Source organism: Lynx canadensis, chromosome A3, assembly GCF_007474595.2.
Source record: "Lynx canadensis isolate LIC74 chromosome A3, mLynCan4.pri.v2, whole genome shotgun sequence".
Classification (NCBI taxonomy): Eukaryota; Metazoa; Chordata; class Mammalia; order Carnivora; family Felidae; genus Lynx; species Lynx canadensis.
Genome location: NC_044305.1, coordinates 1,010,657 through 1,146,957, shown reverse-complemented (window position 1 = coordinate 1,146,957; position 136,301 = coordinate 1,010,657). Strand labels below are relative to the sequence as shown.

Below are 136,301 nucleotides of genomic sequence, written 5' to 3'. Positions count from 1 at the left end.
TTCAGACACGGGCGGAGTCCGGGGCCAAAGTGGCAGCCGGGTCAGCTGACCTGGGGACAGGCAGGGCTCAGGCCCAGTGGCTCAGGACAGGTGGTTTCTGTCCTTGTTAATGCCCAGCACTGGCCACGGGAGGGATGAAGGGACTGAGTCCGGAGTGGTGGGTGACAGGGAGGGCGGGGGACGGCAGCGTCCAAGGCAGCTGTCTTTGTGTCCCAGGGTCACCCAGGGGTCCTCCCTGAAGGCGCCACTGACCTGCAGGTAGGCCCTTGCAGCCGTCCGTGAAGGTTGCCCGTCTTGGGGGGAGGGGGCACGAGCCCAGCCCACCGCCTCGGGGACCCCGTGGCTCGTTCCCTACCCCCCGGGTCCGCGTGGGTGGCACCAGCTCTGGGCACGGCCTCGCCACGCCAACTCTGCCCACTGGCTATGAGCCGCTCCCTCCCGCGCTCCTGCCCCCGGGTCCCCTCACCCCCACCCCCTGCTCAGAGGAGTGTGAATGTGAATCGAAGTGAAACAGAATCCAGTTGTAGCCTGGCACAGCCGGGCGCTGACCGTTCAGCCACACTCGGCGGGTGTCGGCTACAACGGGTGGCACAGAGGGTTTCCCCGGCAGAGAAGGCTCTGGACTAGCGTCTGGGACTCACTCTTATCTGTGAGCTTTGTCGCTCCCGTGAAAACGAAGACCGCGTCTGGGGCGGCCCCAGGTCCTTCTCCGCTGTGTGTGCAGAGGGGTCGGCGTCCGGTGCTCCCGAAGGATGTGACCTGCCCGCTGCCGGCGCCCTTGGCTCCACCCCTGTGTCCGGAGTGTTTGACCAGGGCATGTCCCTGAGGGAGGGTTTAGGGACCTTCCAGAACCTTCCAGAACCTTCCAGAATTGGGAGAATGGCTGGGCCCCTGGCGATGGGCCAGGCAGGGGCAGAGATGAGCTGCGGAATGATCTAGGAAACCCAGCGCCATCCCTTGGGGTTACGGTGCCCTGGGCGCGGAGTGCCCCATCCATGTCTGCAGGACACCTGTCCGTTCCTAGAGCACATTTGTGTGCTGACAGGAGCCCCGGCCCGAGGTTTGCTGCGGGAACACGGGATGAGGGCCCCTTTGTGAAGCCGCTGCGCTGAGTACGGAGAAAGGGGAGCTTGGCTCCCAGCGCGAGCCCGCGAGGGGCCAGGCAGCCGCCATCCTGCTCCGGGCAGTGCCTTTCTGCACCCCCCACCCCACCCCGGGCGGCCACGCTGAGCGAGGGCCTGTCCGGGCTCCCCGGGAGGCCCTGGTGTGGCCTGAGGTCCCTTCACTCGTCTGGAATGGCCCGTCTCGGGGCCCCCGGGTGTTGACCTGAGAGGCAGGTCCCGCTCTGACCACTCTGCTTTCCGACAGTGCCCGGCCATCTGCCCCCCAGGCCCTCCCGGGCCCCCAGGAATGCCAGGGTTCAAGGTGAGCGGCGGCCACAGGGTGACTCAGACCCGAGCCTCAAGATCCGGAGGGGACTCGGGGGGAGGTGGCTTCCACAAAGCCCGCCCTGGTTGCTCCAGGAGGAAGGGAGAGCTGGCCTCCGACCCAGCCTGGGGGCCTTGCTCTGTCCCCACCCCCCTGTTCAGCACTGTTAACGGGCTGGGCACCGGTGTGGCCACCGGGACCGGGCGGCATGGCGACAGCTGCAGCCAGGGAAGCTGGCGTCAGGCCACCATCTCCCTTCCCTGGCCCGGCCTTGTCCCCTCTTGACCGGACCTCAGTTTCCCCACCTGATCTGGCGGCCACGCAGGCCTCTGTTCAGGGCTGCTGGGGGTGGGCTGTGACTCCTCGCCCCCACTGGCTTTCAGGGGCCCACCGGCTACAAAGGGGAGCAAGGAGAGGTCGGCAAGGATGGCGAGAAGGTGAATGTGGGCCGCGGCAGGGCCGTCGGCCTGGGCGGGGGTGGGAGGGAGGGAGGGGCGCCTGGTGGGGTGGGGGCCAGGGCCCCGCTGGCGGTGGGTCAGGGAGGGGGTGCCGGCCGCCTCTGGGGCACGCTATGCACGCCTCCTCTGTGGGGCCTGGCCAGTCGGAGCCAAGTGATTTGGGGCAGGGTCCCTGGACGAACCCCCCACCTGCCTGGTCTCACGTGGAAGTTCCCTGAGCTCAGGCGGGCCCCGCTGGTGGCTGGAGAGGTCTCCTGGAGGACCCTGCCACCCTCCCCCCCCGTGGCCCCTGGCTGCGGAAGATTTTGGCTTGCCCTTACCCACAGGCACCAGGTGAGGCTGGGTACATGTCCGGCACGGTGAGGTCGCCGCTCGGGCAGTAGATGCGCCCACGCCAGCCAGGCAGAGGCGTCTGGGAAAGGCTGGGGGCCTTGCAGAAGCAGAAGCCACAGGGACCTTGCCCTCCAGAGGAAGGCCAGAACCCCCCTAACCGCAGAGGCTCAGCTGTGAACGGGGCCACGGCCCCCGCTGCACGGGCTCATCTGGGGGACCAGTGGGCTTGGACAGGTGCTGGGAGGGCTCAGGCCTGACCCAGCTCACGGCACCTCATCTCCATTGCAGGGTGATCCTGGCCCCCCCGGGCCCGCTGGCATCCCGGGCACCGTAGGGCTGCAGGTGAGCAGGGGAAGGGGCCAGAGCCCCTCGACTGCTTAGGGCTGCAGGGGACGGTCCGCCGACACCTGTAAGAGGGACCGGGCCAGGGTCCTGCCTCTGCCAGGCTGCAGATCCTAGGAATTGTGGCCCTGCCCCTCCAGGACCTGGCCCGAGGTCAGGTGCTTCTAGGGAAGACCCTAGGGCCCTCCGTGGCTCCCGGGGGGCGCGCGGTCCTGGGGGCGCTGCCGGCCCAGGCCCTGCCTTTCCAGCTTTCCTCTTACAGGGGCCTCGAGGACTTCGAGGTCTGCCGGGGCCGGCCGGGCCCCCCGGGGATCGGGTAAGTCAGCCCCGCCTCAGGTGGAGAGGGGCCCTAGGCAAGCGGAGTGGAGGCCTCGGAAAAGGGGGGTGGGGGGTGGTTTGGGACCCCTGGGTGGCTGACCGGGGAGGGGCCCGCTGGGGGTGTCTGTTGGGGGTGCTGGAGGCAGGGTCTCTCTGGCTGGAGCCACGTCCTCCAAGGGATGCTGGCCAGGCTCCAGATGAGAGGCCCCGGATGGCCCCCCGCCTCCTTTACAGGGTCCCATCGGATTCCGAGGGCCGCTGGGGATCCCAGGCGCCCCTGGGAAAGTGGTATGTGTGTGTCTGGGGGTGGAGGGTGGCCCCCCGCAGGCCTGGGCTCTCTGTACCCTTCCTCTTCCTCACTCAGACGCCTCCCTCAGTCCCCTGGGCTGTGCCGGGCTGGCCCTTCCGGGAGCGGAGTCCTCTTGTGGACACGCACCCCTGGGCACACCTGGGGGCAGGAGTGGGTACACCTGGGGGAGGTTGAGTTTACCGCGAGGGCCTGTTCTCGCTGGGACTTTGGTATTCTTCCCTCTGGACGTGTGTGAGGTGTGGTCAACGTCCCTCTGGCCCCTGTGACCCTCCATCCAGCCCTCCTACCTTCTGCAGTTAACTTTTTGTTTCCATACCTCCCCCCCCCCCGTCATTTTAGGGTGACAGAGGCGAGAGGGGCCCAGACGGATTCCGTGGCCCCAAGGGCGACCTTGTAAGTAAAGTGACCTTGATTCTCTGGGTCCTTCCTCCAGACACGCCAACCTCTGGGGAGGGAGGGTGGGGTGGCCCCTGGCCAGCAGCTGGGTCACCGGCAGTTCCGGTGGCTCTGATGAGCTCGTGCCGGGAGCAGCGGGGCGGAGGCTGTAGGACCAGACTCCTGGGGGCGCATTCCGGCCGCTACACTCATCCCGCCAGAGGCCCTGGGCCCTGCGCCAACGTTGCCCAACTGTGAAATGGAATAACAGAGAAAATGACTCTCAGGTTGAGCGAGTGACCGTGAGTAAAGCTGAGAGATGATCGAGCAATGAGGGGACAGCCCCAAGCTGGCGTCTGCCTGCGGACGCCTTCAACCTCGTCGTCCCCCAGGCTGAGTCCCGTGGCCAGAGGCCCAGGAGGCGGCCGCGTGATGCTGAGACAGGTCCCGAGTCCACAAGCCCTTCCCCCCGTGGTTGGGCATCCCCCAGCCCTGAGCACAGCCCCTGGTGCCCGGGAGTCATGGGCACGGGGCGCGTGCGGGGCTCCTGGCCTGAGCCTGCCTGGGGACCAGGGACACAGTCTGGGGGGGGGAGCATTCCTCTTCCTCAAGGTCCCAAATGCAGTGGCTTATGTGTCTTTTAGGGCAGACCTGGTCCCAAAGGAGCCCCTGGAGTGGCCGGGCCGGGCGGAGAGCCGGTGAGTGCCCGCGGCTGCCGCGGTGTCGGACAACGGCCGGTGTCCCTGATGTCCCTGCACAGAGCAGGCCCCTGCTGGCCCTGCTGGCCTCCCATCTTCTGCAAGTGTCTGCCCCCGGGAGAACCCTTCTCCTTCAGCCGCCCGGGGCCGTCCGCGGCCGGCGTGTGGCCCTCACTTGGCCGAACGCTGCTGTCGCCGTCCGGAGCCTCCTAGCAGTGGCTGAGCAGGGCACGGGGCCACGTGTTCCGGGCGGCCCCGACCGGGCGGAGGAGGCAGAGCGTCTGCCGCAGGGGACAGAAGGTTGGGCTGGGTAGACCGGTGGGCACAGGTGTGGGGCATTCTGAGGGTCCTGGGGCACCCGCACCGCCCGGTCCCCTGCTCAGCCCCTCCCAGCCCCAACCCACGGGGACGAGGACGGGCCCCTGGGGGCCTCCTCTGAAAGCTTGCCCTCCTGCTGGTTTCCCAACACCGGGCTGTGCTCTCTGTTCCCACATCGGTCCAGAGTGTGGGATCGGGAAGGCCCACATCCCAGCCCCCAAGCCTCTGTCTTCTCATCTGCAAAACAGGCCGCAAGGGAACTTGGCTGTGGGCGTGGTGAAAACCCCGGGCAGACGCGGAGGGCGGAGTTCTCCGCACACCCCCTGCGGGGACTGACACACTGGCCTGGGGAGGGAGGGTGGGGTGACGGGAGACACGCTGCGCCCCAGGCCTCACACCACCCCCCATCCCCAGGGTATGCCGGGCAAGGACGGGCGGGACGGCGTGCCCGGACTCGATGGCGAGAAGGTTGGTATCTGGCCTACGGGGGAGACGGGGTCTGCGGGGGTTGGGCCTCCCGGGCCTCAGCACCCTGTCCCCCGACCTCCCGCAGGGAGAGGCCGGTCGCAACGGTGCCCCAGGAGAGAAGGGTCCCAATGGGCTGCCGGTGAGCGTGTGGGCTTCCCTCGGTGGTGCCGGGGCTACGCTGGTGGGGCCTCGGGGACCGTGGTCTTCTGCGCGTCCCCGAGTGGGAGTTTGTGCAGGGGGAGCCCCGCTTTGGGGGTGCTCTGCCACGGGCTCACAGCCCGGACCTCTGACCTGCACAGGGCCTCCCCGGACGAGCAGGGTCCAAGGGTGAGAAGGGAGAACTGGTAGGTGGCTTCTCCGTCTTGCTGGGGGTGGGGGTGGGGTTGGTGCCCGGGCCCCGGAGGGAGGCACACTCGGGGCTCTCTCTCTCGTGCAGGGCCGAGCCGGGGAGCTGGGTGAGGCCGGACCCTCGGGAGAGCCTGGCATCCCGGTAAGTGTCCCCCGTACCCCCTCCCTGCCCGAAGTCCACGGACCCTGCTGACCCCTGTCCCCCTCCCCCCGACCTCGTGCAGGGAGACGTTGGCGTGCCTGGGGAGCGCGGTGAGGCTGGCCACAGGGGCTCGGCGGTGAGTGAGGCGGGTGGAGCCTGGCAAGGGGGGGGGAAGGGCAGGGAGGCACCGCCATGTCGCCGTGCGGGCTGGGGAGGCATCTGGGACACGTCAGTGAGCTGAGCCCACGAAAGCCAAAAGACACCGAGGGCCAGGCCCAGCCGTCCCATCCTTGCCGAGGGAGGAAGTCACAGCGCCCGCCGCAGGCTCCGTGAGGTGCAGTGGGGGCTTCCCACCCCTCACGTCCGAGTAGGTGGATAGATGGGATCGTGGGGACACTGGCCACAGGGCCCCGGGCAGCCCTGGGTGTGGGTGCCTGGCTCCCAAGGCTGACGGGCGCGTGGGGTCTGAGGGCATGCCTCACCCCCACAACCCCCGGCCGCCCCCCATCTCTGTCCCCGGCGAGCGGGCCAGCTCCCATGTCTGCCCGGCGTCCCTGGGGGCAGGCGAGCTGGACCCACACCTTCCTTTTGTCTTTCAGGGGGCTCTGGGCCCGCAAGGCCCTCCTGGAGCCCCTGGCGTCCGAGGCTTCCAGGTGGGTGAGATCTGGGGTGGGGTTTACGCCCAGGGGGGCCAGCTGAGCAGGGGAGGGGTCCCCGCTGGGCTCCTTTGTGGGTGCTGACGAGCTGCGTCCTTGTCTGCAGGGCCGGAAGGGCGACACAGGAGACCCCGGCCTGCCGGGCCCCCAGGGCCTCCGAGGTGTCACGGGTGACCGGGTAAGTGGCTGTCCCGGCAGGGGGTGCCCTACCCCGCCCCGCCCTTGCTCACAGTCCCCGGGACCCACAGGGGAGGACCACATGCTGCCGGTGGCCGGCAGGCCGGTGCTCCTGGCTCCGTGGGCGCCCGTCGGGTTTCAGCTGAGGGTCGGACTAAGGGTTACGTTGCTTTAAGACAAGTGTGAAAACCACAGCTGCCGTCAACCGTCACTGCTTCTAACTTTCCTAGCGGTCTTGTGACGGTGGGCTCAGCGTGGGTCCCTGTGGTCCCGGGACGGTCGGGCCAGAGCGCCCAGGCGCCCGGCGGAGCAGGACCGGGCCCCACTTGGACGCGCACCCCAGGCCCTGCCAAGGCCGCGCTTGCCTCTGCCATCACCCCTGCGGACAGGAAGGCCCAGGAGCTGCCGTCCAGACCTCGCTTCATTCCGGGGAGGCGGGCAGGGCAGGGCAGGGGCCACGGAAACCGCTGGCCGAGAAGGCGGCCCTTCGTTAGCCTCCAGGCGGGTGGGAAACCCCAGGGGCCAGGACCTCTGTGGGGGGGGGGGGGGCCGGGGGCTGTGCTCACAGAGGGTCCTCGCCTTCCCCCCCACCTTGCCCACCCGGCCTCCTCCATCCCCTCCCCAAGCAGCTCTGGCTCCTGCTGCTGTTTGAGCAGACGGACAATTGTTACTTTAACGTTCTCCGTTCTCGGGGCGACCCCAGCCTGCACCTCCCCAGACACGTCCGGTCCCACTCGGGACGCCACCCGAGGGTTACAGGTGCCAGCTGCCCGCATGGTCACTGGTGGCACAAGCAACACCCAACCCAAAGAGGTCCATTAAACACCCACGGCACCCCACGTGCTGTGATGCTCTGGCGTCCCTAAGACACTTGGGGGACGCGCCCGGGGGCCCTGGGCTTCCTCTGAGGCCGAGCCTTCTCTCTGCCAGGGCCCCGGAGGAGCCGCAGGCCCGAAGGGAGACCAGGTGAGTGGGCGCCCGCTGGTCCCGTCCATGCAGGCTGGAGCTCCTCTCTCCCTCCCGCTGTCTTCATGACTGGCTTCTCCTTGCTCCCTCTGAGTGGAGGTGACCGCTCTGGACACCCAGCCCAACTCCCCGGCTCGGCTCCTGGGGCCCCCGGGGGAGGGGGTGTTCCTGCGGACCTTCTGGGAATGTGAGCTCGTCAAGGGCGGCATCTGGGCTCCAGGCCTGTTTGTAGGTCAAAAGTTTGTCCTCTCTGGAAAGGCTAGGGTGCTGGGCCTGTGACCTCCAGGTGGCCCCAGGTCCTCTTTATATTGATTGAGGATTCTGCTTGGCAAGAAAGCCTCGTGTCAGGTCAATAAGGGACATCAGCCTGCGTCCCCCTCGTCCGGGGTCTCGCGAACCAGCTCCCGAGGCTTGAGAACGTGGTTTAACGTTGGGGCGTGTCGTTCCCAGGGCATTGCAGGTTCTGACGGCCTTCCTGGGGACAAAGGAGAGCTGGTGAGTGTGACCGAGTCTGCCTCACTTGTGTTAACAGCTGAGTGTGAACTAGCCACGTCCGGGGGAGGCCAGTCTCTGCTGGTCCTGGGAGTGGGGGAAGCCACGTGGAGGCCAGGGGCTGGGCCCATGTGTCCCTGTGGGTCCTGTGGGCTCCTATCCACGTGATACTGCCTGCAGTCACGTCACCGGTGACTTTCGGCGGGAACTGGGGCACGGTTCAGATAAAACTCAAGAAAACTCTGCCTCCACAGAGCTAAAAATCAAGTTATGTTTAGAGTAAAATCCTTGACTGAGCTCATGGACAGGTGGACCTTTTCCTGGAGGCTGGGGCACGACGGTCGTGGGGTTTCAGGGGAAGGGTCTTTGCCACGTGGCCAAGGTTTCAGTTCAGTGACTAAGGCTGTCGAGGTGTCTGGGGGAGATGGCGACGACCCGGCCCCGGGGACCCTCGTCTCTGGCACAGCCCACAGCCCTGTGACTGTAGCCAGGACGTGGTCAGGGCTGCGTGTGTGTGTGTGTGTGTGTGTGTGCGCGCGCGCGCGCGCTCGAGGTTTATTTTGGGGAATTCCCTTGACCCAGCAGGACCCTGGGAACCCGTCCCTGATAATCTGATGGGGGTGGCAGTTCCTGCCGGCTGCGGAGCCCAGAGGTGTCTGCTCTCGCCGATGGCGCCATGGCAGAATGGGTCCTGGGCCATCTGCTGTCTGGTTGGGACCACGTGCCTGTTCGCAGGCAGCCAGGAAGCTTCCTGAGGAGGACACAGCTGGGGAAAGGGAACCTTAGGGACAGACTGTCAGCTTAGCGTCATTTATTATAATGATAATGACGGCCAGGAGCAAAGTCAACACGTGTGAGAAAAAGTACGAAGCAGCTACTGAAAACACCCTTTAGGAAAACTAAGTCACAAAAACATCAGTGGTCATAACACAACCCCAGCGAGATAAAAACGTACTTACGAGAGATCCTGAAGCGGTCAAGTTGTAGTTTCCCGGCTGTTCGAGGCCATCCCTGACCAGTAACGTGCTGGCCTGGTTCTCTGGAAGCAAATGCCCGCCTGCCTAGCAGCACACGCAACGGCTCCTCTCTCGCAGGGTCCCGGTGGTCCCGTCGGTCCCAAAGGAGAGGTAAGTGGCTGGCAGCCGTCCCGACAGTAAAGCCCAAAGGAGACACAGGCCTGCAGGTCGCGAAGCTGGCTCTGCCCGGAAGCAGGGCAAGAGGGAGGAGTGTGCGTGGCGGGGCTGCTGGGCACTGGTCCCGTTCTCCCCTAGTCCGGCAGTCGAGGGGAGCTGGGCCCGAAGGGCATCCCGGGTCCCAATGGCACCAGCGGCGTGGATGGCGTCCCAGGCCCGCCCGGCCCCGTGGGTTTCCAGGGCGTCCAAGGCGTGCCTGGCATCACTGGGAAGCCCGGAGTCCCGGTACGTGCTTCTTTCCCTGTGTTGAGGTCGGCGTCCGGGGGCGGGGGTCACCTTCCCGAGAGTGATGGCGGGGTGCCTCTGGAGGTGTCGGCCTGCCCCCCGTCCGCTGACCAGCTTACGGGGTGCGTTTCAGGGGCGAGAGGCCAGCGAGCAGCACATCCGGGAGCTGTGTGGGGCGATGCTCAGCGGTGAGTGCCCTCCCACCCCCTTCCCTGCCCAGCTGCCTGGGGTCCTTGGGGGTCCGCTCTGTCCATCTGCACCAGGTGGGGGCTCCCTCCCCCGGGATTTAATACCGGGCCAGGCGCTCTAAACGTCTGCTCAAAGAATCAGTCATGAGGGACGGGGACTGTGCCCTTTCAGCCCTTCCGAACTAAGTGGCATCTTTTGGCCACTTTGATTCACAGGGCCTTTAAGGAGCTCGCGCAAAGGGAGCGCCTCCTTCTGGGCCTTGACTCACTGCTCGGTACTCTGGCAGCACTAGAGTTTCGTGCCCTCACACCAAGTTCGGGCCACTTTCAATCTGTGAAACTTCCTTCTGGAAGGCGGGCAGCCCTGACGTTTGAGCCGCGGCATAGAACACTTCCGCTAATCCGCTTTGAATAAACGCGTGCCCCTTTGTTTTTCAAAAGAACAAATTGCACAGTTAGCAGCTCACCTGAGGAAGCCTTTAGCGCCGGGATCCGCGGGCCGGCCTGGTCCAGCCGGACCCCCAGGTCCCCCGGGGCCCCCCGGCTCCATCGGCCACCCCGGTGCGCGAGGGCCCCCTGGATATCGTGGTCCCACCGGAGAGCTGGGAGACCCTGGGCCCAGAGGTGAGTGGCCCCCGCATTTCCTCTGTCTCCCACGAGCACTGCAACGTTTTTTTAATGTGATGTTTTTCTCAAATACCGTCAGAACATCTGGGGGGAAGGATAAACAAACGTGAGAAGCACACAGAAGCCCCTTTATACACCATAGGATGTGCCTTCGTAAAAACCGACACGTGAACGTTTCTGTGGCAAAAGGCAAAAACTGTACGGAACTCCCTTTTAAAGGTCGACGATGCACTAGATGTAATTTAGGAACCAGCTCAAGTCACAGACGCGCCCCCCCATGGGCCCCGGGGCCGGCCTGTGCTGGCGGCGGGGTGCTCGGTGCCCATGATCGGAGCCTCACGTGTGTGTGAGTGGGCGGGCACTAACCTTTTCCAAAACGGCCTCGAACACTCACCCCATTTCCAAACTCTAAGCTGCGCCACCATGGCCGGCTGGCCCCGCCAGCGAGCCTCACGGCCCAAACGAGGGAGATCACGCTCATGATTCCAGTCCATTCCAACTTACTGATCCAATAATTTTGTTTCTGAAAAGTAGCCTAAGAAAAATACTTCCAAGGGAAACTTAAATCTGTAAATCCCTTCCTTCATCTGTGAAGCGTAAAGTATTCCAAAATTAGCGGTGCCATTTCCCACATCCTCACGCCGAACCACCCGAGCCCCGGAGACGGACACGCACACCTCCTCCCCCTTCCCAGACGCCGTGCCGTCCATCCGCACCGATGGAACCCCCGAGGTTCCCTGCGGGCGGCCCGGAGTCCTGCCCCGCCCCGTGCCAGTGCCCGTGGTCCCCAAACCGAGATGCATTCAAGGGTCAACCACCTTGACTGGTTGTGATGCTTGGGCTGTTTTCCTGAGCGTGTCACTTTGGGCGTCAGAAGGTGGGTCATGCACCTGGGGCTCACATCCGCTGCTTTCCCACAGGGACCCAGGGAGACCGAGGAGACAAAGGCTCGGCGGGCGCGGGTCTGGACGGGCCTGACGGAGACCAGGGGCTCCAAGGTACGTGTGCCGGCCGCTGTCGGCTTTGCTTCCAACTCTGCGCGGGGCGTGCCTGGGCGACGAACGGCCTTCTAAAGGAACGAGTTCTCTCTTGGCAAACACTCTTAGAAGGTCAGGAACTGTCTGAATCACTTTGTAGAACAGTTTACTCGAGAACCCATTCAGGAGAATCTATTTAGTGCAGGCCACCCACCATCTATTTCAGCTAAATTCTAACAGAATCCCTTCACTGGCCCGTATGTATCCTGGACGTTTGAATTAACATCAACATACATGCTTTGTGGAGAGACAGGGGCCTCCCAGGAGGCTTTCCGGGCCTGGTCTCACCTGCACCCACGCCCTAGGGGCCGGGGGCCCGAGGCCTGCCGGCCCCCACACCTGGGGCTGCCCGCGAGGCAGCGGCCACTCTGCCTCCACCTGCTCGGGGGCCCGGTCACCTCCGTCCCTGCTCACCAGACAACTCCGCACACCCCCTTGGCTCACCACAGACCGAGCTCAGCTCCAGTCCGAGCCGCCACCCCTGGGACAGATCCCGGACCTCCACGCACCTCTCACTGCACCTCACCTCCTCCCCACACCCCCTCCCCTCCCCTGGGCCCTTCCAGAGTGGGGAATAAGCTCTAAGACCAAAGTGGGGGGGCAGGTGGAATGGCTGTCCATTCCCACCGTCCACACTCACCTTCCTGCTCCGACTCGTCTCCAGGACCGCAGGGCGTGCCCGGCGTGAGCAAGGACGGCCGAGACGGGGCCCAAGGCGAGCCCGGGCCTCCGGGAGATCCCGGCCTCCCTGGTGCTGTTGGTGCTCAGGGGACCCCCGGCATCTGTGACACCTCTGCCTGCCAAGGAGCCGTGATGGCAGGGGGCGGGGAAAAATCCGGTTCTAGAAGCTCCTAAAACGCAACTGAAGGAAGTGAGGGAGAAGATGAGGCTGCTGCAAGCAGGGAGCTCCGGAAGGTCCCAGAAGAGACCTCGGGCCGCGCTGTGACGTCCCCCGAGGCCCTCCCGGCCTGGCCCTCGTGTCCTCGACAGCAGCGACTGGACACTGGGTCCCTGAGAGCGTCCTCCAATGCCCTGTCCTCGTGTTCTGTCTCCCATGTATTTACAGCTGAAACGTCGTACCTCAGCCCAGGCCCTACGTGACGTGGCATCTGGGGGTACAGGCCGCACACGCAGTTCTGTACGATTCCACAGATAGAAAATATTCAGCTTGTTTACACAGCATTTGTGGAAGGACGAAGACATGGTCCTGGTGAGACGATCTATGAAATCTAATGACCACAGTGTAACAAATAAAGAAGTTCACGTACGGCATCCCCACTACACATGGTCTAGTCTGATTTTCCCGCTTTTCTTGTGTACAAACTTTTACCATCTCCAATTAACAGTATTTATTGAAGGTGACTTTGTACTGCATGAAAGTCTACTGCTATTACCTGTTGTGATAAATAAAGCCACTCATTTGAAAAACTCAGTTCCAAACACTAGAGTTTATTACACAGAAAGTAGGGACTCTCAATATGGAAATCAGGGTGTGAAGTAACCCACTGTGACGATATTTCATTTACGGACAAAAATGGCTTCAAAGGGAGTCTGGAAAATGTCCAGCGGGAAGGCTGGAAATGGACCACATCTCACAACATGGTCCTGTGTGAATGGAGTCGGTACAAGGGGAGGGAGAAACAAAAGAGTGAAATTTCCAAACTACTTCTAATTAAGAAAAATTTAACTTGTTCCAGTTGCTAAGCGGGCACATTTAAAATGCAGATAAAGTAAGTAAAAAGCAATATACCTTTTAAGACTAAGGAAATTACAAAAGATGTTAATTTTCAAAGTTATCATGTTAAGAAACATGATGGAATCAGGCAGGTAATTGAGAAGTTTCTTGTCAATTGGCAACGTCTTCATCCCCAAATGGTCTAAGAGGACACGAATGACTAGTAAGTATTTTGTTCTAGACAAACATCTTTACACAACGTGCTTTAACGTCCCCAACTGGAGGCCCATCAACTTGACCTGCGTCCCCCTAGAGTCAAACCGCCGGGGCTCCTGGGTTGCACAGATGCTTGGGGGCCCCAGGCGGCAGCCGCCACTGCCGGGAACTCGCGGTCGGTGTCGGTCACTTGACGTCCATGGCTGGGCTGCTCTGTAGGCTCTCTTGTGCGGGACGCGTCACCAAGGAGTCCGGTCTGGTCAACTTGAGCCTTCTGCCAGTCTTACCGCAAAACACACTCTCAAATTCCTGAAGTTGAGAAATGACCGTTAATGCACTGAATTTACAGACACGGAAACTATCTCCACAACACAAAAGGTTGTGTGTTAGGGGGAGCATTTGGCCGGCTCAGTCGGTGCAATGTGCACGGCTCTTGATCTCGGGGCCGTGAGTTCGAGCCCCGTGGTGGGGCGGAGAGAGTACTTACGATGAAAAAAACCTTTAAAAAATTAAACAAAGAAGGTTGAAATTATGAGCTAAATTACTTCAAGATATGTAGGCGTCATCTACAAATTCATGTCGCATCTCGTAAGGGGGTGTACAGGATAAAAAGGATTCATTTTTCTCCGTTACATTTACATGTATTTTTAACTTTCCAATAGAGTTTCATAATGCCTGAATATATTATAAAGCCTTCTTTATTTAAAAGCAGCAGCCATACTTACAGATTTCCTATCGTAGCATAATATAACACTTTACCCCTTTACGTGTCAGTGTTCAATCAGCCGCATTAAGGACATCAGTGTTTCAGAGCCATCACTACCATCCATCTCCAGAACTTTCCACCACCCCACACAGACACCGTACCCATGACCTACCCCACACACACCAGCAAGTGTTCCGGGGCAGGCCTGGGGTCAGGGGTTACCTCCGCACCCGTAAGACTAAAATCTGGCTCCCGTGGTACCGTCGGCACGGCCCTTGCTCACGCTGTCCTGCCTCCAGGAACTTTTCAAGGCCTCAGCTTTCGTGGCTGGGGCAGGCTGGCTGTCCCGAGCACAGGGTCAGCCCCAAGCTCACAAAAGAAGGCAAGTGCAGACAGCCAGATCTTTGTCAGCCTCTGGGAAACGGGATCGTGGGTCTGCACAACGCAGAAGGCAGACGTCCTATGGACAAAGTGTTCCGTCTCTTCAGGAAATAAAGAGCAAGGAGCAAATGTCCATCGAGGGATGAATGGCTAAAGATGTGGTATACATACAGTGGAGTATTACACGGCAATCACAAAGAAGGAAATCTTGCCATTTGTAACTATGTGGATGGAACTGGAGGGTATTATGCTAAGCGAAATTAGTCAGAGAAAGACAAAAATCATATGACTTCACTCATATGAGGACTTTAAGAGACAAAACAGACAAACATAAGGGAAGGGAAACAAAAATAATATAAAACCAGGGAGGGGGACAAAATGTTAAGAGACTCACAAATACAGAGAACAAACTGAGGGTTACTGGAGGGGGTGTGGGAGGGGGAATGGGCTAAATGGGGAAGGGGCACTAAGGAACCTACTCCTGAAATCCTTGTTGCGCTACACGCTAACTAACTTGAATGTAAATTAAAAAATTAAATTAAAATGTTAGGTCTGCAACTGCTTTAAAATAAGAGAGTCCCGCAAGGGAGGCAGGACAGGAGTACAGACAGGCGACCTTGGCCCTGAAGCAGAGTTACAGGAACACAGGAGCTCGGTATTCTGTTCTCTCCACGTTTGTGCACGGACACATTTCCACAAGTTTTTTATGCATAGCATTCTTATGCCACTGAGTCTAGGCTTAAAGGTTTTGTTACAGTAAAAAATATATAACGTGACATTTTGTTTTAACCGCTGTATGTGGTTTTATCCGGCGCACGAACTGCCTTCACAGTGTCGCGTGATCACCACCGCTTTTCATCTTTCCACACGGACACTCTGTCCCCCGTCAAACATGACTCTCGCCCTCCCGCAGCCCCTGCCCACCATCCCACTTTCTGTCCCTACGAATGGAACAGCTCCAGGGGCCACACGGAAGTGGACCCACGGGGTGTCTGTCCTCCTGTGACTGGTTCACGTCACTCAGAGCGGCGACGAGGCACGCCCGTGCTGCAGCAAGGTGTCGCGCCCTCTCTGCCTACGGCTGAGTAAGCGCCCTCCGCACGCACGCTGCCAGGCACGGGGCCCGCCTCCAACATTCTGGCCTCTGAGACCAGAGCTGCTGTGAACACTGACATACAGGCGTCCATCCGGGTCCCTGCTTTTAAGTCTCTCGGGTGCATAACCCCCAAGAGGGATTGCCGGATCGCGCGGTAATTCTAGGGCTAACTTCTTGAGACACCGTCAGACAACTTTCTACAGCAGCCGCACCATCTGACATCCCCACCAGCAGCCCCGAGTTCCAATTCTGCACCTCCTGTGAGCACCTATTTTGTCTGTAACAGCCACACGTCACGGTGAGAAGTGGTACTTGCACGTGGTTTTGATCTGCATTTCCCTGATGGTCAGAGATGGCGAGCATCTTCTCATGTACTTGCTGGCCATGTGTTCACCTTCTTTGGAAAAAGGTGCTCGAATCCTTTGTTTTTGTATTGTGTTGCTTTTGTTGCTGGGCTGTAGTGGGTTTATATTTAGTTCACGTCCTGAAAGGGAAGAAGTACTCTGCTGAACGAGTTTAACTTTGGAACCATCTGGAATGGCTGGGGCACGCCACCTGTCCACCTTCAAAGTGGCATCTGACCAAGGCCACCTGTCATTTCTAACGACTATCCCACTCAGCAGCTGCTACATCTGCACATATCTCTAATTTTCTTCCCGAACTTTAAAAGGTTTTAGGGTCTCAATACAATTTAAGATGAACCATATTTTGACAGTTTCCTATATCCTGACACCCAAAGCCCCAATAGAAAATATCTGCCTGTACTGAGAAGGCAGAATTTCCCTTTGGGAATAATTAAAGCCACAAAGAAGGAAACAATCACTTCCGATGTAAGAAAGCTCTCCAGAGATTTCCTGACCAGTGTCCATGCTGCGAGACTAGTGCTGGGCCTCCGCCTTTGTGCCGGGCATCTGTGCGGGCAGCGGGTAAGCTGGTGTGGCCTGGATGCCCACGGGGTCCCAGCTCTCAATCACGAGGCACTGGGGTGGCTGCGATCGCCAGGCCTCCTTGTAGGCCAGAAGTTAGTGGGCGACTGCCACTCTCCCCTCTCAGTCGGCATCTACTTCAACAAAACCTAAGTGAAACGGCAGAGTTTCAAGGGAGTCTTACAGCTCATCAAGACACCTTGATGACGTCTGGCCAGAGTGTGCAAATACAAGAGAAGCCAAACACAAGAAGTGCATTTCTCAGGGCGCCCGGCTGGCTCCGTAAGGAACAGCCAGTGACTCCTGACCTTGGGGCTGTGAGTTCGAGCCCCATGTTGGGTGTAGAGATTATAGAAACAAAAATAACCTTACAAAAACAAAGCGTATTTCTTAAGAGGAAGGAGGGCGATGGTTCCGAGCACCCATCAGGAAGCTGCACCAGGAAGTCGGGAAGGGAAAGTACCGGCCGCCTGTCTGGGGCAGGGACAGGCGTGCCACACAGCAGAGCAGGAGGGGAAAGTCTGAATCGCCACGAATAGTCTCAACCTAACAAACACAGAATTCACCGAATGGAGTATACACATTCTTTCCAAATAAATCCAAAACTTTTAAAAACTGACGAAGAGGTCACGATGGAAGTCTCAACAAACTTTCAAAAATGGTTTCTTTGTACAGACCATCTTCATTGATGACAACGTAATACGAAAACGTGAAAGACAGGGGCGCCTGGGTGGCTCAGTTGGTTGAGCATTTGACTCTTGGTTTCGGCTGAGGTCACGATCTCACGTTTTGTGGGTTCAAGCCCTGAGTCGGGCTCTGCGCTGGTAGCATGGAGTCTGCTTGGGATTCTCTGTCTCCTTCTCTCTCTGCACGCCCCCCACTCTGTCTCTCTCAAAATAAAGAAAACTTATAAAAAATTTAAAAAAATAAAATAAAATAAAACACAAAGTAGCCAGAGACCTCTGCTTTAAAAACAGAAAAAGTAAAAAGCCAAATGCTTTTACCTCAGTGTGACAGAAAAAAATAAAACCTTAAAAAAACGACAGAATAGGTAACGCTTTGAAATAACGGACATAAAAGCAAATTATGATAGAAGAAAACATGATCAGGTGCCTGGGTGGCTCAGTCGGTTGTGTCTGACTTTGGCTCAGGTCATGATCTTGCGGTTCGTGAGTTAGGGTCCCGAACTGGGTGAGCCCTGCTTCTCTCTTGCTCACTTGCGCCCCTTTCTCAAAAAAGAAAAAACGCGAAAATACCACCACTGACTCTGCCCGTCCCCCAAGGCTCGCGGAGACTCAGGCACAGGTACCCAGGTTCAGAGTGACAAAGGAGCAGAGGGGGGACAGAGCTGCAACGAGGCCAACAGGGCCCACCCACCAGGCCAGGTGACTGTCCTCGCCTTCAGAGCCAAAGAGGGGGGTATGTTCCTGTCTGGAAGGTTGAAGGAGGGGTCTGTGGGGGGGGGGGGGACACCAGTCAATAGGGGACTGGGGGATGCTGCGCACCAACTGGGGAGACCGTCAGCCTGTCAGCCGTCACCCCCAGGGCCACGGACTAACTCAGGGTGCCCATCACTGGTGAAACAGGAACCAACCGGTCAGAGGCTGGCAGACGTGGGGGCAGGAATTCCCGCAGCACCAAGTGCTGGTGCTGCCGGGAGAGTGGGCGGGGGGGGGGGGGGTGGGGGGGGGTGCAGAGGGAGGGGCCGCCTGCGGCTGGGCTGAGATTCCCGGTCCTCTCTCTCGACAGCTCCTCATAACCAGTGGGGAAGCTGCAGAAGACATTATCGGGAGAACGGGCAAATCCAGGCAAATCCAGAGGTTACCCCTGAGCCGGACAACAGTTTTGTTTTTTTTTTTTATTTTTTTTTTTTTCAACGTTTATTTATTTTTGGGACAGAGAGAGACAGAGCATGAACGGGGGAGGGGCAGAGAGAGAGGGAGACACAGAATCGGAAACAGGCTCCAGGCTCTGAGCAGTCAGCACAGAGCCCGACGCGGGGCTCGAACCCACGGACCGCGAGATCGTGACCTGGCTGAAGTCGGACGCTTAACCGACTGCGCCACCCAGGCGCCCCCGGACAACAGTTTTGTACGGAAGTGCCATTTCCTGAGTCTGAGCACCGTATCCCGGTTCCATAAGACGAGGCTTTTGTTCTTCAGAAATACACAAGTCCTGAGGTATCTACAAGTCGTTATTAAACGGTTCAGGAAAGTATATAATGAGAGATCAAGCATGACAGAGCGAATGGCCTATGACGTTAGCAACTGGTGACTCTGAGCGAGGCTGGTGGGCACCCGCCGAGTTCGGTACAAATCTTGCAAGTTTTCTCGAAGTTTGAAATTCTATCAAAATCCCCCATATAAAGTGAATCATCTAAATTCAGAGTTCTACAGACACCCGACCTCATCTCCCCCAAACCTCAACGTCATCATAAGCAAACGTGAGGTGGGGCAGAGTGGATGCAGCTTAAGGAGACTCAAAAGCGTAATTAAACGCAACACATAATCCATGGGTGGGTGCGGGTTTGGAGGAAAAAAGAAAAACCGCTACGAAAGTCATTTGAAACATTCCGGGGAAACGCCAAGATGGACCATTAGATGACAGCATGGCGATCAACCTCGTGAGGCACAGTAACGGCACGGGGGTTGCGCGGGAGAATTTTCCAGGAGACGCGTCCAGAAATATCTAGAGGTGAGGAGACACGACGCCCGGAAGCGTCTCTGAAACTGCGCGGCCGACACGCGAGTGTGTGACGTAAACACGGTAAACGCTGACCCTGGGTGACGGGCGCAGAGGTGTTCGTTGTACCGCGTGTATGTTCGTTAGAAAAACAACACAAACTGGCCTGGAACCAACACAACACTGTATGGTAACTACGCCGGAAGTGGAATAAATTTACGAAGAAACAAGAAAGGGGGCGAGGGAACCAGGTGTCTGCTGACGGAGCCCCAGACTCATCTCCCCGTCGCCCTCTGGACGCGGCTTGGTGCCTCCTGGGCGCTGAAAGCCTCGCACGTCTGCACCAGATGCCGGAGGCCGCCCCGGCCAGAGCACCCTCATCTGGCCACACAAACCAGAGCCCCTCCGCCCCCACCGGCCCATGGCGGGCCCCATGTGAAACGTCGATCAGATGGCGCCCGTGGGGACGGGCACAGGAGACCCCCCCCGAGACAGAGCCAGGCGCCTTGGCGGGGGCTCGGGCGCCACAGCCACCCGGCGAGACCAGCCTCGGCGAGGGAGGCCTCGGCGCCCCCGCCCCCCTGCCCCGGCCACTGCCTGCCGGAGCCAGAAACCGCCCCAAACCCTGACTCCCCCTCCTCTCCAGCACACTGCCGCCCCAAACGACCCGCCCCGATCTCCCCCTGAAACCTAAGCGAGCGGGCCTTCCCTGTGTTCCCCGCAGCTTGTGTGTCCTGCACGGCGGTTCCTCGTTCCCCAGAGACTCACTTTGCCAGTAAAACCACCGGCTGTTTTGTTTTAAGGCTGACATGCCACTGCTGCCTATGACCCTCCAGACCCCCCGCCGCCCCTGCTGCAGGCAGGGCCCACAGAGCAGCTCTCCTCGTGACAGGACCGACACTACCCTGCGTCGTCCGCTCGGCCAGCAGGCTCTTGGTCTCATTCGAAGGGTGACCCCCCGGCACCCTGAACAAGCCTGGGTGCAGGGACCTGCGGAACGAAACGTGTACTAAAACAACTCGGGAAAATCACTTAAGACTCTCGTGTATTTTACCTGTCAGAACAGAAATAGGTGAAGAAAGGGAGACCGGTCACCGAGGAAACAGCCATAGACCCTGCTTGGCGAGCTGTGTGCTAACCCAACAAAGTGCTCCCCGACGTCCCTGCAGCCCCTTTCCTGACCGGCCCTGGAATCTGACCCAGAAGCAAGCCACACATTCAACGTAACTAAGTTCAGAAACACCAGGAAGCATAACGTACATGAAATGTGAGATATAACACCTGTAAGTTTTAACCTATTTAATCTTTGGGTATATACAAAGACAGTTAACGAATTTTTATCGTTGTTGTAAGCACCTTCAATACGTTTGAATAAATTACGTGAATAATTCATTACTAACAGGTACCCACAGGCAAACATTAAAATCATTTTCAAAAATGTAAAAGCTTGGGGCGCATGGGTGGCGCAGCAGGCTAAATGTCTGACTCTTGATTTTGGCTCAGGCCACGACCTTGTGCTTCATGAGATCGAGCCCCACATCAGGCTCTGCACCCAGTGTGGAGCCTGCTTAGGATTCTCCCGTCCTCTCTCTCTCTCTCTCTGTCTCTCTCCCTCTCTCCCTCCCTCCCTAGCTTGTAAATGTGCGTGCGCTCTCTAAATAAACAAATATCAATTTTTAAACACACGTATATACACATATGTATATATGAACGTACGTAAGCTTTTTCCAAAAACGACACACAAGTGGCCAACAGACACGTGAGGCCCGACATCACTCCTCATCAGGGAAAATACAGATCAAAACGACACTGAGATACCACCACCTCACACCCGTCTGAGCGGCTAAGATTCACAACTCAGGAAACAACAGGTGCTGGTGAGGATGCAGAGAAAGAGGAACCCTTTTGCACTGCAAACCGGTGGAATGCAAACCGGTGGAGCCGCTCTGGAAAACAGTGTGGAGGTTCCTCAAGAAGTTAAAAATAGAAGTACCCTACGACCCAGCCATCACACTACCCTGTGTTTGCCCAAAGGCTACAAGACTGCTGATTCGAAGAGGCAAATTCACCCCAATGTTTATAGCGACACTATCGACAATAGCCAAACTATGGAAAGAGCCCAAACGTCCACTGACTGACGAATGGATAAAGATGTGGTGGATATATACACACACACACATACACACACAATGGAGTAGTACTCAGCCATCAAAGAGAGTAAGATCTTGCCACTGGCAACAACGTGGATAGAACTAAAGTATGATACTGAGTGAAACATGTCATTCAGAGAAAAACAAATACTGTATGATATCACTCCTCTGTGGAATTTAAGAAACAAAACAAATGGGCAAAGGAATAAAGAGACAAACCAAGAACCAGACTCTCAACTACAGAGATCACATCACACCGACGGTCGCCAGAGGGGAGGGGGGTCGGAAGACGGGGGAAATAAGTGACGGGGATGAAGGAGCGCACCTGTCGTGATGAGCACTGGGGGACGTGTGGGAGTGCCGAATCCCTACATCGTACACCTGAAACTGATATCACGCTGTGTGTTCGCTAACTGGAATTACATAATAAAAAAAAATACGTAAAAGCTTTATTTTATCAAAGTTAACAGTCTATCTCCAACACATAATGTCAAAGAGTAAGTGCATTATAAACAACCGTAAGTGACCCAGTTAGAAGAAACGGGACATAAACGCTGCTCTACAACGCAGCCAACGTACAACGGAAGGACGGAGCCTTGCCGTGCGGAGACACAAGGGAAACGGAAAACCGCCTGCGGTTCGCGGCCCTTCCAGGATCTAGACACGAGAGGCTCTTTCTAAAAGGCTTCCACGTTTCTGCGCCAACCTCAGCTCAGCGCCTAACGGATGCTGCGCCCACAGCAGCAACCACACAACGGCTTCGACAAGGAGCAGGGCCGGGGCGCTGGGCTTGCTTCGCCGAGGCCTCGCCACCACTCCCCCTGACCACCAGCATTCTGAGGCCAGTACCTGCAGCCGAGGTCCCCCCGAGGCAGAGCACTGAAGCCAAAGCCGCGAACGCCTCCGTTCTTCCATCTGAACCACCAGGGAAGGGGCGGCTGGACTCCCATTCACACCATGCGTTCGGTCCTACCTGGAGCCACGCTCGCTCGCTACAATTGCCCCTGGGACTGAACAGACAGGGTCAAGGCAGCGCTGGCTGCAACAAGGAGCCAGATGCTTGGGCTCCAAAGCCCCCCAAGTCGTCCCCAGTCACGCAGCCCACCGAAGAGTCTCGCTTCTCCGCCTTCTGAGCGCATGTGAATTCCAGACTATTTAACACGTATCTGTCTCTGTCTCTCCCTTAACTATTCTTGCTTCATCCCATCACAAAGTTTTCAGAGGGTAACAAAAGACCACATCTCCCAGGTCTCTGACACCCCTTCAAGCCCCATACAATCCACTGCACACAGCAGGCGCTCGAGCTATGATCTGACAACCGATACTCAGTCACTCACACCGTGCAAGTCAGTGAACGAACCCCGGCCGTGCTTCTTATTTCGATACACGAAGAGCTACATCATTAATGAGCGGAGTTCTGTTCTCAGTGAACTCAGTACCTGACCCTGGATTCCAGCAAGAACAACAGTCTGGCATATCTCAGGGAAAAAAGGATAAGTAAGCTCTCTGGTAAGTTTATAAAATTCTAAAAATCGACCTGCTCCCAATACTGACCTTCTTAAGAGAATCTCCGTGTCTCTCCTGAATGTACTTCAGGAACGCTGTGGTCCACTGGAGCGTGGTTGCCTTATCGGTCTCGGCATTGCAGAACGGGACTAGAAGATTCAACTCATCGCAACAAATGCGGATTCTGCGCCTACGGTCAAAATCCAAAGCGATCACCCAGAGAAGCAGAAGCAACACCAAGCAGTAAAGCAAATGTCTGAATGTGTCGCTTGTGGCCCGGCCACCAAGTGCGTGCTCAGGACCACGCTCCGCCACGACCATGTGGCCCTCCTCCACAAGGCCGACCTGCTGCAGGGGTTTCCACGGACTTCTCATGGGTCAGGAGCAAAGGCCAGTTTCCAGTCTCCAGACCAAGCATGGACCCAACCCCGGAAACGCGAAGCAAAATTTTGTAGGGGGTTTTCTGGGTGGACAGCTCTCCCTGGGCCAAGGAGCTCACCCACAGCTCAGGGTTGCAGCTATGATCGGCAAGGGACCCCGGGTCAAAAGGATCACACACGACCAGTCTGTTAATGCCCCGAATCCCAGTCATTTGAGAGATCATTCATTTTTTAGAGATCGTTTACATCCCAAGTGGTCTCATGATTTACACCATTTTTAGCTCTTCCCGATTACCAGCTTATACAACCCTCGTTGCCCATCTTCCCAAGCATACACTCAGAATCTGTCGTAGCGATCTCATGAGGTCAATGTGACAGCTGGCATTTACGAGATGCTAACTTCTACACAGAGGCAGACACGTGTGACGTACACACGTGTTTCATCCTGTCTCCAATCCGTGTGGTAGCCAGCTCTGCTTTGTAGATGAGAAACTCAGATGAGAGGTGATCCCTCTGCAGGCTGTTAAACTACGAAAAGGCAGAGTAAAAATCTAAGCTCTCGCTGTCAGCATACGGTAGAAGGGTTTTCACATAGTAGGTGTTAAATAAATGTTTACGTGATAAATATCAGAGTAGGAAAAATGTCCTTTCTGGTTCACAAGTCCTTGCTGACACAGCGCCTCAAGTAGAGTGTGTGAGTGTGTGTGTGCCGGTGGGTGTGAGCGCACCTGTGTAAGAAGGAGATCTAGCTGGCCAGCTAGCTCTAATATATCCTTTTAAAAGGAAAGAAGTCGCCTTGGGTCAACATTCGCCCTTCATAGTTGAACGTCTGCCTTGCCGCATGCTATAAAAAGGAAACTGGTACAAAGTTCTCAATGAATGACTATGTTAATTATGTTAGGGAAACATCAGGTAAAAATCCAACCGTAATAGAGAAAAACTAGCCACCTTTTGATTCTACATAAAATTGCAGATTCAGGGCGCCTGGGTGGCTCAGTCACTTAAGCATCTGACTTCAGCTCAGGTCATGATCTCATGGTTCGTGGGTTTGAGCCCCGCATCGGGCTCTGTGCTGACAGCTCGGAGCCTGGAATCTGCTTCGGATTCTGTGTCTCCCTCTTTCTGCCCCTCCCCTGCTCATGCTCTGTCAATCTCTCTCTCTCTCTCTCAAAAATAAATATTCAAAAAAATATTGCAGATTCTAAATAAAACCTGCAGATAAAACGACAGTTCTAACCCCTTTCTTTCCCAACATTCTTAAAAGAACCAGGCAAAGCTAAGTGCCCCATTGTGCACCCTGGCCATCTCCCAGCAGCCTACTCACAAGGCGGGCCCCCGATGGCATCTGGACACTCAGATTCCAGGGGTTCCCAGCACCATTAGTTAGGAGGGGCTCCCTGCACCCACAACATGTGCGTAAACATGGTTTATGCTGTGCACCGGCTCTTCTCCTGGGGTCCTGGGATTGGCTGCTTGCCAGGTAGGAATGCCTCCATGACATGCCCGCCAAGAAAATCTCGGGGCCCTGAGTCCCTCAGGAGCTTTCCCAGCTGGCCACAGCTGGTGCTGGGGTTGCTGAGTGCATCTGGGAGTCCCCTGGGAGGGGACACCTGGGAACCTGCACCTAACTCACTGGACGCCCATCCCCCACCCAGCACCTTTGGTAATTTTGCAGGTTCCTTTCTCTGTAATAAATCAAAGCCCTAAGTCCTAAAGAATCATCAAACCTGGGGGGTGGTCCTGGGGACCCCGATCCCCCTAGCAAAACAAAGTCAATATTCACTCTGGCCAACCTCTCTCCACTTTGAACACATTGTGAATCAACTAAACCGCTGTCTCACCAATAACTTGCCTATTACTGCTAATAACTGGAATAAACTTGCGTGTTGATGAACAACCACACGAGTTACCTTCTATCTCTTTCCATGCGGTTATGCCTCTCCCTGCGCTGCGACCTTCCTCCCTGGGGCCCGCTCTGGCTCTGCTCCCCGAGGTTTGCCTGCGAGGACTCCGCGGGTGGCCAAGCGCCCTGTGCGGCGGTGGAAGCTTCACCCACGTTCTGAATCTCTCCAAGGGCTCTTCGCTCTACGTTTGTGTCCAGCTGACGAATTCTACTCCGATTCCTCTTATTTATTGCTTGCTTACACAGCGCTTCTTCTTTGCAAAAGAAGAAAAAAGTGTATTTTAATTTTTTATTTTACTTAACTTCTTCCCATTAGTGCCGAATACCTTTGGTGCCATTTTCAACTCCAGACACACACTCACGAGCAAGGGACACACAGGACTCAACAGGAAAAGCTGCACCTACTCCAAGAACTTGTACACAAAGCTCCAAGGTTCAAACCACAAACCTGAACATAAATCTGCAACCAAACGAGAACACTCCGAGTATTATGTAATCGATACAACCTTGTCAAAAGTCCCCTGTTAATCAGCAGATGTTAACTACCGCCTATGAACGGAGAAACCAAGAAGTTACTGAACCTCTCTGACGTTCAGAATGAAAAAAGATTTTTTTTCTCCAGATTTTCTTTTATGCGATTATTCTAACGTGACAGAGGATACTCTAACCGCAGTGCCCAGAAGACAAAACGTAGGTGGCCTACGGTTACACGTGCCCTCACCTCACAAGTGATTCTGCCCACACGAGGAGGGACCACCTCCTAGCTTTGACTTCTGCTGGAGGAACGCGGCAAATTTCATCACACGCAGAGCGGGAGGCCCCCAGCTAACACGTGCGGGGTGTGCGTTCCCAGGATGCCAAACAAAAGCCAAATAAATCTGTGGCACAGGAGTCACCACCACATCTTTCAGAGCGGGGGACCCGGTGGGGAGCTCAGTGCTGGGAACGCTTTGCTCCAGAAGCTGAGAACTTAGCACACGGTCTGACTAGCAACCTTTAACTCTGCAAACGGTAACACGCACTTTTGCACGGAGACGCCGAACCACGAGAACTGCCCGCTGCCTCGGCGGCTCTGTCGCTCCTGCCCTCGCCGGCTCTGGAAAACCTTGGGGTTATCTCGTCCAGTGAGTCAAAAAATAGTTGGCTCCCAGGGAGAAAGGGATTGCGAGCTCACTCTCAAGATGAGCAAGGTTTGCCTTCAGCAGTTTATTTCTAAACCCTTCTGAATCACCTTATGGCCTCTTGTTCCCAACTCAATCCTCTGCCCATCTGCAGATTGTCTCCTAAAGCTTTTATCAGGTTTCAGACTCCTGGCTCACTCGTGAAATATAAAATAAGAAAAAAACAAAAACAACGCTATTAAGTGCTTTCGGCAACTTGCAGGAAACGGTAAGTTTCCGGAAGTCCGTCATTCTTCCGTTCACGGAGATCACTAGCAAGAAAGAGGAGCCTCCAAACTCAATGTTTCCACACTAAGTATAAACGTGTTTGGAATTCGAAAGAAAGTTCAAAGTGAAGACAAGTCCCCCACGTGGAAGTACACTTCCAAGACCATCTCATGTTTACAAACCTCCTCCCCACCACCCCCCCACCCCCCCCGTTCCCCTCCCTTCCCCCCCACCAGAATGACATCAGGGCAGCGCCTGCTCCCCTTTGTGGCTTACCTCCTACTTTAATCCAAACCTGCTCAGGCAAAGCTTTGTTTCTACCGCCCAAAGTCTGTTTAGTGGATTCAACTTCCTGCTGGTAACAGAAAGAAAATGCTCTAGGCAATCCAATATCCTGATGCTTGGCAGCTTCGAGTATAGAACATGGGTTACTAGAGCTCTGGAAAAACGAAGCCACGGGAACTTTATCAGCATGAGACCCAGTCGGTCCCCACGATTCCACACAAAGCACATGCACTTCCACAGAAATCACGTCAAAGACATCATGCGCTACACGGAGGATTTTAAGACATTCCCCGACCACATGAACACTCTCGACGTTAAGGATTATTAAGCTCGGCGAAAGAGAAATCCTTCAGATCGAATGAACTCAACTCAAATCCATTTGCTACCAAACAAAAGAGCAAAGCGGGACCAACTGTCCCCTTACCTGCACCTGCGACGGGTTCGAGCCGGCGTTGGCCGTGAACATGGGGTACGTGAACTGCAGGGCCGTGGCCGCGGTGGCAGTTTTATTTTTCACTAACGTCGTGCATTTGTTTTGTTGCTGATGAAGAGGGACGTTCATTAATTCGGAAGGATGTCGGATAAGAGTGACCAAACTGCCGAGACAAAAAAAACGCGTGAAGAGTGTGTTGCGGGAAATGTCCCGAAGCGGTACAATCGCCTTTTCTAGAACGCGCAAGTCTGTTAGGGTGAACGAATGCCCCTCATCACGGAAACCTCTGGCGAACAATCACCGGCCGGCGCTGCGGCGCACAAGCTCAAGCTTCTTCCTCACGGAGGATCGGGAGGCTGGGTGTCGCTGACAATCTCTCTTGCTCTGTTTTTCTGGCCATTCTCCAAACTCTGATGACTGAGGGCGAAGTGGGGACCGCCACTGGCTAGGGATGGACAGAAAGCCGAGGAGCCGCCGCAGCACACGGGCCGCTCCTCTCCAGGAGTCGCCCCTGGGGCAGGACTGACGGGCTGGGCTGGCGGCCTGGCTGCAGGAGAAGCTACGCTCTGTGGTCAAAGCCTCAGGACAAGACGCTTTCCTTCCACAAGGCTGCGTCCGTGCGCGCAGTGAAGACACCGCTAACCTGAGTCAACATGGGGGAACCACACCTCTCCTGACACGCAGGCGGGTAATTCGGTGCTCAGAAGCACTGGCACACCGATCTCAACTGGAACTTAGCCCTTCCGCGTGCCGACAGTGCTGACCACAGAAGCCCACGCTCTGGCGTGTGTACTCAGTACTCCCAAGTGCTTGCTCACCGGCACCTGCACAGGGCACAGAGCCTTGCAAGTCGGCCCCCTGTTACGATGCCGGCCGCGAGGAGGCTGGGGGCTTTCTAGCGGCTGACTTTACCTGCGCCCTGACCCAGCTGGGCCCAATCCCTATTAAAACGCAAGCTGCGGTGGCGCTGGCTTTGCACCAGATCACCTGGTCTCTACCCAGACCCGGCCACGCAGATACCAGTCACAGCCAGGCTGGCGGCCTCCTCACCAGGGGTCCGCATGTGCACCCAGACTGAGACTTCGGCCTCTGCACGGGACCTTCCGGTCCGCACCCTGACGGAGGCTGGCGGCCTCCTGTGCGCGCAGACCCGGCGCGGCCCGCCCCCCGCGCCCTCCCCGCGCCCGGCCGCCCCGGGGTGGACACCCACTTGTTGAGCGCCACGCCGGGCTCGGGGGGCTCGGCGCCGCGCGGGGCGGAAGGCGGCTCAGCGGGGATGCTGTTGAAGCGGTCCTCCAGGCGGACGCGCACGGCCGACTTGGCCCGCGCCTCGGGCGCGCCCTCCGCGTTCTCCTTGCCGCCGCCGCCGCCGTCGGGCGCCTTGGGCCGCGGCGCGCCCGGGCCGGGGCCGTCGGCGCCCGGCGTCTTCTCGGCGGCGGCGGGGGCGCCCGCCTCGCTGAGCAGCATCATGCGCAGCTCCTGGAAGTCGACGTGGCCCAGGCAGGGCGCGGCGCCCGCGAAGCCGCCGTCGGCCAGCGCGGGCGGGCACAACACCGGGTACACGGACGCCGCGCCCCCGGCCGCCGCCGCCGCCGCCGCGCCCCCCGCCGCCGCGAAGCCGCCCGCCGCCGTCGCCGCGCCCGGCGCCGTGGCCGCCAGAAAGGCCGAGCTGAGGCGCGCGTCGAGCTCGCCGTCGGCCGCCGCCGCCTCCATGTGCGAGTAGAGGATGTGCTGCAGCTGCGTGTACTCCACCTCCGTCATCTCCACCAGGCTCAGGTCGGTGGTCGTGAAGCTCAGCCCCGCCTCGCCCGGCGCCGCGTCCGCGCCCTCGGGGCCCGCCGGCCCGCCCGCCTGCGGCGGCTCCCGCGGCCCGGGGCCCGACATGCCGGCGCCAACGGCGGGGCGCGCGGCGGGGCCGGCGGGCACCGGGCCGGCGCGGCGTCGCCGGGCGACGTTGGGGGGGGGGGGGGGCGGGAAACCGCTGGGCCTACAGCGCGCCTGCGCCGCGCCGCGCCGCCCCGCAACGGAAACCCCACCCCCTGTGCCGAGGCCCCGCCCCCTGCCCCCCACCCTCGCCAACCGCCTGGCCGGCTGCCCGCCGCGCCGCGCCGCGCCCCGCCCCCGACGGCGGAGAGGGCGGTGGCGGTGCCACGGGAGTTGCGCGCGCAGGTGTGTGGGTGGGTGGGGAGCCGCGGTGGTGGGCTGCGTGCGCAGGTCGGGGGCGGGGCGATGCGGGGGATGCGCGCGCAGGGCGAGGGCGGGGCCGGGGCCGGGCGGGCGCGTGCGCACTAGCCGTTCACAGGTACTACACCTACCCCGGGTACCTGTGCGAGGTACCTGTGCGGGGCGGAGGCGGTCTGCAGCCTGGTGACGTGTCGGTCGTACCGCCGCATCCCGGAGCACACCGCAGTCGTGCTCCCCGAGTGCGCAGCGCCCCTCTGCCGCGTCGTTTCTGTGAACACATGCGAGATCGTACCGTGCACGTGGTTTTAAGACTTCTCTCCCGCTTAAAACGTCCTCGGGAGGGAAGTGGTGGGCTCCTCAATAAACGATATCAGGACAGCGGATTCATCCTTTGGAAAAAAAAAGCAAACCAAGCTAGAGCACTTATTTCCACACCAGACACAGATTAGCTAGAGGTGATTGAAATATGGAAGTTTAAAAAGCGAAATTACAAAGCCGCTAAATACACAGAGGGACGTGGGTAAAACCTTTGAGAAGATTCCAAGCGCGGCACCAACACAGACCACAATGCTCACAGAGTCACCAGGACCTTGTTAAAAAGCAGATTCTAATTCAGGCCTGGGTGGGACCCGGAAGCCACTGTCTCAGGAGCCCCATCTGATGCGCGTGCTGCTGCTGAAAGGACCTCGCTGAACAGCAAAATCACAGAGTGCTGTGTCACTGAGAAAGTAAAATCAAGATTATATCCGATTTGGTTTTTCACTTACTGGAATTAAAGACCATTGGTACCTACCACGTGTGTTTGTTTCTCATTTGGGTGGGGTTCCTGCAGACAGTTTTCGAGGCCTCTTTTGTTTAGAGGTGGAATGCGAGAATGATGTGGCTTCACTGGAACTGGCATTGTAAGTAAAACGTGAAGAGAATACCAAACGTGCTTTTCTAAAGTCTAAGTGCAGCTCCCAGGGGTGCCGCCCACCCCTCAGGAGGCAGCCCCCCAGAGCTGTGAACCCCACCGAGAATCCCAGCGCAGCCCGGCGTGCATGCGGGGAGTGAGGTCTCCAGCCATGGCTCCTGTGAGCGAATAGCAGCCTCTGCCCCAAACAGGCAAGAAAATCGAATTTGAGAGGGGCCGGGAGAAGGGACTAGGCCGAATCAGCACGGCACACGCGGTCGTTATCTGGGGGAAGACCCACGGTGGGTCACAGAGTCAGCTTAGCGGCTGTGGACCCACCATTGAAAACCGAAAGCACACCCTCGGTGTGAGCCGCGCTTCAGGAGGGTAAGTGCCGCCTGTGAAACCATCATAGAAACATACATTCTGTGAAACCGGCGTGACTTGATATCAAAACCGGATAAAGATGTTACAGGAATATAAAACCACAGAGCAATGTCTGATGAACAAACGTGCAAAAATCCTTAATAGAATCTTAGCAAATTGAATGCAACAAGATCTTTAAAGAAGAGTGATACATCACAACCAAGTGGGGATTACTCCAGTGACACAAGTTTCGTTCACATTCGAAAATCAACCAACATAATGTACTGTGTTAATGGCCAAAAAAGGGGCGCCTGGGTGGCTCGGTCGGTGAAGCATCCGACTCTTGGTTTCGGCTCGGGTCGTGATCTCACGGTTCATGAGCCCCCCTTCGCTGTGCTGACAGCACGGAGCCTGCTTGGGATTCTCTGTCTCTGCCCCAACCCTGCTTGCATGAGTGCTCTCTCTCTCTCTCTCTCTCTCTCTCTCTCTCTCTCTCTCAAAATAAACAAACTTTTAAAAGGCCACAAAGAAAAACAAAAAGTATGATAAACTCAAAATTGCAACAAGAAAAAAGAACGTGTTTGACAAATCTAACATCCATTTCTGAGAAAAACTGCAAAGCACGAATGGAAGGGAACTCCCTCAACCCGATAAAGGGCATCTGGGAAGTAACCACAGCGAGCATCATACTTAACAGCACAAGACTGAATGTTTTCCCCAGGTTAGGAAAAGGGCAAAGATCTCCACCATCACCATGTCTGTCTGACATCACACCGGAGTCTCTATGCAATACGACGAGCAGGAGAAAAGACATTCACAAGGAGACAAAAGTGCAGACAGTATGATCTATGTAGAAAATCCTACGGAACCTGGAAAAAAGCTAACAAGCGACTTCGGCGAGGTCACAGAAAAGAACAGCACACACATACCGCTGTCTTCCCATACACCGGCAGTGGACGTGTATATGCTGCCGTTAAAATACGATACGTTTACCACCACTCAAAATACGCCGAGGTCTGAACTTAACAAAACGTGCATCTGACACGTATGTCGGGTATCATACTGAACATCTTCCCTGAAAATCCTCGGTGCTCCGCCTGTCCCTCCCCTCCCCGCCCCTCAGGAAGCCACTGACTTCTCCGTTTCCATGATTTTGCTTTTCCCGGAATGTCATACGGTTGGAATCACACAGTGTGTAGCCTTTTCTGACTGGCTTCTTTCTCTTGGTAATATGCGACTAAGCTTCCCGCATGTGTCCCCAGGGCCTTGGGAGCTCATTTCTTTTTAGCCCTGAATAATAATATTCTGCTGTCTGGGTGGTCCACACCCACCGAGGGCATCTTGGCTGCTTCGAGCCTGGGCGATTGTGAATAAAGCTGCCATAAACATCCGTGTGCGGGTTCTTGTGTGGACGGAAGTTTTCTACTTCTTTGGGTAACTGCCAAGGACATGACTGTGGATCGTGCGGTAAGAGTATGTTTACTTTTGTAAGAAACCACCACGCTGCCTTCACGAGCGGCCTCGCCATTCCGCATTCCCGCCGGCCAGGGTGAGCGCTCCTGCCGCCCACGCCCTCGCCAGCGTCTGGGGTCAGAGTTCTGGGTTTGGGCCCTTCTGAGAGAGGTACTTGGCGGCCTTTGGAAGACTCCGTCACGGCGCCAGCCGGGTGGCGGGAGAAGCTTGCAGGGCTGGGGCGCTGCCTCTCAGGACGCACGCTCGGGGTCAGCACCAATTTATGATGCTCTTTCTCCACCGCCGGGATTCGTGGGTCTGGGAACCAAGGGCTGGAAATGGGGTGGCGCCTCTCGCTGTTACCTCTGCTGACCCACTAGCTGGATCTTTGCTGCCCGTTCCTGCCACTTCTGGTTCTAGAAGAGTCAGTTCAAAGGGAAGAGAGCTTCCTCTAGAGGACGCAGTGATGGTCTCGCGGGGCTGTCGGCGGGGACGGCCACCTGGCCACTTCGGCCCCTCCATGCCAGTGAACGAACGGGCAAAGGAGGGAGACTGCCCTGGCCGGGGTGACCCGGCCTCCTAGCAAGGGCAGTGAGGCTGCTACTTGTCAGTGAGGGTCAGGAGAACACGCCTGAGATGCTGGAGCGTTCCTGGGGCCACCTCTCGGTAACCCCCAAGTCCTGTGGTTGAATCAGTGAAGCCACCACGAGGCAATTCAGGCGGGATCGCCGATAGTTCGGGCCCGAAGGAAGGACGCTCTGGGGCACCCACCAGGCAGGGAGTCTAGACCGGCTGAGGGGCTCCAGGACCAAGGGAGCGTGGACTGGATGGCGAGGAAGCCAAGAGACCCTGGTTACGGCCACATGGCCCGCTGCAGAGGTGACCACCCCAGAAGTGTCCCTTCCTGCTTCGGAGATAACATACATGTGTGTGCTTATTAACCGCATACTCTTGTTTTCTTCTGCCCTCTTGACCCTCTTGTCTGACATCGGGTGTGTTGAGAGTGGCTGACCTCATCCCAAGCTCCAGGCGGGAGTGTGGGCCGGTGGAGAACACCGAACTTGAACTTCGCCAGGGCAAGGAGGGACTGTCTCCTCCTGGGAGTGGGCATATTTCCGGGATGGCTGCATCCAGTTAGGTGGGAGCGCCACTCTGCCATTGTGTTTGTTTAGAGTGTATGGTTTATTTGTTTTTATTAAAAAAATTTTATTTAATGATTATTTACTTTTGAGAGAGAGAGGGAAAGACGGAGTATGACTGGGGGAGGGGCAGAGAGAGAGGGAGACCCAGAATCCAAAGCAGGCTCCAGGCTCCGAGCTGTCAGCACAGCGCCCAACACGGGGCTCGAACTCACGAACCGCGAGATCATGACCTGAGCCGAAGTTGGATGCATAACCGACTGAGCCACCCGGGCACCCTTGGAACTTAAGGTTTAAAAGGCGGCTTTGCGGGGCGCCTGGGTGGCGCAGTCGGTTAAGCGTCCGACTTCAGCCAGGTCACGATCTCGCGGTCTGTGAGTTCGAGCCCCGCGTCGGGCTCTGGGCTGATGGCTCGGAGCCTGGAGCCTGTTTCCGATTCTGTGTCTCCCTCTCTCTCTGCCCCTCCCCCGTTCATGCTCTGTCTCTCTCTGTCCCAAAAATAAATAAACGTTGAAAAAAAAAAAAAATTTTAAAAGGCGGCTTTGAGCAGGCTTGGGGGCCAGTCTGGGGGCTGTGCTGGGGGCCGGGCTGGCGGAGCAGGAGGCCCTCTCCCGCATATTCCCAGTTCGGGGGGTCACCAGAGGCACTTGTACGTGAGATCCAGACACCGGAAGAGAAGCCCCCGCCGGCTGCTTTGCAGCACCGAGGGGTCTTGTGCGTGGCGGCTCACGTGGCTGGCGTGGGCTGTGGCTGGGCTACGTGAGCCACGAGAACGCACCAGCACACGTGTCTCTCTCACTCCTCCCACCTTGGAGGCGAGGGCATCCTGCCGGAGAAGCCGGAACGACAGACGACCCCCTGCCCCGGCCTGACCTTGCTTCCCCTTGCCTCTGCCTGTCTCGCAGACTCGGAGCTCTGGCCTGCGGGGCGCGGACCACGGGCTGCCCACAGCGTCACCCTGCGGCCACGGCAGGCAGGGTAGGTGCCATGAGGAGCCTCCCTGATGCCTGTCTGTCTGTCCATCCTGTACCCCTGTCTTCAGGGCCCTCTGTGCCCGGGATGACCCACGCAAGAAGAGATCATGAAGAAGCGAGTTGCGCCCACGGCACTCGCAGTCAGGAAGCTGTTTGCCGAGCGTCGCGTTGTCGCTGTGGTTTGTGAGCTTTGTTCGCTCCTCAAGGTGGACGAGGACTGAGGGAATCTGATAAACCTTTGTTACAGGTGTGAGTTTCATTAGCCACTTAGGAGGCTTCTATTAAGTATCTTTGTAATTGATATCTAAGTATTTGGAAATTTACTTTTTTAAGTTTCTTTGTTTTGACGTACATATACAGAGGGAGTACGTGGACGGGGGGTGGGGGGGTGGGCAGAGAGAGAATCCCAAGCAGGCTCCACGCTGTCAGCCTAGAGCCCCACGCAAGGCTGGATCTCACGAACCTCGAGATGGTGACCCGGGCTGAAATCAAGAGTCGGACGCTCAACCAAGTGGGGCGTTCTGCTGACGGAGCCATCCAGGCGCCCCTGGAAATTTAATTATTATTAAATACTGATTATAAGGACGCTAAACATTTAATTTCGAGTTTAAATATTTATTTAAGAAACATCGTTCCCTAGATTTGTAAGACAAAGAAATGGGACGGGGAACAAAATGTGAGTTTCCCTCTGCTTTCCAAAAGATTTCTCAGCTATCAAAACATCGATTAGTCCGACGCACGCGCGCGCACGCACGCAGAAGGAAAGACGAACCAGGGGAAAGTTCTAGGCAACCGCTTCGAACTTGCGAGAAATGAGAGTGAGCACGGGCTGGCAGAAGCCAGAGCTTCATGCTGCCCTGGTCGGGGGCAAGGTGACAGGCATCAGGAGCGGTAGCGGGGACAGACGGTCTCCAGTGACAGCCTGCTAAATCCCAACACGGCGAAAGCAGCCAGGGGTAGACCAAGTCCCTTCCGGAGAAATTCGGGGGAGGAGTTCCAGGAAAAGGGGCAGGACAAGGAGGCAGGATCCGCAGGGCAGGACAGACAAGGGGTCATCCAGCCGCGTGGCAGAGACAGAACGAAGGAAGTGGCAGAGGAAAGACCCCAGACCCAGGTCAGAGGGCGCCCCCCCCCCCGTTCTGTTTTTTTTAAAGAAGAAGAGATGTTCACTTATTGCTGTATAATTACAGATACGTGGGGGGTCTTTTCTGAAATCAAAGGCGAGTCGCTGCCGGAATAAGGCTTTGCCGTATTCCGGGCGAAAAAAGCCGGACTGCTGCAGAATCACCTCCAGAGTTGAGCTCCTTTCTTTTTGTCCCTGATGTGTGTGCACATGCATGGGTGTGAGTGCGCGTGAGTGTGCATGCGCACACGTGTGTGTGTGTGTGTGTGTGTGTGTACAAGTGCAGCTGCGGGGGGTAGGACTCACCTCTGGTTGCTGCCAACGCGACACCCGGCCTCCACTCTTCGTCTGGGCGACACGGCGTCACTTCCAGTAACCGTCACTCGCTTGGGCATCTTCTGTGAGTTTTGGCACTTGCAAACAGCCACGCAGCCAACACCCCACCCCCGTGACTCCCTGGTGCTGCTCCCCAGCGGCGTGCTCCCCTCACCCCAGCCCCATCTATCCCTGCTGTCATGTGATGGGCTGGTGGCCTCCGGTCTGGCTTCTCCCCCTCGCTCGACGCGGCAGAGGCCCCCGCACCGCGGCCCGTGCCCGCTCGTGCTCACTTTCACGGCTGGGCTGCGGCTGAGCCCCGGCTGGGACATGCGTGGACAGAGGGGACTTCGGGTGGTCTCCTGGTTTGGGCAGTTATGAGTAAGTCACTGTAGATGTTTGCTTACAGGTTTTCGCGTGTGCAGAAGTCTTCCTCCGTGTAGGGCAGCTTCCCACCCTTTGAAAAACGGCGGCTCCCCAAGAAGCCCCTCCAGACTTTTCTCGGCGCTGGGCCCTTCGGAGGGCCACAGACCGTTGCAGTAGCTAAGACCTGTACCCCCAGAACCAGCCTTGGCCCCCACGGGGGTGACACTGCCCTGCGGATAACGCATGCTTTGGGGGCATGTGTCCAGCAGGGCGCCTGCTGGGTGGCGTGGAAGGTGACGGAGAAGTCACTGATAGGAACCGGGCACTGCCTGCCTGGCTGTGGCTCCGGCTGCCCTTCCTCGCCGCGGTGCTGACCCCTCCTCTGGTTTTCTGGCAGGCCCGGACTCGTTCCTGTGCAGCAAGGGGTGGCCGTGTGACACGGCGTGGCGACAAGATATAAGCAAAAGTTTCAACCAGGAGGGCAGATGGGGCAGGGCTGCCCTGCTACGGCTCTGTCTCTCGTGCTGGCTTCCTCCCAGAACAGTGAGATGATGATGTCACGCCTGCAGGGGCAGCCTTCTTGCAACCATGAGGACAAAGTCACAAGCTGAGGACGGGGCTGTCAGGGACACGGAGGCCGCTCTACCCACTGGGACTGCCTGCCTCTAGGTGCGTGTGAAGCACGCAGACATACGCTAGGCGGTCTCTGTTCATTGGGCTTTTCCTAAATGCGTGTCCTTGGTGATGCACCCGAACATCAGCAACACGTGCACATAAGAAAGGGGCTGGAAATACCGCTAGGAAGCCTTGTGTCTGGATGTTTCTGGATGACCACATTCACGGGGAGGGGATGGCAGATCTTCATTTTCCTCATATGCTCCTTTCATTTCCTACATGCTCCGCGGTTGATGCTTAGGACCTCACGGATCTACAGGGAGCATTCATTCTCTTGAAAGGAGAAGATACAAACCTTGTCAACAATGGGAAAAATACAAAATGACTTAAAAAAAAAAATTTTTAATGTTTATTCATTTTTGAGAGACAGAGCATGAGCAGGGGAGGGGCAGGGAGACGGGGAGACACAGAATCGGAAGCAGGCTCCGGGCTCCGAGCTGTCGGCACAGAGCCCGACGCGGGGCTAGAACCCACGAGCCGTGAGATCATGACCCGAGCCGAAGTCGGACGCTCAACCGAACCGACTGAGCCACCCAGGTGCCTCCAAAATGTCTTTTGATGAATATTTGATGCCTTTGGGAATTTCCCAGGACAAAGCAAATTAAAAAAAAAAAAAGATACAAGAATGTATAGAATCCCAATTTTGTAAACAAAAGAAAACAGAGGGGAAAAAGATTCGGGGAAGGAGGGCCGCATCCTCAAGCCAGACTCCTCGCTATTCGGGTTTCTGGAGACCCACGTGCAGCTCAGGGGTCCCGTTGGCTAAATGGGGTCACAGGCTGGAGGGGTGTCGGGGGTGGCAGGCGGCAGGGTGAGGACAGAGCATCCTGGTGCCGTGGAGCGTGGGAGACACAGGCCCTGGGGTGAACACAACTGAAGGCAAACATCTGAGCAGTGAGCGTACGAAGGACTGAGAACTTGAAAACGGGGCCCAGTTTCCCGACGTTCCGGGGACATCCCTCTGACAGCACTGTGCAGGCCTGGGCGCCGTGCCCGGCCTCTTCGGTGTCCCCGGTCAGCTCTGGGTACGGCGGCCCTGCACCCGGCCAGGCCTGGCCCCTCGCGGTTCCCCGCAAACAGGCCGCCCGCCTCCGTGCGCCTTTGTGGGCCGTCTCGGCTCAGCACACCCTTCTGAGGCAACAGCGGCCTGGGGGGCCGGGTGCTGCCCCCTGCGGAACCCTCCTTGGTTGCTCTGTGTCCAGGGGCCCTCCCTGGTTTGCCCTGTGCTGGGCCGGGACACCTGCCAGCCACTGGTGACAGGACACCCAACAGGACGGGAGCGTCCTCAGGAAGGATGTTCTCTCTGCCTCTGCTCACAGCGGGGCTGGGGACGCGCCTGCTGAGAGAGTGAGCTTCTGGGACACGGGGTCATCGGACTGAGGTCAACTGGGGGGGCAGCTGGGCGCTGAAGTTCCAGGGCAACGCCCACGCCGTGTCCTTTGCCCCGGCAGTGGCCGCGTGTAGGTTTGGGAGCCGTTCCCCTCGCCCTGAAGGCACCGTGTCTGCCTGCCGGCTCGGCCACGGCCACCCACTCCACCCGCGGCACCGGAGCCTGGGCCACGGGCTCCACCACACCTCCAGGCCACGGCGGCCACGGCACCAGGCACCGCTCGAGCAGGCAGAGCGGTAGGGTGGGTCACCCGACTCAAAGTCGGGGGGGGGGGGGTCGTCGGCACAGGGCAGGGGTGGGCGTGTGTGAGCCCGCCGAGGGGCCCCCCAGCCCCAGACTCCCGACAGGGGAAGTGACACAGGCGCGGCAGAAAACCTTCTGTAGATGTTTATTCTACTTCAAGTAACAAAACCTATGCAGTTCCGTGTTTTAATGTACAGTGATATAATACTTTGTAATATAAAATACAATTTACAGAAATTTCTATCAAGTAAACCTAAAGAAACACACTTGATTTTTACATTTGTGTATTTAAATTAGAAAAATTTGTTTTACATGTAAAAAAACCCTTCGCATCGTATGAGACGTTGGAACTTTCAGCACTCGGCTGCGGTGTCACCTGACGTTTGCTCTGGAATCCCAGTCCCTCCAAATCACTAAGTCCTCCGTGTTCTTACCATTTGTACGTTTGTGCTAGAAAGTGAAAAATCTGTAGTGATGTACGATGGAACAGACTCCAAAGAATGAATGAAATTCTCTCATTTTACACTTGCAAAAGTAAGTTTATGAAAATATAAAAAATTATCAAAGTGTATTTGTACAAATAAATTAGCAAGGTTTCCTCCCTCTCACGCTCCGGAAGTACCTGCAAATACGCCACAGAAGGCAGGCCGCCGTTTCAGCCAACAGCTTCCTGAGTTGTAGCTCTCTAACTACGATCACTGGTTTCCGTCCCAGACTTCGCACAAGTACTGTTCCGCTTTCAATGACAAACTCTAAAATGCATCACCGGACAGTGTAACCGTCTGGAGCTGGTGCCCTTTCCCTGGGACACAGGAAGGACTGCTCAGAGGGTCGGGTTTCACAAACAAAATGTTCCTGATCGTTCAAGTCCAAGTAACCCCCCTCCCCCCACCCTCTTTTTAAAGTACACTTAATTGGCTTATCTTCTCACTTTCTTTAGGCCGGTAAAGGTTACACCTTTTTCAATAGATTGCTATTTAAAATGCAACAATTTCTACTTGGACAGATGTTGCTTTCAATCACGTTTTTGAAAAAAAAATGTATAAGGTGATATATAAAAACTGAGCAAAACTAAGAAATGTTTTGTTTCCTGGTTGAAATTTGCAATTCAAATTTCTTTAGGACAAAAGGAAAATGCATTTGTGGGCTTTTGTGCATCTGACACCCCAGGGAGCGAGCAGAAAGCAGGCCACCCGCCCGCCCCCGAGCACTACACCTGTGACACCTGTGACAACAGCTTCTGGAAACAGAAATACAGGTGAGAGGTCAGCGAAGGTATGGCTCTAGGGTCCACTGAAATTCCCTTAAAAGTTACTAGACTCAAGTTATTGGAAAAGATAACTTTATAATTTGAAAAAGCAATATGCTTCTGTAGACGCTTTCCCATTTCAGTGATTTTAAATGGAAACATTCAGTTCTCAGTTTTTTTTTTTTAAAAAGCAACAGAATTGTAAAGATGTGAAAGTTTGTAAGAAACCACTATACACAAAATTACAGCAATCGTCGAAGTCCAGAACGTTCTATTCTGCATCGCAGTTCGTAGCTCTCTGCACACCCAGGCGCTCACCACGACCCGGGCGCCGGCCCCGCGGGAGCGTTGCGCGGCCGGCGCTAGGTCTGGGTGGCGGGGGTGGCGGCCCGAGGCGCCTCGGCTTTGGGGTCCCGGGCGCCCTCCTTGCTTTTGCTGCGGTCCTTGCGCTCCCGGCCGTGCTCGCGGGTGCGGTCCCGGCCGCGCTCCCTGCTGCGAGACCTCTCCCGCTCCCGCCGGCGCTCCCGGTCCCGGTTCCGGCTGCGCTCCCGGCTCCGGCCCCATTCGGCCGCCCGCTCCGGCTCCCGCCCTCGGTCCCTGTCGGCGCCGCGCTCCCGACTCCGGTCCCACTCGCGGCCCGGGTCCTTGTCGCGGTGACGGCCCCGCTCGTGGCCCCGGTCCCAGTCCCGCTCCCGGCTCCAGCGCCGCCCCCGCTCCCGCCGACGCTCCTCCAGGGCCCTGCCCGGCCGGCTCTCCGGCGGCGCGGCCTCGGGCTCCTCCAGCGGCTTCTCTTTGGGCCCGGCTTCGAACCGCTCCCTCTGCCGCCCTTCAAAGGCCTGGCTTCTGTACTCGTGGCCCTTGCCCTCGCGGAAGTCGGCCTCGGGGCCCTGCGCGGGCGCCTCTTCCCAGCGCTCCGGCCGGTGCGGCGGCGGGTGGCTGGGCAGCTCCAGCAGCGGCCTGGGGGCCGGCTTCAGCCCCGGGGCCGGCGGGCCCTGGAAGTGGAAGCGGGGCGGTGCGGGCTCGCTCTTCTCGGGGAAGGGCGCCGACCCTCTCGGCCCGCCGAACGGCAGGGGCGCTGGCGCCCGGGGGCCGGCGAATCTCGGGGGCGAGCTCACCCTCTGCTCCTCGAACTGCTGAGGCTGGATCCCCCTGGGCCCCGGCATGAAGTTTGGTGCCTGGGCTCTGGGTCCTTCGAACTGACCGGGATGCGGCCCCCTCGGGCCCACGAAGTGGCCGGGCGGGGGCCCTCTCTGACCTCCAAACTGAGAGGGAGGGGGACCTCCTCTGGGGCCCTTAAACTGTGACAGCAGAGGCCTCCTCTGGCCTCCGAACTGGAAAGGCGCCGTGCCTCTGCCCGCCATGAAGGGGGCTTGTTCTGGTCCCTCGAACTGAGAGGGGGGGCCGGCCATCTCGTCGTACGGGCCGTCCTGGAACTCCCTCTTCTCCCCGTGGGGGTCCTTCCGGTCTTCGAATTGGGGTGCTGCTCCCCTGGGCCCCCCAAGGTGGGAGGGGGAGGGGCCCCTGCTGTCCCCGTAGGGAGGGGGCCCGTGTGGCCCTGACAACAAGGAAGGAATGGGCCCCTTCTGAGCCCCGAACCTGGCTGGCGGAGGCCCCCGTGGCCCATCGCTATTGGAAACCATACTCTCCTCTGAGAAAGGAGGAACGGACCCCCTCGGTCCTGGGAAACTGGGGCCATGAAGCCCAGACGTTCCGAAAGCACGTGGTGCCGGCTCCCGCTGGCCCTGGGGCGCGGGCGGAGGGCCCCCCACCCTCTGTCCAGGTGCCGGGAGAGTGGCGGCCCCCTCGCCGGGTCTGCACTGCGGCTCCCTGTCTCCTTCAGGCTCGACGGTCGGGTGGTCGCTTTTCTCGGCAAACTGAGCGTTCCTCGGATCCTCGTACTGGGACGAGCCGAGCGCTTTGTCCTGAGAGGCACCAGAGAAAGGGTCCCTCCCGCCGGCAGAGGGGAAGCTCTGGGCGTCGCCGTGCAAAGGGAAGCCGGGCTGGAAGGCGGCTGCGCCGGGGGGCGTGGGCAGCAGCACCTTGCGGGCAGGTCTGGAGCCCGCCGAGGGGGCGCCGCCGTCCACGGGCGGCGGGACCGGGCTCGCGGGGGGGTGTTCGCGCTTGGGGCCGTCTGGCTTGGCCTGCGGGGCCGCCTCTGCACCCTCCTCCCGGGCCGCGGGCGGCCTGGAGCCGGCCTCACCCTCGCCGTGCTCTGCGGCCAGCCGCCGGGCCTGCCGGGGGTCCCGGTTCTGCCGCGGGTCGCAGCCGGGGCCGGGGCCGGGGCCCGCCCCCGCAGGGGCGCCGGGGAGCGCGGGCGGGCGGCACGCGACCTGCTGCTCCGGCGGGAACAGCTCGGCCTGGGGCAGGGACTTCGGGGGCGGCGACAGCAGCGCGTCGGCCACGGAGAAGTGCGCCATGGAGGCCCCCACGGCGGCCCTCTGCTGCCGGAGCGCGGCTTCCTGCTCCTCCACCTGCCTCCTCTGCTCCTCAATCTGCTTGTTGAGCTCTTCGATCATCTGCTGCTGCTCGACCAGGGAGGGGGCCGCTCCGGCGGCCGTGGGCTCGCCGGGCCTCTCGGCGGAGCCGCCCTTCCCGTCCGCACACATCCTGTTGGGCAGGTCGTCGATGGCCACCTTGGCCTCTTCCAGGATGGTCTCATCCTCCGGGTCATAGGCCACCTCCTCCCGCTCGGCCGTCTCTGGGGCCTTGTCCCCATCGGGGCGCCTCCCGCGCTCGAGCTGAGCGTCACAGGCTCTGTCGGGCCCGTACTCCTCTTCGGGGTCATACGGTCTGTCATCTTCCTCGTCCTCCAGAGCTCTGTCTCTTGAGAACTGACCGAACTGCTGGACGATCGGGTCCAGTAAAGGCGCCGCGGGCAGCCCGCCGTCGGCCGTGGCTTTGGGGTCTTGGTGGGAGGCCGGTGTGGACCCCACGGGCTCTCTGGCAGGGGGGTCAAAGGACTTCTTCTTCCCAAAGAGCGTCTGCAGGATGTGTTCCAGGGGCGAGGCTGTCTTCGACGTGGAGGGGTTGGCGGAGGGAGAGGCCACGGTGACGGCCGCAGTGGCGGGTGAGGACGCCGTGGTAGTGCTCGTGGCTCCTGGTTTGAGCGACGACAGGATTTTCAACACGGACGACGACGCCGGGGCACTGGGTGGCTCGGGCAGAGGGGGCGGCGGGGGAGGAGTCCCTGGGGGTGTGGTGCTGCCGGCCACGTCCCCGGAGCAGGCCTGGAGCTTGGGGGGTTTCCTCTCAGACTGCGGGGCTGCAGGCACTTTGGGATAGACAGAAGCCTCCGTTTCTTCTTGGGCCTGAAGTCGGGTCCGCTTCTCCTCTACCTTATCTAATTCTCCGGCACTTGAAGGGCGTTTTATTCTCTGACAGATCACCAACCCGAGGATGATGTTGGGGCGCGGTGACTCAAGACCTGAAAAACAAAACATTTGTGCAGAGTTCAGAATTTAACGTCGGCCTTTATTCTCCAGACGTAAACCCTGTCAAGGGCAGTGATGGGGCACGTTTCAATAGGAAGGAGGAAGAAACTCGCTGGCAAAACACAATCGAGTGTTTGAACGCTTATTGCAAACAAAAGACCCCGGGGCACACCGTTGCCTCCGCCGTCCAGCCCCCACGTCACAGCCACAGAACCCAGGGCCCAGTTCATGAGTCAAGTCATCCCAATGAGCAGAGCCTACGTTACAGATTTAAAGATCACACGTAATTAAAGCAATGGCATGACGGAGGAGGCCGGCGAGGCCAGCGTGCAAACGTCAGCATCTGCTGACCTAGAAGAGACGAAGCGTGTGCGCACCAGAATTTTTTTTTTTTTTTTTTTAAACAAAATCTTAGCTCTGTTCTTTTACTTGCCTCTCACTACACATCAGAAAGGTAACAGCCCTTCCTGGAACTCACGCACTGCGCTACGTAATTCAAGCTACACGTACGAATACCGAAGGTTCCATCAGGGAGCAGTTCCATGGCTTGTTTGCAACGACCCCCTCAGCACGTGCCATTAGGGAAGGTCACCCAGCTGCTGGAGTCACAGTTACAGTTAATGGGAAAGACCAAGCTGACCGAAAGGGCTATGATAAACACCCTTGTAGGTTTAGAAGGGACTTCTGTTAACATCAACAAGGGCCAAGTCCTGCTCAGTCTCTGTGAACACGGGACAGGGTGCTTAAAGACAAGGGCGGGGTGTTCCGTGAAGAGCAGGCCGCATAGGAAAGCTCCTGGGCACAGGATGGTTCTTAAAAATACCCATTTCTTAAATAAAAAAGGCTTACTCCGTCCTAAACTGTGCGTTTTATCAAGGGTGTTAATAGTTCGGTAACCACACTCACAATAAATCCAGAATACCAAAAGAGGGACGACAACAACAAAACCCCGCCACCCCAAGTCACAAAGCAGTAATTTTAGGGACAAATGACACACAAAGAACAAAAACTTATGTCACTAGCATATTTAAAATCAGATCGTATAAACTCAACTGATAACATCACCGTAGAATGTGGACGTTTATGCACGTGGTACGTATACATTCTCGACTTACTAAAAATCAGTAGTTTCCCTATTCCTTTTGGTTTTAAAGATGATCACAAGTCACTTGAAATAGTTCTCTGTGGGTGCCATTATACAATTCTCAAACGTCTGTTAACCTCCCTAAATTCCGACAGAGATGGGTTGATAGGTTGAGCACTCGAGGGTTGGTGGATGGCCCGTCCAGCCCCTGAGGAGGAGTATCAGGGGCGCCAGAGAGCTGGGGAACCCCAGCATCTGCGCAGACAGCATACTGAGACCCTCCTTCCCTCCCAGGTTGGGCCTCCTGCCTCATAGCTGATGTGCGAGAGCACAGATGTCCATTGAAGACATCCGCTCGTAACACACCAGGACCTCGCCATCACCTCAAGAGACATGGCTTCTAGAACGTCCTCTCCCTGTCCCCCCCCCCCAGCCCCCCAACAAAAGCTGTGTATCCAGGAAAGGAAGAGCCAGGCAAAGGAGGGAACAGACTGGAAAATCAGGCAGCCCACACTGTGCCACATGGCAAACGTTTCTGCTCAGCAGACCTGAGGGTTAATCTATCAAGTTCATTTCCTAATTAACACGAGTCAAGGATAACTTACAAGGGCACTCCTCTCACCGCAGCAGTTTACTGGACATCTGACTGCTTACTCAGACCCAGCCTGGGGTTTGGTCGATTGCTAACATGGCTACCTGGCCCTTCTGGACCGCGGGTCGGCTGGCTGCCAGCGGCCCCAGAGCCTGCAGACCTGCTCTGCGAGCCTGGCTCTCCCTGAAGAACCTGACACGAGAGCCACGGTGAAGGAATGCGCTCAGCCACGTGGGTGGGTGGGTGCGAGCCAGGGCCGGGGAGCCTTGGTGAGGGGGAAGTCCCCGGGACCTGTACTCCACGCAGGGAAAGCCCAACTGGGGCTTGTGGCTCGGGGTCAGGCCCCAGAGGTCAGTAAGCTGTGCATGGCAGGGAAGTCATGGTGTTAAACCCGGGGAGGCTTGGGTCTCAGTCCTGGCGAAGCGTGCCTTCACAAGGGAAACTTACAACGGGTGAATATGCAGACTAGAGGGCGATCACTACACCCCTAACCTCGGCAGCCCTCTGCAGATTCCAGCCTCTGCTGTCCTATTCATCACGGGGGAAGACGGTTAAGTCACTCAGCATTTACATTTGTTTTGAGAACAGCAAGCTCGCCAGGCACTGGCATCTAATTAAGTAGCTTTCAACTCTCGACCGGACTGCATCTGCACCTATCTGTAAACAGCCTAACGAGGATCGGTGTTAAGTTTTGAATTTCACCGAGACTTTATGCCTACGTCTGTTCTGAAGCAGTCGGATCTCATCACCCGACGCGTGTGTTCGTGTCACGGCTGCATTAGTATCTGAAGTGTAACTGGCACAGTATCTGAAGTGTAAACGGCAGTAACTTGACGTTCGTGGAACAAACAGTAAAATCTGCTAATCTAGTGGCCTCAGAATCGGCTTTTAGATCTTTACTGACGTGAGGGTGCGCCCCAGGTTCACCCGGGCTCCTGCTGCCACAAGGGGGGTGGCAGGCGAGGCGACAGGGGGCAAGATCAGACGGGTGCCCCCATCTGGGAGGCAGTAGGGGGCCGGCTCTCCTCCAGAACGCCCGTCGCCCAGCCAGGGCCCTCTGCAGGCCTGCCCGCTGCCGAGTGCTCCTCAGGAGAGGAGAGGGTGCGGTGGTGGTGACCGCACTGGCTGCAGCCCAGGGCACAGGGCTGCTTCTCCGGTTTTGCCAAATTCCTCCCTTCGTCCATCATTAGAAGCAGAGATGCCTACTTACCCCACCGCCCTTTGGAGGGTTGTTGTTAGGTTTGTAACTCGCAAAGCAGATGCAAACAGGCAACTAGGTGGGTGGGCGGGTGGGGGGTGCCGTCCCACCTCCAGAGGGGTGTCGGTCGGGCTCAGCAGGGGCGTCGGCACCCACGCCCTCTAAAGTGCCAGGGCAATGGGTCTCCGGGGTGTGTTGCACGGAAAACAAGCCCGGTTGGCTTTATGCGGGCATCCCTGAGTGCTCTTGGTGGGTCTCCAGCCTCAGCCTCTGTGGCTAGACTCACACCACCCGTACAGAAACAGTGGACCAACCCAGGGACAGGGGCATCTGCAAGGTCGTGTGCCAGCAGGTTTCTGACATGAGACCAAAACCAGGGCTTGTATCCAGGTGTGTCAGCAGCAGGGATGCCAGGGAAGGTGAAGGTGTGGGAAGCACACCCCTGTCCCCCCCGCCCCCCCCCACCCGGACACATCATGGGACAAAACTTAGTTTTAATAAGCCATCTGAAAGCTGACTCCTTAACCCCGGAACTATGAAAGTAGTGCTTTTACTCCTAAATCTGGTACCCTACACTATTCATTTTTTTTAAATGAAGACTCTCTTATGGTCTGAATCCATCAAGACAGAATTTTCACTCCTGCTAAGCAGAAACTACGTGGGAGTTAACAGGCCATGGTTCTTAAGTAGGACTGGTCCAGAAAGAGACTTGGCAAATACAGGGCAAGAGTATGTACCACCCCCAGCCCACTGCCACCACCACCACACACACGCGCGTGCGCGCGCGCGCACACACACACACACACACACACACACACGCCTCCGTCTAAGTCTGACTCCCTGAGACCCGTACGAAGCCACGGGGCTTAGCACACGTTTCAGGTGAAAGGAGAGTGCTGTCCGTCTTCGTCCAGGCGCTCAGAGCAGCACGGCCCTGCGCACCCTCAGCCGGGCTGCGCTCCCACGGCTGGGTGGCGTCGGCGCGTCCTCCGTCACGGCGGCCCTGCGACAAGAGCTACAAACGGTTCAAATTCAAACAAACAGTGACCAGTTTCTAGAAAATACTTTTATTGATTTCGAAGGAGAAAGAGCGATACATGGACTCAAGATCACGCTTGACTTTGAGGACAGTGTGAGCACAGCCACCGATTCACACCACACACACAGGAAAACCGAGGAATGCTTACCTGACAATCCTTCAACCCAGAGTTCCCAGCTAATTTAGAAAGCAGTGAAAATGAATACAGAAGCCGGCACCACGGCTTCACTCCAGGCAGACAGCCCTCGCCACTCAGCACCCGGGCAGGCGGTGTCCCTGCCGTCTACGGTGTGCGCCTCTTAGAAGCCCAAGGTCACCCAACAGGCGTCCCAGGCGCGAACCCGTGCCCTGGTTTCACTTGGGAGTGACGGGGCGCCCTGGCCTGGGTCCAGTCCTGTCGGGGTCACAGGGCACACACAAGACGAATGTCCAGCGTGCCCGGTCTTCCTTCCGCGTACAAGGCCTTGAGACGTGGAGAGCATCTGAGACCCACGTCCCCAGGGGAGAAGAGCCCTGTCAGCTCAGCTCGAGGCCACTCACATTAACGTCCCAAGTGGGAAACCGTCTGCTGGCCGAGGGAGACTCAGGCTTCCCAGGTGTCTTCTGAGATCACACTGTCAGGTGGTTAGAATGACACCGTGTGACAGAACATGACAACCTGGCATTTCTGGGGGACGAGTCACACAAATACGCACGGACGGAAACGTCCTCAGGAGCCGAGCGCGCTCTGGCTGTGCTCTGAAATGCCGCGTGGACACTCGGTGTGTGGGCTGAGGACGGACCGCGTGTGGACACGCTCTCCGTGGGTCCGGTCAGGAGCGTGGAGCTGCGAAAACACGCAGCACTGGCCAAGGGACAGGCTCACATAGAGTCCCTGGGTCAGGACGTGGTTTAAGCACCCTCTGGTGCCAACAGCCAGAGTCTGGGGAGAATCCCACGTCACCGAAACCTACTGGGCTCCCGAGCGCGGGAGGCGAGGGCACCTGTGATTTTCTACGGGAATAAAAGGGCTTTCCACAAAGGGAGCTCCGGGAAGAGCGCTGGTCGCTCCTGTGGCACCCTCCCTACCTCCACCCTAAGCTCCTCTTCACACCCTCCCCCTGCTCACACAGCAGGCCCCTCACCCAGACTGGTGGCTCCCCCGAGCCGCGGCCCTGCGTCCCGCCGAGGCCTGCGCTTTGTGCCCTGCTCCCTAGCGGGAGCATTTACTGGGTGTGTGACCTCAGGCCAGGGACAGCCGTGGGCAGGGCGGCGGCGGGAGTCAAGGGCGCCCCGGCCAGGCTGGGGGCAGTGCTGGCCGGACGGCAGGCTGTTCTGCTGAGGGACATCACTGCTGCCCTCCGACCAGCCTGTGCCACGGAGGACACTTCTGTGCCCCAGGAGAAACGTTCCCGCGCCCAGCCCCGCAGATGCGTGCACACGGGACACACACACCAGGACCCACACCCAGGCTTCCAAGCACACGCGCACACACACGCACACACCCACCACGAGGCCGGGACACACGAGCATCCGCACCCAGAGAGCGCCAAGTCATGTTACGAACACACGAGGCAGGTCAGGTAGATGACCCGGCCTGGGGCCAAGGCTGTTTCGCTGGGGAAGCGGATCACATACGCACAGATATCAATGGTAGGCAATGGCATCAGGAGAATAAAAAACATATGCTGAATGAGGTTAGGTTGAGAAGCCCTTAAAACACAGCTCTTTCAGGGGGCTCTTCGGGTGGTGCTGTAGTTTTGGGAGGGCGGGTGGCCGATCCCCAAGTGTGTCGGGGTGCTCAGCGGGTCGGGCGAGAGGCCCCACCCCGCCCGCCCCGCCCCGGAATGTCCCGTGGGGCCCCGGCCTCTCCACCAGCTGGGTTGCACCCACTGCGACTCCAATGGAGGGTCTCCTCTCCCATCCGCTGCAAGGAACCCGTGCCCGCCTAGCCACGGAGCCCAGCTCCCCACACCCCTGCCCAGGCGGAGCCCCCACACAGGCCCCGTCCTGCTCATCCCACAGCAGAGTCTCAGGGAGGCTCATGCTCTGCGGACCCTGCAGCGGGGACAGCTTACTCTTGTTCAGAGGGAGGCTGGGCATCCTCCCCCCCCCCCCCCCCCCCCCCCCCCCCCCCGCCCAGCTCTGCGGACACCTGTGTCTGTGTCAGCCAGGATCCCTACGCTTCCGCCACATTCTCCACACGAGCTCCTACACTGGCGACTGACCGGAGGTTCTCCACGGGGCCCGAGAGACCACTTTCTTCATCTTCGCCTCCAGGAGCACAGGACGGCGATCCAGGGAGCAGGCCAGCACACTTCACACAGCCGCTCGCCGAGAACCTCCACCAAGGTTCTTGCCGCCACCCGTCGTCGGGTGGCGTCTCTCCCCCCCACGGAGTGTGGGAGGGGACACCCTAAAGTACTTGGTTTTCATGTATTTGGCAGTGAGGTGACTCAATGCAGCGTGCCAGCAGACACGTGGCCCCGCGGTCACAGACACCCACCGCTACCGTCTGGGGCCTGCTTCTGACACGTAGGGACCTGGGCCGTGCGTGTGGCGTGGGAGGCACACTCTGGCCGAAGCAGCCCCGCGGGGCCCCGCTACGGTTTAGGTGGGGAGGGTCCGGCGCGTGGCTGTGGCGGGAGCGCCTGCCAGGACCGGTGACGGGGCCAAGGGTACGGAGGTGCCAGGTCCGGGCGGCGCCAGCAATGGCCCGGCGCTCGGCCGCTGCCCCCGGAACAAAGCACCTCAAAAAGAGCCCACCGTGCGTCAGATACGGTGCCCTGCGGGCGTTCTCAATCCTTTGGGGACTTCATGGCCAAGGAGACACTTCAATGTGGGCGCCTTCTGCCAAGTGTGCGGCTAGTCACGTGCCCCTCCCAGCCCGGGTGCCCCTTGGAATCGCCCTCAACCCCTTGACAAGTCTGAATCGTTGGGTGTTTCGCTTAAGACTAATTTGCAAGTAATCCTCCAAAAGCAGAACTTTGTAAGGAACGGACAGACAGAGCTGCTCTCCTGCGTCTCCTGGGAGGGAGGAGAGGAACCCGCCTGGCGCGCGCGCAGCTCTGAGCTGTCGGTAAAGCGCAAGCACCCGCGAGCCCACGTCAACGGTTACCTTCCTCTGCGGCTCTTCTGCGCTTCCATGGGCCCGAGGCCATGACAGGGGTTTTCCCCTCTGCGAGCCACTTGCTAAGACAGTTCGTGCCAGCGGTGAGGGTATTTCTGGTGCACCCCGCCATCCCCGGGACCCCAGAGGCCGAGTCCTATAGCTCAGCACGGCTTCACCTGCATTCAGCGCTCTTGCCGCTACAAAGCCTGTGAGCAGCTCGGGAGGACGTGGCGTTGGCGGGAAAGGGACGTGTGGGATCAGGCGTCACCACTCAGAAAACTGGCGCTTACCTGGTCCCTCAAAGGGCAAGAGTTTGGATGGAACAGGGTCCTTGGCGCTCAGCGGGATCAGGTAGAGGTCCTTGACGTGCCTGCTGTTATTAGCTACGACACCGAAGCGGCCGCGGCTGCTAAAATAGGAGTAGAGAGAGATATAGGCCACCTCCTCCTCCTCGGTCGCGGGGTGGAAGCGGATGAGACACAGCTCCTGCGGCACAAACAGGACGAGAGCACGTTGGCCTGCGGTTACCGGAGAAGGCGTCCGCGCTCAGCCTGCACCTGAACCTCACCAGCAGTCTCACAGGAGAGGGACAAGAGCTCCCCGGACTCGGTTCCCACGGCCCTGCCGGCCCGCACGTTGGGACAAATGCTAGGGACGACACGGTGTCCAGGATCAGGCTGCTGGACTCCAACCCTGGTCTCGGCAGGAATCTCAAGATCGCGCCTATTCGTAGCCCCACGTCCTCGAAACAGCCCCTCTCGTGGTGTTCTCGCACCGACACATCATCTGCTGTGAGGACAGTGGTCCCGATCACCCGGCCGTGTGATCTACACGAGAGCCAGGAAGGCTCAAGGAGCCCAGAAGGTCTGAGCCCCGTGTGGAGCCTGAGGGGGAAGGCAGCCCTTTCCCCTGCACGCAGCCCAGCAGCAGCCGCGTCTCAGGGGCTCACGGCACCCAGGCCCCCCCCAGAGTCCAGGCCTCGAGCCCCAGCAGGGTCACCATAAAGCACCCGCTGGCTTCCTCGGTCACAGAAACAATGAGGAGACACGGCGCCTGTATTTCTAACACCGCCCAGCATCCATTATTAAAATTACTTGTAATAAGACTGCCATCACTGTATCACCCAAACACACTCTGTTATCCAGCTACAAACATAATTTTAAACATTTACCTGGCAACGCTTAATAACTTATAGGCTGACGTTTCAAGTACTGACCCATCAAGATAAAAAGCGAAAGAGGAAGTTGCATTTGAACACACACCTTCCTCCACAGGTGCAGAGATTAGACTAAAGCAGGTACCTTAGACACAGAAGATTTGAGCTTGCCGACATAATCCCAGACCGTCCTGGGCGCGATCCTTCCGCCAATGTGAATCGTATCTGGCAGGTCCTAGACAAAACATACTTGGAGTAAATGACCGGTAAACCCACGGCACCCGGAGACGCTGATGCAGTAATTTCGAGGCATCCAACTACCTGAGACTCGGGAACAACCATTCCAAAGGAAACGGTCATAACAGTATTAGATGGTGCTTGGTTATCATCCAGGATTATGAGTCACCAAACATAAACGTGCTACGATGGCCTCCAGCCAAACAGGATTACGTTTTGCAAAACTCTTAGGTCATCTTTCGGGAACGTATGCGTACGGCAACGAGATACGATCCAGAACAACTTACTAGGCTGCTTGCGGAGGTCGCACACCCTAGCGCTGTTCGCACTAAGTCTGTGAAAGCAGAGCTGTTGTGCGTGTTACTGCACACCAACACTCACACGTGCCCGACCTCGCCTTCAGCTGGGAGCGCACGCCCTGGGTAAACGCCCTCACTGCACCAAGGGGGGAAGACGATGGCGGCTTCGTCGTCGATGTCGGGATGCCCGACTGCTCATCTCAGTGCCTGCCACCGTCCAAACTGCTTAACCTGCTGACTCGTGACAGCGGGCTCTCCCGTGCCTCCCGTGCTTATGCGTCCGGACACGCTGTGGAAGGCCGCCACCCTGGAGTCTACGTGGGGTCAGGGCGTCTACAGAAGACGCGTGCACGTACGCCTGTGCGCACACGCTCGCTCTCTCGCTCTCCCTCTCCCGGTTCTAACCTCACTGAGATAGTCACAGCACCCTGAGACGGGATACGCCTTAGTGACAAATTTTGCTACACTCTGCATGTTAATGAATCCTTTCCAAATGGTGCTGAGTCGAGACAAAAAGAGGGTCGTATCTCCTTCCGGAGGGGACCTTGACTCGGAGAGGCTGTAAAACAAAATCAGAGGAGAGAGATAAATCTTTCTTTCTGCACAAAACTTTTCCAAGGACGGACATCTTCGGCAATTATTAACAGCAAGAGCAAACTCCGCACGTTTTGGTAGTTTTTTTCAAATCAAGTACTTTTAACTGTGACGCGTTCTGGTCAAGAAAAAATAACGAAGAGGCGACAAACCCGAATGACCACAAGATCACGTTTCGGGTTTTAAGAGCCGCAGGTTTAGAATAGCGAGCAGGCAGCCTGTAAGCAGGCCTCCTACTGCCCGTGCAAAGCACCCAAGCACCTAGGCACAGCGGACTGAGCTGAGTGCTGGGATCCCTCCCCTCTGCTCCTTCTGTTGACCCACAGGGAACGCAACTCATGGCTTGCCCAGACTCCACGTGTGGAGCGCACCTGACGCGCGGTGACGGTGGCACCGGCAGGAGGTATCTGGGCTCGGGGGACGAGGACGGCTTCGCCAGTATGGACTTGGGCACTGTCACCGAGGTCACGGCAGGCTTCGGGACCTCCTGTCGGGATTCCGCTGGGTGGGCGCCGTCAGGGCGGGCTGCTGCAGGGGTCGCGACTGTGCACGACCCGCCTGGCGCGGTCCTGGGGTCTCGGCCAGACACCGTGACCGTGGTGAGCACTGGGCCCCCGCAGGTGGCCGGGCAGGAGGGGCCTTCCAGGGCAGAAGGCTCCGGGTGGCCGTCTCCCGGCGGCACAGGGAAACACTTTCTCTCCAAGCGTGCGTGCGAAGCAGCACTGTCCAGGTCCGGCTCGGAGGCACTTCCGGGCAGAGCTTCTGGAACCGCGTCATCGGCCGAGCTAAGAACTGGCTCAGGAGGAGCGGTGTCATACTTGGATCTCGACTCTTCCTTCTTAGAAGCGGACAGCTTTTGCTTTTTTGGAGCCGGTTCATCCTCCGATGACGGAACCTGACCTGAAGAACACGGGGAAGGCCTTCATGAGGAATCCCACACACTGGAGGGCACAGCTTGCCCACGAGTGGATGATTTCTTACGAAAAAGAAAAAGCCGTGAAGGTAGAGGCAGACACCACAACTTCAGAAAACCGCCCCAGTCTTCTGACTTGTTTCACGTGGGTCGGGTACGACTGCCATTAGGAGGACAGCGACTTCCAACAACAGCCAGTGAAGTCTCAGCTCCGAGGTTTCACGCCCCAAGCCACGCTCACCTGTACAAATTTTACAGTTCAGGTCGAACAGATGCGCCCGGTGCTGACTCGTGGTGTCTTTCAACATACTGCTGAAGATGTCAAGGAGGGGCGCGGCGCTCTGCTCGGGGACGGCTCGCACCGACTCCTGCTGCTCCTGCGGGGCGACGAGCGGACGCCTGAGCCCTTCCTGCCCACCCCGCGGCACCGGCACGGGACGGCGCGTGTGACGAAGGGCCGCCGGCACCGTGCCGGGCGACTCGGACACCGAAGCCCCTGGGAACGGAGGGGCTTTTACCCGACCCTCGCAAACCCCGGGAGCCCCAAACGCTTACGTCTGAATCGGACACGGGTGGCGAGTCCTCCATGTTGGGCACAGCGTCCCGTTTAACGGTGGTCTGTTTACTGTCACCGTGCTGCTTATTTCTGGACTCCATCGCCTGACACGAAAGGGACACAGAGCCTGAAGCCCTGCCCTGGAGGGCTCGCTCGTGCCTCGCCCAGCAGCCGCCCCCGGGGACCCAGGCCACCGGCGCTGAGCCCCCCTCACCGGCTGGCACTCACAGGCTTTGTCGGCCGCTCCCTCCACGTGGACAGCTCTTTGGACACGAGTTCTTCTGGCTTCATCCTCACGAGTTTTGCCAAAGAGATCTCCTCACGCAGAACACGATGGAAGAGGCCCTGTAAACAAACACCCTTCGTTCACTCGTTTAAAAACACTTTGGCGTCCGCTTCTGAGACACTAGGGAGAATACGAGAAAAACCCAGCAGCGCGAGAACTTTCGCCAGAGGCCCGGCGGCAACAGGACGAAGGACTGAGCGCAGCAGGGGACCTGACCTCACCCGGCTCCCCAGCGGCCCACAAGGGTAAATGCCACGCTGTCCCCGACGGGCAGTGCCAGGTAGTGGCCCCTGGGGCCATGCCGCACTGACTCTGCTAAAAAGACCTCACCGAAAACAAAACCAACTCGAGAAGGTACGGGGTGGCTCGGTCGGTCGAGTGTCTGTCCGACTCTTGATGTCGGTTCAGGTCGTGATCTCATGGTTCATGAGATCGAGCCCCGCAATGGGCTCCGCGCTCACGGCACCAAGCCCTACTGGGGATTCTCTCTCTCCCCGCCCCCCTGTCCCCTGTCCACTCATGCTCTCTCTCAAAGTAAATACATAAACTTTAAAAAGAAAGCTTAAAAAAAAAAAAAAAAAAAAAAAAAAAAAAGGGTACCAGATTAGGAGTAAAGGTGGGAATCACCACCCCCCCTACAGTGTTACTACAGTGTGATGGGAGGTGAGAGTATGGGAGTCTGTTCCTGAACATCTGGAGAGAAGGCCAGAAGACGGTGAGCCTCAGAGGGCAGGAGCTGGGGGAAACCACACCAGGCGAGTGGCCAATGCTTTCTGAGTGACTCCCGTTTCAACCTCACTGCGAGACACTGCCCCCCACGGCTGCCATCAGGACTCTGCCCCACTCCCTGAGTGAGAACAGCACCTGTCCAAGGGGGGAGCGCTGCAGGGCGTGCTTAGGACCCATTACTGCTCAAGGACACCCAGATCAGCAGGCTGACTCAACTGATGGAACAGTAACAAGGCAGAGAAAGTTGTCTGAAGCTCAAAGATGGAGACACCTGTATCTCTAAGATAAAGAATCTCAATATTACTCCGGAGCCAATGGAACAATAGAAACCATACAGCCACGTGTAGAGAACAATCTGGTGAAACGAGGACGGACTTCAGAGAACCAGCAAGAACCCCTGACTCCGACCCCAGGTTAGGCAGGGGAGGGAAGGACAAACGGGAATTCTCTATACCAACAAGGCGTGTCCTTCCAACTTCGACGGAAAGGACAGCTCTTCAGCGTGCTGTGTCTAGCTTTTCACTATGAAGTGTGGCTAAAAGAACCTGGAAAGCCAGAACGTTCCCACTCGGGTCATCTGCACACACCTGATTTTTGGGATCCTTGAGGTTGAACATGATGCTGCGGTATTTACTCTTGTAGCGATTGTCTGTAACTTGGAACAAGTTAAACAGCTCTTTCTCAATATGGAGGGCAATTTTTCCTACTTCGTTTTCCGTCATGATTAGGTCATCACTGTCGTTGACTCTAGGAACGGGAAGAGAAGAGCTGCGTAAATCCCACCTGTGCCCGGTCTCGAAGGGTGGAAATGTGAAAACGACCAGGCCGAACCCACTTCGACAGCAAGAAATCAAGCAGGACAGCCCACCTTTTCCACAAAATCTCCTTCAAGGAGCGTCTTATGTTCTGCCGTATCTGTGAATTTGGCTGTGACAGGGCAGGGCTCGAGGTCCCCAGGCGTCCTGGGGCCGGAGGAGCCAAGGGGCCGGAGGTGGCCACCGGCTTCCTGAGGGCCCCCGCCAACGCGGCAGAGCCCGGTGACTTTTTGGAAGCGGACGTGGCAGTCCCAGGCGCCAGCCTGGCCTGCTTGGCGGTGGGGGCGCCACCCGGCGGGGCAGCCGACAGCCACGGCCTCTTGGGTATGGTGCCCTTGAAGCCCGACGGCGACTTCTTGCTGGCCACTTTGGCTGCTGCTGCGTTTGCGAAGGGAGGGGACTTCTTCGGCAGGAGGTTTCTGGGTGAAGGTTGTTTGCCGCCTGCTGAGGAGCCCGGAGGGGCCATCTTCTTCGGCCCAACAGCCACCACTGCGGTCTTCTCCTCCACACGCCTGTCCTCCTTCATGGCTGCAAGTGAGACATGAACACGCTCAGTGAGGCAGGGAGAAGGTGGCTGTGCGGTCACCCGACTCAAAAAGCACGCTCGCCCCGGAACCAGCAAAGTTTACCGCGCGTTACTCCGGGACGGCAATTTAAAATCAGGAAGTTCACGAGTGTTAGTTAGGGGTTGCCAGCAATATTTGTAAGTGGCTACGCCGTATTTCAGAAAATAATGTTTTGCTAGCTTATTATGTTAAACCTTTCACTTCAAGCAACAAACCTGAGTTTCCAAAGTCTTAATTTAAATCACTAACTTGAAAATTGAATGACAAATTTTGCAGGATCAGAAAAAGATTCAGAAGAACGCTTTCACAGACAAGTGTAATGTTTTTGTGAACCTGAGTGTAGAAATCAGACAGACGTGTTCTCTGTAAACGCATGTTCGCCGGCCCTTGGGCTACGGTAGGGCGAGCTGCACTGCTGGGGGCCGCACCGCACACGGGTGTCCCCACCCCCCCCCCCCCAATCTGGACAGCAGTCAAGGGCAAAGGAGGGCATCAGTGCAAGAGGGAAAGCTGAGGGGACCCACGGCACAGGGAAGGTCAGCCGCTCCACGTGCAAAGAGTGAGAGGCGGTGTGACAGATGTCCCCACGGTCTTCTGCTTGTACCCCATTATGGGGCAGGATGCTAAATTAGCGCTTTTGATCCAAACAAGGGCTGTGGTCGAAAGCTAAAATAATGTGGAAAGTTCTTCACTTGCACAAAAATCTTTACGTGATGCTGGCACATGTCGGTGGGGGAGAGAAAGGACGGAAAGGACCGATGGTCTCGACTGTGATCAGACCGTCAGGGTGAAGGTGTGAGGGAAGCAAGGGAGGCGGTTCTGGGCCAGTGTCGCAGCCCCTCCAGGTACACAGCTGCTCGGGGAGCAGCGCAAGCAGGAAGGTCATGGACGGCCCCTGGTGGGTGCAGTGTAGAGTGACAGACAGGGGTCTGGAGGAGCCAAATGGCCAGGATACCGCGTGGGGATGCTGTCGAGGGTGGCGGTTAAGTCACTCAAGGGACCACCGGAGAAACTGCCTCTCAGACACTAAAATGGGGGGGTGGGGGTGGCTTCGACATATGCTCCAGCGATCCTCGGTCACCCGTCCGCCACCGCTGCTTCTCTTAACTGTTCTAAGGCACGAGGGAGAAAGTCTCCGGTGAGGGAAGAGGGGACCCAACCTGCAGACGAGGCCCTCGGGCAGCCGCAGGTCCCGGCCATGTGGGCAGAGGGCCAGTGCGCTGCTCTCACGGGCCTCCTCCCTGCAGCAGCCGACAGGGCCGGCGCAGCAGTGGGAACTGGAGGGCCCGGGACCTCAACTTCTCCGCTTTACAAACAAAACCTCCGGATCCTACCGAGTCTGTATCCCAAGTGCGGCACGGATCCAAATCTCAGGCCAGCCAGCCTCCCGAGTACTCGGCCACCGGGTTTGTCAACTCGGACTCCGCAGCCGGTATTTTCACCTCACAGAGCCTCCCGCCCACCCCGCCCAAGGTGGCCTGTGCGCCACCCCCGCCCCACCTGTCATCACCTGTGCCCACCGTCACCAACGGCCACCCCCGTAAATGTCTCATGCCCTCGGGATCTGGACTTTTCAAGAAAGCACGCGGAAACGATGACTTCTTGCAAAGTAAGAAGCGGGCACATAATGGGGACGAGAGAACATTTCTCCAGTCCCATCACATCATGGTCACAGACCTCAGGGGTCCCGGACCTCAACACTCAGACAGATTTTCAGCAACTCAGATTTGGCCACAAGGTCCACCTTGCTGGTGGTGGTGGTGGTGGTGGTGGTGGGGGCTGCTAGTTTGGGGTGAAATCAGCTGGACGGCCCCTTTTCTTGCAGGAAGCAGGGGGCAAGAGAAGAGCGGCCCAGCAAGGACAGGGACAGAAGCAAGGCCCCCAGCACACGGACCTTGAGCAGAGGCAGGCAGCTGGCCGCCAGCAGCCGTCATGACAACTGAGGCCCAGAACTGGTTCTGTCACTGCCTTTCATGAAGACAAACTCTGCCAAGACCACTTTAGGAGCACACTTAGAAAGCTGGCCTAGGGCACTTCCAGACACCCTGGGAAGGCTGGTCGCGTACAGGACACCTGTGTGATGGCACCAGAAGCAAATCTCGTCACTTGACATTTGAGTGGCTGCATTTCACTTAAGGTGAAAAACTGGAACTCTCAAAACGCGTACTTCAGGGGTGCCTGGGTGGCTCGGTGGTTAAGGGTCCGACTTCGGCTCAGGTCATGATCTCACGGTTCATGAGTTCAGGCCCCACGTCGGGCTGTGTGCTCCAGGCCGAGAGCCCGGAGCCTGCTTCGGATTCTGTGTCTCCCTCTCTCTCTGCTCCTCCCCCGTTCTCACTCTCTCTCAAAAATAAACATAAAAAAAATTTTTTTTAAATAAAAAAAATAAAACGCTTACTCCAAAGTGTCCCAGTCAGAACCTAAAATCAATACTTCCACTCGTCTGACCTGTTTTCTCATTCAGCAAAACGCCAAGTCAACATCATTTTTAGGGCATTCCCAATACGTAGGATTAAAGTGACCTGTTACCCAAGAACGCTTCGGTGGCAAATGAACACAATCTATTTAAAAAGCAGAGGGTGGCTTTCCTTGTTCACCATGCTGCTATTTTATAGAACCGGTTGCTACCTCTTTAAGATCAGCTCCTGTCATCCCTCATCTGGGCTTGAGGGAGTGTATAAAGAGGTATGACAATTAGATAAAAAAGCAGATTATTAGTACGACGTTCTGAAACTGACGGGGACGCCACCAGTGCATCGGACACGCCCATCTTCCACTCTGACAGGCTGAAAACGTCCACCATGCTTCTATCCGGCAAGCGCGGCAGACCCCGCTGCATCTGGTCCCCCTGCCAGCTGGGCCCGCGTCGGCTGCTGCCGGAGTGACTGGCCCTGCACGGCACCGGAATGCTGTCGCAGTGAGAGAATCTCTATTTTTGAGCAGAGCTAAAATCAAGTTTGCAGACTCTTTATCCAGATTCACTAAACGTTAGGATGCCGTGTATAAGTTTCCAGAAGAGCAAGGAATAACTGTACACAGCCAACCAAAAAAACGTTATTCTAGACAGCCACCCAAGGGCAGCTTCAGGGGACCGTCGATTGGCCCCAAGCACTGAAGGCCGCTCCGGTCCGCCAAGGCGAGGTGCCTGCACTCCCCGCCGGAGGCTGCCCGGCCTACTGGAGGGAGACCGCCCGGCGGGAGCATGCCGAGCCTGTGCCACTCTGGCAGCGAAGGCTCCCTCAATGCCCACACCCTGGGGCCCGCTCGCGGGGAACGCCGGGCCAGGCAGGACTTAAGGGGCTCGCCGGGACTCTAGCAGCCAGAGGAAGGGCCGCTCCCGAGGGGTCAGGCCATCGGCCCAGATGGAGCGGTTTCTGCCAGATCGGGCCGCTTGTTGGTGACAGAGATGAGCGCTTTCGGGCAAAGCCTCGCAAGAGGGCACGGCAGGCCAGGCCAGCGTGCACGCCCGGATCGGAGCCTGTCACAGTGCCAGGCGGTAGTGGTGCCGCGGCATCGCTGGCCACTGGGTGGCACTGGCGGGCCTCAGCGGAGTCGGGAGCCCCGGGCTGCAGCAGAGGAAGTGGCAGCCGCTCAGGTGAAGCTCCCGCCCCGCACGGCCCGGCGGCCCCAGACACGTCTAGGGACTGCCCTTCACGGGAACGGGTGACAAACCCTCAGTGCGGCTGCAAATCGCTCTAAAGCTTTTGTGCTTCTGGTCCTGCCCGAACTAGTACCAGTTTACCCTAAAAACTCCCCGAGATGAAACTCAGGCACACCCGCCTCGGGTGACCGGCTATAAAAGCCAAAGAAAGAAAACAGTGCTTCAGGGCGTCAGGCGCCAGGCGGGCTCCACGGGGCAGGTAGGTCCCCCAAGGCCCCAAGTGAGAGACCACGTGCCCCTCGCAGACCCGCCCACTGGCTCAGGATCCCAGCCCCTGCTCCCACCCCGCCGGCCCCAATTGTGCCCCTCAGCTGAGAGCCAGGCCACCCTGCCCCGTGGGCTCCACCACAGGAAGGGAAGGCACAGGGCCGGGAGGGCTGGGCGGGCCGGGCGGCCCCATGTTTCCCACCTCTGACGGCCAGGACTTATCCTGGTGTGAAAAGTGAAGGGAACCAGAGCAAGACAAAACCAGTTTGCTCTTGTGCCTTTGCTTAAACGCTTGAAAGTGCATTTTTCTTCGAGAAGCACAATAAAGTACCAACTTGCTTTTCTATCAGAAAGCACGTATCACCTCCCGATGAACACTCAAGCAAGCGTAAGCTGCACCCCGATGCTGCTCGGACTAGACACCATCTTCAGGAGGTCATTATGAAGACCCCCAGATTGTCACGGTCAGGGCTTCACAAGGCTTTTCTTACTGACGTCCCATATTCGAGTGACTTCCGCCTTAACAGAGAGGCGCGCAGAACTCTGCGAGAAACTTGCGGAATACGCCTGGAAGGAAGTCACTCTCCCTCATTTTAAGTTTCACGTCCACTACTTTGAAAATCAACCCCGAAGCTTGTTCATATTGGATGGGTAATCCAGAAAAGAACCAGTGACCGTCCTCCAACATGAACCACTTGGAAGGGACGGGACCAAGGTCTCGTGGGGAGATGGGCCCCTCGCCCTTCCTGACGACATAGCTGCCATCAGGGGAGTGGCCCACGGCCAATGCAGGACTGGACACAGGGCCCGAGGCTCCCGTGGGACTCAGAGCTCTGAACTGGCTGACAGGCATGACCGCAGCTCCCACCAGGGGTGATCGTAAGCAGGATCATCTGTACCCAAATGGTTTACTAGTTCACCCAGCACACTAGGGGCCTGAGCCACATTAGGAGAGCCCGCTGACCTTTCTCTGTCCATCCCTCGTCCCAAAGGGCCCCGTTGAGCAGAAACCACCAGGCTGCTGGCCCGGTGCGGACCAGAGTCAGGGCCCTGCCGCAGTTACCTCTGTGTGCTCCTGGCTGAGCTTCTCCAGGCTCTCGCCACTAGTAGAGGGCCCAGCCTTCTCTCAGCAAAGCTTCTTCGGTTTACTGAAGCAACGAATACAGCTATGTGCACAGGGACGCATCGCACACATGTAATCAAGAACGTCCTACTTTATGCAGACAGCCCTGAAATCCCTGTGCTGCGCTGGTGGGACTACAGCAGCGCCGTCGAAGGGACCCGTGGACTCCGGGACACCGAGGCCCGCAGACGGACTCTCCTGCAGCCTGTCTTTACGTAACAGAGCAGGTTCGCAGCTCCCCAGAGTCACTGGCCTGAGCGAGGCCTACCCTGCTGGAAACTTCCGGCACTCCCCACCTGCCAGGGACTGTAGCACAACTACTAAGGGGGCGGCACTGGGAGCTACAGAAGGTTTCCTCTCGAGTGTTAAGTTGACGGGCATGTGAAACCTTTCCCTGACCTGTCTTGTTAGTTTTAAGCTTGTAAAAAGTAAAACTGCTTAAAATGCCAGACTATCATCTGAGAACTCAGAAAACTCCAGCTACATGGATAACGTTAAAGACTCGCCAAGCTAAATCTTTTATCAGTACAAGTTTTGGTTTTTCCTCTAATTGGTTCAGATGTACCAGGTCTGATTGGTCTCCAACCACATTTTATTGCCAAGGACCATTCTGGAACGGACTGATAAAAATGGCTCCCGCAACTGGCAGAACCCAAGGATTTCCATTTCTACAAAGTATTCCTGGGTCCTAGTGCCCCGCCCCCCATATCTGTTATAGGAAATTTAGGGCTCCTAAGCACGCCTCCGGAGCCCACACCCCTAGTTATCCTCGTGAAAATCCACGTTCTCCTTGATCCATTTCGTAAGCAGGTGGACAGTGAGGTGTGCCCGGCACTTAGTGAGGAGATGCTTCTATCTGTGTGAGCGGTTTTAAGACATCTGAGCTTGGGTGGAGAGGTTGCTAGGGTGTCCATTCTACTTCTCAACTAGATGAAACCGCAGAAATCCCTTTTTCCAGTCAAAATCCGTTCAGAACCCCAGTGTTTGAAGTCCCCTAATGAGCCCACATAGGGGATCCAAGGTACCAGGAATGGTGCATATGGATATCAGAATTCCACTTCACTTCTGAACTCTGATAAATCAGGGGCATCTTAGAAAAAAGTTTTCAGCCCTCTTCATGCCTTAACAGGAGGTTGACCCAACAGTGAAAAAGAACAGAAAAAAATAAGGTTATCAAAACAAAGGAGTACCATGACTTGAGTGAAGAAATAAAGTGGCAATTGCTTCTAGAAGTTAAAGAAACTGTACAGAAATCCTCAAAAACAAAAAAACGAGTCAGAGGAACAATGGTATGTGAATTGCATCACCCCTGCTGATGTTTCTGTGAGAAGCAGGAAGAGCTTGAGTCCTTCCCTGTTTGATGGGAGGTCTCCCTGCACCCATGTTCACGGCTGCCCCACACCCACAACCCAAGGTCAGCACCAGCGGCCTGGGAAGGAGAGGGAAGCCCGGGGCATCTCCGGGGTCAGAGTGTCGTTCCCCCAACAGTAGGCAAGACGGGTTGGGTGGCAACTTGCCCACAGACTTGACACGTACCCGGGTCAACGTGGGAATGCCTCCTCCTAACCACTGTCCCAACGCCAGCTGGACCCTAACCCAGGAGAGCACTCTGCGGCCAGCCAGAAAGGAAGGGGGTGGTCCCCGTGGGGACGCAGGGTTCTGCTGTGTGTGCGCACGCTGCCTGAGACCCCAACTGTGAGGTGATAGTTTGGGGGGAGAGAGGCAGAGACACAACTGCTACTCACCGAGACCGAAGTCGGATATTTTACTAATGATCGGAAGATGACATTTCTGGCGCAACAAAAAGGGATGAGAAGCAACTAGCTCAAAAATGTGTCCCTTACGCATTCCATAAATGGCGGCTATCCATCAGCTTTAATTTTGAGATGTGAGTGTGCTGAGAAAGGCCAGCAGTCACTCATCTGTCCCCTGTCAGCTGAAGCAGCTCGGGCCTCAGCGGGGGGGGGGCTGATGTGCAGAGGAAGCAGGCAGAGGTGAGAGGGGCAGAGAAGTAGAGGTGAGAGAGGCAGAGCAGCAGGTGGAGGTGAGAGGGGCAGAGCAGGGGGCCTCCTCCTGGACTCCCTACCCCGTGTGCCCACCGTCCTCGCCCAGCACTCCTCCACCCCCACCCCCACGCGCACGGGGAGCCTCACGGCAGCTTTTCCAGGTCTGGTCGACAGAGATGGAACTGTACTGCAGCCGGCCAGGGCTTCCGGGGTGACTCCCGGTTTCCTTTGTCCTGTCACGTGCCTGTGACCAACTCTGAGCACTGTGGCACAGTGTTCCAAAGTGAACTGCTCCTGCACCGCACCCCCCCCCCCCCCCCCCCCCCCAGTATTCATCCGTGATGCTCATTTGCGGGGACGTGCGTGAGGTCTGTAAAAGTGCTATTCTGCTGAAAATCTGAGGCAGGTCGTGAGCGACGAAGTTCTCAGCTCAACAACCTAAGGTGTATCAGAGACTCATTTTAACACAGCAATCGGTTAATCCTGTAATTTAATAGCTCACTCCTAACTCCCCCTCCCCACCCACCTAGTACTGCCTTGTAATTCCGTAGGTCTCAGGTCACTTACATTCTCCGAGTGAGTAGTTACACATTCCCGACCACACGGGCTCTAGCAATGACCTACAGGAGCACCCAGCTCCTGCGCTCAGGAGAATGCAGCACGCAGTCTACACTCTTGGGATTTAAGACTACTCAGTATTTTGGAATTTTTGTAAGAAGCACAAAACAATATAAAAGGACATAAATTAAAACGGAACAAAAAGAATCTTAATAATGGAGTACACTGTGCCCTATGGATCAATTTAAGTTTCCAGAATTTTGGAGCGCCCGACTGAGAAATGAGCGAACAGAAAGGACCCCACTGCACGCTCTGGCCCAGGGCGCCTGTCCGAGGCTGAGGGCCCCACCCGACAGCGCACGCCCCCGGAGAGGAGTCGGGCACCAGGGAGCGCGGCACTCCCCCTCCACCGGGGGCACTGCTCCAAGGGTCAGGGCGCACGCTCACTTACCTTAGAGCATATGGAGCAGCGGTAAAGAGCCTTCAAAGCTGGAGTGTGTGTGTGTGTGTGCGCGCGCGCGTGTGTGTGTGTGTGTGTGTGTAGTATTTGAATCAGACATGAAAAAAATTCCTGCTGGATCCAAACTGACTGAACTCCTGAAAATCCTACTTTAGTTGAGCATCCGGTGCAGCACTGCCCGCAGAGGCCTCCCCGCGCCTCTGCGCGGAGAGAGGAGGCGGAGGCCCCCGGACTGGTGGGGTCTGAGTGCCGGAAGTGCAGCCCCTCAGTGAGACCTCGCTGGAGACCACGGATACTTACCAGAGCCCGACAATAAAAATGAAAGAGATTAAAGACCTAGATCGCCAGGTGAAACTAAATTTAGCAATGAGGTTTGTACAGCTTTTTGAGGTTTGTACTGACAGGAAGCGCCAACACACTGAGGAGGTGCACGGGGCTGGAGGCATCCCGGACTCGGAAATCTGCTCCGATCTTTGAAGGTGCACCATTAAACGTGGCTAAAGCTCCTAGTTCTGGACAGGCCCAAGTGCTGGCTGTCCAGAAAGACGGGGAAGGGTCCAGACGCTACCCCTAGGTGATACATACATTTATACAACAGTGGTGGCCAGGGGGCAGCAGTCTGTTCTGGCTTTACTGCATTGTAATTGTGGTCGCTTGCCCAGGACGGCGTGCCCTCACAGGTCGCTTCCTTCACGAACACCTCGCTCCTCGAAGGGGCCACTGTCGCCTTCTTCGCTATGTTTTCTTTCTTGTCTGGAGCTGGTCTCTTATGCACAGAAGAGATTCGCACGCCTGCCTGGATAACCAGCAAAACCCCAATCATTACGGAGGTCAGAGAAGAGCCTTCGCTCGCCGCGCTTCACGACGAAAGGCATGATACGCTCTACGGTTGGGGTCGTTTGAAGCCCCTCACCACCCTGAGCGAGGTGCAGGCCCCTGGGGAGCGATGGACACGAAGGAGGACCTGGGTGACAACGTGTTGGGTAAGCCCTGTAGACGCCGGGACGTGGAGGAAAGTGGCGTCCCGCCTCCTGGGCTGGGCGCTCGGCGTTGTTGCCACGGCCCTGTGCACAGCAGCAAGTGCTGCTCTGGGGAGCCTGGGATTCAAAATCACCGGCTTTAAAAGTTAAGCCATCTAAAGGCTGAGCAGCATTTAAGAACAACTCCCCCAAACAGCACCACTGACACCCTGCTTGTCACAGACGTAACGGGACTGAAACAGCCAAGCCAAGCTGAGCTCAAACTCTGGTCAAGGGCTTCCTGGTAAAACAAGTGCCCGTGACCTTAAAGCATCCCGGGTTCTTCCCAGATCACATGCAGCACAGAACAATTCCACGTGGCAGGTCTTCAAGTGCGGCCCAGTCTGGCCGCAGGGGACCCACGCCACCCTCGCTGTGTGTGAGTGCAAGGTGCACACGCTCTGCCGGGGCCCAGCTCTTCTCCCGCGTGAGTGTGACGCCCTCGCCGAGAGGGCGGACAGAAGACGTGCGCATTTGTGACTCTGACAGGAGCGCTGTGGAGGGGCGCGGGCCCAGCCAGGCCACAGAGGCCACCGAAGGTGCCCGCCTGCCACCCGCTTCTCACGTCAACGACTCGCAGGGCTGGTCTCGGTCAACTTACCTGGACGCTACATTTCGGGAGAATGAGCTTTTCTGGCTTCATCTTGGTCTTGTCTTTAGGTTTTGGTTTTTGTTCTTTACCCGCGCTTAGAGATTTCATAGTAGCTGCGGCGTGTTTCAGAATACAGTCGCTGCTGCAGTAAACCGAGTCAGGCTGCGCCACGTTTGAGCACCCGGGGCCGATACAGTTTGAGGCACCAGGAGCCTCTACCACCTGCAGGATGAAACGCAGGGCTTCAGCGTGCTCACCCGTTTTAGCGGTTACAGCGCTTTGGGAACCACTTACTAGTATCGACGTCACGATTTTTAACGGAGGCACTAACTAGGTTTCTGGTAAGAACGAAAACACATCTCCGTTTATCCAAAGCACCCGGACCATCTGTCCCTTGGCTAGGCGCTTACGGTAACTACCCCTCATGCCACCCGTGGCAGGCAGGACTCGAAGGGGACCCCGGGACTCTGCCCTGGTGCACGGCCTCTGTGGACCTCTGAACACAATGGGATTTCACACCCATAAACAGGTTCCATCACAAGGCAGACAGGAAGAGATTTCGCTGATGTACTTGAGATCCCAAATGAGACTCTTCTGAATAACTGAAAGGGCCTGGCTTAGTCAAGTGAAAACCATAAAAGAGGGACCGGGCCTTGCAGCAGAGAGAAGACCCCACTGCAGGTTTTCAAACAGCAAGTGGTCCTGTGCGGGAGCCCCCACGGCCAGGTTCTGAGGGGGAGGCTGCCAGATGGGATGCACAACACCCAACTCCATTTGAATCTCCGAGAAACAACGAATGACTTGTAGTACCGCTGTGCCACAGACACCGCACAGGGCACATTTAGACACAAAACCGTTGGGCGTCTTTCAGAGGCGGGTCTCTCCCCAGCCGAGCCTCCGATGAGACCCCAGCCTGCAGCGGCACCCGGGGTGCAGTCTCTTACGACCCTGTGCAGAGGCCGCTGACCCACAGAAACTGAGCTGATAAATCATGCTGTGCAAGGCCACTAGGACTGTGGTCACTCGCTAGGCAAGCAAGAGGGACCTCACCTACCACGAGATCTTACCCCGTGCACTTCTGTTAACATTTGCCAACGTGTGGGGTTTTTTTTTTGGTGGTCAAGACTAAAATACACATGAACCTATCCCTCAAGTGTACTTGAGCAAAATCTTACTTCTCCAGTTAACGTATTCTGAGATTGTTTTTCTTCCACAAAATCCAAGTTTAACCAAGAATAAAATTAAGCCTGTATAACCTCAGATCAACCATAAAGACGTGAAATTAAGGTGACTTTTCCCGTTAATTTCCAATTCCATGAATTTTTTTTTTTTTTTTTTAACTTTTTTTGATGTTTATTCATTTTTGAGAGACAGAGCATGAGTTGGGGGAGAGACAGAGAGAGAGAGGGAGGGAGACACAGGATCCGGAACAGTCTCCAGGCTGTCAGCACAGAGCCTGATGCAGGGCTTGAACCCACGAACTGTGAGATCATGACCTGAGTCGAAGTCGGACGCTCAACCGACTGAGCCACCCAGGCGCCCCTCCATGAGTTTTCCTTAATGACCGAACATGATACGAACAGTGAGCATCACACCCCCACTCAGTACGTCCTGGCACTCCTTGCTGGCCACCCTTAATTGGTCCAGACCTCACGGCACTTTTACCTCGAGGCCCCCACGGCCCTCACGGCTTCTGCATGCCCAATGCCCACTGAAGGACAGGCCTCCAATTCAAGGCCATCCAGGACTCAGGAAGGGCTGTGGGAACGTGCTCATGAGGGTCTGTGACACTGCTCAACAGCACAAGCTGAACCTACACGAGAGAGAGGACAGAGCGCCATGGTCCTAGAGACCTAAGAGCCAGCTAGAAGGAGAAGCACGTAGCAGAGCTAGGAAAAGAGAGACTGAGCTGGCGGGAGCACCGGGAGCACCTGAGACTGTTACAGGCGGTCAGGCCAGAGGGATCTCCCGCCTTCCTGCCCGGGGACCTTGGATCACCAGCACTGCCCCTGGTGCTCGCAAGACCACCAGCCCTCTCAGGATGGTGGGGGTCAGGTGATACAGGTGTACGTTTACTTCAGGAGCTCAAAATGATTTCGTTAACACGTGCACGTGAAGATCAAGACTCCAGAAAGAATATTTAAGAAAAACGGACTCTAAGTTATTTTTATTTAAAGAGAGAGTGCGAGTGGGGGAGAGGGACAGAGGAAGAGACAGAGAGAATCTCAAGCAGTCTCCACCCCACGACTCTAGAATCGTGACCTGAGCCAAAATCAAGAGTTGGACGCTCAACAGACTGAGCCACCCAGGCACCCCCCAAAAACCAAACTCTATAACTAAGTGTTTAAGGAAAACGTTAACTTGGTAATAACCGTATAGGAGATAGACAGGACTTAAATAAAAGGTCCCCTGTGGCGTCCTGCAGGGGCACGAGCGCGGGCGGCCCACGAAGCAAAGTGCAGAGGACTGCCTTCCAGCAGAGCCCAGCCCACGGCAGACACGGCGCCCTGCTCCGAGAGAAAGAATCTCGAGTCCCGACACCGTTCCCTCTGTGGGCGGGAACCTGCGATCTATGGGGTCCGCCCCTCCCGCTGGCCTCGCACACCGCTGGCCTCGCACACCAGTACTTACGGGCTGGAATATCTTGAGCTTCTTCTTGCTGCTGGGGTTTGCGGCTTTCTCGATCCTGCCCTTTATCCCTTGGTCCTCGCTGGACTTCTGCTCCACCGTCCCCATGCTGGTGCAGGCGGCACCATCTGAGTCTGCGGGCCCGCACCCGGCCTCCTGCCGCTCTGTGCCCTCGGGCTCCGCGTCGTCCCGCACTTGCAGGATGGTGCAGTGCGGGCAGATGTAATCCTCGCCGTTGCGCTCCAGGAGCCTTCCCCGAGCCTCGGAAATGCCCACACAGTCGCCGTGAAACCACTCTTCACATCGGTCACAGCAGATCATAAACCTAAAATTATACAATAATGGTATCAGGACCGGAAGACACGACAGGCGCTCAATTTTTGGTGCGTTAGAAAATGAATTGGCTTTAAAACCCTATTATGAAGAAAAGCAAGATACAGGAAAGAGGGAAGAGAATAATGACTATTCGATGCCCTTCTCTTGAATTTACCATCATTCGAATTCGGGTCTTTTTGTTTCGGGGGGGGGGGGGGGGGGGGGGCGGGGCGGCGCGGCAGCATTCTGGGAGTGAGCCGCCCGGCTCCTGGCATTCCAGCCTACAGACCACACGCTCGTCTCCCGCCCCCCACCCAGCCATAGCCTGCCCCCGTGCCCCCTTCCAGAATGGTGTAGAGCGGCGCTGTGCAAGGGGCCTCTAGGACGATGGGGGCATCCCAGTCTGTGCTGCCTCACGAGCAGGACAGGGGGCGGCCCCGGGCCTACCTGTTGTTGTGCGGCTGACGACATATGCAGTACAGAGCGTTGGGCTCGTAGGCCTCACACTCGGGCCGCTGCCGGCCCGTGTCCCTGGGGTCTCTGCCTTCCATCCCCTGAGCCGCCTTCCCTTCTGGCTCCTGCTCTGCGCCGTCTTTCTCGGCCTCCGACACGGCGCCCCGCTCGGCCTCGGGCTCCCGCTCGCCGGGCAGCGAGCTCTCTGTGGCACCGGCCGCCTCCGTGCCGCCGGTCTGCGTGGGACCCTGCTCTCGGCGCTTCCTCCGCAGGCGGCTCTGGAGGCTCCCGGGGGATCTGTCGGCCGCCGCCTGCTCCCGCTGTCTCCGCAGGCGGTTCTGCAGTTCCTTCAAAGTCAGCCCGTCGCTGTCGCTGTCGGAGGTGTCATCCTCGCCCTCGCCCCCTGTGGCCTTTGTGGGGGCGGCCGGCTGCTCCTTGTCCCCCGCGGAGCCTGCCGTGGGCCCGCCCTTCCCCTCCGACGTGCTCTCCACGCTCCCTTCCGATGCCGTCTCCACGTCCGTGACGGGGCAAGACGCTGGCTCGCCGGAGTCCTCCAGGCAGGCGGGCGCACTCTTCCTTCCTCGCCGTCGGACCGTCGTGAGAAACTCTTCCACGCGCTCGGTCCGCTTCGGCCGCCTCCCGCTGCGCCGCAAGGAAAGGCCCTGCTGGGGCTGCTGCTCCAGAGCGTCCGCCTCGGCGTCCCCGGCACCCTCTCGCTTGGCGATGGTGGTTCTTCGGAAGCCCCACGTTTTCCTGAATTCTTTGCTGGTGGGTTTGATGGCCTTGGGTGCTCCCTCATTGCTCGCGCCACCTTTTTCATCCATACCCAACGGGGAAACGACCACGCCACAAGCGACGTTAACGGGGTGACATTTCTGGGCCAATGACCAACGATCCCGGAGCTGAAAGCGCACGCGGCCTTTAATCCACACAACGGAGGGGGCGCGGGGGCAACAACAGCTTTCTACCTACACGGGGTGAAGGTGTCCGTTAAAACCAGTTACCTTTTTAGAAAAAGTTTTAAGTCTCGTTATTTTCTAAAGTTTATTTTTGAGAAAGAGGGAGAGAGAGAGTGCACGCAGGGGATGGGCACAGAGAGAGGAGAAAGAGAAACCCAAGCAGGCTTTGTCTTCCCTGTCAGCACAGAGCCCGATGCCGGGCGTGAAACCACAAACTGAAATCGTGACCTGAGCTGAAATCAGGAGTCAGACGTTCAACTGACTGAGCCACCCAGGTGCCCCTAAATTTATTTGACTGAGAGAGCGTGCACGTGAGCAGGGGAAGGGCAGAGGCTGGGAGGGAAGGGGGAAGAGGGAGAGGGAGGGAGGGGGAGAGAAGGAGAGAGAGAGAGAGGGAGGGAGGGGGGGAGGGAAAGAGGGGGGAGGGGGGGGGGGGGGGGAGAGAGAGAGGAAGAGGGAGAAAATGAATCCTAAACAGTCTCCACTGTCAGCACAGAGCCCAACGTGGGGCTCAATCCCATGAACGATGAAATCATGACCCGCGCTGAGATCAAGAGTCGGTCACTTAACAGACTGTGCCACCAGGCGTTACGAAATGAGTCATCTTGACCGAAGATTCCTAACAGGCAGTAACAGGAGGTTTGAGGGGACTCATTAGAGAAGATTTAACAGCCACACGTCCAAGGTTTAGTGGAGAACCGCAGCCAGCGAATCCAGCTGGTCCCCTCGCCCCTCAGCTGCCCAGCACAGGGCTCCGCAGGACAGGCGGCGGGGGCAGCGCACGGGGCACGAACAGAGGAGGGCCGGCTTTCGGGGGACCCCCCCCACCCCCCACCCCAGCACAGCTACAGAATGACCTGTCGGCTCGAGGACCAGCCGCTTCCACCCTGGGTTTCAGAGCCCTGAGCTGCTATGTAAGACGTCCGGCTGCCCCGCTAGAGGGAAGGGCATGGAGCAGGTGGGGTGCTCGTGCCCGCACCCCAACCCTGAGGTGAGCTGAGTGCCACCCTGCCCCGCGGATACCTCATGGAGGTGAGGGTCGCACAGGTAAGAAGTAACAGATAATTTGGACGCTTGAGAAAATAAAGCCCAAGGCAACAGCTTTACGCGTTATTTATTCTCTGCTCTTAACTTCCTAGTAGATTACTAAAAGGTCATGCTCGTGAAAATTCTACTCTTGCTTCAAATGATAAAATCTGGGGGAAAAAACCAGTATATACCTTGAGAATTTTTTTCCAAGCTTCCCAGGCTTCAATCACATTTAAATGCTACTGCAGACTCAGATTCTATGCCATGTTCCAGTGTAGGGGAAGGACTGCTATGGAATGAAAACCTTCAAAATACAAAATATACAAAATTCAAAACCACACGTGACCCGATTCTTCACTCCCCACAAGGTGCCGTCCCTTCCCGCTTTTCTGTCCAGAACTTGGCCAGCACACTCTAGCCAGTCGGAAGCTTGTGGGAGTGACTGTGACATCAGCACGCGTCCCCTCAAGGACCACAGCACTTTTCTGGTCACCTGTGATTTTGTGCAGGAAAAGCTCTCCTCAACAAAACGCAACTCTCACACAACGTCAAGTCTATGCTCCGATAAAACGCCAATGTGAAGATAAAGGAGTGCCGGCATCCGGCTCTCAGCACGTGGCTGAATGTTTCTCTGAACACCTCAGGGCTAAAGTTTACTATTTCGAACAAGCAAATATGAACGTTACGTGCTACCAGTTCCTTCACATAAGATGCCATCCGACTTGAAACCTTAATATTAAGTGAAAAGGAGCTGCTGACATTTAACGCTATTTATACTTTACCTGCCGGAACACTGAAAGCTTGGACGCTTTTTTCTGGAGGTCCAAACACCTGGCAGATGGAATCGCCTGGTCCAAGTAAACCACTAGGCCTCAAACACTGCTGTTGTCAGTCAAGGTTCACAAGTAACAATGAAGATTATCTCGAGACTATTCGCATGGAGTAAGCTCCTAAAAGAAAATAAAAAAATAATTCATAGGTGTAAGTAACTGGAACTAAAACCACGTTAAAACAAAACAAAACAAAACATCAACTTTCCAAGTAATCTGATTTGCCTGTACGTTACCACGTGACCCACAAAGCCATCCAGGGAGTCAAAAAAAGAAAAAGAAAAGAAAAAACACAATCCTGTTCCTCAAGGACTTTCAACAAAGGGAAGACACGGTGACCACGCTCTGGATGGTGACCAGGCCAGCCCTGGAGCAGGAGCGGGTCCTGGCTGGCGCAGCGGGGAGGCTGGGAGGGAGCTGCAGGGAGAGTGCAGAGAGGTTGCAAAATCGGCTGCTTTCCAATCACGACCTCACTTCTGAGACGGACCCAGCTCCATAAAACCACACAGAGAGAGAACCAGGGCACGTGAAAAGGCTGCACCAAACCGCATACGAACACAAGTACTTAAAAAATCTTAATGCTGTAGCCATGCCATCCTTTTAAAGGCCCAAGAAATACTCTGAAGACCGTTATTTACAGTTACTTCCCGTGGTCGACGTGCGCGTGGCACAGCGCACCCAGCCCTCCCCCGTATTCTCCCGCACCCAGTTAGACGCACGCTGAACAGGCCCCTGTTCCCGGGCCAATCCTAGCTGATCTTTTCACACACTTCACACTCCACCCCGAGGGCGCCCCCTGCCAGCTGAACCCTCACCTCCAGCAGCCCTCCAGTAAACTGCGGTTTCCTTAGTGAGCCCAGAACAAAGGCCAACATTCTGACACTCCTCCTTTTAAAGAGACAGTGACCCCTCCACTCCGAGGAGGAGCGGAATCCAACCTCCTGGCCACCGAATCTCTCAAATGTGGTAAATGCATCTCAAATTGAGGCTTCAACACTTCAGACGCTTTGCTTGTCAGAAGAAACTATTATCTTGACTTTATATTTATCTTTGTGATATTACTTTTGTGATAATTTTCTCAGCCCAGAAATTCTACTATAAAATCGCACCCGGTGAAAAGCGGAGAAACCGTGTTGAACTTGGACATGGGGTGTAACGGAGAGAGTCCACTGCCCAGGAACCCGCAGCCCCACCGGCTGCCATGGCTGTCCCCACTCCCCACCAAGGGGGGTGCGGGGGGGGGGGGGAGAAGGCAGGCGCCCCTGCCACCCAGAGACCGAGATGGCGGGAAGTCACCGTTCTCCATCTCAGCGTGGTGCCCTCCTTGGCTGCCTGGCGTAAGTCCTGCCCGCTCAAGGCTTCCCGGCGGCTCTCAGAGCCCCTTCATGCTCTTCAAAGCTGAGGGCCCCAAAGAGATTCTGTTTCCAACAGGCAAATGGAGAAAGTTTCCGGTTACTGTAACTGGCAGCTCCCGCCCTGCACAGCCCGGGGGCGGACCCTGCAAGAGGGCAGAGCGCAGGCACCTGCTGGGGTGGGGGAAGTGCACCGGTCTGCACGGACCTGCTTCCCTACAACACAGAAGCCAGGGTGGCCTTGAGGCCAGTCCCCGGCTCCTCAAACGGCTTTACTTACCGGGGAACACCGGGCTCGTGCCAGCAGACAGAGGCTTTTCAAGACTGTCATTTGCACTTGAAACCTCAAATTTTATCACCAGTGGCGAATAGTGGCAGTTGCTTTCCCCGAGACTCCCATCTTTCACCTGAGAAAAAGCCCCCTGAATGTGGAGCCGGTCGGTTCTCTCGGGGGCCAGGGCCCTTCCGGAGGCTGCCGGGGCCCTCTGGGGGACTCGCCATTTCACCGCAGTGGACGTTCGAAGGCCGGGACACCGCAGTGGTGAGGTCCCATCAGGTCCCCAGGCCTCACCGCCGGCCCCGGGGACGCGGGCACCACGCCGGGAGGAGCCCTGCACGCCCTGCACGTGTGCAAAGCAACAGTCTTGCACTTGGGTATCAGAAGGGCCCAGGCATTTCCTCCCACAAAACTGCTCTAAACCTGCTAAATTCTCCCTTCAGAATCTCCAACAACTTTTCAAAATGTTAGGCTGACAGTTGTGACTTTTTTTTTTTTAGTGTTTATTTTTGAGAGACAGAGAGAGAGAAAGAGGGCGAGCGAGCGCATGAGCAGGCGAGGGGCAGAGAAAGAGAATCCCAAGTAGGCTCTGAGCTGTCAGCACAGACCCTGACACCCGGCTCGAACCCAAGAACTGTGAGATCATGATCTGAGCCGCAGTTGGATGCTTAACTGAGCCACCCAGGCGCCCCTAAAAATTTTCTTAAATTATTTTTTAAAATGCCTTTTTTTTGAGACAAGGTGCACACGCGAGAGCAGGGGAATGGGGGAGGAGGAGGGGCAGAGAGAAAGGGAGACCGAGGATCCGAAGCGTGCTCTGCGAGAATCGAACTGTGAGATCATGGTCTGAGCTGCAGTTGGACGTTAACAGACTGGGCCACCCAGGTGGCCCTCCTTTTTAAAAAACACAACACAACAAACATCCACCCAAAACAGCCGTGGGTGACAGTGCTGCAGGACGTTCGACCTGGTAAACGCGAGGGCTCCGCGTCTAGGACGCGCGCTCACGGAAGGGACTAGGATGCGCCCGTGGACAGACGGGTCTCCGGTTCTACCAACCTACGAGACTGCCTTCCCGAAGACGCTATGCCGAGAACCACAGTGCAGTTCCTGTCTTCACAGCATGACGACTGTGAGGAAACAGCCAGCGCTGCGTCTCAAAAAGATCACACGAAGCGTGTGCCTGCCACGCCGCCACGCACCTGGTGGCAAACCTCCAACCCTTGAAACAATATTCAAAACAAGTAATGTCAATTTTGAAAAAAAAACTGCCAGCCAGAAATTACAGCCAATGTTGCAACACAGCCTCACTGTTTTGACTCATTAACCGAAAATTTAAAATTCTGCCAGGCCGGGCTCAAGCTCACGTTCATGCTTTGTATGAAGGGGCTTCCCTCCTCACAACCGCCCCTTTGTGGCTCACGATAAAGGGCTGAGAAGGTGCTAGGTTCCTCCAACTACTAAAAAGGAAAGAGATCCCAACTAAAGACTCTTTCCTGACACGACGGCCCCCGGCGAGCACACAGGTCTGAGCACCATCCTGGCCGCCAGCAGCGGGCTCTGCCAGCGCTCCCTCCGCTCGCCAACCCTGGGGTCTGCGGCAGCAAACGCCACTTCTGCCTTCTGACCCCGGCCCACAAAGGAAACTAAGCAATCCAATTTTTGTTTATCTGAACATCTACACAGAACCTGACTCGACGGCGTTAACTGCTTTTAAGTCTTTTACAGCCTATTCGAAGTTCTGCTGCTACCAAAACCCATGGTCGTTATTAAAACTATCTTGATGGGGGGGGGGGGTGTCTGGGTGGCTCAGTCGGTGGAGCAGCTCAGGTCATGGTCTCGTGGTTCGTAAGTTTGAGCCCGGCATCCGGCTCTCTGCTGTCAGTGTGGAGCCCATTTTGGATCCTCTGTCTCCACCCCCCCCCCCCCCCCGCATCTCCCCTGCTCATGCTCTCTTTCTCAAAGACAAACATTAAAAAACATTAAAAAAAAAATTATCCTGATGAAACGAAGGTGTCCGCAACACAGGCCGGATGTGTACATAAAGAGACATCTAGAAATGACCCTGCTTAAAATTTCTTAGTGCTGCTTTTACACATGTGTGGAGACAAAAAGCAAAAGCCGCTGCTTGAAAGCACCTTGGGGACTGAGGCCCGGCCAGGCTCTGCCATCCAGCCGGGCTTCCAGGTCATTGTGGGCATGCAAAGGGCACAGGTTTCCCTCTACCCAGTTTCTGTTGCGGAACACAGGCTTGTGACCTTGGTGGACAACTCCACGTGGGTGTCGGCAGCCAGAGCAGCCACGTTACATCTGCCAAGGTTAAGGAGAAGGAGACGAGGCTTGCACTCTTCTCTGCCTAATGCCACGGGCCACTACCTTCAATGGGCTTCGGCCGTGGTCTGCGTTGTACACACCCCTGAAAATTCATTTTGAAACCCAGTGCTAAGGTGATGGCACTCCTAGCAGATGGGAGGTGCTCAGGTCATAAGGTCAGAACCCTCATGAATAGGATCAGTGCCCTTAAAAAGAGCCCCCTCCCCCACCCCAGCTCTCTTGCCGCCTGCAGCCCTGAAGACCCCTTACCAGCACCTGACCATGCCAGCTAACACCCTGATCTTGGGCCTCCAGGTAAGTGAGAAGCAAAGGTGTTTTGTATAAGCCCCCTGGTCTACGGTCTTTTGTTAAAGCAGCCCAAGCAGACTGAGCCAGCCCCCCTCTGGTCTCTCTGAACAAAAACATGCTTTCAAACACTGCAAGGGACCGTTGGAATCGTACATCCTGGGGGACTGGTGCTCTTAACACAAGGCCACCGCCTGGCTCTTAGTGACCCTCTGAACAATACAGGTTCTTGCACTCATTAGAAAATCTGTCATGGGGGCGCCTGGGTGGCTCAGTCAGTTAAGCGTCCAACTTCAGCTCAGGTCACCATCTCACGGTTCATGAGTTCCAGCCCCGTGTCGGGCTTGCTGCTGTCGGCGCAGAGCCTGCCTCAGATCCTTTGTCCCCACCTCTCTCTGTCCCTCACCTGCTCGCGTTCTCGCTCTCAAAAACAAACATTAAAAAAATAAAAGTAAAAAGTGTCATACGGGACAAGCTTGGCTGCTGCTAAATCCCCAACGACGACACTGGGACGGGTTCCCAGACAGGAGAGTCCCCTCTCCTTCCTTCCCCAACAGAGAGAGGGAGAGATGTGCGTGTGTGTGCACAGAGAGGACAGGCACCGTAAGTCACTTCCCTGGGCAGTATGATGTTCAAGTGCCAGCCACCCCTGCTAGGCGCTTTGGGAGCTGTGTCCCCTGAAGAGTCTCTAGGTCTTGTAGCTATTAGTTAAGAAGCCTGACCCTCCAGGGAGGACCCCGACCCTACTGGCCACCCTATTGATTTCGTATCCACAGTGGTCTGTCTAGGCCCCATCTGCACCTGTGGCTGGCTGGCACTCCCTTCCAGCACCAGTGAGTGGGGGCACCGCTGCAGGACCCCACGGCATTGTCGTTTCCTGGGGTCATGCCGCAGGAGACCTGCATCATTCCACAGCCAACATAGGCCACCCTCACCCCCATTTTCGCTGCAGCAGGAATTAAGGATCTAGTGAAAGGCAGTGTGTATCGAAAGGCCGTCTTACAGCCAATGTGAAGTGCCACTTCCACGCAGACGCGGCAGTCAGGCCACGTGACCTAAGGCCCAAAGAAGTCTCAGAGCCCCTCCCACCCAGCAGGCACCCAGGCCACGCTCTGGGCCTCTCACTTCATTTCAGGTGGTCTACTTGGGAGAGAGATGTGCACTGGGAGGACAAACCAGCTTTATCCCAAGTTCTTCCCGAAAAGCAAACACACGGCTGAGCCAGTAAAAATTCAAAGACGTCGTCTAACTTCCTAAAAGTAACCCATTTTCCCAGAGGTGAGCATTTAAAGACAACTATTTTGTAAAATTCTTATTTCTTAACAACAAAGCATCTCTAATCATTACTTAAAGCAGAAGTTCTCAAGAAATGTGGTCCTCAGGCCCTTCAGGGGGTCCCCGAGGTCAACTCATCTCCGCAACCACAAAGGCTATCACATGCCTCTCCCGCTGGCCACTCGGGAGCGGGTGGTAAAGCTTTCTGGAAGCTAAATGACAGCGATGTACTGGAGTCTGCATGCAGAAGCAGACGTAAGGATCCAGCTGCTGTCAGTTAAGCCAGAAGTTAAAAAAGTAAATGACCTCTGTCATTGTTTCTTAGAAAATAGTTTTCATACGACGTTATTCACGTTGACACGCGTGAGGCTGTATGTTCAAAAATGAATGAACTTAGATGTCTTTTAAACGCCAAGTACAGTAAATACCAACAGACACACGTAAGTCAAGACTCTGTGATGCCCTCAGTAAATTTAGGCGTATAAATGTGTCTTGAGCTGAGGTGTAGAGAGCAGGCTTTAAGGTAACTTGACGGGACTGCTCCTGACGGGCCAGAAGCAGTCGGTGCCCTGTCCCTCCCAGTCAGCAACGCCAGGCGGGCAGCAGCGGCGCTCAGTATCCGCCTCTTCTACACCTTCCGTCCCGCTCTCAAGTGATCGCTAGGAAGGCGCTTCTTTCCAGGTATGAAATGGATGACTCACACAGAGGCTGCCACCCGACCTCAAAGAGAATAGAGTTTGGAGAAGACACGAAGGACTTCCCTCCCGAGCACCTGCCTGGTGAGTGGTGCTGTCGGGACCGCAGGCCACAAACCGGCCAAGAGGCGACGGCTAACGGTGGAGACCTAAGGTCAAGAAGCCACCACGTTTCAGCTGGAGTCTTCTTTTCTCTCTCTGAGATGAGCCAAAGCCAAGGTCCAGTTTTGTACTGGGGGCAAGTGGGAGAGGTCCCGGCTTAAACAAAGAAATTACAGGACCACAGGATCTTCCCTGTTAATTTTTAAAGCCTCACGTAGCGCCAAGCCTGACGGTTAAGCCGGTACACAACGCACGCAACTTCAGACTGTTGCTGCTCTATGTGTGAGTAGTGCAGGAACGGGATGTCTTACAACTAAAAAACGTGCTGTGAAGAGGCAGACTGTGTAATCACAGTCTAACATCCACACCTAGTGTCCACCTAGCCCCGCTGTCTCCATGGGGCGCTAGGGCATCTTGTGGGGGGGGGGGGCCCTCTTTATGCAGGCTCAGCATTCCCAGTCCTGACCGAGGCAGTCGGCACTCCCCTTCTCCACGTAGAAGTGGGGTAGTTCTTCTCCCAAGCAGGCTGGGCTCGGGAGGCTCAAGGCGCAGCTCCGCAGCGCATTACAAGAACACGGGCTTCAGCCCCAGGGGCAAACCTAACAGGTACCGACATGCTGAGAATGTGCACTTCCCTTTGGGCTGTGCTTGCCCGTCTGGGAACTGTGGACGACCGTGACCTCCCAATTTCCTAAAAGGATACGTGAAACTACACCGTGTAAGTGACAGTGCCCGCACACAGGAAGCAAGCAGCAAGCGGTAGGGGCCATCTATTAAAACGATGATGTCCGTATTGGTGAGCGTTTGCGAAAGCAGGCCCCTAGGAGAATCTACTTGAGAAATATTCACCAAGATGCCCTCCTGTACTCGGCACCGGGACAGAGCAGGCAACATTCCTGCTCCCATGGTCCAGGGGGACGTGCCTCACTTGGACCCAGCTGAGACAGCTGGGAAAGGGCAGGTGCGTGTATAAGGGCCCTCCCAGCCACACTTTTTTTTTTTTTTTTTTTTTTTAAACAAAGGGACACAAATCCATCTCCACCATCAGGACACTGATTTTGGGAGGGGGGAAAAATCAAGAAACGTCCACATAATGGAATTCTTTAAGACTGCAATTAAAGGACAACAAACCACATGGCCACTGCCATGGAGAGTGGGTCCCACACGAGTGAAGAGCACGGTGGCCACGTCCCATAAACACATCCTGCCACACCCACCCACCCACCCGTGTCCAGAAACTGGGCAACAGCTGTAATGCAGGTTCTGAAGGGCTTCTGGTGTTCTTGCCTTTTTTTTTTTTAAATTATTATCTTAATTTTCTAGGCATTTGTAACTCAACACACAGCAAATCTGTCTTTGTATTTGGGAGGGGGAATCTCATTTACTTTCTCATAAAGATGTGGTAAACGCCATTTAAATGTCTGTATCAGCGTCTGTGAAACAAAACCATAGCACCTGACTCTGCCACCTGAAGAAAGAAATATTACACTAGGTAATCACCACCTACTGATTAAGCATATTTTAGTCACAGCTACAAGAATCCTTATTAAATACATACAATCACCTACTCAATCTCAAGTAACAACTTACCCTCAAAATTAGTACTCAAAAAATAAAATGAGGTCTAAACAAGAGAAAGTATTCTCCAGAACCGTGAGCACTCACACCAAGTGAGCTCAATTTGACCCTTCTTTCCCAATTAGTGTGTTTTCATCAACTGTTAACCACAGAGCCTTTGTAATGGAATCAGCACAAATCATTTGATACTAACTACACAGATAATATGAGGCACCCATTCTAAGGGACCACACCACATAAATAAGAAAATACACAAAAGAGAAACTCCATTTAGGAGAAACCTTCTTAATGGACTTCCTGAGTCCACCAGGCATGTGAGAATCAGGCCTCTATGAGACACAGCGCCACACTGCAGGGACCCAAGGACAACAGTGAGCTGGCTTAACCCGTAAATACGTTCAATCTTTGCTCTGCAAGAGCCGAATGGAAATCCCCTGGTGTCATCAGACAGGCGTACGAAGATGAAGCGTATTGTGCTAACAGAAATATAAAACAATCAGAACCCCGAACACCGCACAAACACGCAGCAAAACAAAAAAGAAACCAGTCCCTGAGCTGCCTGAGGACGGACTCCTTGAGAGTCAGACACCCTATGGCAGTACAAAGACTTACAGGGTCAACAGCAGGACCTGAAAACTCCGCCGCCAAAAGCTAGCAGAAAGTGGGAATGGAAGTCCCCACTCCAAGCCCCCCACACAAAGCCTAGCAGAAGCACTGAGTGAGTGGCCCACCTCCAGGCCCCCCCAGCGACACCTCTCCTCAATGAGCCACAGTGATGCTCACACAGGCACACAAGCTGTGAGCATCACTGTTGGACAGGACAGGACAGTGGTAACCATGGGCAGCAGCAGCCGGGAAAGGGGAGCCACCTGTTATCACACAACTTTTTATTTGTGCCCTTCCCTCTGATCAGTACACAACTGTGCTCGAAATAACCTGAATTTAATCCCATAGTAACAAGGGACAGTTCCTGCTGGAAAATCTGAAATAAAGACACGCACTATTCCTGAAGTCATGGCTCAAGCCCCCAAGAACACCGGCAAGGAGGAGAACAAGAGGCCTCGAACGTGCGTTTGGCGGAAGTTTCACAGCAGGCCTCGGGCTGGGTCTCCCCAGGTGACACTTCTGAGATGCCTGGGCTGTGTTTCTAACGGGAACCCAGGGGACCGGTCCCAGAGACGTGTGCGTGTGTACACGCACCAACACAGGTGCCACTAAGGGCTGGCCAGCGAAGGGGCTGGCGTGTCCTCACAAGCCCCACTGCACTGGTCTCCGAGGCCGGGGAGGCCTTTCTGCGAGCCGCTACAGCCAGGCTGCGCGGCACCCAGGAGGCAGCAAATACTTGCTGAGCAAACGGAGGAATCACTCTACGGGTCGCTGACGCCACTTCCTTAAAATGCCTGGCTAAAGCACCCTTCTTGGGAGCACCCTCCAGCCAGGGCCTGTGTGGCTCCGGGGGAACCACGGAACACGTGCCTGGGGTGGGCCCCTTAGAAACAGGCTCCGAGGTCTGGGCTTGGAGGTCGTTCCTCCCTCGCACCTCAGTGCCCTCCCTGCAGGTCAGAACGGGCACGGAATGCTCAGATCTCATTCACCGCAAATGACACAGGTACCATTCTCTACGGCCAAGGGACGAATGAAGCTCAGCTCACGCTGGTGGGACCTACGGCGCCGATTCTAGGCTCACTGATGGAGGCGCTGGATTCAAAGCGGAAAACGGGCCCTGAGCTCCACTGTGTCACAAGCACCGCACACGAGGCAAAAGCGGCCTTTGAGATCCTCCGCGAACGCACCTCAGGGTCGGGGAAGCAGAGTGCCGGCTCACAGCGGCCCCCGCTCGGGGCTGTTTACCTGCCACAACTCATTTTAACAACTGCTTGTGTGCCCGTTCCCGCCTCCAGGGGACAGAAGCACGGGGAAGGGACTCGTGCAGCCTCAGAGCGGGCTTCTAAGTGGGCTGTCTGTCCGGGGGCGGTGCAGCAGGGCGGGAAGCAGGAGAAAACAAATGGGGCCCCGAGTGCCAAAGGTGGGGGAGACAGAAAGAGGACGACTGCAGGGGCACGCCTCCCCCGGAAGGTGAAAGCTGGCCAGGAGAGTAAAATACACCAAGATGACAAAGTAGCTACACGGAAAACTAAAAATCAGTATTTTATGATGGGACGAATACTCTTTCAGCGAAACCGACTTTCCGAAAGCCTCCTCTGCTTCCTGGAGCACCAAAGACCACACACCTGTCCCATTACCCCTCCTGAGAGCAGGTGGAGACACCAAACTCCTCCGGTTAAACGGAAGTGAACACCGGGAACCGTACCCACACTCCAAGAAAGGATCCCGGAACGAAACTTCACGTCCGTGAAGGACGTCCGGACGAGCGAACCGGGGTAGAGAGCAGAACTCACTGCAGCCAGCGGCACTTGGGGCAAACAAGTCACTCGTACGCAGACGCCCGCTGGACTTGGAACTTCCAGGGAAGAGCGGCGCCCCCTGCCCTCCGACTAGCGGGCCTCCCGCCCTGCTGACTTGGGTCAACGGACAGTACTGCGCTGCCGTCCCCTCCGGTCCGTTCAAATCCGGACCAGGCCCCCGAGCAAACACCCTCCTCCGGCGGACCCAGCCCCAGGCAGGCGCCCACGCGCGGCGGGGGCCTCGGAGTGGCCTCGGGAGGTGACCCCGCTCCGTGGGCCACCTCCCCCCCCCGCGACCCCCTCTCCGTGGGCCCCCTGCCCCCCTCCCCCTCCACTGTCCCCCGTCTCCGCTCCCTCTCCCGCACCTCGCCTCCCCTCTCCCCCCTCAGCCGCCCCCTCCTCCCCTCCCTCCCGCCATCCCCGCGGCGGCCGCCATCTTCTCTCCTCGGCGGGAGCGCAGCGAGGGCCGGCGCGGCCGCCGCGGCTGTCGGAGGGCTGGGCTCCCGCCCCGCCGCCGCCCCCGAGTGCGGCCCCGCGGCGGCCGGCCCGTCTGCCCGGCGGCCGGGATGCCACTCACCGCGGGTCGCAGGCCTCTGGGGTCCCGCAGCCATTTCCTCGGAGCTCGGCGGAGTGGGCGGGAGGGCGGGGTCGGCGCCGGGAACCGAGGCGCGGGGCTAGAGGGGCCGGCCGCGTCCGGAGCAGCGCCCCCGCGCGGAGGGAGGAGGCCCCGCCCCGCGTGCGCGCCTGCGCCTTGCGCCCCGGCTCCCCGAGTCCGAGGGCCGCAGGCGCCGGCCGCAGCCGGCGGGGCCCCCGGGGCCGCGGGGCCCCAGGGCTGGCTTTGCGGCGAGGAGGCGGGGACGAGGATAATGGAGCAGCCGTGCCCTCAAGTTTGTACAGCAAGCCGGCCCCCGCCGCCACCGGCACGCTCAGCTCGGGCACATCTGCCCGCAGGGGCTGCAAGGAGCGGTGAGGCGTCCGGGTCCAGAAAGGCAAAGGGGTCTGTCTGGCAGGCGCGCAGCCCTCCATCCGGATCTTCTTCACTCCGAGCCGAGCAGGGACACCCCAGCACCGGCCAGTCCCCAGATGCTCCACAAACATACCTCAGAGGGGAAGCGCCGGCACCCTCGGGGCGCTATGGACACCGAACACTGGCCCTGGGGGCTAGAACTCCGTGGCTGAGGGCCTCTGCCCCCATTACGTACGTGCCTCTACAGCCCCCCTGCTCCCACGTTCTTTAGAAGCAGGAACCCCTTGGCTTTGGTTTCAGCCCGGGTCAAAAGGCGGAAAGGTGCCCTGTGTGCAGTGGAGCCGCACACAGCGAACCCCACAGGCGCATCCCTGACGCTTCCGTGAGTGAGAACCACGGGTTGGGGTCAGATGCGCTTTTCAATCAACATCTATTTCTAAAGATGACAAGACCTGCTAGTTTCGGAGCCGGACTCTGGATTTTCTCCCAAGGAATACAACGCAGTGTTTTCTGCTGGTGGGATTCCATTAGGACCACCTTCATGGAATCCTGCAGGGATGGGCTCTCCACTCTTCCATCGTGACCGTCTTCAAGTTTGCCCCCAGATAGGTGGAGTGGGGAGTTTAGACAGCAGACGGTTGGGAGGCGAAACCAGCTGGCACAAGCAGTGTGATCTTGGGCAGGGTGTCTGTAAATGGGGAAGACCACAGGAGGCCTCCCCAGCCAGGAGTTGGAATGGGGGAACGCCGCTCGGCCTCTTTAGCGGAGGAGCCTTAAATGAAACAAACCCAGCAGCAATGTCTCTCTGCAAAGGGAGATCGTTAACAACGCCCAGGTGCCACGCGGGTGGGTGCTTGCAGGGACGGAAGGCACAGGATGAGGGTTTAGGACAGTATGTCAATCACGGCAGAGAACTGGGTACAAGACAGGGCACTGGTCTAGATGTGTTCTCCTCAGTTCTTCTACCCTTGTCCAGAGATCCTCAGCCAGAGAACAAGTAGACATATTCTATCTCCTCTGCTATAGTAAAGCCCTGGCTTTGTGATCCCAATGAGAGGGAGTACAACGTTTTATATTCGTGCAGAACGATGCTCATTACTCCTAGCTTTCACAATGGTTCCTGTTACTCTGAGATGTTGCCCTGCAGATTCAGCAGAAAATAAAGTTGACTTCAGAAGAAATCAGTATTTTAATCTGTGAGGCAGGAGAGCTGTATTTCCTTTCTGGTTGCTTTCATCTCTTTAGTTTCTAAATGAATCCACGCAATAAAAAAAGCCAGACAAAGTAGTGCCTGTCACAGATTTTGACAGAAAAGCAGTTGTGACTCCGTGGGCTTCATAGGCTAATCGTAACACAAAGTATGTAGCAGAGAAAGTGGGGAGGAACAAGCCCAAGACCTTTACTGAGTCTGAGCCCGCTGGTGAGTGTGAGGAGGAAGGTCACCCCGACAAGCAAGTCCTAGGGCAGGGTGCCAGTCTCCTGCCATCACCCCTGGCCTGTGGGGCCTCAGGAGAGTTGCAGCTACAATGTGCAGGCTGAAATTTATGAGATTTGTTTCCAAAATGAACAAGTACTTGGAAAGCCAAAGCGACTGTTTGAACTCAGGTCTGACAGGGGCTTTCTGGATTTGTCCAGAGCAGAAACATTGTTGGAATTAACTCATCCTCTTGCACGGCTCACAAAACTCAAACAGTGAAGGTGAGAGAGAGCACTGGAAGGAAATACCAATGAGAGTAACAGAGGCCAAGCCATCCGTGATTTCAAAAGGATTCCCAGAGCTTTATTCCGAACTTCAACAAAATCAATACACATAAATTACCTGCTCGATACCAGAACTATTTTTGAGTTGCAATTGGAACCAACTGCTTCTAAAATTTAGAAATCCAAGGAGAAATAACATCTCCCAAATCTGTCTACAGAAGGTGGGAGGCCAAGGGTGTTGCCTTTCATGGTTGTGCAGAGAAATGAAACATCTCGGGAGTCTGTCAGACAGAAGTCCCTCTCGTTCCAACAGAACGCAAAGCCTTAAAGAATAAATGCAAGAGAATTTTAAAGTCAAGAAAGCAAAAACCAAAAATTTCTAAGTGCGTTCTAAAAAAGGAAAAGCGTGGATATCCATTGGAAAAAATCTCTGGGCTTGACAAAAAGAAAAAAAAAATACTCAGAGCATATACAGATATAACTACGCACATACACAGGCTATATGCGTTTATGTGTGTCCGTGTGAGTGCATTATCTACTTTTAATTAAAAAAAAGGTGGAATCCCAAGCCAACACAGGTCTATCAAATTCTTCACCAGCCAAGTCTTAGAGTACAAGTTCGTATGAAATGCTGTATGAATTCCCTAGGAAATCCTGGTGGATTAAGTGACTGTCACTCAGGCGTGCTGCCTGTGTCTGCTGGTCTGCAGCTGCAGGGCGTGGGCCCCCCACCCCCACCCCACCTGTGCTGCACGCGCTCTCTAGGATCTCAGCAGGGGCTAAAGGATCAGGAAATAACTACTCTTGCTTTCACCCACCCAAAGAAACTCAGAAGCAATGCTTTCTGACTTAATGGTACGGAGTCTGGGAAGGGAGATAGACCTGGGCCAGGAGGGAGGGCGGGGCCGTACCAAACGCGCCGAGAGGCATGCTTCCACCGGTCTTAGAACTTTCAGCTGAGATGCGCGCGGCACCACTAAACGATGATAAAATCCTTCCTTACTCTTCCAGATCTTCGGGAAGAAACTTAAAGCACCGGGAAAAGCTGGAGCTCGGGAGCTGACCTCTCGGGGCTGCCTGCGTGGTTGTTGTGGGGACTCAGCAGCGACAACCGCGTGCTATCCTGATGAGCCGGGTTTGTCTTTGCCAAATCTCCTTCAAAGCAGGGCCTTGATTTTATGCTTTTGGGTTTTGAGAATAAGATAAAAACATCTGTAAAACACGGCTGATGTCCTGGTTATTGAACAGTCTGGGATTTGAGTAGAGGAAGCACTGTGTATTTTATTCCCCCAAATACTTTTCCTTTCTGAAAACTCTTTCATGCTCTTTAAGACTAATAAAATTTTCACGCGTCTCTGTAAAGAGCTGCTAATCTAATAAAATGAAACTCTCCACCCACGCTTGGGGGAACCATGGAAGCTCCGGCGGCTCCCCCTTCCACAGATCCACCTCCTTCCTGTCAACCTGGTCACTGCCCCAGGCGGTGGCCAAAGTGGTGCACCCCCCTACTGCTCTCCCCCAGACTCCTTGCGGCATGTGTCTTCGGGGTGGCCCCGGCTGGCCCCTAACCGTACGCTCTACAGGGATCTCACGCACACCTGGCTGTGCTGACCTTTACCTCTGCCTGTAGCCGGGGCCATCCACCCACTAGTTCTGTCATCTCCACTTGATGCCTCAAATGCACATCAAAGCCTAAGGCATGCAAAACGAGCTCATGACTTGGGAGTCTCTCCTCCAACCAGGCCCTTCCCTGGTGTCCCGACTCAGTGATTCAGTGATGGTCCCACCCTATAAACCCAAAAGCACAAGCCGGAAGCCCGGATTCTCCCTGACACGCACCCCCCCCCCCCTTCAGCTACCAAGTCCTGTGGCTTTAGTGTTTAACGTGCTCCTTGCTCTCCACACCTGCCGCTTCTGAGGGGTTAAACCACAACTGTCTTCCCTTCACCCTGCTCACCTCCCACCTCACCGCCACCTACCACTGTCCATTCCCGCCATGTCACTGAGCTCGCTGCCCTGTCACCCACAACTGTCAAGTGAACAGTTTTTGGTGAATGTCACGCTGGACGGCCCTGCTGCACTCGATACTGCCCATGCATCTTCTAAAGCTCCCCACCCGCTGGCTTCCGGAGAGCCTACTGACCCCCTGGTCCCTGTCAAGCCTCTCTGCTGACCTAACGGACAACTTCAATGGATAATAGCCGTACGTTGCTGTCCTTTAGGATCCTGGACTTCTTTGCTCCCCTTCCCTACAGTCTTCCTCTAAATAGGTCTGTCTCCTCTCACACGGGGTCACCACAAAACCTCTGCTTTCAGCCTCATCGTCACTCCCTTGAGCTTAGCCATGTCCCCCAGGCACCTCACACCCGACAAGGCCGACACTGAGCTCGCCATCTCCCCGCCCCCCCCCCCCCCCCTTCCAGCCCACGAGTTGTCAGGATGGCTCTTCCTCACCTGGTGCCCCCACCGTTAACCTCATCAACCAGGCTACAGAAGTGCCTTTCTCTGTCTTCCTCTCCTGTCAATCCATGAACTCAATCACGGAGGGCTGCGGACATGCCCTGCCCCATGACACTCCCTCCGTCCACTTCTGCTGAGGCTGCTTGTACTTAAAGTGGTCATTCGTCATTCACTCCTTCAACATTCTCAACAAATAGCTACGGAGCCCCCACTCCTGCATGTTTCAGCTCTTGAAAAGTTCACACGTGTGCTGAACTGGGACACATCATCAAGCATCAGCGACAGAAAATGGTGTGCTAAATGCGACAAACGCATGGTTTAGGATGTGAGACGTGAGCCTAAAGGAGACAGGCTACATTCGGCTTTGTTCCGGGAAGGCCGTCCCCTTCTGAGGAGTCAGCCTGGAGAAGTGTTTTCCACGTGGCCCAGCTTGCGAACCCAGCGCTAAGAGAAGCGGCCGGTGGAGAACCTCCAACAGGAGGACAGCTGCAGTAGAGACAGGAGGGGCGGGGGCCATGAGGCTTTTGGCCCTGCTCACTTTGCACAGGCACCTGGGGGTCTCTGAAAGGTGTGAAGAGAACGGGCACAAGGAGAGACCACCCTGCCTGCTGCGTGTGCTTCATTAAAAACTGGTGGGACCCCTGGGAGGGGCAATCCCAGCAGCAGAGAGGCTGGGGACAATAAAAAGCAGCCAGCGTCTAGACAGAAATAAGGAGGTGGAATTTGCAGGACTCGGTAACGGGTTGGCCGCTGGGGGCACGGGCCATTAACCTGTGGCCCACGGAAGGCGCAGCTGAAGCCTCTGTGGCCTGGAATATCCTATCTCCCTAGGGCACTGGCATTCAAGTGTTTGCTTGTGTGCCTCTGGAAAGAATTCTAAAAATGCGCACCCTTTCGCACACCGTGAAGTTGACACCTAGAATCGTACGCAGACTTAAGTAGCTGCCAAAGACGTCCTCACGAACGTGTACTCTCTGTGCGATTTGAACGGATTCATGTCAAAACTTTGTACCTGCAGACTCAGCACACTGAATTGGAAACTACCCGTAATCAGTCATCCCTGTGAAACCTATGGGACTTCCTCTCGGCGAGAAGTCCGACAGCACTCCCGCGCTCTTCAGCTCACTTTTGAGCAACCGCACGAAACCATCCAACCCTGAGCTCAAATTCAGGAAGACGTCGGATTTCATGGGACGGAGCAAGGGGCTGCCCCCTCCATTTGCTTCCCGAAGCCGCAGAGATCTCTTAACCTTGCTTTCCCACAGCGGGAAAAGGAGACCCTGCTCGGACGCGGCCCGCGAGCAGGCACAGAACGAGCACACGCGCGCCTCCGCGGGTCCCCGCCGCCGCCGTCGCTGTCGCTGCACGCGCGCCCGCAGCCCTGGCCCCACCTGGCGCGGCCAGTGGACCGCCGGGCCTGCGCGGCAGGCGCCCCGAGGGCGGGCCCGGTTCCTTTGCCCCCGCAGGCGGCGAGCGAAAGCGCGCTCGGTAACCCCCGGGGCCCTCCTCAACCGACGGAACGAAGCGCTCCCGCCGGGTCGCGCTCGGGCGGCTCCTCCCGGGCCCGTGCGAAGGCAGGCGCCGGGTGCGGAGGGACCCCGCCTCGGGGCGGCGCCGAGCACTGGCGCCTGCCCCCCGCCCCCTGCCCTCAGAGCTCACACAAATGACGGAAAGGGAGCTGGGACCTTCGCCTCCGACTCAGTCTAGATGTCGCCATCCCTGCGCGAAGTTCCCCCGCAACGACACCTCGACGGCGGCCATCTTGCCCAGAGTCGGCCGACGCCTTTTGACTCTCGCGCCAACCCGTAGAGCGAGCGCGCCGCGAGAAGAGTTCTGCGCAAGGACGGAAGCTGGAGTCTCGCGCTTCCGGGCAGCCGCCGCGCTCCGCCCCCTCGCGGGAGCGCTTGATTGGTTACAGGCTGGCGAGCCTGCGCTCTCGCGATCTCGCGGGAGGTGCCTGAAGGGGCGGCCGTCCGTGCGTCTGCCCTCCCGTTCCCCGCCCCCGCCTCCGCCGCGGCTCCCGCCTCCGCCACCCATCCCCGGCGCCTCGCCGCCCTCCCGGCTCGGCCGCCCCCCGCCCCCCGCCCCCCCGAGCGGCCGTGGAGATCGCGCTGCGCGGGAGGCGGGATCCGCACGGTAAGATGGCCGCGGCGGACCCAGGCGGCCGGGCCGAGCTTCCCCGCGGGAGCGCGGCGGGCCGGGGTGGGGCTGGGCGGGGGCGGGGTGGAGGCCGAGGAGGGGGCCGGGGTAGGGCTCGGCGGGAGAGGCCAGAGGGGGCCGGGGCGGGGGTCGGGAGCGGGCTGGGGGCCCTACGGGGTCGAAGGTCTGAGCAGGTGGCAGAACCGGGGCCTTGTGGATTTGCACTGTCAACTGCCCCTTTTCTCCTGGCCGGAGCAGAGTCCTGACCCCACAGCGCTCGCGCGCTGTAATTCGGTGTTTATTCTTAAAGGGAGCGCCTTTCGAGCGAAGGCTACAAGGTTCAGAAGTGGTCGCCAACTACAGCAGTGGCAGTTACCTGAAGCACCGCACTCGTGTCCCTGTGAAGAGAACGATTTTTATGACCACCGCTTCAGAGCAGAAGCTGAGCTGGTGAGGACGCGAACTGCTTGCTTGGGAAGCAAGTGTTCCTCGGTTTCAGAGTTGGGAGGTTTGTGTGTTGAGTGTTTCTTTGGAGTTGTTGCTGTTCCCAGATCGCTGTCCGTGCTGGGAGCGGTACTGGTGTGATTTGGGGTACTACGGGGATGGAGAGAGAGGGGCCTCGTTTGTCCGAGGTTACCTGGAGTTGTCTGGGAACAGCAGAGTGGCCTGAGGGAATTACGCACCTGCCCGGAGCTACAGGACTTGGGCATTTGTAGGAGGAATGACATCTCTTGGTTTGTCTCCCGTGCCGGCTTCCTCCTCTGGTGCTGAGTGTGGGCACCCTCCTAGCACCCAAGGACTTGGTCTTGTGCCCGTGCTCTCTCCCTGGGCGATCTTTGCTCAACTCGTGGCTTTCGATAGGTACCCTTGTTGGGTGGCTGTTTCCCTAATTAATGTTTCCAGCGCTGGGCTGGGGACCTATAATCCAGGTGCCTGCTTGACTTCTCCATCTGCGTGTCTGATAGTCAGCCCAAACTTGCTCTACTCCTCAAACCTGTCCTGTTTCTTTTTGTTTGTGGCCCGGTCCTCCAAGGTCTCAAGCTTGAAAGCTTCGGTCCGGCCTCCAGCGCTCTGGTCCTTTATCCCTCTGCATTCAGGCCGGCAGCACGGCCGTTGACTTGCGCCCACAGAATCTTCACCTGCTGTGTCTCTGACTCTCCTGCCGCTGCTCTCGTTTGATGGCTTCTCGCTGGCTTTCCTGCTCGGCTTTTGCTGCCCCACTTTCTCTGCTCTTTAATTTAAAAACATTTTTTTATTTTACTTTTTTATTTTAGAGATTGGGAGTGTATGAGCAGGGGAGAGGGGCAGAGGAAGAGACAGAATCTGGGGCTCGATCCCATGATCCTGGGATCATGACCTGAGCCAAAATCAGGAGTTGGACGCTCACCCGACTGAGCCACCCAGGTGCCTTTGTTTTTTGATCTTTTAATTTAATGAAGCGATTTAGCATGTCCTTGTCTGGCGTAAAGCGGTACCCATGATGTATAGATTACTTACGACGACAGTGGTGGGCTCGCCATCTTAAAAGCCCAACTGGTGCCCCCAGGGCTGGCACCTCTCTGCCTTCCTTCCCATGGTCACCGCCTCTTGAGTTTCACGTCTTTACTCAAAACAAGAAAACGCTTTGCCGAATTTGTATTTGTTGCTAAAGCACGTATCACGCGATTTGTGTTGTTTTTATTCTTTGTAAAACTGTCTGCCATGCTTGGGTCTTGCTTTATTCGTCCAACTGGTTTCTGAGAGTCCTCCCTGTGGCTGTGTTCATGTTTTAATTGTTCTAGTAAATTCTGTTACGCGATCATAAGCCTTTCTCAGCAATCCTAAAATCCAGATAGCTCCGAAAATCAGAAATTTTTTGTTTTTAACCTATTTGATGGCAAAATCTGCTCCGGTGAAAGCTTTTCCATCTCCATTCCACCCAGCGTGGCTGCCCAGACGTTTCCCCGAAGAAGTCGTATTTAATTGTGGGGTGTCACCCCAGACTGCAGTGTGCGTGTCACGTGACATATGCTAAGTCGTGCCGTGTAGTTCTGGGTACAGTCGGCAAGATTTTAACTTTCGGAACGGATCTGCCCAAGGGTTTTGGGCCTGGGACTGTGGTTCCCTGCTGCTTTTGAATGAACATCCAGGTGGGTGGCTTCCTGATTTTTGCCATCTTGAAAAGCGTTTCTGTGAGCAGGCTTGTCCGTGTCGGGTGTGCGGTGGTGAGCGTGGAGGACCTCGGTCTAGTGATAGAATCCCCGGGCCGTGAGGAGCGCGTGTGGTCCGCCCCGCAGGGAATGCCGGGTTTGTTTGCGTTTCCAGTCTGCTCTCACAGAAGCATCAAAGAGCTGGAGGGAGCTCCATGTCTCTGTGGACACTTGGTATGGCCAGACTTCTTAATTTTGGTAGGTCTGGTGAGTGTCTCATCGTGGGCTTCTCTCTCGGGCACGTGTGTCATCGCGTTGAATATTTAGCTTATGTCCCTTGCGGTTGCCCTTCATGCTTAGAAGAGGGTTGATCTAAACTCCTCCTTTATTCGGCGAGGCCTTACTTGGTACGACCCACCCCACGACTTGACCTGTCCATTCGGAGACTCTGGGTCTTCCTCGCACCAATCCTGTCTTCTAAATATGCTAGCCTTCTTTCTGATCCCTATATCTGCATTTGGTGCCAGGCGCTTTGAATTTGCCGTTTTCCAGATAAAGTATCTTTCCACCATCTCCTTATTCCTTCGCGCTGCGTCGCCCTGCTTCACTCTGAAATGATTACGATTCTTACCGGAATTCTTAACATCCTTTTTTTTTTAATTGAAGCACAGTAAACACCCAGCGTTTCTGGGTGCAACATGGGTATCTGATGACCCTGTAGGTTTCTCTGTGCTCACAAGTCTGGCTGTCATCTGTTACTACACAGCCCTATGAGGGACCATTGAGCGTGTTCTCTGTAATTCATTCCCGTGATCTTCGCTGATGTTTAAAATACTGTTTTCCTGTAGAAAATAAGTCAGAATGAGTTATGCAGAAAAACCCGATGAAATCACGAAAGACGAGTGGATGGAAAAACTCAATAACTTGCACGTCCAGCGAGCAGACATGAACCGCCTCATCATGAACTACCTGGTCACAGGTAACGGCTGGCCATAAGGGTGCTACCTCTTGAACGTAAATCTCCCTTTTGGTATGTATAGGTAGAATTTTACATGGGACTTCCTTGGTAGAATTGTGTTTGGGTGTAATAAAAACACACTGCTAATTTTCCTAAATTTGTAAATTGCCGTATCAAAGGTGACCTGTTCCAGAGGTGAGGTTGTTATGCCAGGTATCTGAGCTCTAAAGCAAAAACCTGTTTCTTGACCTTTAATGTTTTTGCAGCTTATCAAGTGACTAAAGAACGTTCTGGAGTACATTTAAACCCCAAGTAATTGATCTCTTTTTGGCATGTCTGAGAAATTATACTGGGCTGTTTCTAGAAGGTGTGCCTAACTCAGAGGAGAAAGGGGGAAGGGCAGAAGCAGATGGAAAGTAGCAAAAGGGGTCTGTAACTATAGTCCTCCTTGATACTGGGAAAGAAGAGGGTAATTTTGTACATGGTTGGAAAACACCGATGTTTCAAAAAGGTCTGAGTCTCCTTCCATTGTTCACGGTGCCTCGTCCCCCAAATCAGTCTTGACCGAGACTTCTCTGGGAAGGTGTTGAGGAAGTGTCTGCCTGTAGTGGGGGTGGGTGGCCACACATGCTGCTTAGACGCTGGTGAGAACTGTCCACTCACAAGGAGGCAGGAGGGTCAGGCCTCTGCAGGCTGTGAAGGCGCAGCCGGTGTGCGCAGACGTGCCTGCAGCACGCCTGCAGCCTCTGCCTGGGGTCGCAGCCTTCCCGGGGGAGCCCGTAGTGCCCTGGGCTTCCCGGCATGCACTCTTGCCCCTGGCTGGGGGGTGAACGGCGTCTCGGGTGGGATGGGAAGGAGTGGCGTACGTGGTTTTCATTTTCTGTGTGGGGCACGGCTAGTAAATCAGAGATGTAAATGCCAAGTCCCTAAGACGGTGCGGGTCACGTTGAAGGTTATTGGTTTGAGGTGGATGGGCTTTCTGGGGATAAAAATGCTTTGCGTTAGTGTCTTGCTAGCTTCCTGAGCACTGAAGATGGTTTTCATTTTCAGAGGGCTTTAAGGAAGCAGCAGAGAAGTTTCGGATGGAATCTGGGATTGAACCTAGTGTGGATCTGGAAACACTTGACGAGCGGATCAAAATCCGTGAGATGATCCTGAAAGGCCAGATCCAGGAGGCTATCGCGTTGATCAACAGCCTCCATCCGGAGCTCCTGGACACCAACCGGTATCTCTACTTCCACCTGCAAGTGAGTTTCAGTTGAGAGGCGTCTGGTTTGTGGACACTCGATGAGGTTACGTGTGCTCGTTTCAGAAGTAACGCGGCTAATTTGCGTTAACAGAACGTTGTTTTAGTTTACGTGGGGAAGGGGCTTGGGTTAGCCGTTGTCTCGTGTGTTCCAGGAGCTGTTTCTTGCTTTAGGAGCGTTAATGACATAATTTAGGGCTGCTAGAAGTTGTCACGTAAGACGTCCTTTGGCTAGAGGCTAGAGCGCGTCACCGGGTGTGCCTGTCTGGGCGCGGGTGTGTAAGCCTGTCTGCCTTTGCCGGCCCAGCAACAGCACCTCATAGAGCTGATCCGCCAGCGCGAGACGGAGGCGGCGCTGGAGTTCGCGCAGACCCAGCTGGCAGAGCAGGGCGAGGAGAGCAGGGAGTGCCTGACGGAGATGGAACGCACTCTGGCCCTGCTGGCCTTTGACAACCCTGAGGAGTCTCCATTCGGAGACCTGCTTCACATGATGCAGAGGCAGAAGGTAAGACCGACGGGGCCTCCTTCCCCTCGGTGGGTGTTCAGGGTGGGACTCTAAAAGGCACAGCTGTAGAACGAACGGAAGCCATGTCTGGGCACGTGACACTCAGTCACGACAGCACCGATTCTCCCGTCAAGTGTCCCCTTTCCCTGTGGGAACCGGGAACTGAGCACCGTGACGTCATACACGGCATTCAGACTCTCTGTCTCAGCTTTTCTTGTTCGTCTTAACCTCCTCCTTGTTTGTTTGGAGACTCTTAGAAGTAGGTGTCCAAAACACGTTTTACCTAAAATCCCCTATTTGCTTGTGAAGCTGTTTGTCTCCTTGCTGCTGCTTCTGTGTTCCAGCCCCCACGACGGTGCATTACTGCCCCAGACACGGCCCTTTACTCCCATGGCCCTTTCCTGCTGGAAGGGAGGGCTACTCTCCAGGCCGCCGCCACGCGGGTCCTCCTGTGGCTTGTCCCGTGGACCTTGTGTCACCCCACCCTGCTCTTTCCTCCGCCCCGGTCCCCTCAAGCCTGGCTCACGGCATTTCACTGCTATCCAGGCCGGGTATGAGCCCCACCGACCGGGCCGCGAGCTCCTCCTGGGCAAGGAGTGTGTGTTTAACATCCTCTGGAGGGCCTCACGGTCATGGGCTTCGTATTCATTTGAATAAGTAACGATCTTCTCCTGTAAGAAGGTCTTAAGAAGTGTAAATGCACATTGTAACTGGTCCTACCGGCGGGCACTCTGCACGTGTGGTTGTTTTTATCCGGCGTATTTATTTTCTAGGTGTGGAGTGAAGTTAACCAAGCTGTCCTAGATTATGAAAATCGTGAGTCCACACCCAAGCTGGCAAAATTACTGAAACTACTCCTTTGGGCTCAGAATGAGCTGGACCAGAAGAAAGTAAAATACCCCAAAATGACAGACCTCAGCAAAGGTGTGATCGAGGAGCCCAAGTAGTCTGTGCCGGTGGCCCCTGCGCCCCCTCCCACCAACCCCCCCCCCCCACCCCCGGACCGGACTCAGAGCAGCTGTCTGTGACTGACAGGTTACCGCAGTAGAGAACTCTTTCTTCCCCCTTTTCCTGGATTTTTTTTTTTTTTCGACCTGGCATCTTTTTTAAAGGGAAAAACGGCCCTTCTGAGCGCTGGAAAACTTGCAGCGAGAGACGCGGTGTCTTTGGAAGTGTGGCGCAGACCGCGGTGGGCGCGCTGACAGCGGGGACGGGCCGCATCGGCCACCGAGCACTCTAGTTCGGGAACGTTGTTGAACGGAGGCCTCCCTCGCAAACCTCTGACAAGCACTGATCATTATTTTGCTTTCTGTTAGCTCGTAGGCAGAAAATACGTTTTCTCAGATCTGCTAAGACTCGTCAGGCCTTTGTGGAGAAGGTTTCTCTTACCCCTTGGTTTTTTGTTTTTTCATAGGAAAGACTATATAAATTTGTAAATCCTAATTCAAAGACTTCTTTTGTGTGAGGGTATTGAGTTCGGTTTGTTTCTCTCTGGTCTGGGTGGTATGGCTCCTGGGGAGATGCGTGTGTGTGTGTGTGTGAGAGAGAGTGAGGGCTGGGGCTGTGTGTTTTTTAATTTTTTAAATCTATATTTTGGTGCTGGTTGTGGTGAGAGACTCTTTCTTAGCGGATCGATGGACCTTCTCTTGTAGGCAGTTTTGTTGAAAATAAAGGTTTCTCTTTGATTTCGAGAATGACCACAACGGCCTCCAAAAAGTGTTAATCCTCTCAAATCTTTTGCTTTCGGAGCTCATGTCTCGGTGCCGGGACAGTGACCGATGGCAGTGGCCTCATCTAGTGCTTGCGGCCTGAGGGCCCATGTGCCCCTGGGAGTGGACCCCGAGGAGTGGGGTCTTGACAGCGAGTACCCCCCCCCTCCCCCCAGGAGTGCACACTTGCCTTGGCGGGGGGGCTTGCCCTGCAGCAGGCCCGTGTGCGTGTGAGTCCCCACATGTCCTGCCGCCGGTGCAGTTGCTGGGACGCGGGTGCTCTGGTGACTGGGGACACGGACTCGTGTGTGTGGACTCGCTGCAGGTGCAGCCCGGCCCTGGTCCTGTAGGGCGGTCGTTAACAGAGCTGCCGGCCGACCCCGCGGGCGCAGGCTCGAGGAGGTGGAGGGGACCGTGCCCGGGGGCGCAGGGCTTCCTAGCCACGGGTGGCTCTGCACGTCCCCCCGGTGCGGGGACTCCGTCCTCCCTGTGCGGATCCGGGGCGGGGTTCGGTGCCCGGTGCTTCGTAGGGGCAGATGCCAATAGCAGCTGAGCTGCGGGGAGCCGGCTTCCTTGACCAGCGAGGCTGGGCGGGCTCGTGGGTGCTCCCGTGGGTCAGGTGGTCTGCCTCTGACCGCTGGGGCCACGTCCCCCACACGCCTGCAGACCTGAGCGCGATCCTCACGTGCCGTGCGGTCAGCCGGTCCCCCGCTTCATCTCTGCTCCCTGCTTCCACTCGGAGCCTGGGGTCGGTGGTGGGTTTTTGACCGCCTTGGGTGGTCACCGATGCAGAGGCAAGACTGTGCGTTGTGGATTCTTCCGGCCTCTGTCCACCTCGCCCTCCTGCTGCCCTCTTGGTGTCGTGAGGATGAAGGGGGGGGGGGTCTCTCCTCGACGCCCGAGACCGTCTCAGCAGTCCAGATGTGACCTTTCTTTAGGGCTGTTTCCTCCGAGGCTTGAGGCCGATAAGTTAGGGCCAAAGGTTTTCATCTTCAGGTAGTTCACCATTACCTGCTGCGGGAGCGGGAGAGACGAGCAGGCGGCGTATGCGCTTGGTGGGTACCAGAGTCCAGCACGTTTCCGGTTGGCTTTCCTCGTTAGCGCACGTGAGATCGTTTGCGTGCATGACTAATACGTAATCAACCCGACACGTTCTTCAGAGTCCAGGGTGTGAGCCGTGAACCATCGGCCGAACGCGCGGGCGGCGGCCCCTGTTCGCCTATTGAGGCAGCGGGTGACGTGCGAGCCGGGCTTTGGCGAGACTCGCTCTCAGACTTGCTGCTGTTCTCTTCCCTCTGAGGCCCGGCTACGCTCGTCCCATCTATCGGTGGACCTGGAGGCTCCGGCGGGACCGGCTTTGCAGACGCCTCCCGTGGGCCGCCGTGTGGCGGTCTGTGTCTTCGGCAAGCACGCTAAATCAAGCCATTTTGAGACCACAGACATTAAGTATAACGTGATTTTTCTTCGTCTCGTTTGGATCTCGCTGTTGTGTTTATGAAAATGTACGTTTTATGTAGTTTATTCTCTTTATGTTTTGTGGAAAGTGCCTTGAAATAAATAAAATTTGAGAATATTCTGGTTACTCTGCATTCCTGATAGGAAGTCGTGTGAAAAATAACCCTAGTTTGGAATCTTTACGAAGCGTAGGGATGCAAATCCAATGACAACTAATATATTTTGCCATTTGAATGGAGGTTTCCAGGTTCTAGAGCAGGCAGACGTTCATCGGGCCTGGTGTTTGACGCGAAAGTCTCCCTCACATGTGACCGAAGACCCCATGTGTGAGGCCTCGGGGGATGAGGAGGTGGTTCCCCCCACGCAGTCAAGATGCATCCAGAAGCCATGTGGGGAAACGTGTTGAGGACGGTTTCTGTTAAGGCGCAGTGTCTGTATTTCTCTGTGTACGATGCTGGTTTTGGGGAGTGGGGGGACCAGGGCTTTCAGAAAGAACCGTACATGTTTTACGTTAAGGACAACGGTGTCCTCCGGAGGACAAAGTGGGACCTGCTCTGGGAGTTACCCTGGTCCTGAGTCCGCCGTGTCCCTGCGGGCCTGTGGGCCTCCACAGCGTCCTTTGAAAAATGCAGAATAGGTTGCTTTTGCTGCCTGTTGTTAATTTCACAGTAAAATTTGCCTTGTTTTTCTCAAGAGCGATTTCCTGAAAGGTCTTTTTAGTTTTTGCCCGTGAAGATCTACGAAGGAGAAGGACTTAGAGACGATGCCGACACGTCTGGTGGGAAGTCCCATCTGCTAGCCCTGGTGGAGGGACCGGGTCCGCGTCCTTTGGCCCCCTTCTGTCCATTCCCACCAGCACTGTCTGCTTTCACAGATGTGCGTCCGTGTGTGCTGTGCGTGGACGCGGAACTCGTCTCTTGTCTAGAGATGCAGCACTCGAGTTTCACGTTTGTGAGAAAATAGGTTGGGGCTGCCGTCTGCGTGGTTTTAAGCTGAAAAGTTTCTTTTTTTTCTTTTTCTTTCTTTTTTTTTTTTTTTTTTTTTTTTTTTTTTTTTTACTCACGCATGCTTCCTGATGGTCCAAGTCCAGGGACCGCTGAGCCTGAGGCCCTTCTCCCCGTGGCACATGCCACGTCCTGCAGAGGCACACATCCTGTGCTGTCAGGACCGTGAGCGCCTCGCGTGGAAGGCACTTGCGGAACATTGACAGACTTGGAGTGACAGCTTTCCAGCGCCTTCTAGCGCGTGCAGAAGGAGGGTGCTTTGATGCCGGAGCGGTGGCGTTACTGAGTGTAGCCTCACAGGTTTGTTACATCAGAGAGGGGAAAGGAACCCTCCGCCGTCACCATTCCCCGTGTGACGATGGCGCCTAAACCCTTCTTCCTGCCAACGCCTGCTACCTTGCAGGAGGTGGTGCGGTGGTTGGTGGTGGCGTGACCATGCAGAGCAGTGAGCGCTTGGGTTTGCACTCAAGACCACCCGGGGTGTTTGGCAAGGGCCACAGTCCCCGGCCCGGGGGGCCTGCCCATGTGGGATGTCCTGCCTTAATTCTGAGATGCCTTCGAGGCGCTTTTCCTGTCCTCGTGATTTGCTTACGTAGATGTAGAACACGGGTTTGCAGGGGCCTTTGGCCTCTGTGCCTGTGCAGACTGTCGGCAGTGGTGGGGTGTCCCCAGCTGCTCCGCCTTCACAGGCCACAGGGCCCCAGCTGTGGCGGCTTCGGGCCCTCGGTGGGGGGCAGGAGGGGCAGTCTGGGCTGACCGGTCATCCTGTCCCTGCATCTGCAGGGCAGAGGTGTTTCTCGTTGCAGGGAGCCTGTGGTGGGACCAGGATTCATCTGCAGAGTTGGGAAGTCCCCCCGCCCCCCTCTGGAAGGCGGGGTCGCTGGGTCCATGCTGACCGTGATGCAGAAGGTCTGTGGGACTCCTACTCGGCTCCAACCAAAACTGGCGGCTGGAGGAGTGAGAACCGGGAGGAGTGGACTTCTCTGCACGCGCCTTCCCAGCACCTTCCGTCTGGCTGTGTTTTCGAGCAAGTCACACCGCGACCTCGTGCCCGGCTGTGGGTGTGGCACCGGCAGGAATGGTGCCGTGCGGTGCGGTACGAGTCTCCGCCTCACGTCGGGAGCCTGGGGACCGGGAGGCAGCGATCCCGCTGTCGCCCGCCGCGCCGGACCGCCGGACTCGCGTGCGGAGCCCTGCCTGGCTGTGCCGTCTGGCGCTCGGTGGCGCACACGGCGCCACACGCTCGAGAGGGAAGCGAGCCTGGTGGTCGCCGTGGCCTCCTGGGCCGGGGGCTGCAGGGCCCGGTGGGCGGCCAGTGGAGGCACAGAGACCCAGGGCGAGGCGGGCCCTGTGCAGCTCCAGACCCACCGGCCCGGCGAGTCCTCGGTCTCGAGCGTCTAGCTGTGTTTTTAGCGTGAATCACGTGCGGAACAGCAGCGCGTGTGTTGAAGACGCGGATGGTGAGCCCACCAGCACGTTGAAGAATGAGCCGCTCCGGAACTTGGAAGAATCCTGCTGTAGAACCTACACTGCATTAAATTCATTTATTATCCGAAATTCATTTTTGTGGTTTCCGGTCACGTTGTGCGCACTTGTTTGTCCTTGGGGCCTTCTACCATTTAGGTTGGTAATTGGGTGCAAAAGACAGACTCCTCCCTTCAATAGCTGGTGTGAAGCTGGGGGGAGGGGAAAGAGGTGATGGGGGGGGCACCGCACCAGGGAGACCCCCCCCCCCCCCCCGGGCCCGGGTCCTTGAGGTCTGTCGGTTACAGAAGCTGAAGCTGTACCGGGTGTGGCGCTGGGCCTGCGCCCCCTCGGGCTGCGTGGTACTGACGGGGCCCTGCCCTGCGGGGATGTTTTAGGCTTTGTTCTAAGTGCGGTGAGAAGCCTTGGGAGGCTGTGCCGTGGCGGGACGGGACCCAGCTCACTGGGCTGCCCTGTGCAGGACGGAGGAGGCGGCAGCTAGGAGAAGCCAGTGTGGCCGGAAGCCCGGTTGTGGCCATCGGGTCCCGGCGTCCGCGGCTCAGTGCTGCCCGTGTCCTCGACGAGGCCACGTAAAGCCCACCCCCCGCACACCGAGAGGGCCCCGGGGACTCAGCTTGGGGGCTGGCAGACCCTCCGTGCTTGGCACGCCCTTGGGGCTCTGGCCTGTTCCGCACGGCCTGCCACGTGGACACTGCCCGCTCAGCTGCCTGGCGTTGGCTGGCTTGGGTGGCAGGGCGGGAGCCCACCTCCGAAGACCCACCTTACAAACTGGGGGCGCTTGAGTCTTCCTGCTCTCGCTTTCTGTGAAGACTGTCCCCAGTTGTCACTGGACGAGTCCACAGCCCTGTGACATGGGGACCACCACCATCCCCCGATTCACAGGCTCCTGTCCAACACCAGAGCCCTGACGCCCGGATCCCCCGGGCCCCGCCCTCCACAGCCTGGTCCGCCCAGTGGGCCACCCGCCACCGCCACCGGGAGCCCCGCACCCTCCCCACTCCCGCCGCCAGACTTCACGGGAGCCGGAGCCGGAGCCGCAGGGAGGTGGACCCTGACAGCTGCCGGTGGAGCGCAGGGCGGGGACCGAGTGTGTGCCCCGCCCCACCCGCCCTCCCTCTGCGGTGGCCGTCCGGGGGCGACACGTCCTAAGAGCAGAGCGCCAGACGGAAGCACGGCCGGGACTGACACGTGGCCTTGGGCGGCGCTGCCCCGTGTGGGTTGGAGAGGCGGGCGCCCGACCTGGACGCGCTGCGCCCGCGGACGGCTGCCCCCGATGCAGCCGCTGCCACCGGAGGAGGCCCGCAGGGACGGGGCTGAGGACGCCCAGTGGTCCAGGTGGGGCCAAGGTGTGGGGGGCGGGGCGGTGGCTCGGGGCCGGGGCGAGGCCACCTTCTCTCCACCTATGGGCTGTGCACTTCCCTGACGGTCCGCATACCAGTACCCGGCCCCAGACCCCATCCCTTTTCGAGTCCCAGGGCCAGCGAGAGCCCCCGTGAGCCCTCTCCAGGCCCTCCAGGGTCCCGGGGGGGTGCGCAGGCAGGAGGTATCCCAGGAGTCCTGCCTGGGGGAAGGGGGCATCGTCCTGGCTGGTGAAGGGGGAGCTCACGGACACAGCTGTGGGTCCTAGAAGTGACCCTGCCGGGTAGGACCACACCCATTTACAGGCCCGAGTCCCTACCTGTGACCACACACCTGAGAGCAGGTTCAGCTGACATGGCAGGTGGCTGAGTCCTGCCCACACCTGCCAGCTGTGTGCTGTGGACAGGTCTCCATGGTGGGGGGGGGGGGGAGGCTCCTGGGGGGGCAGGGCCCACATTCTGGGAAACATTCTGTTTCCACATCCACTGCCGAGGACAGAAGGCCCCAGGACAGGGGCTCTCCTCACGACTGTGACACGCTGAACAGCCAGGCCTCCTGTGCCGCAGCCCTCCCTCTGGTTCTGTGGACCCCGGGCCCACGTCAGGCCCTGGGATTCCCAGGCCAGTTCACGTCCGTCTCCGAGTGCCCAGGGAGCCTGGTCTCGGGACCTGCTGCTGCTGCCCAGCACAGGGTCACAGGAAGGCCCTAAGAGGTAGTGTCCCCGAGGCTGGGGCAAGATGCAGGCAAAGCCAGTGGGGGAGACGGGAGAGAAGCTGGTCGTTTCGCAGGACAGGGTGTGCAGAGCGGCGTGGGAAGGGCCGCAGTGAGCGTGGGAGCCCCAGAGCCCAAACCGCAGCCTTGGCCCGGGCCCTGCTCCGGGCATCTGCTAGAGCTGGGGGGCTGCGTGCTGGTGCCTGCCAGGGTCCAGGAGCGCTCTCGTCCTCCCCCCCACCCTCCCGCCCCCTCCTGCTGCCCTGGATACTGAGGGGCTGATCCAGGTACTGATCCGGGTGGCATGGGGTCACGTTTCAGCGGCTCTAGCTGGCTCGGCTTCAACTGCCTCCCTGTGTGCTCGCTCTGGAAGGGGCACTTGCCCCACTCCCCCAGGCCGTTGGCAGGGGAGGCAGCCTGAAGTTCTGGAGGGGTCTGGGGGTCCTGAGTGGAACTGGGTTCAGCCGGGACGAGGCTGTCCCCACCCCTGAGTGGACCCATCGCAGTGAGTGTGGCCGTTTCTGGCTGCCCACCCTGTGTGCCCTCTGCCTCGACAGCCACGTGTCTGCCCTTGTGGGCCCTGGGAGCAGGGGTGGGGGCAGCCAGTGGCCTTGGACCCGTGGCCTGCAATGCCGGCACATTTCCCTTTTCTGAATCGAGGGGCCACGTGACCACATGTTTGCTCAGCCGTGGATGCTTATGCACAAGGGCCACTGGCAGGAAGCAGAAGTTTCTAGAAGGTTCATAGGAAGCATTCTGATGAGCTGGGGGCACAGGCCTGAGGCTCAGGGCAGGTCACAGTGGGCAGGATGAAGCTCTCCTATCCACTCTTGCCTTCTGTGTCCCCAAACGGGCCATCCGCAGGATCAAGGAGTCCGTGTCTGGGCCGCCGAGTCCAGCCAGACTTCCTCGTTCTGTGTCCCCAGCCACTGGAGAGGAAGTACCTCTGCCTGCCCAGCTGGCATCGCCTCCAGCTTGGGGACTGGGCCGTGGGGGCCTCCCAGGGAGGAAGCAGACAGCACCTTGCCCCACACAAGCTCAGGGCAGACTGCTGGCCCGGATGCTGGCGGGCCTTTCTTGGCTTCCCGTGGTCACAAGGAGGCCCAGGGGCAGCACCATATTCTAGGAGCCTGCCAGCCTCCCAGAGTGGGTCAGCCTCAGCTGGCCTTCCCACCCAGAGAGCAAACACAGCCGGGCTCTCAGGGTCACCAGTGAGATGGGCCAGGTGGGCTTGCTGGGGGCACAGTCCAGTCTGGACGCGGGTGGCCCTCCACTGCTCTGACCATAGAAAGGAATGAAGCTCCTTCTCGAAGGCACCTTTGGACTGTGGCTTTCTGTGGGGGCGTTGGAAGCTCTGCTCCACGCCCGCCTTCTCCTGGTGCCCCTGGGCAGTGCATACACATGCTTGCAGGGGGCGCGGGGGCGTGGGAGCGCCGTGGGCTCCCCCGGAACAGGGCACCCGGAGGCCGTGGCGATGCTGCAGCCCGCTGGGCTCAGGCCAGCTGGACGGACTCCAGTGGGCAGTTTGGGCTGTGTTGCTCTGGGCCTCCCCAGTAAGGCCAGTGGGAGTGTTTCCTCAGGAGAGCGATGTGCCCAACAGGCCCGCTGCCCCTGGGCTGGAAAGCTGGGTGGGAGGGAGGACCGTGTGAGGTGCTCGCGGGGCGACTGTGGTCAAGTCCCAGGGATGAGCGTCGGGGAGACGTTGGGGGCATCATCTTCAGGTCTGGAACCCCAGAGGGGCAGGTGCCTGAGCCCACGGTGGTCCGCCCTGCCAGGGGCCCCGTGTCCTGTGTCGGGTGGGCAGTGAGCTGGTGCCACCTGCGGGCTTATCAGCCTCGCAGATGCCTGGCCCTGCCTCCACCCCACGGTCTTCAGTTCTGGAAAGAAAACTAGCGTTTGGGGCCCCCGGGCCCAGAGGGACAGCCACTGAGCTTCCCCTATGGCCCCATCCCTCTCAAGCAGGGGAAGCCTTGGGACCTCGGGTCCATGCTGCTGTCCCCGTTGTCCAGGCTTCTGAATCATTCCAGTAACATTTTAAGAACCTGGAGGTGGGGGTGGGGGGCGTGTGACGGGCAGTGTCACTGGGCAGTTTCCAAGTGGAGCACCGTCCCCCAGCCGACCTCAGCCAAAGCAGGGTCTAGTGTCTGGCTTCTGGAATTGCACAGCTGGGGATATTTTTAGCACAGGACCCGATTTCCCACTGGTTTTGGTATATAAAAGCAGAGGGCCACAGAAGGGCGCCCTGGAGCCCTGCGTGCCACACCCCTCTGAGGTCCAGAGGCCCAGCCTGAAGTGCCTGGTCCAGAGCACGCCTGGGAAACCAGTCCAGGGAAGGGATGGGGTTCCCTGCGTCGTGCCAGGGCCCGGACGGGGACTTCTTTGATGCCCACACCACCCGCCCCATCAGGAGCTGGAAGGCACTTTGGAACCGGAATCCCCAAGCCCCAGATGGGGCCCTGGCCTACAGATAGGGGTCTGTTGGGGCCAGAAGGCCGGCTGCTGGAACTCAGACTCATTCACCCCCAAACTCCCGAGTGATGGTGTCGAACCTCGAATCAGCTGTCTCTGCTGGTAGGACTGTAGGACCCCACAGCCTCAAGCGGCGGCTCCTTGGCTGTGGAGGGGCTGCAGCCAGGAGCGGCCCTGGGCACCCACGGTGGGGCCACTCAGCAGGTCGGGGCCGTGGGGAGGGCCGCCTCCTCCCTGACCGTGGAAGAGCGCACTGTGGTCTGTGGACAGGGAGTGGACCCACGTGGAGACATCAGCCGGAGGAGGTGGACACAGTTGCCTGGCCTCCCTTCCTCCTGGTCACAGTGGCTTCTTGTTGGGACACTGGGAACTTCCTGGTCACTCTGCTGTCTACTCACCCATGAAGAGGCAGCTGTCATGGGCACCAGCCTGTCTTCACTAAGGAGACGGAGGCTCGAAGAGGCCAGGGCTCTTGTTCCGTGTCCACAGACCCACCCGCACCTGGGCGCCTGGAGGCCAGCCCCCGGGGCAGCTCCTGTGGTCAGTGGTCCATCCTGCGGGGAGTCCCGCAGCCCTGACTTCTCCCGGCAGGTGGGCCCCGCTCCAGGTCGGGGCGTTCGTGGTAATGGGTGCGTCGTATCACACCCACTGATGGGGCTCCTGGTGTGTGCGCCCCCTCAGGATGGGTCCCCGTGCAGGCGGGGCCCCTGAGCTCCCCGCGGGGCTGCTGCAAGGCCCCCGCGCTCTCTGACCACCCGCCCCCAGCTTGCACACCCCGCCCTCCGCACGGGACATCACAAGTCACCAGCGGTACCCCCTCTCCACCCATCTCCCACCCCCACGGCTGGTGCCCACAGCTCCCTCTCTCTCATTGTTTAAAAGTAAACTTTGCCTCTGAGGCCGGTTCTTGATTTACAGAGTCACGTGAAGGGAGTGACTCTACCGCCCGCCCCTCCCTCCACGTCTTCTGTCAGCGCCCTGCCTTTGTCCCGCCTGCGAGTCCCTCTCCGCAGGGAACCACGGACAAAAGCCCGGAGTTAGCTCAGATTTCTGCCGTTGGTTTTCACACCCCAGGACCCCATCCGGGACCCCACATGCACGGGGGCGTCATCTCCTGGCTCTGGCAGTTTCTCAGTTCCCTTGGTCTCAGGGGCAGTCGGGGAGCACTGGCCAGAAGTTTCAAGGACCGTCCCCCTGTGGACACCTGTCTGGCGACTTCCTAGGCAGCCGGGCCTGCCTCTCCTCCGCCCGGGTTCCTCCAAGGGCCGACCACCCCCACGGCACTGTCCCCTTGCTGGCCGCCCAGCACCGCCTGCCCCGACCCCCTCTGCTGGGCACACACAGCTTTCCTGCGGAGCCTTCGGGGACCCACTGCCCTGCTCCTATCCCGTAGTGGCCCACCCCTGCCACGAGACCCTCCCTTTTGGCCTCAGCCGGGGTCTCCTGGGCAGGTTACTGAGCTGTCTGCTCTTGCCCAGCTGCTTCCCTGGGGACCCTGGCCTGTGGGGAGCGGGGAGTGGGGGCGTGGACCTGGCTGCCGGTCCCGGCTAGCACACCCCTCCAGCCGTGCTCTGTCCCACGTGCCCCTCTGCTGGCCGTCCGGCTGCTCCCAGCCTCTGCTGTCGTGACTCGTTCCTAGAGTCTGCCTGTGCTTCAGGAGCCGACACGCAGGGGGGTTCTGGTGTCGGAGGGGCGGCCACGCTGCCCTCCTGGGTGACACCGTCCCTCCTGTCCCGCAGGCCCGAGTGCCAGGCATGGACGGGGACGCTGCTGCTGGGCACGGGCCTGCTGTACTGCGCCCGGGTCAGCGTGCCCGTGTGCGCCGTCTCCATGAGCCAGGACTTCGGCTGGAACAAGAAGGAAGCCGGCGTCGTGCTCAGCAGCTTCTTCTGGGGCTACTGCCTGACTCAGGTGGTGGGCGGCCACCTGGGGGACCGGTAACCACCCCTGCTCCCCACGCGGGGCGGGGGCTGCCCCGGGGGGAGGCGGCTCCCGCAGGATGAATGTGGGGCCAGGCCTGGCCTGGAGAGAGGCATCGGCCGGGAGGACCGAGGTCCGTGGAGGAGGCGGTCCGGGGGCAGGTGCGCGGCTCCCCTTGGGGCGCTTGTCCTGGGGGGCGGGAGGGGGGTGCTTGTTGGGACGGAGGGACAGGCTGGGCCTGTGCCCTCACCCTCCGCCCCTTCTGCGGAGGAGGACGAGGAAGCGGCGCCCGGCCCGGTGGCCGCAGCTCAGAGCCGGGCTGGAGCAGGCACCGGCTTGGGCTCCTCCGGGCAGGACCCGCCCGCCCTGCCCGCCCCCCGCCACAGTGCTCTCGTCCTCCTCCAGGATCGGGGGTGAGAAGGTCATCCTGCTGTCCGCCTCCGCCTGGGGCTTCATCACTGCCGCCACCCCGCTGCTCGCCCGCCTCAGCAGTGCTCACCTGGTCCTCATGACCTTCTCGCGCATCCTCACGGGCTTGCTCCAAGGTAGGGCTGTCTTGGCAGCTCCCCTCTGCAGTGCCAGCCGTGCCAGCGCCAGGCGAGCGCGCACGCGTTGTGTACGCGTGTAGGTACACGCGCGTGGACACGTGGGTGTGTGGACGTGTCCGTGCAGGTGGGTGTACGTGTGGGTACCTACGTGTACTCAGGCGTGATCCCGCGCGTGTGCTTAGGTCAGAGGAAGTCTCCTGCGCCTGCTGAGAAGGCCCCGGGAGCCCCCAGCGCGGCGGGCGGGCAGCTGTCCTCGTGGGCAGGGAGGCACGAGGACCGACCGCCCCCAGCAGGCGGCCGGCGCTTGGCTTCCCCGTGGCGGGCGGGGCTGTCGTGCCGCGCGAGGCCTTGGCGCCGAAGCTCTGTCTGTTTCCCAGAAATATTTCACGGTCTGGCACAATCCGATGTCAGATGCCCCCCTCCGCCAAAAGGCCCACCCCGGGGGCGCGGGTGGCAGGCAGCTTGCCACACGGTGGCCGTCAGCGCCCCTGGCCGCTGGAGCAGCGGGGACTTGCTGAGTTTCTGCGTGTTGCTGGGCAGAGGCTGCCCCTGGCCGGAGCCTCCGGGACCCGCGTCTGCACTCGGCCTCTCCCTGTTTCCTGGCCGGCCCCACCGGTCCGCCTCTCGGGCAGTCCGGCTCCTGAGCCCCCGTGGGTTCACCCCGGTGCCCCACGTGCGGCCGGTCCCGTGGCTGGGGTTTCTGGGCGTCCAGCCAGGGGGCCCTCGGCTCAGGCTGTTCCCCCATCTTCCTGGGAGGTGGGGGGCCAGTCCGTGCCGTCACGAGAGCTCAAGGGGCAGCGATCAGCCTGGGTGACTGGCAGTTGGTGTGGGTGGGGGTGGGGCCCCGAAGGGAAGGCCGGGCCCTGCCTCAGCCCCTGGCCTCTTAGCTCTTCCTGGGAGAAAAGCGCAGCACAACCGGCGGGAGCCGCCGTCCCTGTTTTAAAAATTAGGTTTTGCAATGATCATAGATTTGCAGGAAGTTGCGAAGAGGCCCCGGGGTCCCTCGGGCCTCCCTGGGGCGGCATCTCGTGTGGCTGCGGGACGACGACACATCCGGGCACCGTGGCTCCGTGGGGCCGCTCGCTCGGGCCTCACGGGCTGTAGGTGCACTGCGTGTGTGAACGCGTGCGTGTGCGAGCGAGAGAGCGTGTGAGTGTGCGTGCGTGCACGACTGTGTCATGTGTGAGCATGCGTGTGCGAGTGTGCGTGAGCATTGTGAGCGTGTGCGTGAGAGCACGAGCGTGAGTGCGAATGTGCACGTGCGAGCAGGGCGTGCCAGTGTGTGAGCGTGTGTGCGAGTGTGAGTGGGCCTGTGCGAGCAAGCGTGCGCGTGTGTGTGTGAGTGTGCGCGCGTGAGCATGCACGAATCAGCGTGTGGCGTGCGTGTGTGAGTGCGTGTGTGAGTGTGAGTGTGCACCAGGGCTCGAGCTGGTGTGGCAGGAGTGCCAGCTCAGACTCCGTCGTTCCCACAGCCCGTTCTGTGCCAGGACCCTGAGCACACCTGTCCCCCAGCTGAGAGTCCAGCTGACAGGTCCTCAGAGCCCAGTCCTGCTGGTCCCCGGGGGAGCCTCCCAGAGCAGCTCTCGGTCCTGGCTGGCCCCGCCCTGGCCCCAGGTGACAGCGTGGGGACGCAGCTCTCTGCTCGTTTCAGGGGTCTACTTCCCGGCGCTGACCAGCCTGCTGTCACAGAAGGTACGAGAGAGCGAACGTGCCTTCACCTACAGTGCCGTGGGGGCCGGCTCCCAATTTGGGTAAGTCCTGGCCCTGAGAGCCCAGGGGACAGAGGGTGTGCCCAGGGGGGCCTGGGCGGGGACAGGCCACGTGGGCGCCTTTGCGGCTCAGGGAGATGCGGGTCGGCTGCTTCTGTGCTGCGGGGGACCCCCCCCCCCACCCTTGTGCATGTTCTGTCCCCAGGGCAGGTGGTGTGGTTGAGGCTCTGGCAATGGGACACGGCGTTCCCTTTCATCTGTGCTGAGGGAGCCAGAGGGGGTGCCGTCCCGATGTGGGAGGCGACCTGTGCCCCCTTGGGGGGCACGTGACACGGTCCAGACATGAAGACCCTGTCCCTGTACTCCTGAATGGAGGCCTCGCTCGGGGAGAAGGGACATGTTGCTGTCCTGATGGGGCTTCACTACCCGGGGCTCAGGTCCCTCACTTCCCCGCTGCCAAGAAATCAGAGCGTGGAGGGGTGCCTGAGGACGGGCCAGGAGCCCGGATAAAAGCCCAGAGCGCCCAGTGGAACGGGGGTTCTGGATACGCCGTGTGGGACGTACTCCCACAAGGAAGGGTGTGCGTTGTTTCTGAAATCCCGCTTCACCCAGGCGTCCTGGGCCCGTGTCTTAGGCTGAGAGGCACGGAACACAGTCTGCCCACTGCACAGATGAGGAAAGGGAGGCTCCGGGGGGGAAGGCGCCCCCCTGCCCACCCCCCACCCCCCGGCCTGCAGGAGGCGAGGATCCACAGGGCTTCTGGGCTTTGTGCTTGCTTCTCCCACTTTTGTGTTTAGACATCTTGGAGGCCAACTTGGAGGCCCGGAAGCAAGAAATTAAAGCAACAGAGGGCCCCCGTGCCGTGTCACGGCCGCACGGCTGTGCCCACGTCCCCTGGGCGCCGAGGCAGCCGGAAGTCTCCCTGAACGCTCCGGATGCTTCACAAAATACGCTCAGACTGGGGCGGCTGCTTTCCTGGCGACGAGCTTATGCCGGGTGGGGGTGCTCAGAGGCATCGCCTTGCCCCAGCAAAGCCCAGGGTCACGGCCACCTGTCTTTCAGGACGCTGGTGACGGGGGCCGTGGGCTCCCTGCTCCTGGACCGGTACGGCTGGCCTAGCGTCTTCTACCTCTCCGGCGGGCTCACCCTGCTGTGGGTGTGTTATGTGCACAGGTACCTGCTGAGTGAAAAAGGTAACTGCGGCCGGGTGGGCGATGGCCGGCAAACGCAGCTGCCCAGGGAGGGCGAGGGCCTGGCGCCCGGCCCCTCTAGCGGCCGCTAAACATCCACCCAACTCACCTGCGGAGTAGCGCCCGCTCAGCGTCCTCTAGACTAGAGCCTGAGGAAAATGCCAGTTCTCGGGCCGGCTCTGCCCGGGTCCAGGCCTGAGAGCCGTGCCCCAGGAAGAAGCGGGCACACGGAGACAGGTGCCCACCGGGCACAGGCAGCTGGCAGGGGCCATCGGTCTAAAGATGGCAGGAAGCGGGGCTTGGGGGGTCTGAGGACGGGGGACGGACCGAGGAAGTCTGTTCAGACTCCCTCAAATGCCGACAGCCCAAGGTGCTGGCAGGGAGGACGGTGTGGCCGTCCCCGGGGCAGCCAGGCGGGCCGCAGGGCTGTGGGGGCGCTGGCCCCTGGAGCTGCTCCCCCGGGAGCCGTCTGTTACGAGCAGACGCCGTCCCCCGATTCTGAGGAGCTTCCACATGGAAACCGCTTGCCCCTCAGATCTCATCCTGGCCTTGGGCGTTCTGGTGCGAGGCCTGCGGGTGTCCAGGCGCACCAAAGTTCCCTGGAGACAGCTTTTCCGGAAGCCCTCTGTCTGGTGAGCCGACGCCTCGGGGCCGCGGCTTGGGGTGGGGCGGCACGGGGCCGAGCCCGGCCGATCTCGGGTGTTCCTGAAGCCTACACGGGCCGGGGTCACCCCGGCTTCTGAGCTCCGCGGGGGCTGGCGGGGGCGCCCCTCCGTGCGGGGCTGGGGCGCGTGGACCCTGAGCCCGGCCCGCGCCCCCCAGGGCAGCCATCTCCGCTCAGCTGTCGTCCGCGTGTGCTCTCTTCATCCTCCTCTCCTGGCTGCCGACCTTCTTCAAGGAGACGTTCCCCAGCTCCAAGGTGGGTGGACCACCCTGGCGCCCGCGGGGTGACGGAGACCCGGTGTTGTTTGCGGCCCCACTCGGGCTCGCGGCCCCGAGCTGACCTCGCCCGTGCTCAGGGCCCGCGGCCCCTCTGGTCTGGTGCAGCCACCCAGGACAGGGCCCCTTCCCACCACCGCACAGCGCCTGCTCCCGGGACGCACCCTGTGCGGCCGCCCGGCAGAGCCCTGTCCTAGGCTCAGCCGACGGTCTGTGCGTGGTCATGACTGAGGACGGGCCAAGTGGGGATCGCGACACGGGCAGGGTCAGCTTGGCCCACTCCACCCCGGCCACCCTCCCCGTCTGGTGACCAGAACCTCCTGCACCTCCACACGGTGGGCCTGTGTCCCCCCTGCTCGGCCCTGTCACGGTGTGGGGGGCCAGTGAGGGAGACTCGGCCTGAAGGGGGGCGGCCCTAGTGGACGTGGAGCTCGGCCAGGGTGGGGGAGGTCAAGGTCAGGGGGGGCCCTCCAGCCCGGGAGCCCAGCCTGTGGGCAGGGAGAGACTTACCGGGCATCAGGGCACATGGGCGACCACCAGCCTGTGCAACCTCTCGCGGGTGGCCAGGCGCATGCCCTCTGAGGCCTCCCTCTTCCCTGCAGGGCTGGGTCTTCAACGTGGTGCCCTGGCTGGTGGCCATCCCCGCCGGTCTGTTCAGCGGGTTCCTCTCCGACCATCTCATCAATCAGGGTGAGCCCTGGGGGAGGGGCCGCCGGGAGCCAACCCAGCTTTGCCACACTGTGGGGGGTGGGGGCCCCCTCCTGGGGGTGGGTGGGAGGGGTCTTGCCACCCCCAGGACCTCGCTTCGAGAGTGGGGCCCCGACCACCTCAGCCTCAGTTTCCCGGAGGGGGTGGGGCACAGGGAGAGGACCCGATTCCTGTGGGCACCGTGGAGCTCCTCCTTGGTCTTCAGAGGGGTCAGAGGTCATAGGTGGGGGGGGGCTGTGTGTGCGAGCCCGGGACCCCAGCGAACACGCCCGAGGACGAGGATCTCACAGACATGCACACCTCACGCGCATGCACACGCACACGCATTCTTAGACGTTAGTCCTTTCCTAGTGAGAGAGTGCTGCACCCTCACTGTGGAAACAGTGGAGACTTTGCAGAAACAGGGAGACAGCACGTGTGTAAACCGTCCCGGGGCCTTCCTTCTGCCTGTCTGCTTGACCTTGTCCTGGAGAGTCCTCTAGGTGCACACCCAGGGCAGGGCACACGTGCTCACACGCACTTGCACACGTGCACCCAGGACACAGGACATCCAGGGCAGGGCACGCACACTCACACGCACTCGCACACGTGCACACATACCCAGGATGCAAGATGCCCAGGCAGGGCACACGCGTCCACAGGAACTCACGTGGGTGTGCACACGCACCCAGGATGCCCAGCACAGGGCACACATGCCCACACACACTCACACAGCTGCTCACACACACCCAGCACACAGGATGCTCAGTGCAGGCACGTGTGCCCACACACATGTGCACATGTCTCACGCACGACCCGGGACACCCCCGCCTTGAGCCCAGGGCCCGGCCCTCCCCTCCATGCTCCCTCCCTGCAGCCGTGCCGGCTGGGACCCCACGTGGGTGCCAGTGGGAACCTCTCTCCTCTGCTCAGGTTACAGAACCATCACTGTTCGGAAGTTCATGCAGGTAGGGAGGTGGAATGCTCCTCTGGACACCCCTGGTCTGCTCCCGGGACCTGCGGGTTGTGACCCCCCCGTCTCCTGACCCAGAAAGCATTCGGAGGTGCCCTGGGTCAGTGCTGGGGGCTGGTTTGGCCGACCTGAGGCCCTTCTCCCGGCTGTGCCCCCCCAGACCCCCCGCACACGTCTCTGGGCCTGGGTCGCCCTCATTCCCCTCTGGTCGAACAAGTGGGGGTCTCATACCCGCTGGGCAGGCCTGGGAGGGGCTTACCCAGTGACCTTGCTCGGTGCGCCCCGGGTGGCCCCGGGAGGAGCCCTGTCGGCAGGCACCAATCCTCTCTCCCGCAGGTGATGGGCCTTGGCCTGTCCAGCGTTTTTGCCCTGTGTTTGGGGCACACCTCGAGCTTCTGCAAATCTGTGGTGTTTGCATCAGCTTCCATCGGCCTGCAGACCTTCAACCACAGGTGAGGGCCGGGCGCCCCACTCACCAGCCGGCACCCTGGCACGGTGGCTGTGCCCTGGCATGGCTGAGCGCCCCGCTGTGGGGGGCGGGCCTTGGCTGGGCTGGGTTCCGAGTGCCCGTGTGGCAGTTTCTAGACCCCGGGTGCTCAGAGGACCAGCCCCGGACTCCATGGGGTGGCAGCCGCCCTGTGGTCACTTGCTCGCCCACCTCCCTTTCTCTTTCCCACAGTGGCATTTCCGTCAACATCCAGGACCTGGCTCCATCCTGTGCCGGCTTTCTGTTCGGTGAGAGCCACTGGCCCCCGTTTGAATAGGAGGGGCTGTTCCCCACCCAGGCATTGCTCACCCGAGCCCCCCCCCCCCCCCCCTCCTCTCGCCGGGCCCCCAGGGGCTGCCCCCGGGCGAGGGCCTCCTGTGACCCATCCTCGTTGTCTCTCTGTCTCGCTCACAGGTGTGGCCAACACAGCTGGGGCCTTGGCAGGTAAGAGGCGGGCTGGGTGTCTCCCGGCTGTCCCACCCCTGAGTCTTCCCGCCCCGCCAGCCCCTTAGCCCTGCAGGGTGGGGCACGGCGCCCTCCAGGGTCCCCCGGTGTCAGACCAGCGGGGAGGGGGACAGCGAGATCCCGGAGCTGGTCCGGGGCGAACGTTCACTTTTCTGACGGCGAGCACCCCAGCCCTCACTTGACCAACAGATGTGAGTCAAATCCTCAAGGCCCGGGGTTCCAGGGGTTGAGTGGCTGGATGAGAACGCTGGGGCTCACTCCCCACGGAGGACCTGTGAGAGGCAGTATGCCGGACAGCCCGTGAGGTCTCTGGCCCTCTGGGACCCTCTGAGGCCGGCCCTCCCTTGGCCTGGTAGCTTGGACACCTGAGTTCAGCTTCTGTCCCTCAGGCCGCCCCCGGCCTCCCCTCCTGGTACCCTAGCCCCAGTCCCCGCCCCGGCCCTCCCCTCAGGACTGCCCCGCCCGCCTCTGGTGCAGGTGTCGTGGGCGTGTGCTTGGGAGGCTACCTCATCGAGACCACGGGCTCCTGGACGTCCATGTTCAGCCTGGTGGCTGCCATCAGCAGCCTGGGGCTGTGCATCTTTCTGCTGTTTGGAGAGGCCCAGCGCGTGGACCTGAGCCCTACCCACGAGGACCTCTAGCTGCCTCGGCCTGACGGTTCCCCGAGGACCCAGTGCTGCCCGCCTCGGGGCGTCGGGCTGTGTTGAAGAGCCTCCCGCTCCCGATCCCGGGTGTGTGAGCAGAGGGGGACGGGCCCCAGCGGAGCCCGGGCAGCCCTGGTGGGCCTCAGTCTCTCCACCTGCCAGTGAGGTGATCGCGCCCTCCCCCGGGGTTCGTGGGCTGGCAGGGGTGAGTGGGATTGGTATTTTGAGTAGCAGCTGCACTGTCACAGTCTGTCCCACGTAGGTCTGCGTGCCCACGTGGTCACTGGGTGGGAGGGCTGCCTGTCTGTCATCACAGGGGCAGGGGCACCACCCAGCTGGACTCTTCCCTCAGACCTGCTCTGCTTTGCCTCTTGGCCCTGGGGCCAGATCATTCTTCCTGGGGGGTGCCGTCCTGTGCACTGCGGGCTGTTTAGCAGTTGGCCCCCGCCTACTAGGTGACCCCCTCCGCCAGTGATGACAACCAGCACTGGCTTCTGGCCTCACCACATGTCCTCAGGAGACTGTGCCCTGGGCCAGAACCACGGCTCTGATGGAGGCTGTTGGGGGTTGTGGGCTAGATGCCCTCGCCCATCTTTGGGGCCCCCCCTGGCACCCCCTGTGGGGCCCTCTCTGCCAGGGATGCTTCTGGGGACCAGGGAGCCCTCCCACCTTGTCCTTCTCTCTCTCATAACGAGAAACTGGTCATCTCGTGAGTTTGTAATAGATTTTGCAAGATGTCTAAGTAGAAGAACTAAGAATGTGGAGAGATCACACCAGACTTATTTAAATGATTAAACTGGAAAGGGAAGGCTGCGATTTTATTAACCTTCCTTTATTTATTTATTTTTTCTGAAGTTTTTATTTATTCATCTTGAGAGAGAGTGAGTTGGCGAGCACGTGGGGAGGGGCAGAGAAAGAGTGCTTGAGTGAACGGGGGAAGGGTGGGGGGGGGAGGGGAGAATCACAAGCAGGTTCTGTGTTGTCAACACAGAGCCTGGTGTGGGGCTTGATCCCACGAACCGTGAGAACATGACCTGAGCCGAAGTCAAGAGTTGGACGCCCAACCGACTGAGCCCCCCCAGGCCCCCAATCTTCCTTTTGTAAAAAGAATAAACACGTATTAAAAGGCTTGTTGAGCTCACCCCGGAGGAAGCCAGGGGAGTGTTGCAGGTGACGGTCAGGGGCGGCCCCCTGAGCAGACACATGCAGGAAGGAAGGTGGAGGTGAAGGTGCAGGGGCAGCTTGGGAGGAGGTGCCCCTCCACCCGGGGAACCCGCCCGCGGTGGCACAGAGCCTCTGGCCTTGCTGTGGCCTGCCTGTCGCGGCTCCCGCGGAACCGGGCCCAGACAGCCCAGGTGCGCTCGAGGAGGAGGAGGGTAGCTCCGCGTGAGTACACGTTGCTCCCTGCCGCCCCCACTTGTGATCAGAAAGAACCCGAAGACGGACCTCTGATTACAAAATGAGTCTGGCCTCCATAGGTCGGGCCTGTTTGTGGAGGTGGAGACGCGCTGGGGGGCGTCGGGGACACGCGGAGACGCGGAGAGGCGCTGGGGGGCGGCGTGGAAATGTTCTAGGGATGTTAATTTACCACAAAGGCCTTCACGTGTGCTCCGCTGGAGGTTTTCCCCAAGTGACCCCCGGCGGAGGAGGAGCCCAGCCCCGGAGGGCCCCCCGCGGCCGACGTCCTGCAGCGCAGAACACGGTGACGGTCCTGGGACGCGGGAGCTGAGGTCGGCCCTCATGACCGCTGCCAGCGGGCGGCGCAGGATGTTGGCGTGTTCACACTGCCGCGTGGCCGTCCCCACCCACCGTTTCCAGAACGGGAAGCCTGTCTTCATTAAACAACACCTACCCCCGCCCCCAGGGGCCCACCACCCGCCTCCTGTCCCTATGGGTGTGAAGGCCCAAGGCCCCTCACATAAGGGGAGTCATGCAGTATTTGTCCTTCAGGGACTGGCTTGTTCCACTCGGCGTGGTGTCCTCGAGCCCCACCCATGTTGTAGCAGGTGTCGGCTCGTCCTTCCCTTTTACGGTCGGGTAACAGTCCCGTGTGTGCACGGGCCACACCTGCTCGCCCACTCGTCTGCAGTGGACTCCTGGCTTGTTTCAACCTTTGGCTGTCGGGGTAAGGCCTTTAACACCTTCGTAACCCACAGCAAACCGTGAGGTCTCTGAGAGTGTATGCAAGGAGGTGGCCCTTCCCGTGGTTGCTCAGTCCTTGAGGGTCTCGGACCCTGAGCCCCTGAAGGAACATGGGACACAGGAGGCGGCGGTGGGTCTGCTCAGAAGGAGAACCAAGATACACGTGTGTGAACTGAGGCCCCAGGCCCCCAGGACGCCATATCGGGGCCCACTCGGTCCCCTGCGCAGAGTCAGAGGAGGGAGGCAGGCACGTGGGATTTGGGGACACAGGCCGGGTGCCCAGCAGAGGGGCCCGGCCCCTCCGGCAACGGCCGTTCCTGATCTGGGAAGCCGTCTCTGGGCCGAATGCTCCAAGGCCAGTGTTGGAGCTCGGTCAGGGCTGCAGAGTCTGGGGGAAACGGCTGTCGGCAGGGAGGGTGCTGCTGGCAGAGGGTGTTCCAGCCCGGCGGGGGCCCAGCCCTGTGTTATCTGCCGCTCGCAGGCTCAGACGCGTCCCCTGTCAACGGCCCTGGCAGGTCCCGGTGGCCGACGGGGACCAAGGTCAGGCAGCGACGGGGGCGGAAGCAGCAGAGCCGGGAGGCGTAGGGCTCGGGCCGGCCTCCTGCACCGCACACCCAACCGTGCTCGCGGCTCGCTGCCCCCGGGGGTGCGGGAGTCGGTGTGTGCCCCTGCGGCCCTGCCTGGAGGCACCTCCAGAGGCCCGGGCTGCTGTCACCTGCAGCTGGCCGACAGAGGGCGCCGTCTGACAGGGCTGCGTCCGTCCGTCCGGCCGCCTCTAGGTGCCGTGGGGGGGGGCCTCCGGCGGGCTGCTCAGTGCCCTGTCCGTGGGTGCCCTGCCGCTCGGCTCCGTGGAGGGAACGGGCTGGAAGGATGTTCCAGGTGCAGGGGACCCTGCGGCGAGGGCGGGCCAGGGCAGGCGGGAGGCTGGACAGCGCGGCAGGAGCCCGACGCGGAGGGGGAGGGGGAGGGGCTGGGGCCGGGCTTGGGGCGCCGGCAGGTGACTCGACACTGGGGGCGGGGGCTGGGTCCTCCAGACGGGGCTGTCCTCCACCTGCCTGAGCAAGGAGGCAGCAGGGGTGCTGGGGGTTCAGACTCCGGATGTCCCTCGGGTGGGGGCACAGGCTTCCCTGAGTCCTGTCCTCGGACCCAGACCCCACACAGGCTTCCGGGTGCCCTCCCTTCAGCTCCCGCCCACACGTGGTCACCACAAATGACTTTCCCCCTCGTTTCTTTTTATAAGGTCACTTTTTTTTTATGTTTATTATTTTTTATTTTTAAGAGAGACAGAGCACGAGCGGGGGAGGGGCAGACAGAGAGGGAGACACAGAATCCGAAGCGGGCTCCAGGCCCTGAGCTGTCAACACAGAGCCCGATGCGGGACTCAAACCCACCAACCGTGAGATCATCACCTGAGCCGAAGTCGGTGCTCAACCAGCTGAGCCACCCAGGTGCCCCTCTCCTCGTTTCTTTAAAGCAGCATCTTTAATGGCCACTTAAAATTCCTAATGAACATGTTAACGGCCCCCCACCTCTCTGGGCCACCCTCCTTGGCCCTCCATTTCTGGCTGCGTCTTTTCAGCTGCAGGACTGCGGTGCCCTGGGAGTCCCCACTTGCCCCCTCGGGGACTTCTGGACACCCATCCCCCCGGGTGAGTCGGACCTCACAACCAGGGGTCATGCAGGGGCCACCGGCCATGCTCCGTCCTGTCTGCAGCGGGCCGTCCGGTCCCCCTCTTCGGGCGCCCGAGGAAGGAGATGAGCTACAATTGGCCTGCGCTTTGACTGGGATTTATTTTATTATGTTTAATTGAAAAGCTTTGAGGTCGTGGCATGAATATTCAGCACGGTGGCTGCTGGCACGGGAGCTGGTGTCTGATTCTAGGACGCGCCCCAGCACGGGGCCTGTCAGAGGGGGAGTGAGGTGGGGAAGCTATTAATTGAAATAGCTTCATTAATTAGTAATTAACAGCAGGGAAATGACTGTGTCACACGTCCTATTTCAGTAGATGCCCTTCATGTGTTACGGGGCCTTTAATTAAAGGACGTGCATTTTAATTAAAGGCAAGCTTGGCCCTTTGGCCTTTGGAATACAAAAGACACTCCCAACTTTGAAAGAAGCTGGTGGGGAGGCTGGTGCCGGTGGCGGGGGAGCTGTGTTCTCCGTCGCCGACCAGCCCCCTGTGGGGCAGTGGACCCTGGCTGGTCCTCCTTGGAGTCTAGCCGACGCCCTTCCTGAGCCCGAGGCGGTGGCCACGTGGGGTTACAGGCCAGCGGAGGGGAGGGGGGCTGGCCAGCACTGCCGTGCCCAAGCAGCCCCGTGTCCCCGAGTCCTGCGAGCAGGGGCTGGAAGCTGGGAGAAGGTGCCTCGGGGTGGGTGCTGTCCCCGCACCTTCCGCCCGCCCTGGGCCCCACCCACACCAGGCACTCATCCCTGCCTGTCCGCAGTGGGCAGCGGGGAGGCCAGGGGCTCACCAGAGCTGCGCCCGGCAGTGGGGGGAAGGAGCTCAGCCGGCTCCTCACGCCCTGTGAGCCGGCGTCCAGCGGGCAGGGCCTGAGCCCGCCAGCCACCGTGCTGTTGCGGAGACCCCGGGGCCCCTCCTGCCCCCTCCTCCTACCAACAAAGATGTAGACAGCCAGCTCGAGACCCACACCCCGTTTCTGCTCCCTCTGTCTCCGTCTCCATCTCTCTGTCTCTGTCTCTGTCCCCCCAGAGGGTCCTGTGCCCCTCTCAGCCTGACCACCTACTAACATGACTCTTGCCAAGGTCAGTGAGGCAGCTTAGTGGCGGGGACTCACCCTGGGGCTCCCGCTTCAGTCTCTGAGACTCCAGGCCCCGTGTCCCTCCAGCCCTCACACCTGGTGCCTGTGGTCGGTCAGACGCACCTGTTCTCTGCCCTGCCTATATTTTCCACCTCCAGACCTTGGCCTGGCCTCTGTCACCGCCTAGATCACCCCCACCCCGTCACCCAACATACATGTACACATGCATGCACACACGTGTATGTGCAGGCACACACACGGTGCTGGTGTGGCAGGGGCCCCCCACTAGACAGAGGCTCTGAGGGCGGGGCTCATGAACAGTGCTCCTTCGTGCCCCCCAGCCTGGGGCCTGGCCTCGGTGGTCCTTGGTGGAGGGCACTGTGCCCTCTGCTCTGCCTGGCAGAGATACCCAGCATCAACAGGCCCTGGGACACGTGTGGTGGGAATCCTGGGGTCTGCTGCCTTGGCATTGATCAGGCAGCTTTGTGCCCGCCTCGGGGGGAAGCGGGCACAGGAGAGGGAGGCCCTTCCTCCCCGAGAAGCCGAGCTGCTATTTTAAAAGTAGCCCCCAAATTCCTTCCCTTGAGCACCTTGGATCTAGGTGGGCTCTAAGACCGGAAGGTGATTTCTGGATTAGGTCAGGGAAAGCTCCCCTGGGACACTGGGTCTGGGGCCCCCACCATGCTGTGAGGGAGACACGGGGAGGCCCTGGTGTGCACAAAGAGACAGAGGCTCTCTGGCTAACTGCACGAGGAGCCCCCGACAGAATGGCCCAGATGAGCCCCCTCCAATGCCCGACTTACAGCGGCTGCTAGAGAGAATATGATGATTGATGTAAAGTAGCCTGGCTTTCGGGTGACGGGTTAGGGCTTCCTGAGGAGAGAGTGGAGGGGTGTGCCCGTCCAACGTGGGTGCTGGAGGGTCTGGGGGCATCTGAGCTGGGTCCGGCTTGCGGGAGGAACGGGGCTTGTTCTCTTGGGAAGACCGCAGGGGGGCCCTGAGTTTCAGGGCGTCCCCAGCCGCCCTTCGGCTGTCCAGTCTTGGCTCACGATTGTTGTTCGGGGAGAATTTGACCGATGCCCACTTCCTCCTGCTCACAAAAGCAATGCCTGCCTTTGCTCAGGTGGGCAGGGGACCCAGGAGCTGCTTTAGGAAGGAGCCGGGAAAGCGTCTGTGCCAAGGACAGACTAACGGAGATGCCATTAATGCCAGGGACATGTGACACGAAGTACACCCCGTCCAATTAAATTATTTAACGCGTTAGCATTAATCGCCATCCGGCAAACCCGTAAGTGGTTCAAGTTTTCCCTCTTCCTCTGGCTCAGAGAGCCTTCAGCCGGTGCCCAGGCTGGGAATGTATTTTCCTATTTCCTCCTGTTCCTCGGTGAAGAGGACACCTGGGGGACGGGCTCCCTGTGTACGAGCCAGCGGTTTCCCCGACACCTGCTGCACCCAGCAGGGACGTTTCGTATTCTGTCGACCCCCCTCCTGTCTTCTGTCTCTGTGCCTGCCTGGATGCACGTTTGTATTCCCAGAATTAGGCGCCTCCACAGGGACCAGCCCAGCGCCCTCGGGGTAGGTGTGACGGTGGCGTTTTAGCATCCCGAGGCCGCCGCCAGAGCAAAGTGCCGCCTGCTAGGGGCTCCAAGCACAGAGGCCGCCCCCACCCCAGGCCTCTCTCCTGGGCACCCGTGCAGATGCCGTCCTCCAGATCTCTCCTTACAAGGACACGGACCTCATCTGACCTGATCACCTCTGTGAAAACCCCCCCTTCCAAATACAGTCACCCCGACATCCCGGGGGTTGGAGCTTCAACATTGGGTTTGGGGGACACAATTCAGCCATACAGTGTGGCTTCTCTGTTGCCACCTGCCCTGAACCCAGGGCCGTAGAGGGCAGGTGAGGCTGCCCTGGAGGCCGTAGAAAATACTGTGGGCGACCAGACCCCACTTAGGATGGGGGTGGGGGCTGCTGGCAGCTGCCAGCCGAGCCCCTTTCCCAGGCTGCGCCTCCCCCAGGGTTGGCCCGCCGCCCCACCCCATCCCCACCCCCCAGCCTCAGCTGGACCGCAGTGAGGGCCGTCATAGCTCCAGAACCTCCCGGGGGGCCATGGAGACCTCGGCTGTGGCTGCGGCACACCCCAGCTTTCCCCCTGCTCCGTCCCTCCCCACAGGGTGGTGCTGAGACACCCCCCCCCCCGTGACCTCCTGCGGCAAATCTCCACCCGGCCCCCCGGGCAGCCTCTCCTGGCTGGGGGGAGACCACGTCCTCCGTGTCTGAGACTCTCCCTTTGCTGCAACAGAAACGCCAGTGCAGGCCCGGGAGACCGCGGTGCAGACAGAATACAGCGCCCCAGCGACCGGCGTCCAGGGGAACGAACGGCTCAGTCCTGCTCGCCACAGACAAGCCGCGGGCCCGTAAGCCCTGGCGCACAGCACGGCCCGTGGAAAGATGCGCGGCATCATCATTTGCTGGTGCGGGGATCCACCTCGGCGGGCCCGGCGCCCAGCCAGGAGGCGGCTGGAATCAGCACACAGGCCGCAGGAAGCGTTGGCGTGAACGCGGTGGGGAAGCGGAGCCCCACTCACGCCGGCCGGGGGGGTACAGGGTGCAGCCCCCGGGCAGAGCCGCCTGGCAGATCCTCAGACGCCGAACTGTGAGGTTTCCATAGCAACCCAGCAGCTCCAGCGCTCCGCGTGCGCCCAAGAGGGATGGCGGGGTGTCCGTGCAGAACCCACACGCGGACGCTGGCGGCAGCCAGAGCTGGAGACAACGACGGGTCCGCCAAACGCGGTCCAGCCCCCGGCGGGGTGTCACTCGGGCTCAGCAAGGAGCGAAGCGTGGACGCGGCCGCGTGGACGAGCCTTGAAACCACGGCGTGGGGTGAGAGGCCGGACCCGGGAGGACACGAGTCGTAGGAAAGTCCGCAGGGGCAGAAGCAGATCGGTGTTGCCAGGGATCGGGGTGGGCAGAGCGTGACTGCCGCCGGTGGCGGGCCTCCGTTTGGGGTGAAGGAATGTTCCGGAACGAGAGGCGGTGGGGCCGCACGGCACGGAATGTGCTAACTGCCGCTGACCGTGTCTGGTTTAACGGGGCTCCTGGGGGCTCAGGCGGTTGAGCGTCTGACACTCGGTTTCGCCCCAGGTCAGGATCTCACAGTTCTTGAGTTCGAGCCCCATGTTGGGCTCTGTGCCGACAGCTCAGAGCCTGCTTGGGATTCTCTCTCTCCCTCCCTCTTTGCCCCTGCTCCGCGTACGGGTGCTTACGCACGCTCACTCCCTCTCTCTCAAAATAACATTAAGAAAAAGCGTCTGGTTTAACGTCCTGCACATTTCGCCTCAGCTGCAAATGTCGGGCGCACAGGGCTGTTCGGAGACCGGGTCAGGTGCCCGGTACCGGCCGCCTCCTTGCGTCCGGAGGGACGGAGGCCATGGCGGGTCACGGAGCCTGTCTGGCATCCTCGAACAGTAGGGGAAGAGGCCGTCAGGTTGGCACCCCGTCCCCAGGGAGGCAGAGGGGCGGCGAACCCGCCTGGAGCCTCCCAGCTCGTGGGCAGTGCCGGGGGGCGCACGCACCATCGGCCCCCCTGGGCCCACACTTGCTCTCCTTTCCAGTTTGGAGACGCTGCCCTGATGGACTTGGCAGAGACACGCTCTTTGCTGAGAACGCAGAGGACGAATGAGTGGGAATAAATGCCCCCGAGAGAGGACCGCTGATACTTGGTGACAGGGCTTCAGGCCGCTGTCTGTGTGCGCGTGCCTCAGTCGGGCGCTGGCCCCTGTGTGCCCTCCGTGAGGAGACTTGGTCCCCAACGGGGACATGTGGCCCCCCGTCCAGGGCGCTGACGGTGTTTTCTGGGGTCTCTCACCTCCGTCCGTGGCCCCTGATGCCCACCAAGGAGCGGCTCCAGCCTATCCGGCCCGGGGTCCAACCCCGGGTCCTCCTTCCTCTGTCCCTGCAGGACAGCGGCCCTGTCTCACAGGCTGGGATTAGAGCGTTGTTCGACGGTACACGGTCCGAAAGCTTCCTGAAGGTCATTTGGAATTTGGGGCTAGGGAGTCCCCGCCCCAGGCTCCCCCAGTATAAGGACAGGGACAGTAAGACCCAGCCCTCCACACTGCTCACCACCCCTGGTCTTCCCAAACTGCCATTCCTCAGGAGTCCCTGAGTCCCTGGGGCTGAGCTGGGGTGAGGAGGTTGGGGACGAGCTGCAGTGTCCCCCACGGACCCTCAGCATCATCATCTCATGCCGTTTTCTCCCCAGGATGATGGCTTTTTGGGGAAGGAGGGCTGTGCCACCATTCAGATTTCTCTGCCCCGTCCCCAGGACTTTGCCCCAAATGGATGACCGAGCATACACGGATCCGCAGGCACCACCCGCGAGGACACCAGAGCCACAGACCCCACACAGCTTCCATCATGAGAACGTTCTCCGGAGCTTCCTCGCTGGGCCCGCGGAAGTCCTTGCTCATCATTCCACGTGGCCACACACACCATGTCCAACATTTCCACGGCTCTGCTGCTGAAACGATTTCACCAGGGTTAACTCATCTACATGAAAGATGCCCCAGGCTGGGCTACCCGGTCCGTTGTAGCACGGGTCACGTTGTCAAAACTGGCCAATTACAGCGTCTGCTCTCTCTTGGGGTCTCTATGTCCAGCTGTCCAGCTACCCTGAGAGCTCTGAAGCCCTGACATGGCCAGGCGGAACTTTTCCTTCCTTCCATCAACCTTTAGCTGACATGCAGCCCTGGGCTGAGCCCCCCAGCACCATGCAGGCCCCGGGCAAAGATGGGCCAAGAACCTGAGCAAGAACAACGTTCTTGGGGCCAAAGTCCCCAGCCCTGGCTGGTCACTCTCATCAGCTGCCTGTGCCTGTGCCTAACCCTGGCCTCGTTCTTCCCCTCCATCCAGTGACAATCAGGGACGTGACTCCGGCCATCTCGGTCCTTCCCTCCGTGTGGTGAGGGTCATGGATGTGACCTGGGCCGCCCCATCTCCCTTCCCCTCTGTCCAGTGGGGTGGAGACGATGGTGGGCTTCGCTTGTACCAGGGCTCCCTGCCCCTGCCATCTCCCAAATCAAACCTCTCCCTGCCTTTAGTATTTGACCCACATTGTGTAGCGAATGTGACAAGGGCTGTGGGCCAATTTCTGTCCCCGGGACCATCTGTTGTTTGCGAGCAGCGGGCAGTTGTCTCCACCTTCCAGGGCGGACAGCCCCTCGGACTGGCCTGGCCCTGCTCTGGCTGCCTGACTAGCAGCCCCCCCAGCCCCACCTGCCACTCTGACCCGACCCTGGGCTTGGGCCCATGAGTTCCCATCAGGAGTCGTCTCCGGAATTGGCCCTAATTGTTGGCTACTTGGCAGCTCTTGGGGACACTGAGGAGATGTGAGGGTCCTGCACTTGCCTCCTCGTGGCTGGAGAGAGCCCACCTCATTTGTGGTCCCTGCCTGGGGAGGATCCTGCTCGGGGAGGACCCTGCCTGGGGAGGTCCCTGCTTGGGGAGGACCCTGCTTGGGGAGGACCCTGCCTGGGGAGGTCCCTGCTTGGGGAGGACTGAGGGCAAGTGGGGACAGTCAGGGTGGAGGCCTTTGGGATGACCCAATCTGCAGACTCTGGTGAGGGTGCAGCCCTGTCCAGCCAGCCATCCCACAGGGCGGGCAGGCACCTCCACCCCGCCATACCCAGGACCTCATCGGGGGTCCCAACAGACACTTCTTCTCCCTCAAGCCTCACTCTCTGTCACTGAAGCTGCTCTGGGGCAGTCCCCCCCTCCCCTTTACAAACTCGTGTCTTTGTCCTGGGAAGAAAGAGTCCTGTGTGCTTGCTAGCAAGAATCAAAGGGGTTTGAAGAATAACTGTTTTCCTAAGTTTTAGCTGACATTCAATTTTAATGACTTTTTAAACAAAGTAACTATTAAACGTGTGCTGTTTTATGGTCTCCTGATGTCTGACAGGTGTTTTTGCCCATGTGGGAAGCAGATGCTAATAGCATTCTCCCTAATAGCTCATAAATACAAGCCCTTGGCATTTCCCTTTGTATGTGGCTCCGCCAATGGCCAATTTGTTCTTCAGAAGTGGCCACGTTGGCCTGTCAATCAGCTCTTGCCGTAGGCGATTTTTGGTGATTAGAAGCCCCTTAGAGAGCGAGAACTCCAAATTAGTTTTAAATAAAAAATAAGAATATTCATGCTGCTGAACATCTAAAGGCAAGAGGTGCACCAGAACCTGCGCGAGCCGGCTGGGGTCCTGGCGGTGCTGGCGGAGGGGGCTGCGCGGCCCAGACCCGTGGGGACGGAGCCACGGAGCTGGGAGGGACAGACGGGGTGGGGGGGGGTGCAGGTGACCCAGGGTCAGCCCGGAGACGCTCAGCCACGTGAGGGTGGGCTTGGCGGGCACATTTCATGTCTGTCGGCACCTTTGTGGGGACTCATCCAGAGGAGGGCGGGGAGAGAAACCGGTTTCCTTGAGAGACGAACAGATGTCCTCTTTGAAGAAGCTGACGGAGGACACAGCGTCTCGAGTGGGCTGTCATGCCCCCCTCCACTGCGTCCCAAGCTGGCCGCAGGGCCCCCTCCGCTGCATCCTGGGTCCAGCCGGTCGGGTCCAGTCCCTGCTGCCACCCTCCTCCACAGGTGAGTCCTGTCTTGCTGCTGTCCCCTCCAGGAGTTGGGGTGGTAACCTCATGAACCCCTTCCAGGGTCCCTGCTGGGCTCCCCCAGGACCTGGCCCTGTCCGAGGTGCTGACTCCAGGCGTCAATGATGGGGTCCTGCCCAGCTCAGGAAAAAGGCCTGGATGGCTCATGGGATGGGAACATGGGCTGACTTGGGCTGGGAAGTCCGAGTGGCTTCCCCGGGGTGGCATCCTGCAGGGTCTGGTGGGTGTGACGGGGAAGAGATGGGGGGCGGGAGAACACTCAGGGCTCTGAGAACAGTGTCCAAAGGCCAGGCGGGTGTGGAGGGCTGTAGGTCAACACCCTGCTGGGCCATTTTGGGGAACTTGTCCAAGCTTGGGCATGCTGACTGTGTGGAAGCCTCTGGAATCTTTCTCACTCCTCTGCTCCCCAGACAGTGTGGGCCCTAGGACTGTGGATGGATCCAGGAGTGTAGAGGTGCCTTGGCCAACCCGCTGTGGGGTGGAGTGGGTCCGTCTCTGTCCTCAGACAGTGGGGGCAGGCAGGAGGCAGGGGAGTGGGCGGGGGGCAGCAAGCCGAGGGGGCCTGACACAGCAGGAGAGAGGGGGCGTGGGACTGGTGAGGGTGGGGTGGGCACATCTGGGGCCACTAGGGGCCCCTGGACGTAGAGACCCTGCTCGATGACCACCAGCCTGTCTGGGGACAAGATCGTGACCCACAGCGGCCCTGACCGTCTCCCCAGAACATGCGCTACAACACCCCCTACCCCAGCCTCTCTGTACCTCTTCCCAGGAATGTCCTCTGACAGCCAGGCAGACCCTCCAGGCTGGGGAGGGCTCAGTTTCCCCTAGCCATCCAGGATCTGTCCCTCCACACTGTGTCCTTCGTGCCGTCTCCTGTTGGCCTGGCCCTGGCTGTGGACCTTCAGTGCTATAGGCAGACGCGGATGGCACCACGGTCATCCCCTGTGCACAGGCATCTGGGGATGGGGTCCTCAGACTGCGTGCAGCCCCAGGGGCTAGGCCCCCTCTGCTGGCGAGTGATGGAGGCTGGTCTGAGGCAGGATCACCCCAGTCAGTCTGGTGGCTCCTGCAACCGTGCACTCGTGTGCTGCTGGTGGCCTCTTACGGTGGCCCAGGAGAGGGTGAGGCATGGAGAGTGGTCCTCAGCAGGACTGAGGACTTGGCCCAACACTGGGGACCTCGGCTTCCCGGGGCCCAGGCTGTAGGACCACAGGCTTTGGGCCAGTTTCTTGGGACTTCTCAGGAGTATTTATCCCTCTGGATAAATCCCACTGGGGCTGGCAGGCTGGTGCCTCCCTCTGCTGGAGAGGAGCTCCAGACTCAGGCTTGAGGCCTTGCCCGGAGGGGGCATGGGGTTCACGGTGACCCACCCTCTCTGAGCCTCAGCGTCCTTACCTGGGAAGTGTGGGGCCCAGGGCAGGCATGAGAGAACAGCTTCACCAGGCCGGGCACGTGGGAGGGGCTCAGGGAAGGGCCCACGGGGCAGGCAAACTGCCCTCTGATGTACCTCCTTTCTACACGGGTGACCCGCTGTTCCTGGGGCAGGAGCAGGGTGCCTGGCACTGCCCTCTCGATCTCTTTGTTCCCTACCTAGGTCATCCTTCTCTCATCCCTGGGAGCCACACTGCTGCCTCAATGGCCTCCCTGCTGTTTCCCTGCCTGGACCCCCTCCCCATTCTCCTGAGCTCAGCCCAACGTCACCTCCTCCAGGAAGCCTTCCTTCATCTCAGACTAAGTTATCCGGTTGCTATCCATGCCTGTTCTTGCTCATTAATGTGGCCTCAGCAGACAGCCGTGCTGAGCACAAGGGGACCCTTAATCACTGATGACCTCTGATGATCAGGGTTAAGGCCATTACAGCCAGTACCAGCGTCACCTCATCTTGGTAAATTCCCTTTTACGAATTTACCATGTTAACCACTTTTAATTTTGTACAATCATCTCATCACTGTACGGTTCCAGACTTTTCATCACCCCAGAAGGACACCGCACCCCCCCCCGCCCCTGCCCTCCGCACCGCCCGCCCCTGCCAACCACCCATCCGTTTCCTGTCCCCCTTGTTTGCCTGCTGTGGGCAGTTCGTGCCAGTGGAATCTCACACCGTGTGGCCTTTTGTGAGTGGCCGCTTTCGCCCCGCGTCACGTTCTCCAGGCCCACGTGCGCCGTGCGAGTCAGAACCACGTTCCTCGTGTGGCTGAGTGGCGCACATTGTCTAGATGGGCCACGTCTGGTTCATCCGTTCACGGGCTGGTGGGCACTTGGGCCGACTCCAGCCTCGGCTGCGCTCTGGTACCCAACAGACTGCTGCCGTGGACGTGCACGTACAGGATCGATTACAGCCCCGTTGTCAATCACGACTGTCTGCTGACTTCACAGGTCCCTACGGTTTAGAGGCGGGAACATGGCGAGGCGTCCACCAGGCCCCGAATGGGGTGAACTCCCACTGCTCCACCAGGGAAGAGCCACTCCCACGGGGTCCCCTGTGGTGCTTTCCTGGGGTGGCTGGTGCCCGCATGTGCCACGGCAGCCCAAGACTCCGGTGACCGCCCCCCCCCCCCCGCCACACTGTTAAATATTTTAGCAAATAAAAAAATTGTAAGCGCGCGGCCAGATGTCCAAGTTGACAAAGTGCTTAAGGCATTTGACTGATAAAAAGCCCAAGCCCTTGGTAAATGGGACTGAAAACAAGCCCCGAGGCAAGTGTGTGATATTAAAAACATCCCGGGCTCCTTTGTGCAGGGCTCGGGCGCACAGAGGTTTGGAGGCCAGTGTCCATCTGTCGCCGCCGCGTGTCCTGGCCCTCAACAAAGCCGGATAGGTCTCGGAGCAGCGGCCGCTCTGCAGTGGGCCCGGGCCCATGTGGGACGCTTGTCACAAAGGCAGTGCCATCAATATTCATGGATGGGCCTGCTGGCGGCCCTGAGAGGGCCTGAGCTGGGCCCAGCGGCCGGTGGTTTACAGAGAGGACAGCAGCAGCTGGGGGCAGGCGCTGCCCTGCGGCCTCGGCTCTTGGCTTCAGTTGACAAAGAGTGACTGCTTCCTGGCAAACTCTGCCACCCGCCTGGGTCTGTGGAAGCATCCAAGGGACAGACAGGGGCCCTCAGAGGTCATAGTCCTCTCCTGGGCAGTGGCCTCACTTGAGGGCAGACTCCCCAGGCCGAGAGGAAGAGAGAGGGGAGGCCCCGGGGGGGGATGGGAGTGGACGGAGTGGGAATGGGAGGCTCAGGAGTGGGACTGGAGGCTGGGGGTGGGGGGGAGGGAGGCTGGGATGGGGGATGGGAGACCCAGGGAGGATAAACAAGTCGAGAACAAAGAGAACAAGTGTCAGAATTAGCGGAAAGCCTGAACTCATGTTTTAAAAATGCAGGCTCTTGATTTCCGACATGAGTCTCCTGGGGTTTCCACGTGTAGGTCTGGAAGGACGGAGGTGGTGACCTTGGGACAGTTGGCTTTGCTGACACAGGTACCCGTCTGTCTGCGATCACAGCGATGGCGGGAACTCGCGTCCACTGCGTCCGCACCCGTACCCCCCAGTCGGCTCCCAGTCCCTGTAGACCTGCGGCTCGGGAGTCAGGAGTGCCTCCCCCTTACAGAGACGGGGCCCACGCTGCCAGCGGGATGGGCTCTGGTCTAGGGCCTGGCCTGGGGGGTCCTTGTTCTGGCTTCCCCGTGCTGTCTTTGGGTGCTCCTGCGCCCATGTCTGAGAGACGCGGCTGCCCACAGTTCCTCCCTGCCAATGGCAAGGGGTCAGCGGGCACAGTTAGCCCCGGGCACGGGGACCAGGTGAAGGTCCAAATGAATCCTGGGAGCTGATCCCCGTGGGAGAGAAAATGTACCAGGCTCTTGAGAGCAGGCTGATCTCTCCGGAAGCATTGCACAAGTTGGTTTCTGGGGACACAGTTCCTCGTGTGCTGCCCAGGGTCCCCAAACGGCTCATTTGTAAGAAGTCTGTCTGCTGAGCCCAAGGGAGGCAGGCACGCACCTCCCCCCACCCCCAGCCTAGAGAGAGACTCCCATCCCCACCCAGACTGCGACCCTGAGGCTCGGGCGATCAGCGGGTTGTCCGGGCCTCTGGCTCTGCCCTGTCCGGGTCGCCTGTGCAGTCCTCCCCCGCTTCCAGCCTGGCCACGGCGTGGGGAGAGATGGTTCTGAGGGCGTGTTTCAGATCCCGGGATCCGAGCGCTGCGCCCCCACCCATTTCCCAAGTGGAGCACGGGTGTGAGGCTCCAGCAGCCCCTTCAGAATGTTCTAGCACAACCTGTGCCTCATTTCAGAACAATGGAAACTTAATGAAAATGGCACAGAGGAAATTTTATCACTGAGGGTTTTATGTAAGACCCAGAAGGGCCACTCCTGTGATACAGTCATTACTGCGGTTAAACCTATTCCGTTAATTAGCACGGGCATTTATTACTACCAATAAAATATAAGGGGACTGATAGAGCCAGTGTGTCTGGATGTCCCCCCCTCCCCCGGCCCGCAGTCACTGGGGCAGGGCGTTGGGGGACAGAGGGGCTCGCAGAGACGGCTGGGGGGGCCCCATGTGGTCCAGGGTGAGGCGTCCTGCTGAAGTCTGGGAAGTGTGTCCGTGTCTGCTTGACCAGGCGTGATCCGGGCAGTGCGGACGGGCCCAAGGGACAGGTGTGGCCCAGAGGACACAGGTCCCTGTCCGCAAGGACATCAGCAAAGACCCTGGACAGAGGACAGCACCGTGCTCTTGAAAAAGATTGATGGGGCGCCTCAGTGGTCAGTCGGTTAAGCGTCCCACTCTTGGTTTCAGCTCAGGTCATGATCTCACGGTTGTTGAGTTCGAGCCCCGCGTCGGGCTCTGTGCTGGTGGTGCGGAGCCTGCTTGGGATTCTCTCTCTCCCTCTCCCTCTGCCCCTCCCCCTGCTTGCACCAGCACATGTGCTCGCTCTCTCTCTCTCAAAATAAATTAACAAAACATTAAAAAAAGAAAAACTTCTCTAAAAAAAGAAAAGAAACAGACTGATAAAGGGGCTTCCTCGCCGGTGGCCCCTTCGGACATCCACAGGCACCACAGAGCTTAACTCAGACAAGACGGCCCCAGGCTTGCTGGGAGGACAGTTTTGTTTGGAGGAAGGGGTGTCTTTGAGTGGTTTTCTTCCAGTCCCTGGGAGGGACCCACCCTAGTGTGTGGTTCATACCTGGGGCAACTACTGCCACACCCTCCTTTTGTTCCTCTGGAAGAATAAAGTCACACAGAAGACTTGAGGCCCCAGAGGGAAAGTGGAAATCGGCCTGGAGACCCAAGTGGGTGGACTGGGTCGTTTTGTATCCACCAAGGTTAGACCACTTCCCTTCTGTCTGCAGTACTTTCCCTGTGGTGGCCGCTGCTGGGTCGGAACCAAGCTCTCCCACAGTTCTGGGCCACGGCTGGGTCGGAATCGAGCTCTCCCACAGTTCTGGGCCGCTGCTGGGTCGGAACCGAGCTCTCCCACAGTTCTGGGCCACGGCTGGGTCGGAATCGAGCTCTTCCACAGTTCTGGGCCACGGCTGAGTCAGCAGGGGCTGTACTGCCTCCTGAGGTTCCAGGGGACAATCCCCTTGCCTCCTCCCACCCTGGGGTAGGTGTCCGTCGGGCTTTCCGCCCCCTCTCTGCTGCCTCCCCCTGCAGCTCCCCCCACTCCCTCTGCCTTTGCTGATTTGGATGCAGGTGAGTGCCTTTGGGGTGCAGCCGGGTGATCTAGGAGAGGACAGGTGACTCTTCTCAAGATCCTTAAGTGACTCACACAGTTTGCTCTGCAAGGTGATATTCACAAGGTCCAGGCATCAGGACGTGGACGTAACTTGGAGCCACACTCAACCCACGACGGTTAGTCTCCGGGTTTCATAGACAATATCCGTAGTGTGTGAAGACGGCTGGGTATAGAACTGCCACGGGGGCCACGTCCCCTCTCCCCTCCCCACCGGGCCCTCAGCCTCTTCCCCAGAAGCCCCACCGCGGGCAGCGTCTCGTCTCCCTCCACGAAGATCTGATCCCTGCATACATTTTTCTTCCTTTAACACGGGAATCATAGCCTGTTGTAAACAGCACTTCCTGCCACTCTTCTACTTGGTAAATCTCGGGAACTGTTGGTACCGTGAACGTGACGGTCTCTAGTTCCTGTCTGTGGCCACACAACGTCCCATCCCTGGGTGTCCAGGTTGCATTTAATATGCGTAATGTGCAGAGAAGCAGGTCAAGGTTTCAGATTAGCGCCCATCACAGAACGAGGCCAGCAGCCGTCCATCTGGAACGGGGGCTGGCTCGTCCAGTCCGCAGCTCAGCCCACAGGCCTTGCCCACCGACGTCTGCCGGTCTCCATTTAATGAGTGACTTTGGATTAAAATGGGAGCCAACAACAGGGCGCCGATCTATATTAAATCTCCACAAAATGAAAATTGCAAAGATTTACTTAGGGTCGTTACATGAGGAAATTTAATCATAGCCTCATCCGTAACAGTCCCTTGCCCCTGGACAGATAATTGAGCTGCCACACGGGGGATTATGAATACCTCCTGTTTATGAAGATAGCTCCCCGCTGACGTCTGTGGCCGGGGCACGCGGAGGTCCAGCCAGTGGCGAGGCACGCGGCTCCGCTGGGCGCCGGCCGCGGCCACTCGGGTCACACGCGCACGCCCGTCCGTGCATGACGTCAGGGACTTAACCCTGACGACTTTCAACTCACTCGCTTGTTAAAGACGTCTCCGTGTTGCTGTATCTAAGAAGTGCAGCGGGAGGAGTTTGGGACAAGTCTGAGGCGCATCAAGCCTCTCACGGCCCATTTTGCAGTTTATGTCCCCAGCACGACTCACGGCTCATTCGCCACAAGCCTTTCTTGTTTCAGACGAGGTTCTCACGGGTTCGGCACAACGGCTCTAGGTTCCGCGTGTCCTGAGCGCGGGCCACCCAGCGGCTCCTTGCCCCAAACTCTCAACCCCTCTCACCTGTCACGGGGGCCACCGGCAGCAGCCAGGTGGGCCGCATGAGTTTTAACCCAGAAGACGTGTGTCTGGAAAGGCGAAGCGACGTGGGGGACGGGCGGGCTGCCTGCGAGAGCGCTTGGCGTTGACGGCCCTGGACGCCGCCTCGCCACGGAGCTGGCCCGGAATCCCAGGCAGGAACGGTCTTGGGAGGTCTCAGCACGCGCCAATCGGGTCTTCCCGCGAAGACTGCTCATTTCGCCCCCCGAAAGTCTGTCTCGCGTCACAGAGGCTCACGTGGGGGCTACTTCCGCAAAAACCAAGGTGGGGCAGGCGAGGCGCTGAGATTTATGGAAACGTCTACTCACGGCTCGCCAGAAGCCTCTTGGGCTGATGATTACCATCCCGCTTTACAGACAGTAAGACTGAGGCCCGGAGGGGGACCTCGGTGAACCTCAGATGCACCATGCCGAGTGAAAGATGTTTCGGAAAAGGCTAGGCTACCTTGTGTGCTGGCGGTCGTGGGGCTAGGCCAGCGCGAGAAGGTGATGGCGGGATTCTCTGTCTCGATCCTGGGGGTGGTGTCTACATGGCACGTCTCCCATATTCGTGGAACCGTGTGTTTAAGCCGGCACATTTTGCTGGATGTAAATCATATCTTCAGAAGCCCGACTTGAGTAAAATCAAATTATAGATGATAACAGAGCTCTGGAAGTAGACGGTATAGTGGTTGCACAGCACTGGGAATGTATCTGAGGCTGCTGAACTATGCAGTCCAAAATGGTTAAAACGTCGGTTTACGTAACAAAAAGCCACAATACAAAGAAAGAGGACACAGTCACGCTGTGAAAGAATGAACAGCCCCCTCACAGGCCACCCCCGCCCCCCTCCGCCTGCGGGGGACCAGGGACCTCTAGACGGCGCTGGCACAGGGCAGCGCCCTGCTGACCCGTCTGGCCAGAGGAATGGGCCGTGGGGAGGCCCCGCGAGGGCCCAGAGAGCGCGAAGCCCCCAGAGCAGATCCGCACCTGGCGCTCGGGACGGCTTCGGGCTCCGTCTTCGCCCTCCCTCGCCCGCCTGTCCCGCCGCTGTGTCCGGAGCGGGTCAGGGCGCGGGGCGCACACCTGTCGGTGCCTGCAGGGGCCTCTGACCTTGTTTGCCCGTTTGTCGCTATTTTGGAAACACCCTTGGTTCACTTAGGTGGTGGGCGGAGAGGAGAAGGGGAGTAGCCGAGAGCTGAGCGCCCCTTAAACAGCATACTTAGCGGCTCTGCGGCTGTAATGAGGCTGCTTAATGAAGTCAGTATCCTTGAAAGTCCGTCCATGTCCCTCATCTGTCAGCACGGCCACTTCCCGACACGGTATTAATTAACCACCACGTCCCCTGCAGTGCCGGAGGGGGAGGCCCGTCGTGATAACGAACAGGTTTAGGGGAGGCATGGCTCCTCAAAATTACTTTTTAAACCAACCCTATTAAGCAAAAAATTAGAGCAAAATCATCCCGACGACGTGCTCATTAGATGCCGATTCCTGTCTGCTCCCTGTTCCTACAGCTTCGCTGAGCCGCCGCTGGCTGCCCTCCCTCTCTGGCCAGCTCCTGCGCCTTCTGGAGACGTCTCTCCCTCAGGGCCCGCCCCCCCATCACCTCCCCTAAAATCCGGATGGGCTACGTGTTGGGTGGAGACGCTCTGGTGCTGGGCCGGCCAGCTGGGTGCAGGCATCTTGGGAGAAGCAGGCCTACAGAAAGTGGCCGTGGCTCGGGGAACGGCCCTCCCCCGTCTCGGCCCCCCCCTCCCCTGCAGAGTCACTCCTGTGAGCGCTTTCAGCCGCTCCTGCTCCCCGAAGCTCTTGCTGTGAGATTGTCCCTCAGACCAAACAGAAACCACTGTCCCTTGGGTCCTGCCTGTTGTCTGCGTAGAGTGGCCTCGCCCCCCCCCCCTTCGGAGCAGCCACGGGGGCAGCAGTGGGGCCCCCACTCTCAGCAGACACTGTGAGCTCCCGGCCACGGTCTCCATGGCATATGGCGGGGGGTTCAGGGCGTCCCGCAGGAGGCGTGCGAGCGGAGAGGGGGGCCCTCTGCCCGGTTTTATTCATGCTGTTTCTGTGCTCTTCCGTTTGAGGACCTAACCCCTGGGTGACCAGCACAGCCATTTGCCCAGGACTTTGCGGTTTGAAAATGGAAGGCCTGTGTCTTGGGAAAACCCCCGTCCGGATAAGCAGGCAAGGGGGTCACCCTGCTAGCCTCGGTCAAGCACACTGGAGGCCAGGCTGTCTAGAGGGGGGGGGGGAGGTTTCGAGGGCCGTTTCCGGCGAGGTGGGGCGTCGGGAGGAGAGAGCCGTGAGGGGGCTCCCGGTGGGACAGGTATTTTCTATTCTGACCGCAGCCGAGGACCCAGGGATCCGCGTGGGGAGCGAAACTGTATGTAGTGCGACGGACACGCACACACGAGTTCAGGACACTCGTGAGCACAGACAATAATGGCGGCCCCGGCCTGTTCCCACCCATTGTCCCACTGGGCTCCAGGCCCCAGGCTGATGGCGGCCCGTCAGCTGCCTTCTGAATCAGTCTTTACTTCCCGGACCTGCTGGGCTCCCCCTAAGCCAGATGCCGCACTGCGAGGTATGGCCAGGAGTATTTTGTATGTGGGGTATTTTAAGGAGTATGTGTGCTGCTCAGGGGAGCAGGGCCAGAGGGGGGGAGAGAGGTCGAAGAGCTTCTTTTTTCCCTGAAGAAGCTACGGGAGAGAGTGAGCGAGAGACGGACGGACGGAATGAGCTAGGGTGGGCACACTGGGAAGGGGCTCCGGGGGCACGTCCCACTCCCTGGACACAGGCGTTTCTGGAAACAGCCCTTGGACATTCTGGGGCGAAGCGCTCACCCCGTCTGGTACCCCAATGTCACGGAGGTGGAGAAGGAGTGGACGGGAGGCTCTGGAGGGGCCTGGTCACTCTGAATGTCGCTGCCAAACCCACAGCCCGTAGGAGGGAACCCAGTGTAGGTGGATGGCAGTTCTCTGTCGTTAAGAGGCTTTGGATTCTTCTGGAAACCCAGATTCCTGAATATGAAACACACACCTTCCCACTTGTGTGTGCTGTTTGAAATGCAGGTGCGGCCTGCGCAGATCTCCGGATCCTCTGGGAGTGGGGAAGGCCGCTGGCAGCCAGGGTCGTCCAGCCTAACGGGGCGGGTTTGTGATATGCTCAGAAGATGAACGGATCCGTACGCCGAAATCATCTTGTTCGGGCGTTTTCTCCATCAGCGGTCTGGTTGCCACGGGCCTGTTGGCATCAGCTGACTCAGACGTGGGGTTTCTGGGTCCCAGTGACCAACAATCGCGGGCGTAGCCCTCCTCGGTGACGAGCTGCTCCCTCGCCGGTTTGCTTTCAGCAGACGGCATCCGGGCTGCTTCACCCGAAACCCTCCGAGGGCCTCGGCAGAGGACGCCTGGCTTCTATCTGCACCGTGACGACCTGGCGGGTCGGGTCCCTCCAGCCCCGCCTGGCCGGCTCTGGAACCCTCTGGGCAGAGGCGGGCTTCTGCCCCGGGTGTTCGCTGAGGCAGTACAAGAATGCATGAGACTTAGAGATGGTTCCCTGGGATTCTGTGACTTCCGTGCCTCTGTGGTCAAAGCAGGGAGGTGCAGGGAGGGCCGAGGACACACGGCTCCAGGCTCAGAGCCAGCCGGCTGCAGAGTGAAATGCGTCCTGTCAGATGCCTTGTGGCCATGAGCGAGTGTTGCGGGTCCCATTTGTGCCTTGGGTTTGTGGCCGATTCCCAGACTGGCTGTGGCCTCATTAGCACAACGAACGCTGTCCCCACGGAGCCGGTGGGTTGGCTCCTGTCAGGCCGAATCAGGGCCCCCAGGAGCGCAACTGGCGGTGGGCTCATCACTTTGGACAAAATGGGGCTTGGAGGCGAAACCAGGCTGGCTGGGAAGGCCCTCGGTGTCTAACGCACAGGCGAGCCGCTCCTAAGAAACCCTCCAGCTAGGATCCTGCCCCTGTCCCAGGTGGCACCACCGACCAACCCC

The 136,301-nt window shown here is 58.6% G+C and overlaps 5 protein-coding genes and 1 long non-coding RNA gene across 14 annotated transcripts in view; 4 read left to right on the top strand and 2 right to left on the bottom strand.

The window, feature by feature from the left end:
- The window catches only part of COL9A3 (collagen type IX alpha 3 chain), a 12,775-nt gene extending 794 nt beyond the window's left edge, over positions 1-11,981 (top strand). The window contains exons 4-26 of the mRNA XM_032592546.1: positions 217-258; positions 1,369-1,425; positions 1,812-1,865; positions 2,508-2,561; positions 2,824-2,877; positions 3,114-3,167; positions 3,529-3,582; positions 4,209-4,262; positions 4,995-5,048; positions 5,134-5,187; positions 5,348-5,392; positions 5,485-5,538; positions 5,621-5,674; positions 6,138-6,191; positions 6,301-6,372; positions 7,302-7,337; positions 7,788-7,832; positions 8,924-8,956; positions 9,101-9,247; positions 9,381-9,435; positions 9,877-10,059; positions 10,983-11,060; positions 11,764-11,981. Coding sequence (XP_032448437.1) covers positions 1,411-1,425; positions 1,812-1,865; positions 2,508-2,561; positions 2,824-2,877; positions 3,114-3,167; positions 3,529-3,582; positions 4,209-4,262; positions 4,995-5,048; positions 5,134-5,187; positions 5,348-5,392; positions 5,485-5,538; positions 5,621-5,674; positions 6,138-6,191; positions 6,301-6,372; positions 7,302-7,337; positions 7,788-7,832; positions 8,924-8,956; positions 9,101-9,247; positions 9,381-9,435; positions 9,877-10,059; positions 10,983-11,060; positions 11,764-11,954 — 1,494 coding nt within the window. The 5' untranslated portion in view covers positions 217-258; positions 1,369-1,410 and the 3' untranslated portion in view covers positions 11,955-11,981. The remainder of the gene's footprint in view (positions 1-216; positions 259-1,368; positions 1,426-1,811; positions 1,866-2,507; positions 2,562-2,823; positions 2,878-3,113; positions 3,168-3,528; positions 3,583-4,208; positions 4,263-4,994; positions 5,049-5,133; positions 5,188-5,347; positions 5,393-5,484; positions 5,539-5,620; positions 5,675-6,137; positions 6,192-6,300; positions 6,373-7,301; positions 7,338-7,787; positions 7,833-8,923; positions 8,957-9,100; positions 9,248-9,380; positions 9,436-9,876; positions 10,060-10,982; positions 11,061-11,763) is intronic.
- A 547-nt stretch (positions 11,982-12,528) lies between these two features.
- TCFL5 (transcription factor like 5) lies at positions 12,529-28,710 on the bottom strand. Of its 3 annotated transcripts, none has more exons than XM_030309222.1 (6): positions 28,037-28,710; positions 26,818-26,989; positions 26,385-26,547; positions 24,728-24,974; positions 22,486-22,627; positions 12,529-13,299 (listed from the first exon to the last, which is right to left on the bottom strand). In XM_030309222.1, the coding sequence occupies exons 1-6, from the start codon at positions 28,708-28,710 to the stop codon at positions 13,177-13,179; spliced, it is 1,521 nt and encodes a 506-aa protein (XP_030165082.1). In that variant the 3' UTR covers positions 12,529-13,176. The 3 variants fall into 3 exon arrangements, with proteins under 3 accessions (XP_030165082.1, XP_030165083.1, XP_030165084.1); XM_030309223.1 differs by having other exon boundaries at positions 24,728-24,971; XM_030309224.1 differs by lacking the exon at positions 12,529-13,299 and adding an exon at positions 14,605-15,657 and having other exon boundaries at positions 24,728-24,971.
- A 9,363-nt stretch (positions 28,711-38,073) lies between these two features.
- On the bottom strand, positions 38,074-88,837 carry DIDO1 (death inducer-obliterator 1). Of its 4 annotated transcripts, XM_030309215.1 has the most exons (17): positions 82,501-82,584; positions 71,573-71,740; positions 70,982-71,094; positions 68,797-69,628; positions 68,038-68,359; positions 65,416-65,628; positions 64,381-64,591; positions 55,268-55,742; positions 54,987-55,146; positions 53,613-53,729; positions 53,384-53,488; positions 53,070-53,205; positions 52,287-52,815; positions 51,727-51,880; positions 50,931-51,020; positions 49,920-50,115; positions 38,074-42,618 (listed from the first exon to the last, which is right to left on the bottom strand). In XM_030309215.1, exons 4-17 carry the CDS (start codon positions 69,624-69,626, stop codon positions 39,557-39,559), a joined length of 6,600 nt encoding a protein of 2,199 aa, XP_030165075.1. In that variant the 5' UTR covers positions 69,627-69,628; positions 70,982-71,094; positions 71,573-71,740; positions 82,501-82,584; the 3' UTR covers positions 38,074-39,556. The 4 variants fall into 4 exon arrangements, with proteins under 4 accessions (XP_030165075.1, XP_030165074.1, XP_030165073.1 ...); XM_030309214.1 differs by lacking the exons at positions 70,982-71,094; positions 82,501-82,584 and adding an exon at positions 88,711-88,837; XM_030309213.1 differs by lacking the exons at positions 70,982-71,094; positions 82,501-82,584 and adding an exon at positions 88,737-88,837.
- On the top strand, positions 82,735-85,953 carry LOC115509884. The gene is made up of 2 exons (XR_003967511.1): positions 82,735-85,446; positions 85,603-85,953. It is a non-coding gene; the product is annotated as an uncharacterized LOC115509884 (long non-coding RNA).
- A 227-nt stretch (positions 88,838-89,064) lies between the features above and the next one.
- On the top strand, positions 89,065-97,312 carry GID8 (GID complex subunit 8 homolog). Of its 2 annotated transcripts, XM_030309219.1 has the most exons (6): positions 89,065-89,187; positions 89,501-89,640; positions 92,168-92,298; positions 93,328-93,524; positions 93,831-94,028; positions 94,802-97,312. In XM_030309219.1, the coding sequence occupies exons 3-6, from the start codon at positions 92,181-92,183 to the stop codon at positions 94,973-94,975; spliced, it is 687 nt and encodes a 228-aa protein (XP_030165079.1). In that variant the 5' UTR covers positions 89,065-89,187; positions 89,501-89,640; positions 92,168-92,180; the 3' UTR covers positions 94,976-97,312. The 2 variants fall into 2 exon arrangements, with proteins under 2 accessions (XP_030165079.1, XP_030165080.1); XM_030309220.1 differs by lacking the exons at positions 89,065-89,187; positions 89,501-89,640 and adding an exon at positions 90,571-90,594.
- A 3,564-nt stretch (positions 97,313-100,876) lies between these two features.
- Positions 100,877-114,630, top strand: SLC17A9 (solute carrier family 17 member 9). Of its 3 annotated transcripts, none has more exons than XM_030309218.1 (13): positions 100,877-101,016; positions 105,960-106,157; positions 106,546-106,685; positions 108,340-108,439; positions 109,460-109,570; positions 110,123-110,219; positions 110,410-110,506; positions 111,129-111,216; positions 112,147-112,181; positions 112,523-112,638; positions 112,866-112,921; positions 113,088-113,117; positions 113,616-114,630. In XM_030309218.1, the coding sequence occupies exons 1-13, from the start codon at positions 100,955-100,957 to the stop codon at positions 113,791-113,793; spliced, it is 1,308 nt and encodes a 435-aa protein (XP_030165078.1). In that variant the 5' UTR covers positions 100,877-100,954; the 3' UTR covers positions 113,794-114,630. The 3 variants fall into 3 exon arrangements, with proteins under 3 accessions (XP_030165078.1, XP_030165076.1, XP_030165077.1); XM_030309216.1 differs by having other exon boundaries at positions 109,460-109,590; positions 110,415-110,506; XM_030309217.1 differs by having other exon boundaries at positions 109,460-109,590.
- The last annotated feature ends 21,671 nt before the right edge of the window (positions 114,631-136,301 follow it).

What these genes read in the sequence shown, in the direction of transcription:
- DIDO1 (XM_030309214.1), bottom strand. Translation starts at nt 69,626, where the DNA reads ATGGATGAAAAAGGTGGCGCGAGCAATGAGGGAGCACCCAAGGCCATC. An exon ending in TCCCGAAATGTAGCGTCCAG is followed by an intron (nt 64,592 to 65,415) that starts GTAAGTTGACCG and finishes CTGGTTATCCAG; the next exon opens with GCAGGCGTGCGAATCTCTTC. An exon ending in GAACTGTAAAATTTGTACAG is followed by an intron (nt 52,816 to 53,069) that starts GTGAGCGTGGCT and finishes CGTGTTCTTCAG; the next exon opens with GTCAGGTTCCGTCATCGGAG.
- SLC17A9 (XM_030309216.1), top strand. Translation starts at nt 100,955, where the DNA reads ATGCAGCCGCTGCCACCGGAGGAGGCCCGCAGGGACGGGGCTGAGGAC. An exon ending in AGACGTTCCCCAGCTCCAAG is followed by an intron (nt 110,507 to 111,128) that starts GTGGGTGGACCA and finishes TCTTCCCTGCAG; the next exon opens with GGCTGGGTCTTCAACGTGGT. An exon ending in CTGTTCGGAAGTTCATGCAG is followed by an intron (nt 112,182 to 112,522) that starts GTAGGGAGGTGG and finishes TCTCTCCCGCAG; the next exon opens with GTGATGGGCCTTGGCCTGTC.
- TCFL5 (XM_030309222.1), bottom strand. Translation starts at nt 28,710, where the DNA reads ATGTCGGGCCCCGGGCCGCGGGAGCCGCCGCAGGCGGGCGGGCCGGCG. An exon ending in CCCGGCGTGGCGCTCAACAA is followed by an intron (nt 26,990 to 28,036) that starts GTGGGTGTCCAC and finishes TTGTCTCGGCAG; the next exon opens with TTTGGTCACTCTTATCCGAC. An exon ending in ACGGAGATTCTCTTAAGAAG is followed by an intron (nt 13,300 to 22,485) that starts GTCAGTATTGGG and finishes TCTCAACTTCAG; the next exon opens with GAATTTGAGAGTGTGTTTTG.
- GID8 (XM_030309219.1), top strand. Translation starts at nt 92,181, where the DNA reads ATGAGTTATGCAGAAAAACCCGATGAAATCACGAAAGACGAGTGGATG. An exon ending in CATGAACTACCTGGTCACAG is followed by an intron (nt 92,299 to 93,327) that starts GTAACGGCTGGC and finishes TTTCATTTTCAG; the next exon opens with AGGGCTTTAAGGAAGCAGCA. An exon ending in ACATGATGCAGAGGCAGAAG is followed by an intron (nt 94,029 to 94,801) that starts GTAAGACCGACG and finishes TTTATTTTCTAG; the next exon opens with GTGTGGAGTGAAGTTAACCA.